The sequence below is a fragment of the Mixophyes fleayi genome, chromosome 3 (assembly GCF_038048845.1).
Source record: "Mixophyes fleayi isolate aMixFle1 chromosome 3, aMixFle1.hap1, whole genome shotgun sequence".
Lineage (NCBI taxonomy): Eukaryota > Metazoa > Chordata > Amphibia > Anura > Limnodynastidae > Mixophyes > Mixophyes fleayi.
Genome location: NC_134404.1, coordinates 332,884,458 through 333,006,353, shown reverse-complemented (window position 1 = coordinate 333,006,353; position 121,896 = coordinate 332,884,458). Strand labels below are relative to the sequence as shown.

Sequence of the window (121,896 nt, the reverse complement as noted above, 5' to 3'; positions counted from 1 at the left end):
ATTATTATTAGCCCAGTTTTGAAAGATTGAGTTTGAAATGGCGAGAGGACACCCAAGTTACATAGTAACATAGTTAATGAGGTTGAAAAAAAGACACCAGTCCATCAAGTTCAACCTATTTTTTATCTCCTGCGATCCTGCACTTATATTTGAAATTGATCCAGAGTAAGCAACCGCCAATCTGTTTCAATTGTGAAAATCCCCCCTGACCCAATATTGCAGTCCTATATTTACCCTATATCCACTACTATCCTTCATTTTAATTAACGGTCGTATCCCTGGATACACTTTTCTGCTAAAAATTCGTTTAACCCTTTCATAAACATATCTATTGAATCTGCCATCACAACCTTCCCTGGCAGTGAATTCCATATCTTGACTGCCCTTACTGTAAAGAACCCCTTGCTTTGCTGGTTGTAAAATTTCCTCCCCTCTAACCTTAGGGGGTGACCACATGTCCTGTGTATAGTCCATGGGGTAAAAAAGTTCCCATTAAAGTTCTCTGTATTGACCCTTAATGTATTTGTACATAGTAATCATATCTCCCCTTAGACACCTCTTTTCTAAAGTAAACATGCCTAAACTGGCTAAACTTACCTCATAACTTAATGACTCCATACCCTTTATCAATTTTGTCACCTTTCTCTGAACCCTTTCTAGTTCCAAATTATCTTTTTTATAGAGTGGTGCCCAGAACTGTACTGCATATGCAAGATGAGGTCTTACCAACGATTTATACAGTGGCAAAATTACACTGTTTTCCCTTGCATCTATGCCCCTTTTTATGCATGCCAATACTTTATTTGCCCTTGCAGCTGCTGCTTGACATTGAGCACTATTGCTAAGTCTACTGTCTACGAGCACTCCCAAATCCTTTTCCATTATAGATTCTACTAAATTAATTCCATTTAATTTATAGATTGCATTCTTGTTTTTGATCCCTAAATGCATAACCTTACATTTATCTATGTTAAACCTCATATTCCATTTGGCCGCCCAATCCTCCAGTTTATTTAAGTCCCTCTGTAGAGAAGCTACATCTTGCCCTGATTTTATTACCTTACAGAGTTTAGTGTCATCTGCAAAAATAGAAACTTTACTCTCTAAACTATCACCAAGGTCATTAATAAATATATTAAAAAGGAGTGGCCCCAGCACAGAACCTTGAGGTACTCCACTTAAAACTTTTGACCAATTAGAAAATATTCCATTTATCACAACTCTCTGTTCCCTATTCTCTAACCAGCTTTCGTTCCAAGTATAAATGTTGTTCCTAGACCCAGTTCCCTTATTTTGTAAACCAACCTCTTGTGTGGCTCTGTATCAAAGGCATTTGCAAAATCTTAGTAGACCACATCTACTGTGCTGCCCTGGTCTAAGTTCCCACTAACTTCCTCGTAGAATCTAATTAGATTAGTTTGACATGACCTATCCCTCACAAATGCATGTTGATTCCCATTAATAATCTTATTGCGCATCAAGTAATCCTGAATACTATCCCTTAATATAACTTCCAGTAGTTTCCCCACTAATGATGTAAGGCTTATAGGTCTATAATTCCCTGGTTGTGATCTTGTCCCCTTTTTAAACAATGGCACCATATCTGCTATTCGCCAAACCCTGGGTACTTAGCCTGATGAGATTGAATCTCTGAAAATTAAGAATAGCGGTCTAGCTATTTTTGAGTTTAGCTCCATAAGGATCCTTGGGTGTATGCCATCTGGACCTGGAGCTTTATTTATCTTAATATTCTTCAGTCGCCTTTGGACTTCTTCCTCTGACAACCAAGTATTAATTAATGGTATGGTTTCATTTCCATTTTTATGTATTACTCCTATCATTTATTCCTCTCTAGTAAATACTGAAGAAAAGAAAGTGTTTAATACCTCTTCTTTTTCCTTAGTATAATTTATCAATTCACCCATCTCACTTCTTAGGGGTCCTATATTATCTTTTTTAATCCTTTTGCCATTTATATACTTAAACAACTTTTTGGGGTTTGCCTTCATTTCTTTTGCAACTTGCCTTTCATTTTCTAATTTAGCCAATCTAATTTCCTTTTTGCATGTTTTATTACATTCCTTGTACCTACGAAAGGACTCCTCTGACCCTTCAGACTTAAAACATTTAATAGTAATGGCAGAAAGGCGTTCAGTAACGCAGGACAACACTGATGCGGAGATGATTAATCATCATTATCATCATTTCGATAGCTCCAGCATATTCCATAGTGCTTTACAATTGAGAACAAGCACAGTAATAAAACAATGCTGGGTATTACTGACAGACAGAGAGGTAAGAGGACCCTGCTCACGACAGTACAATCTATGGAACTATGGGAGTTTGATACATGATTGGTCCAGCCAGATTGCATAGGTAGAGAGTGCTTAGTGGGCTATATGATCAAGTCACACAGCAATGTTGGTCAGGGGGTCAGAGGGATTGTTGTCTTGTGGCAACTGTGTAAAGGGTGGTAATAGGGTACCCTAGGGAGGTTAATAGGGTGGTTGAGGAATATTATAAGCTTGCCTGAAGAGGTGGGTTTTCAGAGAACACCTGAAGGTTTGGAGGCTATAGGAAACTCTTATTTCACAAAGTGGGTGCAGCCGCAAAAAAGTCCTATAATAGGGAATGGGAGGAAGTGATGAGAGTGGACGAGAGACGCAGATCCTGTGCAGAATGGAGTTGTTGAGTTGGGTAATATTTTGAGACAACTGAGGAGATGTATGTTGGTGCAGTTTTGTTGATGGCCTTGTATGTTAGTAGAAGTATTTTATATCGGATTCGGTAAAAAACAGGCAACCAATGTAGAGACTGCCAGAGTAGCTCAGCAGTGGAAGAACAATTTGCAAGTAAAATCAATCTAACCGCTGCGTACAAAATGGATTGTAGTGGTGAGAGTCTGAAGACCAGTAAGGAGGAAATTGTAATAGTCAATACGGGACATGGAGTGCATGAATTAAAAGTTTTTGCAGTGTCTTGTGTGAGATATGTAGTAATAATTTAAAGCAGGCATGAATAATTTGTGTGGTTCAAGCAATAGCAATATTTGTAGCAGTAGTTTTAGATAAAAATTTCAGGCTGAATCATCTCTCACAGTAGGTCTAATGAGTGTCAGCCGAGTTGAGATGTAAGCATGATGGGAGATGTGCCGCATTGAACACTCTACTGCAATATAAGGTGCAAAAGGACGCCTGCAACCAAAGATGCATCTGATAATGCCTTTGTGTATAATAATAATAATAATAATAATAATATTAATATAATAGCAAAATGTCATTGTGTATAATAATATTAATACTATAGCAAAATGTCACCATTTCATTGTGATGGGGCTCTAGCTTGCACAGACACATTATTAATATGTAATATTAAAAATCTATACATTATTAATAATAATAAATGTGACCCACCGGGTTTGGGCATTGAATCATTAGGACCTAATGAGCAGTCTGATAACAGTGCCAGAACCTTCATGTTCAGTGCCCTGGACAAAGATGGCGGCGGCCTGTGCCCACATCTAAGATGGCGCCGCAATGCTGGAAGTGTGCCTCGGCTCTGTGGGCCGGACGGGGGGGGTTGTCGTAAGCCAGTGAGAGCCGGAAGCGCCTGTTCTCGTTCTCATTCAGTCGGGAGCTTCGTGGCAGCCCGCAGGATCAAGATCATGAGTGGGAGAGAAAGCATGGTGCTCAGCCTGACCGTCTCCAGCAGCCCCCCACTGGGTAATGACAGCTGTCAGGGGGGTGTCCTGTGCTGCGTGTGCGCAGTTATCTCCAGCCTGCTTGTTCTATAGCAATTGCTGGTATCTGGAGTTAGACAACCTATATCTCTATACCCAGTTGCTGTAGAACTACAAGTACCAGCATGCCCTGACGGGCATCTCTATGGCAGATGGCGCTGGGATTTGTAGTTTCACAGCAGCAGGTGTGGTATAGGTTGCTTTAGCCATTGCTTAAATACAAGTTATGTGACTGTCACATGTGTTAATGCACCTTTATTCCTCTGAACATGTTACATGTATGTGCTAGGTGACATATGTCAATGCTCTAGAGCAATATTTATGTCCCCCTGCCTGAGCTGCATCTATTATATGTCTCTGTATAGGAGATTACATTAGGTTGCATCATGCTGTCCTGCCCTTGTCTCAGTTACCCCCTAGCATCCTGCTATATTGCATCTTTGCCACTTTAACAAGAAGTTCCACATATTTGTATATTCTGCTGTTGTCCTGATTTTTTTAGCATCCTGCTCTGCGTTTAGTGCAATCTCATGCTTTCATACTCATGTCTCTATTAATAGTGAGTGCTGTCAGTCATAGTGGGAGCCCTGTTTCTGCAACCATTTAGAAGACAAGGAGGTTTTTACTTCTGCAGCTGCCCATGGTTCTGAGCCATAGTCCAGGAATAAGCTACATCCTCTAGCTACATAGTTGATTTCAGGGTCTCATTGATGCTGCTATGATAATACTTTATGCAGAGATAGTGAAGTTACAAGCTTGCTTGTTTTTAGCTTGAAGCAGGGGACTGATGTGCATGAATAACATACTATAATTGTACTGTGCTGAATAACAGAGTGACTGGTTTTTGCTTTTTTTTGTGTGTGGATATGACTGATGGAACTATTTTTTCATATAAATTCCTAATTACATCCAGGGCTAGATATTTTGACTGGTGTTCAGTCTTGTAACCAGTGGTTCAGTATCTATTTAGTCTTATTTTGGCCAAATATACACTAAAAGTATAATAATTTAATTCATTGATAATTAAGAATGGCTTTTCAAAAAAAATTAAATCACAGTTAGGGCTCCACATAAAAGGAATTGGAGTAAACCTTTAGGTTAAAGATATACGTCCTGCATATTTTATACCCTCTCCATATTACAGGAGTGTATGCATTCCTCTGTCTATGCCTGCCCTCCTCAGCCTTCTCACCTGCCCTCCTCAGCCTTCTCACCTGCCCTCCTCCGCCTTCTCACCACGCCATCCTTCGCAGTTTTAATTGAGTATATTTCCACATTATACAATTGAGTCCTAAGAGGTAGACCTTCTTTTAAAATGTATTACTAGTGAAAGAATAGTAAAATCTTAGGACTAGCAATGCAGAAGAGAATTATTTCTGTAATGATGCTTATACCATTAAACCAGCAGTGACAGTCATAATTATTTAAGTGGTTTTTTTAATTTTTGCTTTTCTAAACTATATTCCCTGACCTCTCCTCGTCTTTCATATTATTATAATGGCTTCCTACCCTTTGGTTTAATCTCTTGCATAGTATTCTATACATCCTTTGTTACTTATGAGAAACTGGATTCGTCTGCTTGAACAGGTGCTGTGATCTGGGACATCTTGCTTTGTAAATCTCTTGTCTGAGCCACTTTCGTTCTATATTTATATCTCTTTACTGTTTACTGCACATACTGTACTACATCACCTCTAATGCATAGTTGTTGTTAGCTGTGAGAAAGGACATTGCTTACTGACGTATCTGCTGTGATCTACAGCCCAGCCCCGATGCCTCGGGGGAACTGATGAGCGATGAGTTTTTGCTTCAGCTCCTCTGTGTGTTGGATTGGGCTTTGAGTTTATATTCTGGTCTTTCTGTTCTAGAAAGCTTTGATGTACTGTACTAGTTATTCTACATAACCAGTTCGTATATCTATATACAGTATGGGTGTGAATAATATGGCGACCACTTGGCTTCTGCGGCTGCTCATACGCATGCTAAAACTACTATTTATATTCCATTAACATTGGTTAGGAACGTTCATCAAATATCCTATAATTACCTACAATGGACACTAAAGTGTAAAATAAATAAATGTATTCAATTGTGAAAAGTTGCTGTATCGGTAATGTGGAACAGATTTGGAGCCGGAGCAGAGGGTTCTGGAGATCTAGGCTGGAACTTGCAGACCCGGAGCTAAAGAAAATATATACTAGTTATACAATAGAGACACAGGAGTCCAATTATCAAAACTTCTAAAAAGCAATACAGGAGGTGTTGGCTACAACAACCAATCAAATGGCCGCTATCATTTTCTTTATGTACTAGATAAATGATAGCTAGAATCTGATTGGTTGCTGTGGGCAATACCTCCACGTTTTCTTTCTAGAAGGTCATTTAAATCCATCCTGTCGTATTTCTGCCTATGTTATGCTATAACAGAGGCAGAATTCTTTAATTTGCCTATCTACATCTACAGTGTGCTGCGTAATATGTCAGCGCTTTATAAATAAAATTAATTGCGTAATTCTCCTGTTATGAACCTGTTTCGTCCTCGTTTGTGTATTTAATGATTATAGTCCTTAATTTATAAACCTATTCTACAGTGCTGTGCCTGCAGTACTATTTTAGTGGATTAATATCATATGGCATGATGCAGTGAGCACCTCACGTCTGCCCCTTTTGTGCTTCATTAAAGTGATTTTAAGCAGATAATAGAAGACTGTTTTTTTTGGTATGTCAGAAAGCTACAAATCTGACAGGGAAATTGATAAGAGGACAGCAAGTTACACTGACCTGTCGTCTCCACACAGCGGAGGCAGCCATTTTGTTGGTTGAATTGTGCGGTCAGTCCGCTCACTAGAAACTTGTGACAATTTGCTTTGAGGATATGACTTTTTAAACAATAATGATATGGCTGAAAGTGTTATCATTGTAACAGTGTTCAGATGCTGCTCTCAACATTTGTGAGATGGAAAAAATGTTTCAAACCAGTTGTTTCCTATATATATATATATATATATATATATAATTTATATACGTTTTACCATGTGTCTATCTGTTACGGCCTTGATCTCCACTGATTGTTTTATTTTCTCTTAGCAGTCCATACTTTTATGTCCGTGCCACCATCTGCTCCTCACAAAACTAGAATATTACAAGCTGAAATAAAAATAGTTTGCTGACCAAGGTCTGTTGCTCAGGATGCTGCTGAGTCAGTCGACATTACTTTATATAATTTATATCATCATATTTTTTAAGCACAATTCTGTATTTTTATTAGAAGCAGGTGAATAGATGCAAAATTTTGAAGACACCTTAATGCTCCCTTTCCGTTCACACTTTGGGGGCAGCAACCTTATTGGCTGAACTAATGCGAATGACAATGCAGCTTATTGGTTCACTTCAACTATTGACATCACCAATGCACAAAAATGCACCCTATCGTTTTACCAGGAACTAGTGACATGAGTGAGGGAAGATTCCACTGATTGGTCGGCACAGCGCCCAATCAGCTCCCTGCTTGCATTGAAACCACTTGATGGGAGATCTGGAGTGCTAAATGGATATTTAAGCCTGCAGACCCATCAAGTGCTTCTGTGCAGATCGGAAGCTAGTGACTGTGTCAGGACAATGATTGATCAGCATTTGAATTACTGTATGGGTAATTACAGATGAAAAAAGAAAATGTTTGCTTCTGTGGCCAAAAAGGCTGTTGTCTTCTTACTAGGTCTTAAACTGTATTATTACATTTTGTTCACCTCTGTGAAAATCAAATCACTTGACAAATTTCAAGAGCTACAAAAACAGGGTGCCTTTTAGTTTATACGATTGCTTTGGTCATTCTTGGAGTCTTGCTGGATGTAACAGAGGTAGAAAGCTAAGCTCCAAAATTTGCTTCCTACATTCTGTATAACATTTCCCACATCTCGCTTAATTTTCCTTTTTATACATAATAACTTTCATGAATAGCTAATGTCCTGACAAGCCTTTTAAAAAAGCCACTATTTAAAAATGTTTTTGAAAAAAGGAACATGTTTTTAAAAAAAAAAAAAAAAACAAAACAGGTACTGTATATTATAAAGATATTTTTGTTATAAAAAAAAAATAATAAAAAAAAATCAACCTGCCAGTTCTATGATTTTTCATGATAATGTGGCCAGTTGATGACTCTCTTTATTTGAGTTTATAGTAGAGTAATTTATTTTATCAGAGTCAATAGTAAATTACCTCCCTATTAAAATAAATAAAAAATATGTTGCACTAAAAGGGGCATATTCAAGTAGCCGCAGAGTGCCTCCGGAGCGGAATAATATACATGAAAGTACTGGAGTGTTTATTCTTTAATTGAATATGTACACCATCCTCTTTCACTCCTTTGTAGCAGGTTGCGCTGTTAGGAGGGAGGTGTTTCTCAAAAATAGCGCAGTACAGAGTGACTGACAGCTTGGCAGTCTTGCTTTACAGAAATGCTGTGACGGTTGGTGGATTCATATACAGGTGCAGGGTCGGTGATGTCACAGCAGATCAAATGACTGCAGGTTTATTTATCTTATAACCTGTATCACATCCTGATTCTAACGATATGGGAAGAGCTTCAGTAGTGTAATGGATCGGCAAGACAATACTTTAATTTTTGATACAGTTGAACGTCAGGTTAATGCTAAATTGTGCAATCTTTATTTCCGTTGTAGGGTTTAGTGATCCTTTTAAGTTTTATTTATAAAATTGGGATTTGGAAGTGGTTCTGAAGTGTCACATTTTATATGGTTTGCTATCGAATGATGTAAGATTACAAGGAATCAACATTACTATTCCTCCATAAACATTGATCTGAGTTGATTAATGGACAGGGTTATGCATAATGTATCTTTTCTTCCCCTCCAAAAATAAAGCCAAGCAGCTCTTTGAAAGGATGCTAATGGATTTCTGTAAATGGTCTCTCTCTTTATTGTATGATGGTGATTCAGCTGCTTGTATTACTCAGAGCAGTTCTATAAGTGGCTTCTATAGACTTAAATGGAATTATACAGATGTCCTACTGAATGATACTAGCACAGATATGTAATGGTAGCATAGGAATTAAAGTAGATTAACTATGATCATTCCCTTTATTGTCTTGTAGAAGCTTGCTGATACAATGTTGCAAGAACAATACCAAATTGAATATGAAGCTTCCATTCATCCAAACCTTTCACTCACTAATACAACTTACATGTCTTAAACCAGACTCCGCTCCTCTATATAACTAAGCGGTGATAGAATCCCGCTGTGGGACTATATGGAACTATATGGATGTGTCTAACATTCTTACTGTGGACCCATTCACCTAAACACCAGGACTGCGCTCTGTAAAACCACAATGTGCTCAAAAACACAAAAAGGTGCCCAGGGGGTGGTTCTTCAGGCCCTTCTCAAAAAGAGGGAAGAGCCCCTCCATCCTGGACCTGAGGACCATAAGGCCTCTCAGTTGACAAGAGTCACTTAGAGGTTTTATAGTATCTGCGTTTCCTTTGGAATCCTCACAGGGACTAAATCTTCCCAGGGAGCACCATAGCTAAAATGTGAATTGGTTCAGTATAAATATCTTTTTGTAACCTTGACGGTGGCTTAGTGGTTAGCACTTCTGCCTTTTTCTACCACAATCCAAAAAAACCCCATACTAGTAGGTTAATTGGCTGCTATTAAAGTGACCTTAGTCTCATGCGGTCTGTGTGTGTATGTTAAGAAATTTAGACTGTAAGCTCCTATTGGGGCAGGGACTGATGTGAGCGAATTCTCTGTACAGCGCTGCGGAATTAATGGCGCTTTATAAATAGCTGATGATGATGATGAGAAGCTTTTGTGACAAAGATATGACATTGTTAAGGGCTTAAAAGATGTCTCAATCTTAAATACAAGTTCCTTTGTGAAGACGTGAGAGAGTCTGTGATATAGGAGGGAACATATTTATATAAGCACCACGTTTTCAGAACATTGTATTGGGGGATACTGAGAACCTCTTGGTGACTTATGGTCATTTATAGGAGACCGTTTATTGGGCTACTTACAGATTTTAAATGTCTTAATTGTAGCGTATGAACTTTAATTTTACAAGATGTTTTGTTGCTGGCTTAGTGTTTGGCCCTTTAAGGCAAAAAACTAAAACAATTTATTTTTGTTATAGAACATGGGTGTGTGAGATAGAGGTATTTCATGTAATCCATGACTCTATAGGTGCCCCATCCTGTTTTACATATAATGTAAGCTGTGCCTAGTAATATAGTTTGTAAATAAAGATATAGTTGAAGAATTCTGAAGGTTTCCCATAAGCTGGCCTCTTGTGGCAATCTTAGATTTTCTCCGATCGCTGTGTATGAGAGCCTAAGATAATATCCTGTCCAATCTAATGCTGAGCAGCTTGGCTGGACTGCCCTGTCTGTAAAGTCAGTGTCCGATGGAAAGAATTGTTCCTTTGGTGATCGGGCCATTTAGGACTTACACAGAACTCGCAACTTTCTAAGTTGGGGGCTCGGGACTACGAGCGGCTCTCGCATGAGAGGGGGGAAGAGGCAACACAAATCTGTCAGATTGGGACTGTCCCACCTAAATTTTTACATTTGGGAGTTGTGTAATGACCAACCGCATCTGTGACGCATTTACCCACTGTTTTTGGGCAGACTGGTTTGGTTTGGCGCTTGCAGTGTGTACGACCGGCTTAGGCCGTTGGCCTTGATCAATCTGGTGCAAGTGACAAGTGTTGTCCAAAATATTCTATAATGTCAAATAAATATAACAATTCCATCCATCAATGCCATCGGACATCACTGTGTGGTCCTGCTCTGAACATTTTTGGGTACTACTGTACCCCAACATTTCAGAGTTTTCTGAGCATCTCAATGTGTGCAAGGAAAATTCTACGATGTTGCTTAGCCGCGGAGTGCTTTCTCGACCGTTCTGGAGACATTCTGCACAACATCGCTAGTAATATGATCGATCCCTAGAGCTTTTACTTGAGTAATTCACCCCCTTTTTCTGAGATACACCTAAGTAAACCTGGGCATAATCAGTTTTCCGAGGTCAAACATTGCATCTGCCTGTGAAAGGTCCCACAGTTGGTTAATGCATTTCCAAACAAAAGCTTCATCATGAATATCAAGGAACATTCAAAGCAAATCCAAGGAAAGATTACTTAAAAGCACAGTTCTGATAGAAATATAAGTCTTTGAAATCTTCTTACATTTAAGACTGTCAAGATTTGGCACTATTGAGAATTTGTCTAAAAGAGGCAGTCCTACAAAACCAGCCATCTATGTGAAAAGGGCACTTGTTAGTGATGTCACCATGGAGCCTATGGCAATCCTGACAGTTATGGGAGGAATTGTCCATGGACAACAATAGCCATGCGCTTTACACATCTGCACTCTGTGGGAGGGTGACATAAAAGAAACCATTGTTTAAAAAACAAAAAGACCCAAAACATTCAATAAAAATCTCAGCTAGAGTTTGCCATAAAGCACAATGAATACCCTAATGCAAAGTGAATGATGAATCTGATCTAATGAGACCAAGATTGCGCCAAGCGTAGCACCTAGCATTGGGGTCAATCTTAGCTCTGTGAATCTTTCCAAGAACATTTGTTCTACCATGAAGCTTGGTGGCAGGAGCTTAATTCTAGGAGGAAGTTTCTCTGTTTCAGTGACCAAAAAACTTGTCAAAATAGAGGACAGAATGAATGGCAGAAGATATAGAGAAACCTTGGATGAATACCTGGCAAAGTCTGGAAAATACGTTAGGACCTGGGAGTTGATATATTATCTATATTCCAGCAGGACAATGACACAAAGGATGCAGCAAAAGTCACATTGTTTTAAATAGAAATTTTTTTTATCTGGAGTGACCCCAGGAAAAGCCTAGAGACCCTTAATTCCATCCAAAATCTGTTCAATTAATTAAAATTTGCTGTTCACCAACTGCCGCCAACCAAACTGCTGAAATGATAGCAATAGTGTAGTCTAGATGTGTATATCTGGTAAAGAGTAAGGCTGAGTACACAATACAGAGAATTTCTCCCAATGCAATATTGTTAATGATTTTACTAACGACTGGGAGAAAAAACAAAGCCCCGATTATCAAGCTGATTCCTGTGTACACATTATACACGTTTTACATGATTTACCTTCAGATCTGTGCTCTTCATCTGTCATAACCATCGGCTGAAAAGATTGTGACTCTGCACACTGCATAGAGATCTATGGACGCTGCTGGTTGTGACTGCGTACACACTGCAGAATTGGAATGACATTGTTTCATCGTTGAAGGAGATTTTTAGTTCAGTTTAAAAATTAAACAAAACGATACGATGTGCTTTGAAACAATAATTGTTCATCGTTGCAGTGAAAACACTAATGCGTCATCGGGCCGATCGGTCGTTTGGCCGGATAATCAGCTGAACACCCTGTAGTATGTACCCAGCCTTACCCAATTAGACTCACATCTGTAATTACAGCCAAAATATTTAAACAAAGGGAAGTGAATTCTTATGTAATTGTTATTATACTTTATATATGCCATGAAACAACCCTGCCTGATCCTATAAATACATGCCCGAAAAGCAGCAAATAAGCTGGAAACTAACGCAGTATACTTGGTAAACGCTGCTGGAGAGCATGTGTAAGGAAAAACATTGGGGTGGAAAAACACCTTTAAACTAATTAGAGTGAGTATATGATTGGTTAGCTATAGTTTACAGCTTGTTTGCTCTTAATAAACGAACCTTTACAGGGTGAAGTCTCCAATGATACTCCCAACGCTTTTACATTCACAGTTTATAAAGACAGCTCTGTGTGGCAGGGTCAAATATATACTGTATTTTACCGGACAGCGTTGGTACTTCTGAGCTCTAGAGTGCTAGCACTTTGGACCAGTCAGTAATTTTGCATAACATTTGCATGATTAAAGTGCTTCTTTTCATTTTACTCATAGAATTGAGTGAAAAGTGCTTGCGCGGCATCACCCTTAGCAGAGGTGAGATGTCTTGAATACTTTTACAAGGTATTGAATAGTTGTCTCGTGCAAGTCTGCATTATATTCACCTTCCCTCCCTTTCTGTTTTATAAAGCTCCTTTCACATATTGTAGCTCTGCCAATCCGTCCTGGGGCAATTACTTTACTGGTTGCAATAACTGTACAGATGATATCGCTGAGTGAGGAAGTGTGTATGTATGTATATATATAATGTGTGTAACATTATACATAATAATTTCTCTATCTATCTTTAGGTGTTGCAATGCTCTTCATTGCCCTGCTGTATACCCTTGAGGTTGTGACGTTGTGCAGATGGTTTAATAATGAAGAATGATCTAATTAGATATATCATTGCTATTACAGGGCTTTCTCTAACATCAGTTCATAATAGAATTCACCTTGAGCTCAGTCTCCTGTTCCGTTAGTCAGGTCTTAGGAGAGAAGGTGAAGTCACACTGGGAGCTTATTACTGCTGGCGCCAGACAAATACTCATAGCGGCTGACACCGGGCAGTTGTATGATTTACTCTCACACCTGAAGATGGTCATATTTCTTATGTGCGGTTTCATTTTGTGAATTTTGGGGTCGCACTCCTAACATACCCATTTAGTGATATCACTGGCAGTAATTCTGATAGGAGGCATCCAAGCTGGTTTTGCCTGTAGCCCCAAAATAACAGCAACGCCCAATAACGGTCACAATGATTGGACATTGTTGGGAGATGACCGTCATCACCCCCATGTGTCCAGCCATCACTTAACCACCAGGCCCCATTGATGGCAGACGTGACCAACAATCTGTGTTCTGTGATTATGTCCGTTATGTTACAGCATTGTTGCTATAATCCTGTTTTTTTTATGATTTTACAGCTGTCTTGTGGACTGTGGAACATCTAAAGGGCAAAGTAGGGGTCAAAGTGGAGGATGGAAAAGAGACCGTCCTGCGGGTGTCAGAGTGAGTGTTTAACTTTCAACAAAGCTTTTTTTTCTATTTCTTTTAACTACAATCAGGCTTGGACAATGTGGAGGTGTGACTGTCTTAGTGTGGCCTGTGTAGGATGCCAAGACTTGTAGTACAGTAAGATTGAGTAAATCTTCTATCACTTTGCATGTGGGACATATACACTCGCAATGATCTGGTATCCTAATCAGGTGTCTGTGCATTGCATTGACTGGGAGAATATTGTCCTGTTGGAGTCCTTACATAGAACAAGAGGCAGTAATGTAACCCACCACCTTACTGTACTCTATCTATTACTCCATCATCACCATTTATTTATATAGCGCCACTGATTTTGCAGCGCTGTACAGAGAACTCACTCACATCAGTCCCTGCCCCATTGGAGCTCACAGTCTAAATTCCCTAACATACACACACAGTCAGACAGAGAGAGAGAGAGACTAGGGTCAATTTAATAGCAGCCATTTAACCTACCAGTATGTTTTTGGAGTATGGGAGGAAACCGGAGCACCCGGAGGAAACCCACGCAAACACGGGGAGAACATACAAACTCCACACGGATAAGGCCATGGTCAGGAATTGAACTCATGGCCCCAGTGCTGTGAGGCAGAAGTGCTAACCACTGAGCCACCAAGCTGCCCTTACGAGAATTCCTTATGAGACTTCTTAAAAAAAAAAAAATCCAGATGAACAGTTAAATAGATGGATACACATAAAATAACCTTCACATGTATCCCTTGGGCATAGGGGACACAGACATAACTTATGGCATTATAGGGGTTATATCACTGAACTATTGTCACTGATTGCCACAGTTTATTTTACATCCTGTAGATGTCGCTGTTCTTTTGTTAAAATAATATGTATGACTATGGCAGTGTTGGCTAACCTGTGACACTCCAGGTGTTGTGAAACTTCAGGTCCCAGCATACTCTTCCAGCAATAAGCTGCTATATATTGGCAAAGCATGCTGGCACTTGTAGTTTCTCAACACCTGGAGTGCCACAGGTTAGCCAACACTGGACTATGGTGAAGTGCTTGCTGTTTGCACATGCAGCAGTGACATCTGCAGGCTAAAGGCTCATACTGCAGTCCATTAAAAAAATGTAAGAAATGATAAGGAGAAACATTTCTCCAGTTGCAATAAGGAGAGAGAAATGATGGGTTACCTTCTAATATTTCACTCTTCTGTGTGTACATAGGGGCTAGGCTCAGGGCCTTGTGCCTACTTTTTTTTCTTTTTTTCTTTTCTTTTCCTCCATTTCTTTATTTCTTCATAACTTGAGATGTGCCCCAGGAATACTTCGCACCCCCTCTGACTACCTGCTGCCTAGGCAGAAACTGGGAATGCAGGACTCTACTCCTGCAGCATCTCTCATGCTTCCGTCCCAATCACTGCAGTGTCACGGTTAGGGAGAGCTGAATGGAAGCTGCACTTTCCCACATGTGCCTGTTGACCTGAATACTCAGATTACCCAGAGGGGGGAAGGTGCAATGAATGGTGCACATCGCAGTACAATCCACATCACTAGGACGGTCATAGAGGTCATTGCAGTTTTCATGGATGGTGGTCACTGCAATGCAGCAACTAACGCTGGGGGGGACAGAGTCAATTAGGCCCAATACAATAAAGACAGCAGATAACTGATCCAAGCCCACTGACAACCATGTTTGACTTCAGCAGACTCTCTCCCCACAGTAGTCTGTTTTCTATCCAGCTGCCTCTGTCACCTACTTATTGCCTGTCTGTCAATCTTCAGCCTGCCTACACTTCAACCTGCCTTAGCGACCTGATCCAGCTATTGGCTCACTTTGGTGGTCCACACTAACATCTGCAAGACCAAATTACCTGCTCGACAACCAGGCACCCTCTGTACACTTTGCGCTGTCCTGCAGTCAGTGCCCTATGAGGGAGATGTCTCTGGGGAGATGCTGGAGCCTGAGTGGGCCTGATGCTCTTGCTCAGTCAAAGTACTACATTCCCTGACGTCCAATTCTTGCAGGGGACCTGAGGGGCTCTACATGGTAACGCAGGTGTCAAAGTGGTTGAGGGCTTTGAAGCATTAGTCTCTTTCTCCTCCTGTTAAGTTATTTGGAGAGCTTCAGGCACGTCCGTGGTGGACCCCTCTTTGGATGTGTAGGATGGCTACAAATAGGAAGTACAAGAGTGGGGCAGAAGATAATTTGTCTGCACCATCCACTGCCGATTATACATTCAATTGTTAGATAGATTGCTAGATATGGCATCTTTCAGGACCATTCAGGCAAGAGGCTGAAAGGCTTGCTCAAGTCTTTTTTTTTTTTTTTTTTTTTCCCCTCCCACACCTGGATCTGCTCTTCATCCATCTTTGTCTACCACATGTGTTGCTTAAATAACCTTCAGCAACCCTTCCAGGAATTGCTCTGCCCAGATGAACGGCATACCCAGGGGAAAGCTGATGCAGTCTACTTTCTATACACCATACACATGGTCATACACCAGCTTTGGACTCCAGATTAGTGGCTAGTACCTCGACTAACGCAGTGGTGGTGTGCACTGTCCTATGGCTAAAATCTCGAGCAGCAGACAACACATTTAAGACGTCCTTGCCTGCCCCTTCAGGAAAGCCTTTTTCTGGTCTCAGCTGGCGAAAATCATGAAGGATGCAAAGGAAGAAAAATAGGAGTTTATGTAGCGTAGACCTTTGATGGATTTGGTGTTCACCCGTTCTGAAGCCCAGCTTCTTCTTTGACTTCTTCGATAGAGGTGGTCCCAGAGGAACTTGCCTAGGAGTTTGAAGCATAGACCTATCTGGGGTTCCCAGGAAGCGGAGGACAGGACAGCGTCCCAATCTACCGTACAGGGGTTGCTGGATGCAGCAATCATCTGTCCCATTCTGGGGCATCACAGGTGTCTAGAGTTTTATTCCAATCTTTTCTTGCGGCCCAAGAGACACGGCTATAGATCCAACAAATTCTACAGGAGCAGTTCAAGTTTGGAGTCTCTCCCATACCTTGAAGGGCATCACTATATATCAATGATGAATACTTACATCTCAATTTCTAGGAGGACCATCAGCTTTTCCTCAATTTTGCTTTTTATGGGGTAATTCCAATTTCGACTGCTCCCCTTCAGACTGCCATCAGCTCTGAATCTTCACTAAGGTCATGGGACACCATGGTAGCACTCATGGGTTGGGGGAGTTCATGATCACTTGTACAATATCCTTGCAAGGCCTGTTCCAGGAAACTGCTGATTGAACATCTTGAGCTGACCATCCAGACCCTGGACAGCTGTTATTCCTGGAGCTCCTCTTTGACTCATAGCAACATAGGACATTCCTTCCCCAAGACAATTTTTTTTTTCTTGTCCTCCTTGACCACATCCCACATGACAATAAAGTACTGTATTTGGAAGCCGTTCCACGTGTTCCCCCTTCACAACCTGCTTTTGGGCACGTGGAGCAGGTATATTAAACACCTTGTGTCCAATCCAACATTATCCTCAGGGTGATTGCTCCCTCCCCTCCAAAACGGTGGGTTGACTCATCTCATCTGGTTGGTGTTCACTATGAATGCCAGCATTAAGGGATTAGGGGAGGGGCGTGTATACCTTTACAACCTGGTTCAAAGGATGTAGTCTTTTCACTTGTACTCCTAGAAGTTGCTTCTCAAGGTCTAGGCAACCAGGGTCCAGATGAACTATGCTGCTGTGGTGAGCAACCATCTGGGACCTATTCGTTCAACCCTCCTTGCAATCTACATCCTGGGCGATAGACAACTGGCATAGACTAAGTCGCAGGACCTATATGCAGAAATTGGTCTCTTCATCCTGAAGTCTTCTGGGATCTCATGGAAGTTTGGGGGGGGGGGCACCAGAGATTGATCTGCAACACCAGCTTTTCTCCCTGGTCTTTGATAGTTCTGTGGCCATGCCAGGCTGTCTACCATTCTCCAGACTTCCGATTCCTCATATTCTTTGGAAGATAAGATATGAAGGAATTTTGTGATTAGCCCAGAAGCAATTGGAATGTTGATCTGGTCGCCTTTTATTAACCAGTCGGTGTCTCCTTCTTAAGCCAGAACTTTTGGCTTGTTATGAACCAAAAGGGGTTGACTTTAATGGTGTTGCTTTTGAAGCCATGATTCTTAAGTGCTTTGTGGATTTTGTGATCAATACAATTCATAGGGGGCAGAAATGTTCCTCTTCCACGGGCTTTGGAAGAGTTATATGATCTGGTGCATGGAACACTGGTTTCACCCGGAGGTGTTTTGTCTATCTTGAATGCTCCCATGCTTCCAGGGGGGCCCTTTAGACGATTTGGCCGGTGATTTTACAGTGCCAGTTATCTCAGGCCCTGTTTTACTTTTGCAAATGTTTTAAACCACATTAGGCCTCCTTTTCTCTCCATTTACTCTTTGGGACCTTAACCCTGTTCTGAAGGTTCAGCACTGTTCTTCAACCAGAAGATGTGTCTCTTATCTATGGTTATAAGTGCAGCTCTAGGCTTTTTCCCCACTGGTGTCTGCGGCCATCTGTTTGTTCCTGCAAACTTTTCCTAAATGTTAAAAATTTATTGTTAAGCTGGAGACTGCCTTCGCCAGTAAAGTCGCCCAGGCTACTGTTACCGCCGATCCCTCTGTGTTGTACAGAGAATACATAAACATTCTCCTCATTCCCTGCCCCATAGGAGCTTAGTCTAAATTCTCCCCCATACATGCGCATGCACACACTTTGGGGGGTCCGATTTTGTCACCGGCCATTTAACCTACGAGTATGTGTTTGTTTGTTTTTTTGGTTTTTTTTTTGGACTGTGGGATGAAACGGACAACGTGCAGATAAATTCCACAGAGTCACAGCTCTGGATTGAATCGAACCCATGGCCTCATCGATTTATGTTTTAAACTGTTCTTGAAAAATGTGGTAGCTATGGACAACTAATAACTGTGTAGTAGTAAAGAGGGGTGTTGTCTATATCAACCAATCAGATTCTATGGGGGTATTCAATTGTCAGCGAGGTTGTGTTTTTTGTTGTTTTTTTTTAGCCCGCAGCGTTAAAAAAAATAAAAGAAATAAAAATAATTTAAAAAAAAAAAATCTCCCGCGGGTTTTTGACTGATATACTGACCGCTTTTAGTTCCTGCTGCATGAAAAACTTGTGCAATTCAATTGGAAAAGAGGAAACGCTGCCCCCACGCGTTAATCATTGTGTTTGCAAGTTTTTAGGGCAGTGAAGGGGAATTTTAACGCGGTCATGTATAACACAAAATAAAAGGATTGGCATACATTTTCATACATTAGATTGCATTACACATTGATAATATCTACATTACAGTACTTTCTTTAGCATATTTCTTTATTTAAATATTTTTTTTTAACATAAAATCATTTTATACATGTCAGAACACATTACTACATTCATATCTGTACCCAAAACATACATAAATATAATTAATTAGTGTTTTTTTTTTTTTTCTTAATTAACTTTTACATGTTAGGCATTAGTGATAAACATAATTAAACTTTTTTTTAACATCGTTACATGATTTCAAATAGTTTTCAGAGATTTTTTATTTTTCGCGCACCCCAAAGAGGTGCGAGATAAAACAGCATATTTGAATGTGTAACGCGCCACGTTAAAAAACAATTGAATAGATTTTAACGTGGCTGCCTCTCGCACACCCTATACTTTCAATAGACCTTACACTGGAGCGCGAGAGGACCGTTTCATGAAAAAAAAACGTAGCGTTAAAAATGGAATTGAATTGCAGGTAAAGTTAACCCGCTCGAAAATGATAAAAAAACCAGCGTTAAAATGACTTAACGCCGTCTAAAAAAAAACACAAAAACAACAACTCGCTAACAATTGAATTTCCCACTATAGTTTCCTTAGTACAATTTTCCAATGTTTAGTTGCTACGGGTGACGGCACCTTTCCCCCTAGTTACCTGTAGAACAGTTTTGTACCCATTTGTCTTATCTGTGGGGATCTATATTGATATCATTAAAACACTCCGCTATAGCAATAGGTTTGTTTCCATTGACATGACAAAGCAAAGTATTTGCATGGCGTGTTTTTAATAACGTTAGATGCCGTTTATTCTCTTGCAGAGAGATCTCTTTCTCCGACGTGAACTCTATCATCCGATACTTGGCCAGACTTGCTCCACAGACTGGATTGTACGGCTCAGATTTAATGCAGCAGACAGAGGTATGAGATTCTGACGGAATGTGTGGCTACATTGTAACCGGAATTCTATCCAAATCTAAAAACCCTTCTTTTGGATGGAGCTGATTAAGATAAGCGAGAAAAAAAGTCCCTATAGTTTTATTTACTTTATAAATAAATATTTACACACACACACACACGTGTGTTTTCCTAACACATATTGCTGCTGGTTGCAGGAGAAATTTTATTGTTGGCGTTCCTGAAACTTGTGTTAGTAGAAGCTGATTAGATGGCTGCCAGATCTGCTCTGGTCACAGAACGTCCAGTGTTCCTTATTATAACTGTAATTAGCATTTTATATTTTTTATATCTATAATCAAAATGATAAAAAGTTCAGCCTATTGTTTATTTACTATTCCAGATTGTATATCTGTATTGTAAGTCTTTTGTAATATGAGCTTTAGATGCCCCCTAATTAATCTCCAGTGTATGAATTGCTGCTGCTAATGAAACCTGCTAGAGATTGTCAAAGATTCATTTTTAGGAGGCGCATACAATGGTTCATTGAAATCCTTTTTATTACAGAGATTTACACACTATTTGATTGGGATCATGATTCTTTTTTTTTTCCAAATAAGTATTAATATATTGGTGTTTGTATACTGGCTTATTTAGGCTAGGAATATTTTAACCAATCTTATGAAGCTTTTTGAGTTTTGTTACAATATTTCTATTTTTTAAGAATATCTAATAATTGATTATCATTTTATTAACTTGTTTAGAGAGCGTTCTACCATCACTGCTATTTTTCACGGTAACAAACACTACTACTCATAAGTGTTTCTCATATAACTTGATATACACTGTTTTAATGTTTTTTTTTCTGTCCGATTTGCATAGAGATTCATAATAGACAATCGTATTTTCATTTGGGAATACCGTTCCAGTTTATTTCACAAACCTTATAGTCAATGTACGACCACTACAGCACTGTTTACACTTAAACCAACACGTCCTCACTTTCAGGCACGTTAGTTTGGGGGACTAGACCGCTACTGCCCAGTAATGGCACATGTTGTCCTGGCTTTATAGGGGGTGTGCCGCTTAGACCGATCTTTACATATCAGCGGCCGTACAAAATGTACGTGGTCAGTAGTCCTGTTCAAGTGCAGTCATTATATGTAGTATAATTATGAATGTAGGTTCAAGCAATGCATGTGTATGTGTACCTCTGTAGTGGATGATGTCTGTGACACATGAGGTTACTGAATGGTGCAATTGTTTGTATGGCTACACAGATTTGGTATTACAAGGTGTTTTATAGCCTTAATAATCTGCTTATTTATCTGCTCAAGCTTTGACAGTTTTGCATGCACACATCTCTCCCACCCCATTCATTTTAATATGTAAAAAAGATGATTTGTATCGTTTACTCAGTTTTCTAGATACTCTAAGAGAGCAATTTTATCTACTGTATAACAGAAGTGCACATTGTTAACCTTTATCAACAGGTTGCCATAGTTTTAATTGCTGTCTCTTTATGTATTGTAGGTATTTGTTGGGGTTTTTTGTTAAAATTTCACTTTAGGAGCTTTTTAAAGTATAATCAGTATGCGTTGTATTTTATCACTACATTCACCTGCTGTCTGTAAACTGCTATGTATTTATTATTATTATTATTATTATTATTATTATTATTATTATTATTATTATTTTTATTTATAAGGCGCCACAAGGCGTCCGCAGCGCCGTATGTAGATTCTATAAGGACTCCGCTTTGTAAGCGGAGACAATCATTCATTCTATTTGGTGGACACTCCTAACCTTGACCAAAGGGGGCGCTGTGCCGGAGTAGTAGGCACTATTCAAACTGAAACTTGTCTGTAGTCGAACTCCTCCCCCTCTACACCCCTCCTTCCATATCTCTCCAATTATTATTTTTTTTTCAATTTTTTTTTTTCGTGGGTCAAAAATCAATCCTGTAGGAACTAGTGACCTGGCTGAGGCACAAGCCACTTATCCAGTGAGCTGATTGCATGCATTGTCATGGATGTTCCTCCAGCCCACAAAATTGTTGCCTTTGTGTTGCCCACTGAGGTTTTTAGTTATTTGGGAATGGTTAGGCTGCAATTTAATAAATATCCGTTCGGCCTACACATTGTCTGCTTCCTCGTTGTTTCAGCCATCGGCACTCTGTAATGTTATAAGTACACAAAGAAAACATTTGCCATTGTTAAATTAATAAAATTAGTGCATGTGGGCAGCACAGTGGTTAGCATTGCCTCAGCGCTGCGGCTATGGGTTCATATCAGACCATCTGCGTGGAGTTTGTATGTTCTCCTCGTGTTTGTGTGGGTTTCCTGGGGGAGCTCCAGTTTCCTCCCACGTAGTGGTAGTTTAATATTATGTAAATAAAGTATAATAAGATAATTAGAGCGTGCTTTGTAAGTGATGATGGGCATAGCTGTGACAGTCAGGATGTGCAGAGCTGTCTGTTGCTGATGTAGTCCTAGGGTCTGTGTATCGGATTTCCGCCTTGCTGGCTGCTGTATCCCTCTGCAGGATATTTTTATCCCAGGTCTTACAGCTGTTCCTGCCACGTCTGCACACGGCTGGGTCCTCTGGCCCTGTGTGTAACTGTAATTGATCCATGTTCTTGGTTACACATCTTTGGCAGGTCTCTTACATACACACTCTGTCCTTAGAATCCCTGGGTAAGTTGTACTAGGCACATTCACAGATCATACTGTGTGTGACACTGAACCTACATTATTAGGAATGTAGGTGAAATAATAGTTTATATGATTGTGGGGGATGGTAACTGATATTTGCAATTAAAATGGAGATTTCAAAGAAATATATGAAGATTGCCTCAACGTCATTTCGTATGGATTTGTTAATGTTGTACGACGAATGGTAACACTGTCCAGACATGTTAAGTAAATGGAGGAAAAACGTAAAAGGATATTTTCATTGCAGAGGCGATATTAAAATTATTTGTCAGTCTGAGCCGTATTGTTAGTAGTAAATATTACTTTTTATTCTCTGTATTTTGTTTTGTTTTTTTGAATTGCACAGTTTTCCTAAAGCCTGTGTAAATGTAATTTTCCTTAATGCTGTAATGTGTGTCAGGCAGTGACAGCCAGGGGTCCCTTGGAGGGGCCAGAGACAAGAGTGAGTTCCTTGCGTGTGGCGTTCAGTCACCTTTCCATTGTGCAGCCATGACTTTTCAGCTTCTCCATGTTGTGTGATGTAGATCCCCCATGACGTTGGTGAGATGAGCAAGTGGCGGAGGGTTGGGGTCTGTGTAGGTGTGTGGTTTTAAATAAAACACAAGATGATTTTATCCTATTTGGGGGACACTGCTACCATGGGTTGTATGAGGGACGCGTGGATTTTGCACTTAACTAGATAACTTGTTTAATGTATCAATGCTGACAGACCCCTCCCCTCTGCAACCCCCTGTGGCTCCTCAGTTTAGTTTAAGTGCCCAAGGGAGTTGGGCTTACTTTTTTTTTATTAGCATAACTTTAACTTATTTTATTTCTTTATTTTATAGAAATAGTTTTTTATTTTGTTTTTTTGTTTTTTTTTCTATCCTCTCGGAGGCGTGTGCTCTAAAGAAAGAGAGCACTCCTATTAATGCAGCCACGCTATAACTCTCTTTGTGAGAGCCGGAGGGCTCACTGACAGCACCTGCAGTGTTTTCAGTGATAACAGGCGTTTAGGACTGACAAATTCATTAGGACAATGAACGGAGGATAGATAATGGCTGTGGACTGTTAAAATAGGAAGAAACAGACATCGATTCCACAAATAGGGGCAGGAAAGCTCATGGGGGAGGAGCTAATACATATAGAGCTCCCCCACCTCTGCTTGGATTTTTGGACTCGCCCATATGCGCGCCAAGAGATTGCCCGAGAAGAGCGCAGACTCTCCTCGGCCTGTAATCGGGGACACTGCTGACTGACTTCTCTCCTGCATATCTGTCTTAGCTGGAAGGCTAAATAACAAACATTATTTACTTTTATACTCTGTATTGAAAATGGGGTATATTAGTTAATGTGTTGCAAGTACAATAGGCTTACCCTCCTCTTCCAAGAGATCATCAGAAGGAGGGTGAGCCTATTCTTGACTGCGATTCTGCGCAGGTCACTGACCTGGAAGAATCCCCTAGATATCGGAGCATTGACAATCTGGTTCTGGCAGTCAGACAAGCCCTGGACCTTATGGATTTGGATGAACCCAAATTTTCAGATCAAAGTCTTTTCAAAAGAAGAGAAGGCTCGCTATCTGTTTCTCACCGTCAGTGGAATTAACAGACATTGCAAAAGCAGCCAGACCAGAGGTTTTCTATTCCAAGGAGATTCCTTGCCCTGTACCCATTACAGGAAGAGGATCTGGCCCGCTGGGAACAGACCCCAAAGGTTGATACTCTGGTAGCTCTCTTGGCTCGTCACACTACACTTCCGGTGCCAGAAACAGCCGCCCCACTGACCACAAGGTTGAGGGACATTTACAATCAATCTATGTAGCTGCAGGCACCTCTTTCAGACCCATGTTTTCATCGGCGTGTTTTGCTAGAACGATGGAAGCATGGGCCAAACAACTGGCAGAGGGACTGCAGACTTGCTTCCCCTTGCCCTGCATCTAAAGGAGGCTTCTGGATACTTATATGAGGCAGACCAAAATACAACCTCTATTTCGTCCTCCATATCTGCATCGGTGGTGGCAGCTAGAAGGTCCCTATGGCTGAGGTCCTGGGACGCAGATACAGAATCTAAGAAATCGCTTGAAACATTACCTGATTCAGGTGCAGTGTTATTTGAGCCCGAATTGGACAATATTATCAGCCATTCCACTGGTGGCAAAAGTACTTTTCTGCCAGTAAATGTTGTAACTAAGCAAAACCACCTAGATTTGGTTCTGTTCGGCAGCCCTTTCGGGGGAGCCTCCTTTGCCAGAGGTCAGACGAATAGAGGCAGACCGACTGGTAACATGGGGCACTCCTATAGAGGTAGGTCCTCCCACTCTACGAAGCACCCACCCACCCATCCTCCAAATTTCCGGAAAAACCGGCATCCTGACTGTCATCCATCCTTTTTGCGTCAGCAGGAGTGTGTGTGTGGTTGAGTCTGTTCAGGGAACAATGGATAGCATCCTCTGAAGACCATTGGATTTGTGGGGTCATGACGAGAGGGTACATGATAGACCTGTCAGGTCTAGCCCCTCGTCGGTTCTTTTCAACCTCTTTGCCCCACGATCCAGAAAGCAGTCAGGCAATGCGGCTCTGTGACGCGTCTCTTCTTTCTGCTGGAGTCATATGCATGGTACCGGACAACCAGAATGGACAAGGGTTCTACTCAAACCTGTTTCTGGTCCAGAAGCCGACCCATTTTAAATTTAATGTTAAATCTACACCTACGGGTAGACAGATTTCACATGGAGTCCCTCCGATCAGTAATCAATGGATTGAAGGCAGACACATTTTTAGCGTCAATAGATATCAAAATCGCTTATCTTCATGTCCCCATTTGGGAGGGACATCAGTCACTTCTCAGATTTATGGTGTGATTGGCCCACTACCAATTCCGGGCACTCCCTTCAGCCTTTCCACAGCGCCCAGAGTGTTCACAAAAATCATGTCTGTAATGGGGGCATGTCTTTGTTCCAGAGGGGTCAAAATAACCCCATATTTAGATGACCTCATCAAGGCCACATCAGCGAATCTGTTATAGCAGCACCTGACTCTTATCATCAGGATCCTGGAGCACCATAACTGGTTAATAAACCTGCACAAATCACAATTGATGCCCTGCCACTAGATGATCTTCCTGGGGCTCATCATGGACACTGGAGAACAAAAAGTGTTTCTCCCGGAGGACAAGGCCAGGTCGTTACAGGAAGTAACTACACGGGTCCTGGCCACTCCCAGGCCAACCATTCACTTATGCATGTGTCTCCTAGGGAAGATGGTGTCGACCTTCGAGACAATTCCTTACGGTCGATTCCATTCCCGCTGCTTCCAGTGGAACCTCTTACCGAAGTGGCTCGGTTCCCATCTGCAGATGGAACACCAGAGGGTCCGCTTGTCTTCCAAAGCGAGGGCTTCTCTTCAGTGGTGGTTGATTCAGGATCACCTGGCGGTAGGCAGGTCCTTTGCCCTGTGGTCCTGGATCATAGTGACCACAGACGCCAGCTTAAGGGGGTTGGGGTACTGTGGCCCTTTACTTACGACTTCAAGGCCTTTGGTCAAATCGGAAGTCTTACCTTTCTTTCAACATTCTGGAGTTGAAGGCCATGCTAAAGGCTCTTCAGGGCGCCCAGATCATGCTTCAAGGATTCCCGGTCAGGTTACAACTTGACAGTGTCACGACAGTGGCTTATGTCAGCAAACAGGACGGGACCAGAAGTGCAGGAGCAATGTCAGTGGCAGCACAGATCTTGGCCTGGACAGAACAGAATGTACCCTCAATCTCAGCGGTATTCATCCCAGGCATGCAGAACTGGGAGGAAGATTATCTAAGCCGTCATGTGGTGATGCCAGGGAGTGGTCACTCCATCCGGAGATCTTCCAGTCGCTGGTCCTGAGATGTGGTCTCCCGGACCCGGACCTCATGGCGTCGAGGCACAAGATTCTACGCAAGGGCAAGGGACCCCCTGCCGGTATCCATAGACGTTGTGACACTACCCTGGGACATCTTTCCCCCCCCCCCCCCCCCCCAATACCCATGATTCACCACGTTCTCAGACGAGTAAGGCAAGGGAAACTCCCAGTGATACTGGTGGCTCCCGCCTGGCCGCTGCGAGTATGGTACGCAGACATTATCTTGTTGGCAGTAGGTCAAGGGGTGCATCTACCACTGAGGGACGACCTCCTTCTTCAGGGCCAGTCTTGTATCAGGACTTGCCTCGGCTGACTTTAACAGCATGGCTGTTGAAGTTAGCCTTTGGTGGTCTAGAGGATTCTCACCAAGAGTCGTGAACACGCTTTTGCAAACTCGTAAGACAGTTTTGGCTCGTATCTACCACTACATCTGGCGCGCTTACATCAGATGGTGTGAAAATCGGCCCTGGCATACATCGTCTTTTCGTCTACCTTGTTTCCTGGCATTCCTCCAGGATGGCCTGGGTGCAGGACTCCGTGTGGGCTCTTTAAAAGTGCAAATATCGCCTCTTTCAGTTTTCTTTCACCTTCAATTGGCGGACATGCCAGATATTAGGAAGTTTCTGCTGGGAGTCTTACATATCCAGCCTCCTTATGTCTCGCCTACGGCACCCATGGATCTCAACCTCGTACTTGATATGCTTGAGGGGCCTCCTTTTGAACCATTACATTCGGCAGAGTTAAGGTTCTTAATGTGGAAAGTAGCGTTCCTTCTGGCGATTGCATCGGTTCGCAGAGTGTCAGAGTTAGGAGCCCTTTCTTGCCGGGAGCCATATTTGGTTTTTCACGAGGGCAGAGCAGTTCTACGGACAATGCCTACGTTTGTGGTTTCAGCCTTTCACATGAACCAAGAAATTGTGGTTCCAGTGTTCAAGGCGGGGGCATCGTCCTCCGGACAAAATTCAATGGAATCTTTGCATGTGGTCAGGGCTCTCTGAATTTATGTGAGGAGGACCTTCCACATTCAGCGCACAGATTCTTTATCATTATCGATTCCCATAAATGATGGCCAGTCTCAAAACAGTCCATTGTAAAATTGATTACTGCAATCATTAGGCCAGGTCGACTTACTGCCCATTCCACCCGTTCGATGGGGCGTCTTGGGCAGCGAGAAATGGGGCCTCAGCTGACCAGCTTTGCAGAGCAGCCACCTGGTCCTCGGTCCATACTCTCACACAATGTTATCAATTCCATATCTTTGCATCTACGGACGTCAATTTTGGCCATAGTGCTCTATGTGCTGGGCTGTCAGAGCGGTCCCACCCTTAGGGTGCTGCTTTAGAAAGTCCCCATGGTAGCAGTGCCCCCAGATAGGGTGAAAGAGAAAAGAGAATTTTTATAGTTACGATAAATCTGTTTTTCTGATTCCGTCTGGGGACACTGCGTTCCCTCTTTTCTGCGGTATGTTCTTTGGTTATTTGGCCCATCTTCCTTGGGGCTTTATAATTAAACTGAGAAGCTAAAGGGGGTTGCAGAGGGGAGGGATCTGTCAGCATTGATACATTAAACAAGTTAACTAGTTAACTGCCAACTCCACGCTCCCCTCATACAACCCATGGTAGCAGTGTCCCCCAGATGGAATCAGAGAAACAGATTTATCGTATAAAAGTATAAAAATCCTCTTTGACATTTGAATAACTATTGTTGTTTCTATCTGTGTACACGGTTGAGTGAAAAGTTGCAAATGGCGAAATTCCAGGGGGGTAAATGCATTAAGCTGCGAGTTTCTGGCAGGTTTGAAAAGTGGAGATGTTGCCTTTAGCAACCAGTCATATTCTAGCTGTTATTTTGTTGCATGCAGTAAATTAAAACTAGAATCTGATTGGTTGCTATAAGCAACATTTTCACTTTTCAAACCCGCTGGAAACTCGCAGCTTGATACATTTACCCCTAGGCCGTATGTAAACATACCTCCAGGAGTGCAGTTGTCGTAGCAAATACCAAACCAGGTGGAGGTGTGATAAATGAGAGAGAGCCTTTATTATTAGCTAAGCACAAATTATTATAGCGTAAATCTGACGCATTGTGTTGCAGAGTTTCTAACTAGGTTAATAATTTTTAGGCACTTATGCAGGTTAAATGTTGTTTCTACATGTAAGTATTGTTGTTTTACCTTTGCATGATAGAGAGTAAACTACAGCATAGCACAGACTTGTAATTATTTTTAGTTAGAAGCTTTCTATTATTATTGCTATAATTATCATTTATGGCTGTACAACATTCCACAGCGATGTACATTCTAGGACCGTTTTGTTATGTTTGTGAGTTATTGGAAGTATAATTCCTTGTATTTAGTGTTGCAATAACGCTTAGTAACCTTTATTTTGCCCAAATATGCACAGTAAGTGTATCTGAAGTAGCGTAACCGGGCGTAATGTTCTCTTTCAGATCAGCCACTGGATGGAGTTTAGTCAGACCCGGCTTCTAGACAAGTCCACGTTTTCTGCTGCCGTCCAAGAGCTGAACCACAGCCTCTCCCTTCGAACGTACCTGGTGGGAGATGCACTCACCCTCGCAGACATCAGTGTCTTCTCCACCTTGGCAGGTACAGTGAAGCTGCGTATATTGAGGAAGGTGGAGAGGTTTGTGAGTCTTGCCTCTCTCCTGTCTGCCTGTTCGCCCAGTAAGGCTGTAAAGCGGGTACACGTGGTACGGCACCAGCTGGGTCACTAGGTCACCGTGCTTTGGGAAATGGCCATTACAAGTCATTTTCAGCTGTGAAATCACCAATGCATGGACTGCTGTATATAACACTAATACTTATTTACAATACACAGTGGATAAAGCATTGACTGAAAGGACTGCCATGCAAACAACAGTACATGTAACTCTCCTATGCTCCCACCCTGCCATGTACATCATTATGCCAAGGTTTATCACCTTAGTCCTTCCAGGTTTTTGACCAGCCAGGAAGAACATTTACTTTCACGTATCTTCTTTGTCTAATGGCTGCTTCGTATGATTTCTGGTTGGGGCCTTCATTTCCATTGTAGTTGGAGATCCAGCCAAGGCCCGGCCTTGATGTAAGGTTATCAGGACTGACTGTGTTTTGTTTCCTTGTGCAGTAAGCAGTTCATGGCAGACAGAGGTGAAAACAAACAAAGCTGCTGTCAATGTCAGGCGATGGTTCACGTTTCTGGAGCCCAGGGTCCCTTTCCGGGGAGAGGTCAGCGTCGCGCCGGTGAGTTAATCATCCAGCATTAAATACCATGTTCTGCTAATCTTCTGTGTCTTGGTTAATGGTGTTGGGGAACAGATTACGCAAGATCTACATTGTTGCCATCGTCCTGATGTATAGCAAACTATATATTGCACTTGGCTGGTATTTAGCTACTAGAGTGATAATGACCATAATCTCTAATTACCATTTACCTGTTGTGTATCTGGGGGGCATTCCTGATTCCAATATTCAGCCTATCAATTTGCTCAGAACTGGTAACCTCACTGAGACATGAGGTACGTTGGTCCATGCCTCAACTGTGTCACTGGCTCCTAGTGAATTGAGCTGCATTCTCATGAAGATTGGTTAAGCCCACAAATTCGTTATTTGATTACCTTTAATATAATATACATCAAAGACTTTTCTGCCTTTAACCGCTGTAAAAAACGTTGCCTTCTGAAGCCACTAGGCGCTACTTTTACTATAGGTAGCTGTTGCTTCTGGTCACGTGACTCGCGGTCAGTGAAAGTGCTGGGTTTCTGACACTTTCTCTGAACTCCTCATTGTTCCTCAGTTTGTAAGTGTATTCGCCATCTGGTTTCCTGACTTCCCACTGGCATCTTAATCTTCCTCAGAGTCCCCCTCACCATTATTGCTGACCCAATTGAAGCTCTCTGTTACTAAACGCCAGCTACTTTCTGACATTTGCCCAAAAGCAGTTACACTTCCTCCCTGAATTCTGACAGAGGCTTGCCGTGAGGAGAGGAGTCTGGTTGCTACGAGCCAGTTCTGTTATATTGGCCAGCAGCGATCAGTGTCCTGTCCTGCACCGAGATCACGCCTGGGGTTAATTAGGGCCCAGATAACTAATACAACTGGGCCACCAGAGACCGGGCAAGCTATAGTCACACTGGGTCACAAGTAAATGCTATGTTTTGTTATTTCTATGTGTGGTTGTGGATGTATTATATTATGTACCCCCTGCTGTAATAAAGTAGAAGTCACCTTGGAGTTCCATGACCTGTGTAAAAACACGACCTCTTGCTCTTTATAGCCACAGAACGTCTAGCTGACCTCTAAAGTACATATAATTTACAGCCGGCAGGTACATTACCCCAACTATAATGTTTTTTTATTTTGATACATTCTTTCTTCCAGCCTCCTGATAAAAAACAAGATGTTGGAAAGTTTGTTGAGCTCCCTGGGGCAGAGATGGGTAAAGTGGTCGTAAGATTCCCACCCGAGGCCAGCGGGTAAGTAGTGTCGCCTGGGGATATATAACTGGGGACTAGAAGCTGTCCAACTTACCTCTGTCGTCTGCGTGGCATAGGTGGATGCTGGGTTATATCTTGGTGGTAGGATGCCTTGTATAGTGGATATGTCTGCACAGTAATAGAGATAAGATGACTGGCCTTTATCTGATTGTTTCAGTATTTTGCACACGGTGGTGAATTACACTGTATAGAACGTCTGTAACTGCCCTTCTCCAGGTACCTACATATCGGCCATGCAAAGGCCGCTCTGCTCAACCAGCATTACCAGGTCAACTTCAAAGGAAAACTCATCATGAGGTTCGATGACACCAATCCTGAGAAAGAAAAGGAAGATTTTGAGAAGGTAAGTGGAGGAAACATCAAGTTGTAATGGTGCTAAACAATAAATACAAATGAAACAAACACAACCCTTAGTATGTCCTCAAATGAACTGATTGAGAGTTTGAAGAATAGTTAAAAAGTGCAGGTACCATTTATAATGTAGTGAATTGGCACAAATGTGAAATAACATGTAGGGTGTAAAATTGATGGTGAACAGAGCGAAAAATAGAAAGTTGGGCTTATCTGTCTCTTTGGGTCCTCTGTCCTTCTCCTTAATGGATTGGTAATAATTTCTTAAACTTTGAAGATTCCAAACAGCAACCATATATCGTAGTAATGCAGGTCACCGGTGGAAACAGAAAGATACAGTGTTGCATATACTTTTATAGACAGGAATTGGTTGTCCCATGAGATTGCTTCTCATGGGGGCATATTCAATTGTCCGCGTTACTTGCGGCGTTATTACGGTAATTCTACCCCAGATTTCAGCTCGGGGAGCTGCGAGCAGAAAGGCGGCATTAAAGGTACCGTAATAACGGTAATAGTGCGCAAGTCGCGTTACTTTTGCGAGTAACGCAGACAATTGAATATGCCCCATAGAGTTTCCTATTTAGTCTTGTAGTTCCTGAATATCCAGGCTGAGCTGTATCTAACAGAGATTTCTGCATCCAGACTGCTGAGATAATGTACAGTGATGTTTTGTCGTTGTGTTGTCTCAGGTTATTCTGGAGGATGTCTCCATGCTTCAGATCAAGCCGGATCAGTTCACGTACACCTCTGATCACTTTGAGAAGATCATTCAGTATGCAGAGAATCTCATCCGGGAGGGAAAGGCTTATGTGGATGACACGCCCGCTGAACAGATGAAATCAGAACGTGAACAGAGAATAGAGTCTAAACACAGGAGTAACAGTAAGGAACGGTTATAACCACGTTTCTGACCCCTCCAAAGCACCACGCTAGGGGCTATCTTTTATCTCACACCGTCAGGTTGCTGTTGGATCCAGCATCTGTCATGCATACTGTACCAGTTGGCACCAAGAAAGAGAGGAGACCGATTAAAGAGCAGCTAAGAATAGCACACTAGATACAAATTCATTACTGAAACTAAAAATTTGGCAAGAGTATGTATCATTGACTCAGAATTTAACCCATGGGCGCTTCAATCATTGTTTGTTACACGGATTTCTAAATTCCAATTTTTTTGTTTTATTCATTGACCTCCTGAATTATCATTGCTCTATGTACTGAATATGATAGGGATGCATTGAATTATACTAGGTTGTATTGGTAGCATGCCAATGATTGTTCTATAGCATGCCAGGTTTTAAGATAATCTGTCTTTAAGCTGTCCTGTTATCATTACACCTCCATGAGAAAAGTACTGGACTGCCACTGACCTGAAGCTGAAGTGTAGGACATATTGGCTTTAAATTATTTGCTCTTATGCTTCCTAGCAGAATGTAGTGGTACTGTTTAGAGCTCTCCTGACACACTCTAGTAGAATGTAGTGATACTATCTCGGGGTCTCCTGACACACTCTAGTAGAATGTAGTGATACTGTATCAGGGTCTCCTGACACACTCTAGTAGAATGTAGTGATACTGTATCGGGGTCTCCTGACACACTCTAGTAGAATGTAGTGATACTGTATCGGGGTCTCCTGACACACTCTAGTAGAATGTAGTGATACTGTATCGGGGTCTCCTGACACACTCTAGTAGAATGTAGTGATACTGTATCGGGGTCTCCTGACACACTCTAGTAGAATGTAGTGATACTGTATCGGGGTCTCCTGACACACTCTAGTAGAATGTAGTTATACTGTATCAGGGTCTCCTGACACACTAGTAGAATGTAGTGGTACTGTATCGGGGTCTCCTGACACACTCTAGTAGAATGTAGTGATACTGTATCGGGGTCTCCTGACACACTAGTAGAATGTAGTGATACTGTATCGGGGTCTCCTGACACACTCTAGTAGAATGTAGTGATCCTGTATCGGGGTCTCCTGACACACTAGTAGAATGTAGTGATACTGTATCGGGGTCTCCTGACACACTCTAGTAGAATGTAGTGATACTGTATCGGGGTCTCCTGACACACTCTAGTAGAATGTAGTGATACTGTATCGGGGTCTCCTGACACACTAGTAGAATGTAGTGGTACGACCTCAGGGACTCCTGAACCAGATTACACCCTCTGGTTGTTCTAGTCTCTGTAACCCCCCATTTATGTATTGAAAATATTTGGGTACCCTTTGAAAGAATTATGGTTTGAGTGTACTGTCAGGGATAACCCGCGTCAGACAGATATATGTGCTTGTATTTACAGCGGTAGAGAAGAACCAGCAGATGTGGGAGGAGATGAAAAGGGGCTCACAGTTTGGCCAGACCTGCTGTCTCCGGGCTAAAATTGACATGAACTCCAATAACGGTTGCATGCGAGACCCTACGTTATTCCGCTGCAAGACTCAGCCACATCCACGGACCGGAAGCAAGTACAAGTAAGTGTGAGACGAGCGATGTTACATACATGATGCTCAGTGACTGAACGGGGGTTTAGTTGAAAATCTGCTTTCTGAAGTAGTCAAACTTTTGAGTCCTGATAATTATATTTATCTTGGAATTTTTATAGGCTTGTAAAGGATCATTTACTCCTTTATTCTCGTGTTGCATTTGGGGAGCTTTAATTATCTCTTTTACACAATGGGAGCAGTCTTATTGTTGGCAAAGCATGAGCTGTGTGACTGTTATTGTGGCAGCATCCTCAGTGCCTGAGCCCTGATCTCACTTATTCTCTTTGGGACTGTATATGGTTTATAACCGGAACCATGATCTCTTAAACCGCTTTCTCCACAATCATGAAGATTTTTAAATACTAAAGGTTTCATACATAATATATATCCAGATATCTGCAATCTGGATGTTCAGATATCCACCTTTTTAGAAACTATTTTTTGTCTTTTTACTTGTTTAATTTCTTGCAATGGATTTGGGTGATACAATGTGCCTCCTTGGAGCTCATTGTGCGAGAGTGGGATCACTGACAAGGAGGTTGGAATTGATATAAAAAAAAAAATTATTCCAGATTTGAGAAATAATATACAACAGTTGATCATATGCCAAGTTCCTCTCCAGCAGCTTTGGCTGTACTTTACATAATACAACCTTAGTACACTACTAACGCTACTAAGCAATATTACACGGAAAGAGCAGTTATGACTTAAGACAGTAGGTGGCAGTAGCGCTAAATCGAACAATGTTGAAGGCTGAACAATACACAATATAATACACTGTGTAATAGTCATGGGGTCAATGATTTCCTATAGTAATAAATGGATCTGGCACCTCCTGTCTTGTATCAGTTACTGATCAATAAGGAGTATCATTACTAACGACTTATTAGAAAGAATTACTTAGTCCTGATGGGCCTTCTCATGACATTATATTGAACTAGGTCATTGCTCTTATAGACATTACATACTGTGCATTCGTTTTTCAATTTCTAAATCATTAATCTTGTGTCTTCATGAAATATAATATTATATGGATGCCCAATTCCCCACAACTGCACCTCCATTAACCTCTGTATATTCTGCGTCATGTTCTCCTCTCCAGCATCTATCCCACATATGACTTTGCCTGCCCCATAGTGGACAGTTTAGAGGGTGTCACACATGCCCTACGAACCACAGAATATCATGACCGGGACGAGCAGTTCTACTGGATCATAGACGCGCTGGGAATCAGGAAGCCCTATATCTGGGAGTACAGCCGTCTGAACCTCAACAACACTGTACTGTCCAAGAGGAGACTCACCTGGTTTGTCAACGAGGGCCTTGTGGATGGCTGGTATGTGTGAAACTGGGTTTCATTTGCTGGAACCATAGTCCCAGCAACTGTGTTTGCTTTTTCTTTTCAGTGTACATGCAAAATTATATTAGTTGTTCAGCTTTTTTTTATTTTTTAGCCTTGTTTCTAATACTCCGTTCAGGTTTTGTAAAACCCATATACTCCCTACTCTTATTTGCAGCCATCAGTTTGTTAAAGAGCATCAGTCGCCAATGGAGACAGGATCCAGCCACTTTCTGGACTGAACTCCTGCGGATTAGGACACTGTGACACCACTGAGGCACAAATATCTCTGAGAATGCAATCTATTCATTAGGAACCGGCGGCATTATGGAGTCCACGATTATTCTTGAGAAAGCAGCTTCCTAGTTCATTAGGAAATAATGATATCATGCAGTTATAGGCTGCGTTTTCCTTTGTTTCACCTTAATTGACTGTTTCCGTTGTTTAAGTGATGGGTGCGTTTTAAGACCATTCCGTTACACTAAAGAACATATTTTAATAAAGTAGAAACTATATCTGAAATGGTGTAGATTAATGGTGCAAGTCTTATAGCCACTACATATATACTTCATATCATTTCTCAGGGATGATCCCAGGTTCCCAACTGTGCGCGGCGTCCTCAGAAGAGGCATGACGGTGGAGGGGCTGAAGCAGTTTATAGCCGCCCAGGTCAGTCCTTGGATCAAATATTACAGGGAAAGACAAGTTATGATTTAAGACAGTAGATGGCAGTAGCGCTAAATTGAACAGCGTTGAAGGTTGAACAATACACAATATAATACTCCTTATAACCAGGTCATGAGGTCAGTGATTTCATATAGTAATAAATGACTATGGTGTAGATGTGACTGGGGAATTAAGCATCATGGTGCAACTTCTGATATTTTCTTCCGTTTGAAAAGCCCTGTTGCTAGTATATTCAGACTGACATCAGTGAAGTACACTGCATTGGTGTACATTAACCAGACAGTTCTTCATATGATCAGACAGACTTGTTCATGCTCGTTGCCTCGGGTTATGAAATGAAAGTAAACAGCTGTGTTTGATGATATAAAGACATGACTGAAAATCTCAGAAGTAAACAAAACAACGTATTAAGTAAACATAATTTGAAGGCGTTTATAAACTCATACATTTTAAAGTTGTGTAAAGACGGAAACCACCTTTTATTACGGCCATAAATTGACTTGTATGTGTTTGTCATCAGGGATCTTCTCGATCTGTTGTGAACATGGAATGGGACAAGATCTGGTCTTTTAACAAGAAGGTACATGTCGACTCCCAATTGCGTGGTTTGAGCAGCTTAAATATCCATTACAGTGCCCCTTACTGACCTCTTGACTACTGCTCCAGAAAGTCTGCAGTGCATCTTATGTTCTGCAGGCTCCTGTAAATGACCTATTAATTATCTGATTTGTGAATGTTTTCATGATTTCATTGACTTGCCCCCAACCAAACGTTGACTTGTGGGAACGGATCTTGGCGTGAATTTGATCTGTAAACTCTGCATTTCATTTTTCTGCTTCCAAGCTGCGAGCTATCTGTAAGAAGGTATTACTTAATGCTGTTTTTATTTTATTTTTGTTTTTTCATTTTATTTGGCCTTTGGCATATAGCTTACAGTTATGTAAGCATACGTTGCTTACGCCATCATTTTGCAATTTAAGAGAAAACTAAACACAATCACATGGCTTTAGCGCTTAATTGTCTCGCAGATCTAACTTTAGAAAACATTGTGTGATTACAAAGGTGCATTCACTGGTATAAAGAGAGAGATAATGTCAGAAAAGACTATACCCCAATTACTTTAATATGTTTTATGTTTGTAGCACAATGTTTTTTCTTTTCAACATTTTATGCATTTTATGTAGATAACACCAACATATTCTGCAGTGTAGTACAGAGAAATGATTGATGCTCACATACATATTAATAAACCGTAACACTAGGAATGGAGGGCCGCCGTCCCTGAGGAGCTTACAATCTAAATGGAATGAGATAAATTACAAAAACATTACATGGTTACATGTCGTGTCTGTTACTACTGAGGACTAAGAAGTCACTTTAGTTGGTTTTCTGTCCTTGGCGCTCTACTTGTAGCCTTTGGTTAGACTTTTGTGTAACTGGTCTCTTACATAGGTTTGGGTATGAAATGTTGACAATTAACATATTGATATTCTGAATGTTGACACCATAATGTTGACAGTCAAAATGTCAACACAGTGATAAGGTCGACATTCAGTGCTGTGTGACGACATTGTTGCATTCACAATGTCTACATTTTAACCCTGATGACCTAATGAACATGTCAACATTTTGACTGTTGACCTTATTGTGTCAATATTCTGAACGTCAACATCTTCATTGTCGACGTTCTGACTACATCCCTTTGCATACACTCTGGTGGGAGACACTTGCTGGGGCCCTATAGGGTTTAGGTTGTACTAGAGTCAACTGTCTGAGTAACATTGTCCTGTTTTGGTCTGTTGGACATAGCACTACTGTAACATCTGAGATTAGCTGGTTACATAATGGGTATGTAGTATTTGTTACAAATAATGGTGGACTGATCACATGTTTCTACAATGCGTACAAAAGGTTGCTGTGCACGTTTATGCCATAAAATAAGGAAGAAACTTTCAGATTTAAACTTTCTTTTCCCAAATTCTACAGTATCAGGAGTCATGTTCCCAAGCTCCTAGATTAGTCTACTGCAAACTCTGTCTCCTTTCCCTGGTTTTCATAAAATTCCAGAGGCAAATCATTACAAACATAATGTTTAATGTCTAGGTACCAATGGTTCCAATTATTTCTGTCACCTGCGCACAGCTTAATAGGTATTGTAGTGCAGCCCATCAATTCACTTGTAACTAGAGGCATCACCGAGGCAAGCCAGCCATTTGTCTGACCAATCTTCACCATTATGTAGCTTATCCATTCGTAGGGACTAGTGACGTTACTGAGCCATAAAGCACCAAGGTAGCCATCTTGTGTGGTGGACCAGCAATCCTAACAATGTTTGTCTAGTGACCCGGCTGTGTTCTCATTAATAATTGTTTCACAGCCTCCACAGATCAGAAAAACTTTTAGGTACTTTGAACAGCAGGTTAAGAAATAAAAAAGTTAAGTGTTTTTGTTTTGTTTTTCCCTACACTGTAAAATATTGCTTTTCCATTGTCTGGTCATTAGTTGATACTTGATATATACAGTGAATGCACCTTGTCTGGAGTAAATTCTGCAGTCCTCCTACGCCTCTCCCACAATAATCAAGCTGTAAGAATTTGGTTGGTCCTTTAGCGTGTGCAGAAAGAATTCCTCATTGGCTACGAGTGCCACAGTCTTAAAACTTAAGTACGTCCTAAAATAGGACAAGACAGTCCTCCGAAAAACCTTCGGTATCCTGAAAGCTGCTTAGTCCAGGGGTTTGTGATTGTGTTCTGTCCAGGGGCCGGCTGGCAGATATTTGGGTTTATATTGGGTTAAGTAAATGTCGCACTTTCCATCTTTTTGGTTTAAAAGACCCAAGAGAGAACATGGCTGAATTGAGAGTCAGCGTTTTGTCACGGATTAGGGTTATAGAGTTTATATCTTCAGTTATCCTTCATGAGTCCATTAACCTTCCAGGTTTGTGTAGAGTTGCCTGTTCATCAGCCAGTCTGTCCAGCTGGCCCCTGGACCTACCTTTGTCTTGCAATCTTTTTATTTTCTTTCTGCTTGAACCATGAATTATGTCACCACAACCACTGCTTGTCTAGCATGTGACCCCCCCTATATTTCTTCCTTCTTTTTATTCTGATTTTCACAAATGACACTAACTGGTCTGAATTCTAGACACGTGCACGAACAGTTGGAAAGGAACCAAATGGCCACTGCACTAGACTCCTCACATTAGACTGTAGTGACACTGATCTGAACTTGCGAAACTAAAGGTTTCGTGGTCCTTAGAAAACCATTCATTTAATATTGGCCAGTTACTGGCCATAAATCTCCCACATGTTAGGAATTCGGGTAACTTACTTTGATAGGCAGTACGTCAACAATTCACACATCACCATATTGATGATCACCATATTTGGGTCTGTAGATAAATTCTTATCACAATATGTGCTGAAAACTGGCAAAAGATAATTTTCAAACTTACCCATGATTTAAGCAGTCAGACAAATATTAAATCAGGTCATTGATCTTTCTTTTTCACTGCATCTTTCAGTTGTAGGAGTATTTTTTTTTTATTTTTTTTTGTTTACCTATCTTTTAAACTCTTTAAAGAAGACTTCAGAACGGGGCCAGGTATAATTTTCATTAACTAGACACTGACAGATTTTACACAAGGAGGAATCCGGTAAGTAGAACAACCACCAGGCTAATCTGCCAGTGTAGCTGAATGATCTATTGGGCAGTGCTCTGTCTCTACAACACCTGTCTCCTGCCCTTCAGCCATCAGTTGCAGCCAGTTCATATGACTATATACACACTTCTGTTCTGAGTGCACAAAGACCAGTTAATGTCCAGTTTCTTATTTTACAAGATTTCTATTTACATTGAGAGTGTCTCAGCTGATCCTGTGTTTGCTTCTGGTAGGTGATAGATCCTATTGCCCCAAGGTACAGCGCTTTGCTGAAGAGCCAAGTTGTCCCGGTGAACATCCCTGAGGCCGAAGAAGGAGTAACAGAAGTAGCGAAGCATCCGAAGGTTACTATGTGATCTCATTTCTTGTGTTGTAGGAGACTACAGAAATCCGTATTATCTAGATATGACCGTACCAAGGCGGGGTTGTAATGAATTGCAAATACAATTGACAGAAGGGTGTTCTCCACATTTGAGCAATGTTTTAATTGGTTGGAATCAGAAGTCCCTTTTATAGGGTTGGACAGGTGGCAGTAGATGCTGTCCTAATGTAAGCTGGATGCAATGAAAGGAAAGATGTAGAACTTTACATCGTGCCCTCGCTTGGGCGATAGTAGAATCCTTGTGTGACTGTAATGGAGCCTTAGGTGACTATTGAGCCATATGTTGTAAGTCTGATGGTGGTTCTGTTCCTGTTCTGCAGAACTCTGAGGTTGGTACAAAGCCCGTATGGTACGGCCCCCGAGTTCTCATCGAAGGAGCAGATGCGGAGACTTTGTCTGAGGGGGAGATGGTCACCTTTATAAACTGGGGAAATCTCAACATCACCAAGATACACCGGTAAGGAACAAGTCTCAATGGGTGTCTGCTTATCAGCATAACAGTATGGCTGGAGAGGTTACTGCATGTGCCGCAGTTGTGTTGAATGGTGGTCTGTAGTTTTCACTGAATCGGAACTCTTGATTAGTGCACCATGAGCAATGTTGACATTTGTAAATAAAACTACCTGTTTAGAGAGGGATTCTACTCTGTCCTATGACTGTGACACGAGCGTATTTTGGTTTGTATTTACTGTGTATGTTCACCCACAGGGACCCCAGTGGGAAAATACAATCTCTGGATGCGAAGCTGAACTTGGACAACAAGGACTACAAGAAAACCACCAAGATTACGTGGTTGGCAGAGACCTCTAAAGCTCCCTTCACCCCAACAATCTGTGTCAACTACGACCACCTAATCACTAAACCAGTGCTGGGGAAAGAGGAAGACTTCAAGCAGTATGTGAACAGGAACAGCAAGGTGTGGCCTGGTGACCGCTAACTCTTAAACTGTTCCAACCCTCCGCCTCTCTCTCATCACTATACAACTTTTCCTTGTTCTGTTATCATCGGCCCTTAGTAGCTTCTACTACTATTTTAAGTAATTTTAAGTAGCTGTTGCCTGAATCTGAGAATTCTACTACCTTAAATATTACTTCATTGGCTGTAGTGGTTCTCTAGTTACTCTATATGTCGGTACACAAGTTATGACTGATGTCAAGCAGTATTTCCCATGGCCCATCATCCAGAAAGTGTGAATGGGGTTTGTCCTTTACTGCAGCTTTTGTGATTGGAAGTCGCCTTACTTACGTTTCAATGACTTGGATTAGAGACCCCAGTTGTCCTTGGCAACCAGTGAGAATATGGGAAATTAAATCATTCAAACACAGGCCAAATTTGTAGTTAGTCAAGTGTGAGTGGGCCAAACTGACTGAGGATTCGGCTCACATTACTAGCGTAATATACATTACTTGATGTACTTATCCTTTCATCTTATACACGTGATTTATTATGTATAAATCCTTTCAACAAAGCTTTGTAAACTGAAGGGGGGAAAAACTGTTTGTTATTCTTCCTAAATCTATTGTGCTCTTCTTTTTATTTTTATATTCTTGCTTGGTGTGACGCTTTTGTTATATTTCAGCAAGAAGAGGTGATGATAGGAGACCCCTGTCTAAAGAGTTTGAAAAAGGGAGACCTGATCCAGCTGCAGAGAAGAGGCTTTTATATTTGTGACGAGGTCTATGAGCCCATCAGGTAATAATTAGGAGGGTTCAGAAGTACGAAAGATATTTTTATATTATCACGGCCGGAGTGCACAGATCAGTGTTAACCTCCTAATTTTTGCAAAAATTGTCGGACAACCTTATTGCTTAAAAGAAATCTGATGTGCTGAGAGAGCTTCTTGTAACTGTTAAACATTACACTCTGCAATTAATATGCAAATAATGAGAAGATACATTGTAGAATTATCATTTTGTAGAAATATATTAAGTTTGCTTTTGTTTCTTGTATACTTTTCCCTCCCAGCTCCTTCCTTTTACTATTCAATGTTATAACTGATAAACTTGTGTTCTCCAGTCCGCACAGCTGTAAGGAGGCGCCATGTGTGTTGTTTTACATCCCAGATGGTCACACTAAGGAGATGCCAACGTCTGGCTCTAAAGAGAAGACAAAGTCCTCTGGCACCAAGAAAGAGGTAAGTGTATAAGAGTTAGACGTATGGGCTACAAATCCAGAGTCCGTAGCCCGCGGGGTGCTTCACAAAACACAGCTCACCGTGCAACTTTGGGTGGATAGCTCTGATTTCCTTTCTGTAAAATGATTGTGTATTTCAAACTAATGGAAGACCTGTTATTATTGTTTTATACAAGTAGCCAGTTTCATTCAATGGGGTTTTCCAGATGACTTAATTTATTTGCATACACTCTCCTGCAGCTTTGCATTAAAACTTTGCTGTTTCTTTTAGACATTTAAGTTTCAAAGCAATCGTTTATTTTTGTTTACACTAGGATGTGACACAACTTTATGCAGTGGGTGTCATATCACTGGTCAATGAAAATAAACGACTCGCTCTTATGATATAAATACATGACTAAAGAACACAGAGGAAAGCTAGTGGAGATTTTTTTTTTAAAAAAAAAAGCAATTGATCCAGTGAAAGTTGAAGGAGGACGTCTACAAGACGAAAAATGTACGCAGCCTTAAAATACACTTTGCTTATCCACAGACCAAGGCAAAGGCCGCAGAATCGCCATTGAATGACGCTCCTCTCCCAACCCCCCGTCCAGCAGACGATCCCGTAATACTGTACAACAAGGTTACAGCTCAGGGCGAGCTCGTCCGGGATCTCAAAACAAAGAAAGCAGCAAAGGCCGATATCGATGCAGCCGTCAAACAGCTGTTGTCACTGAAAGCGGAATACAAACAGGCGGCCGGCCAGGACTATAAACCAGGAAACGTTCCTGCTCCAGCGGCGTCTACCAGCCCGGCGACTGCCGTCAGCCACGAATCCAAATCGCTGTATGATAAAGTGTCCGATCAAGGGGAGGTCGTCCGGAAACTAAAGGTGGAGAAAGCATCAAAGGTAAAATTACAGAATCAATCAAAAGTGGCATTTCCTAACCATTGAGGTGAATGTAGAACAGTAAAGATTGTTGAATACAGCAATTTACAGAACTTAGAGTTCCGACCTGTCACGACGACACCCAGCGGTGGAACAGATGTTCCAATCTAGTTATATCTAAGGGCTCGCTCTGAAACTTTCTGTCTTGCTTTTTTCATGGCAAATGCTCTTGAATCGTGCATCAAATTGCTGTTGGTGCATCCATTCCCTTTAGAAACAAAGCTAAACCATTTCTGTGCATGGATTTAGTGCTAAGACACATCTGTATTTTGCTTGCTTAGTCCTTAATACTACCAATACTACCTATGGCCAACATATAGGGGAGTCAGCCTAGGAGTCAGTTTGTGACATAAACCAATATTCATATAGAAGAATGCATCCTAATCACAGGGACCAGTGACGACGTGGGCAGTCATTTGGTCAGCTGATAAGGCACCTTTAATTCACTAGGAAGCAGTGACGTCAGAGAGAGCTGATTGGCTCACACTCACACTATGGCTGCCTCCACTATAAATAAGCAACAGTTATCCTTTACACTTGCTGATGACTTCACTATTTTTACCCTTACCTAAACATCTAAGCTCCTTTCTCTCGCTGTCCTCTTCTGTTCTTTGTTCATTAGCCTCAGATAGATGCAGCTGTGAAACAACTTTTAGAGTTGAAAGCAGAATATAAACAAGTAACGGGACAAGAGTACAAAGCCGGGTCCCGTCCTGTAGACCAGACCAATAACTCACCACCTACTCCCCCCAGTCCTGAGCCCTCAGATGTCATATTAATATACAACAAGGTAACGGAACAAGGAGAGGTGGTCCGACATCTCAAAAGCAAGAAAGCTCCCAAGGTATGATGGTGTTTTTCTATTTGGCAAAGTCCCAGGTGGGGGGTATCTGGCCAACATGGTTAGATTTTGCCCAGCTTCACTCTGATGTCTCTGAGTTTTTCGAGCACATAACACAGCGCAATTACTTCCATGAGCTACAATCTACAAAGATGACCCTATATCATTTATCATTTCAACCCTTCTTAATTAAATGAAGCAAATTAAGGTTGGGTTTTTGATTCACCATTTTTATAAATCTTTTGTAAATGATTAGTTATGTCTAGTTCCCCAAAATATTAAATATTCATCCTAGACTGTGACCAAAATTTAGTCCACAGTAGTTTATTTCGAGACAAGTGATAATTCTTATTATACCAGTGTAGTGTCTTTGTAAGTAATAGAACTGATAGATCTTTTTAAGAAAATAAATAAATTAGTGTTGTATCTGTTTATGCTGCAAATCCGCACATCAGGCATCATAGATTGGCACAGGATCATCAATCTAGACAGGAATGCAGTGGTTCCCAAACTTTATACTGATTCGAGGCATTTGTCGGCTCCATAACTGTAAATATTTTCTTAAATATTGCCTCTATATGTTATAAGAAAAAATTAAATCATAAATAAATAGAAAAATATGAAAAGCAAGACATTCTGCTTTTTAGATCATCCCTATTTTGTAAAATATCCTCAATTTAAGTAAAATATCAGCCAAGTCTCGAGGACTCTGTCAGATGATGTGAGAGTGGATGGGAATCACTGCACACACAGATTGCTTCCATCACTTGTCCTTTGCTTCTGTTTCCTATCCTGTTCTCTTTCCTCCTTCTCTTCTTTGCGTAGGATGAGATAGACTCTGCGGTGAAATCCCTCTTAAACCTAAAAGCAGAATACAAACGGCAAACTGGCCAGGAATACAAGCCAGGATGTCCTCCATCTCAGCCTACCTCTAATACCGCAGTCCCTCAGAAAGCCTGTAGTCCAAAATGTCCCTCTCCCAACAACAGTACAAGTCTGTACGACAAAGTTTGTCAGCAAGGAGAGCTTGTCCGTAAGCTTAAATGTGAAAAGGCTCCCAAGGTAATTGTTGCTGGGGCCCTGTCTGATGACTGTCTTTTGTAATTACCAATTCACACAATAACGCGTAGATACGATTTCTCATTATTTGTAATGTACAGTGTTCTCTTCAGAAAAATCACCTTTCAACTGAAGTGAATAGCAGGGTGTTGATTGCATCTGATTGGCTGACCGCTATTACTCTACAATCCACTGTAATTGACACTTTTTCTGAGTCCTGGGCTCATCCAAAATTCTCCAGGCAGTTGAGCCTGGAGAATACAACCAGTACACAGACATTACATTATAAAAGAAGTAAATACAAAAGGGTAAAGTGGGTGCTGCTTAGGAGAGCTTGCAGTGTAAATTGGCTCCACCTTATGATGTGTGTGCGCCCCTCTAACTTTTAAAATCAAATCATATTTGACTAGGCAGAATTGATTGGTATTTGGGTCTACCAATAATCCCTGGTGCTGGCATTTGTGGGATCAGCGGTTATCAGGATATAGGACGTACTGGTGGCACTTTGCCTATTGGCTAGAGATCCGATTGTTCGACAGTCAGGTTGATGAACTAGATTTGTCCGTGTGTATTCAACCTCACACTCAAAAAGAAAACGTTACAGAAACCTGTTGGAACTACAGCAGAAACCCCTGTACACATATAATTGTGACTTGTATATTTTTGCATGGCTTTTTATCAGTTCATTTAATAGATGTCTCTCCCTTCTCAAAGGACAAGGTAGACGAGGCGGTAAAACTTCTCCTGTCTCTGAAAGCGGAATACAAGGAGAAGACTGGGCAGGAGTACAAGCCGGGGCAGCCGCCTGCCAGCCTAGCCTTGGAGAAACCCCCCAGCGCCCAGCAAAACGGCGCCAATTCTTCAGAGGCTGAAGCGCTGTTTAACAAGGTGTCTAAACAGGGTGAAGAGGTCCGAAAACTGAAGTGTGAAAAAGCTGCTAAGGTGGGTATTGTTATTGTGACCGTTGTGGGGCGGACCAGCGGGTATATTATTGGAGCCAATGACCAGGCTGAATACGGCGGTCCCTCTGATAGACCACGGTCTGTGAGAGCACTGCTTACCATTCCCTTACACGGCTGTTTTCTTCACCTATTTCTGAGAATACCTGTTAAATCATGTTTAAGTCATTCACAATAATCTACCGACTTGCTCTGAGTGTAATGTTTTTAGCAGATATGAATATGTGGTTAGAAAAGACTTATGGCTTCCTAGTGGAATAGAGGCAATACCCGGTATAAATTATTACGGTTTATATAACGCCACCATATTATATAGCACTTTACCTCTCTGACTCACCGAATGATATTAAATTCCTGCACATAATATCTTTATATTTGGTTTATTCATTATTCTTGGGGAAAATATATGTTCTATAAGAAATAACACACATGAGGTTATTAGCATTTACTTCAAAGTTCCGTGTCTCTGTATTAAAACATTGGTACTGCAGTCATTACAAATATTTTGTCACATATACTACTGTTATATATGAATCTGATGGTGCCACACCGGGTATCAAGAAGGTCGGGGCACAGAAGAACACGAACGCCCCCAGGGAGTCCTATATTTGTCACGTTAGAGAGCTCCTGTGCCTTGTAGCGCTGTAGTAATGTTTTCTCGATGTGCAGGATAAGGTGGACGCTGCAGTTAAACAGCTCCTGGAACTGAAGACCCAGTACAAGGCCCTGACCGGTACGGAGTACAAGCCGGTGTCCGCCACGGGCTCCGAGGACAAAAAGCCGAGAGAGGATAAGAAGCAGAAGGACAAAGAGAACAAGTCGGAAAAGCAGAGCAAGCAGCCGAAACAGATCGATGGTCAGAAGAAAGATAATGAGAACGGTTCTTCAGGGGAAGGAGCAGGCGAGGGCCAGGGCCCTAAGAAACAGACCAGGTACATCTGGATTGCTCCTTAATATGTCAATAGCAACATAATCGGGCAGGACTGATACAGTATAAGTAAATGGGCCTCGTCCCAGCAGTAAGGTGTCCTCGGGGATCTCCGGCTTCCTTCTGACAGTCTCACATATTGCAGTTTTCCTAGTTTAGGTCATGGGAGTTAGGAATGAAATTAAGCCTCTGTGTTCCCCCTTTAATCTGTTCATTCCTTGCATTCATAATCAGTCTTTATTTTAGTTTTGAAATAAACCTGTAACCTCCACATGATCCCGTCGATAAGTAATCTGAAATCTGACAGGTTATGTCTGTTTCCACAAGCTGTGACTGCAGGTCTCATTGTTGTGTAACACTTGTGCTGCTCACACAGATGTGAGCGACTTTCTACCTTAATACTTTGTAATTAAAGCGTTACAGAGGCAGCTTGGTGAATTTCAGCATCTATTTGGCACCAAGCAAATCTTTGGAGCTGATGTGGTGAGAGAGACGGCGATGTGCAGTAATTATATAGCAACCAATTTGCGTAACGGTAGGGCCCAGAGTGCCTGTTCTACGCCCGGCATTTAACTTCCTCAGTAACCAGTCTTGTAGGCTGTGTAATCGCTGGGTCTGGCGCTTCACACCAGAGGCGCTCTCTAAATGCTGCAGACAATCGCTCGTCTGACACTACCTTTAAGTTTTGATCTAGCCAGGACCTGATTTCTATTGGTCACTGTACAGTGGAACATTGTAGTAATGTATTTTATTAGTAAATAACATCTACTTTTGCAGGGGGGTGTTCCCTTTTTTCTTTTTCTTTTTCTTTTTCTTTTTCTTGTAGTTGCTTTTTTTTTTTTTTTAAGTAAAGTTTATATCATTGTTCACCATCAGTAGCTGGGACAAAAATTGTTTTTGCAAAACTACATTTAAAACTTTTTTATTTCCCCTCCTCTCTAAGGTTGGGACTGGAAGCCAAGAAGGAAGAAGATCTTGCTGACTGGTACTCACAGGTAAAAAATAAAAATAAAAAAAGGTTTTAGGGGACGGGTCATTGCCCCTTCAAGTCCTTCCATTTCCAGGCAGCAATGAATGATACCTGCGCCGGTTCTCCACAAATTTTGCTTAAAATAAACTAGTCCCTCACTAGTCCTGTATCGTACAGTGCTTCTTATGATTGATGTTGAAACTGATAATGATGCGCTACTCCTGTAATCCTCACCAAGTAGAGCAATGCAGAAGTTATATCAGGAAGGACAACCAACACTGTCAGAAGTTACTCTTGTACCCCACGTCTTGAAAGCAAATTGTAGTCCTCTTCTATGGCAGAGGCGGGCAACGTGTGGGTCATTTTGAGCCCCCCTGATTGTCGGAGTAACTATACATCCGGTTGGGAACTGTCGTCTTTGAGGTCCCAGCAGAACGGTGTACTGACGCTTGGGATCAGTGTTCTAGCATATAACTTTTATAAGTGAGACAATGCATAATTGCAGCCAGTCTCATAATAGTAAGAAGGTAGAGACCAAATGGATATAATGGCAGAAGTATGTTCTCAATCAGCATTTTATCTATCTATATAATCTTTCTTCGAAGTTCCTGGTCTTACCAGTCCCAGCATTACATCTAGACCTAGAATGTTTTCCGCAGTTACTGTATTTATAAGGTGCTCTCTACCACAGGTGATCACGAAGTCCGAGATGATTGAATATTATGATGTCAGCGGATGTTACGTGCTGCGTCCCTGGGCCTTTGCCATCTGGGAAGCCATTCAAGACTTTTTCAATCGCAAGATAAAGCAGCTGGGCGTAGAGAACTGCTATTTCCCCATGTTTGTGTCTCAGGCGGCTCTGGAGAAAGAGAAAACCCACATAGCGGACTTTGCACCAGAGGTATGTAACAAACAAATGAGCGCACCAATGGTTAATGTACTTACACGTGTAGGATTTCTCAGATGGGAAGTGCCTGGTGACCTTTTAATATTATTGCATCACGTAGTCTCTGTAAGGTTATATGCAGGTGTGAGGATTAGCTTCATCCGTTTGTCTTGCCAATTGGACTTGGATATGTCTGAATGCAAAGCCACGAATCTGTAATAACCTAACTGGCAGCTAAAACCCAAAATAAATATCCATATGGAGGTATAATACAGTGCTCAATCTAAGCTTAACTTTCCACCGCATATCTAATAAAAAGCCAATCGCTATTAAATCTTTGTTCTTAGAACCACATTACACTTCCTTGATACTGTTTCTGTGATGTCAGTGCTTCTACTCCTGTGTATTTAATCCACCAATCTGTAGTTTGTTCAAAAAAATAGGATTTTGTGCCATTCTCTAAATGCTCTAATTATATATTATACATCTGTATCAAAACCTCCGTTGAGCTGAATAATATACTATACCTGAAATAAGGAACATGTTTATGCGTGACTTAATCTGTCCAGCATTCTGTCTATTCTACCCTTCAATAAAAATAAAATAAATCATAGATTGGCATTATCAAGGTGGTGCGTCTCTGTCTTTCTGCAGTGCTCATTCAGAGCTTGTGTGATTGCGTTTGGTAATGATTTTATATAATTACGTGTATTACTTAATTGCAGAGTCTCCTGTCCTGTGTCTCGGTAATGAACACATTTCTGTTCTGTTCTTTCCTAGGTAGCCTGGGTCACCAGATCTGGGAAGACGGAACTGGCAGAGCCAATCGCAGTGCGACCCACCAGTGAAACGGGTGAGTGGGCGTCTTGTAGAGATCAGTAACGCTATAGTGCGCCGTTTTCAGAATGTGACCAATTTTGGCGCTTCCTTTGGTCTGAAGACAGAAATTTTTCAGTTCAGCACGATTATTTGACAAGTTTCAACAAATTCTATAGAAAAACAGCTATATAATTTTTGTAAAAAAATTTTTTCACTCTCCAAATGTCATTTTGATTGACTTTCTGTTGGAACCAGAAAGAAGCTTGTGAATCGGTAAAGCCAATAGTTCTGCAAGTCAAACAGTGGGAGATCTTATCAACCCTAATTCTATGTAATACATCGCCTTTAGTTGACCCTTTAGTTGACCCCAAATGACGAGTTATCGGTTGCCGTTACACTTTTAAGATTTGTTTGAAGGATTTATTCACACAGGTAAAGAATAACCCAGAAATGTAAAATATAGTTTTGAGTGAAGTTCTCTATTTAAAAAAAAAAAAAAAAAAAAAATTTTTTTTTTTTTTTTACTGATCATAGATGAGTTGTTTGCGGAATCCGCTTGGATTCTCAGATGGCTGCAACTGTCCCACTCAACACTTCACCCTCCTCCTTCCACTCTGCCTGATTGAAACAAGCTGTCATGTCCTGTATGGCGATCATTAACGCCTGATTTTAGGGGGACACTGTTGGCAGCGTATTACGTGTCATTAGAGATTATGGAACCTTCCTTTGTTTAGCTTGTATAACTATTGCCCATCTTGGCCCAATGGCTTGAATGTCATTCAGCTGATTCTCAAACTTTTTTCTGGTTCAAACAGAAAGTCTGTCAAAAAGACGCTAAGGTCCTGATTCATCGGGGAAGGCAATTTGCTCTTTTAATTTGAACGGATATTGCGTGCAGGTACGCCTGTATTCATGTTCAAGAGGATCTCGAGAAACGTTTCTAGTTAAACACGGGTATATGTTTACAAACAAGACTTTGTCTATAAGATTTTGCAGGGTTACTTTTAAACACAGTATATTCCTATAGTTCCAGTCTGTTCCCCATGTATAGATAGATATAAGATACACTTGGGAACATTTTTGGAAAATAAGTGTTGAAACCCATGGCAACCAATCAGATTCTTCCTTTCATTTTCTAAACTGTTTTAGTATTTATATGATGAGGACCACATTTACCGCCTTAACTCTGCTCCGTGGAGCAAATACATTGGTCCGCATTGTTACTTGTAAGCCCCACAGCAGAATTTAAGGGTAGACCTGGTCGTCCACTCTGTATTTCTGAGCAGGCACGCCGGCCAGAGCATGTCCTATGACGACCAATTTGGGCTTTCGTTTGATATAAAAATGAAGATGTCTGTCTGGCTGTCTCTCTCGTTCCTTAATATACTGCTATATTAATCGTCGTTTATCCGTTTGCGAGTTGGATGAGCACCCAAAATCTCAGAGTAATATGTCCTGTTAAAAGGGGACATCCATATGAGTTTCCAAGGGACTTGAATCGGTCCTGCCATGGGTTTATTTGAAGGTAGAAATGGATGGGAAATGATAAGTGTTTCGGATTTTTCTTTCAGTGATGTATCCGGCTTATGCCAAATGGGTGCAGTCCCACCGTGACCTCCCCATCAAACTGAACCAGTGGTGCAACGTCGTGGTGAGTACAGCGGAAATGGTTCACTTCTTCAGCTGATCTCAGCAGTGGATGATTTTACAGATCATGTGAGTCTGTGCCGCAGCTGAAATGTTCACACAGTGAGAGCGTATTCTAGTGAGATCTTCGTATTATGGCTGTGTGTGGCAGGCGCAAAGTTCCTGAGCAACATATCTTCATCACAATGATGGTTTAGAAACATGTTTGTCCATTGTTTGAACATGTTTAAAAGTACTCGCGAATAACGAATTGTATCGCTATGTGGGTGGGCAGATTGAAGGATCGTAATTAAGTTCTCCTCCTTTCTACCCATGCTCAGTATATTGCATTTCTCCGTCATTGTCTGCGCAGGTACTGTTTAGTCTTGAATGTTGCAGTGTGATCTCAATGTTGTAGATTGAATTATGTTGTCTCGTATTTTGATCAGAGGTGGGAGTTCAAGCACCCCCAGCCGTTCCTCCGCACCCGGGAATTCCTTTGGCAGGAGGGACACACGGCCTTTGCTACGTTCGAGGAAGCTGCAGAGGAGGTACTCCATGTTTTTTTTTTATTATGTGATCATTGTCCTTTAAACTGTTCACAAAACCATGAAAATGGTTTGAGTTTACATGTGTTAATCTCCAGCCGTCCACTAGATGGCACCATATCCCCATTCTATTACTGCTTACCTGTTTCTCTTGAGTTTTGCTCCCGATGCCAAGTGTCCTCATTTAACCCCAGCACAGCTCATTTCTCATTCCTATGGGGTAATATAAGCAATTCTACTTTATCCCTTAAAGAACATCCCCTGTCTTACTTTTTTTCTGTCACTTTACGGAAGTCTGGATATAAATGAACACAGATCCTCCTGTGTAGGACTTTTAATGGAAGTCATTCTGTTACTAATAAGAACTCTATAAGACGAGCTATTATGTTTCTTTACTTCTTGCACTATAAGAGTATATTAAACGTGGTAAAAGCTGTTTTCCCCCTCAGACATTTCCTAAATAGCCAAAGCTCAGTTTGCTACGTGAAATACAGTATTTTATAATTCACTAATATATCCATTATGCTCTGTTCTCTATCTGAGCAGGCAGGGTAAGGGTGACTGCTTGCCAGACTTGCTCTGCACAGCTGCATTGTACCGATTGGTAGATTTATACACAGGGAAGGGCCAGTAATGTCACGGCTGTTAATCTCGCTGCATTCTCCGCTTTTTTGACCACCATCATTTCCCATCAGGACCCCTTTACATATTTTGCTATTTACACATCTGGACAGGAAAGCACAGGTTAGATCTGGCTGGTATCATGCAAACAATAAGGACATAAAATCTATAGAAGAAACAAGACATGGCCGTGGAAAATGTTCACCCTCTTCTGCTGTCCGACTTTTGGGAAGCAGCCTAATTATTGAAGCTCCTAAAGAGGAGTTGAAGGTATCATCATCATCACCATTTATTTATATAGCGCCACTGATTCTGCAGCGCTGTACAGAGAACTCACTCACATCAGTCCCTGCCCCCATTGGAGTTTACAGTTTAAATTCCCTAATATACACACACACACACAGACAGACAGAGAGAGACTAGGGTCAATTTTAATACCAGCCAATTAACCTACCAGTATGTTTTTGGAGTGGGAGGAAACCGGAGCACCCGGAGGAAACCCACACAAACACGGGGAGAACATACAAACTCCACACAGATAAGGCCATGGATGGGAATTGAACTCATGACCCCAGTGCTGTGAGGCAGAAGTGCTAACCACTTAGCCACTGTATAATGAAAGAAAACCCCCCCAAAAGGATACTTCTCATAGATGCACCATTCACCGACTCCAAATGGAGACTTGCCACAGTAAATGGTTTTTGTTTTAATATTAACTCCCAACTCCACCCAAAACTGATTTCCACTCTTGTAGTAGTATTATATGGTACTTTCCATGGCTAGATTTAATGTGCAAAATGGCAACACTTTTTTTATCGTAATATAAGATGCAGTTAATTAAGGATATTTTGCAGAATGATTTATACTTTACAGACTTAAAAAATAATTATGAACAGGGGTAATGTTTCCCCTTTAAATGTCCTCCTTTCCTGGGAGTCCTGAACGTATTGTACTGATTTCCACTTCAGGTCCTGCAGATACTGGATTACTATACCAGCATCTATGAGGAGCTCTTGGCTATTCCTGTAGTGAAAGGAAGGAAGACGGAGAAAGAGAAGTTTGCCGGCGGCGATTACACCACCACCGTAGAGGCGTTTATATCTGCCAGCGGCAGAGCCATACAGGTCGGTACAGTCTCAATCCTATAGAAAGGAAATCGCAGTGTAGCATGTTCAGTAGAATGATTGTCTTGTGGGAGTGGGAATTATTCACATAAAACTTGTATAAAAATTATACAGAAATGTCAGCAAATTACTGAGCAAGGCTCTTAAAGGCACGCACCCCACTATTTTCGTGGTGGGTTTTTCCCAAAGTTCTCTAGCAATTATGTTTTACTTTCCATGTTGCCTTCACCCAGAGCCCTGTTGGGCTGGGTAAGAGCAATTTAATCAGATTGTATGCTGTGACGTGTAGAGGAACCCGGCTCGTTAGTGAGCGTAGTACAGTTTGATGTGTAAACCAGGCGTGATGGCGTGATATAGAGTGCCCTCTGCCGAGCGATAAGGGTTCCCATTGATGCTTAGTACATGTTGCATAAGGCGCTATTTAGTAATAGTATTGGCTGCTACTTTAATATGTACGGAGAGCTGTTCTTCCACACAAACGTATAGATATAGAGCAAATACAGACAAGATCTTGACAAGTTATGACCTTTTAAAAAAACAACACTGACAAAAAAATGACTAATAGGATAAGCGTACTTTCTGTATTCAGTGATTTGAGATTTACTTGTTCTAAGTAAGCATTGTATGTGCTCTTAGAGATTTATAACATCTATTAGGTTATTTTAAATTGTTTTTACACAATCTCCTGCTTTCCCCAGGTGCTGGCACGGGGGACTTGTGCTGTTTGCATGATTCCTCTGCCCCCTTATCTGTAGTTTGTACTGAGCCTCTGGAAAAGAGGGTTCAGATGCACTGGGTGTAATAAATACCAGACGCTGATTGGACTAGGGCTGCGACCTGGCAGCGTCAAGTTGGCCGTCTATACATCCAGTATGTCTGGTCCCCTTTCTCCCATGGCTATTCCCTAGCTCTCCAGCAGAGGTCCTCAGTGCTAGTACAGCCACATTGTGATAACACTAGGATTCACTGAGTAGGTGGAAAACCTAGTGTATACTTCAGACAGAATTAACTAGCAGTGGTCTTCTAGTATGGGGTAACGTTTATCTTTAATTCTTGTATCAGGTATGCCCATAAGAAATCGACTTCTAATTTCTTGTTTTTAGGGTGCAACATCACATCACCTTGGCCAAAATTTTTCAAAAATGTTTGAGATCGTATTTGAGGATCCTAAAAAGCCAGGTGAAAAACAATATGCCTACCAGAACTCCTGGGGTCTCACCACCCGGACGATCGGTGTGATGACCATGGTACATGGAGACAATATGGGTCTAGTACTACCTCCTCGAGTGGCCTGTGTCCAGGTATGTCCTCTGTCTTCTAGGGAAGAGTCTGATTGGATGAAAGCATATGAATAATACATGTCCTGTATAAGAAGGTGATGTCTTCTGTCCTGTTACCTGTTTGAGGAGACCTCCTGGTCTTCTCATCCTTTCCCAGCAAACTAGCTCTGTGTACCAGTGCTCTAACCCTTGTCTGTGTGTTGGTTTTCCAGCACTCCAGACCCAGGTCTAAGATGTGAAGCTTAGCTGTGTACTGTACATAGAGATCTTGTTTGTTAAATTAAATATGATAATCCTAATAAAGTGAAATATTCTTTAAAAAAAACAAAAACCTTTTACCAAAATGTAGCTTTAAAGGGGTCACTCACCCTAAATTGCTAGTTGAGCCGACATTCAGTTTTTATTATAATATTCACTGAAGTCTTATGTGAAAAGAGGGGGGTTGCTCATTCTTATGGAACAAAGACTTCCTGTTTAATTTTAATTATAAATGTATATATTTTTTTTGTTTGACTTTTTTTTGCAGCTTGACGTTCTGAATCTGTTGTTTTTAAGACTTGATGAGGAAAAAAAGGCAATTTCACCTGATAAATAAAATAAAAACAAAATCTTGAGTTAAAATGTTTCCCATAAATCATGACCTGTATAATAAGTTGTGAGCAAGGTGGTAAAATATTTGAGTTTCATGTTGAACAAATTATTATAATTTTTTTTTGCCAATACAGAATTGTTACCTATTTTCACAGGTGCCTGGAATCTGTGCTGTGACTGTAAAGAGCACCCACACACTTGTGTATTTTACTTTAACTGTTTCATACAAAACAAAGAACCAAATTCATGAATAAGTGACGTTTTGTCCAGAAACGGTTGTATGTCATTTAAAAACAAACAAAATAATTCTAACTCCATATTCAACCAATGTTTAAAATAACAAAAAGTTCAGTTAAGATGAAATGTACAAACAAATTTTACACCGTTTTTCATGCAATGTCCTGTAGTGTTTTAAGTTTTGGTTTTAAACATTAGGTAGCGAGCAGTCTATGACTGTGAAATCAGGTATTTGGATGATGCTATTTTGTATCTGTACAGACAGAAACGTGTGATTCTTTTGCAGGTTATAGTGATTCCGTGCGGCATCACAAACACTCTATCGGAAAAAGACAAAGACGCTCTCCTCCAGAAATGCAACCAGTATCTAAAGCGCCTCCAGGACGTGAACATCCGAGCGCGAACTGATCTACGTGACAACTACTCCCCTGGATGGAAATTCAACCATTGGGAGCTGAAGGTTTGTTATCCGCAGTTGACCTCCAGGATATGTGTCATTCCCATATCATCTGTTTGCGTGATTTAAAATATTTTTTTTTCTTTTTGAACGTCTATAAGGGGTCATTAGACAGCATTTTATTATTGTCCTTTATTGCCGTTTCCTCATCCGGTTACAATCGGCTGTAAAAAATGGTAAATTATAAAACATTTGATAGAAAATAGCAACTGCTAGCACTTTATGTGTGACTGATTAAAATGCTTAACTCACACTGGTTAGACATTGGCACTCGTACAGATAACAACATATCATGACCTTAAGTTTTCTTAAACAAGTTGTCTGCACAGTATATATTCTGCTTCAATGAAAACGTATATCTGCGTTTCACACACATCAAATCGTGCAAATTTCATGGTAGGAAACAACACAGGTTCGATTTTTTTATTTTTTTATTTTACTTGATTAAATAAATATGGAGTTCCTTTCTGTCTTGAGTTTTCTATCAATGTATCTATATCATCAGGAAAAGTTGATTTGTATTTTGGATGCCCTTGGATATGACGCTATACAGCTGTGTACTGTACATTGGATACATTTCAGAGTAACTTTAAGTCATGTCCCAGAACAAGACAAATCTCCTAGATAATATAGGTACATGTCTGATGGGAATTAGAGGAAAAGGCTGTGTATTTTGTAACATTAACAGAAGAGCATAATAGACAAATCATTTCATTACAGCATCTGATGGTGGGCCATTTTTAAAAAGGCTCCAACTTTGAAGCAGACAACATTCATATTGCCTCGAGTGTTTGCAGGGGTACAATTGAAGGTTGCAGTTTGGTTTCAGATAATTGACCCGTTTAGTAATCGACAAATGAAAATATCCAGGGTTCAAACAGATGTCTGGAGACTACTGATGGATTACAATAGGAATGGCTGTAATTCAGTGCAATATGGTATCATATTAACTTCACTTGGGTGAAATAGGTTTTGCACCTTCAGTATTTATATGTACTGTCTTGTATGTGCCCTAATTCAACTTTAACTGCATAATGTGTTTCTAGCGTCTTCCTGTCTTCTTAAACCATGAACCATGTTATTAAGAAATAAGCCATTTAGCTGGGAAGTCAGGAAAAATCTCACCTTTTAAATACTCTGTAAAAAATACTTACACTGCATAAAAGTTGGAAATTACAGTATGGTCATTATAGTACATTATTAATTCATAGAGCCCAAGTCTGGCCTCCGATTTACTCGGGTTACTGCGGGGTCGATGTTTTAAGCTTTCTAAAAAGGGAAGTGTTGCCCAAAGCAACCAGATGCTATCCATCATTTTGTAGAATTCTCTAGATGAGTGTTTCCCAAACCCAGTCCTCGGGGACCCCTAACAATACATGTTTTCTAGGTCACAAGTGAAATAATTATACCACCTGTGGATCTGTCATAATGTGTCAGTCAGTAATGACTACACCTGTGCTCCAGCAAGGAGATATGGAAAACATGCCCTGTTAGGGGTCCCTGAGGACTGGGTTTGGGAAACCCTGCTCTAGATAAATGATAGCTAGAATGTGATTGGTTGCTGTGGGAAACGCTTACACTTATCCTTTTTGGAAGGTTTGATGCATCAACCCCAGCAAGTTTTCTTTGCTTGCAACATCTATCTTTCTCATCCAATCTGAGGGTTACTGTTACCATGGGGTTGTATGAGGGGACTCATTAGTTGGCACTTAAATAGTTGTGTGTGCTGCTTTGCTGTGGGGGTGTGCTCCCACTAACAGACCACAGTTGCCTGACAGGTGATAGCTGGACGGCTCTCGCGGACATTGCACAGGAGCAGAAAAACCTCCTATCTATGAGTGATTCGTCGATGTCACACTCTTCTGTGGTAGGATGACCGGCGCTGCCATCAGGCATAGAGCGCAGCGACTTCAAAATAGAGCCCACCATCTCCGCGGCTCCTAGTAAGTCCCCTGCTCATTAGAGCGGGGTCGGAGGGGACTTGGTTGGCAAGCTAGCGCCGTAATGGAGAGGTTCACAGAAGGACAGAGGAGAGGCAGTTTGTGGGTTTAGTCAGAGAAGACATCGGAAATGACCAGTATATTATGCATAAAGCGACAAGGATGCCTGAAAATGCAGTAGAGGTGAAGCAGGAAAAGCCCCCCCTCAGCCAGTTGGTATGTTCCTTGGCGCCATCAGAGGTCTGATGCCACGAGCTGCTGAGACACTTCTGAGAGGATCTAGGAGAGGACACTGCTGCATCAGAGACTGCTGAAAGGCTGCTCTCCTCTTTACTGTACTAGTCGTCGGCTGTCTCCTGGAGTCTAAGTACCCTATGGGCTTCATTATTGACAGGGTAAACTCTGTAATATAGCATACACTATAGTTGTATTTGGAAGTACTGATTTTGACTAATAGCCACGGATGAGCTCAGTACCTTCTTTAACACGTACATTATGTATCCTGCTTTCTATTGGTATTTTGAGTTTGTGCCGTCACTACCCTGTTGTGGGGCAATGTCTGACGCATCTTGGGTTGAATACTTTACCTGTGCAAAATGTAAAGCCAAACTTCCCAGTGGACAGCAGGGCCCAGGTGCGGACTGTGATGCTGACCTCAAGTAGCGCTTCAAATGGAGGAATTTGCCTGGCTTCATCTGTAGAGGCACTAGTTCAGCTACTAGCCCGACCTGAAGAGATACCTGTGCAGGCTGCGGCTATCACTCCTGCTGTCATACCAGTGGCCTCTTCTAGGTCGTTACTTGTTCTACAAGTTCCAGAGGATGTTGGGATGGGTCCTCCAGTTTCCCAGAGCAATCCCAGGCAAAGCCTTCATGGTCCACCTCCTTGGTCAGGAGCATGGAAAAATTAAATGATGCCCCATTCATACTGCACCAAAATCCCGGGTTTTTGCCGGGGCGAGCTCAAACGACCTCGGGATTTATCGAGGGGTAATTCCCGGGTCGGACCCGGGTTGCCTGCACTATGAATGGTGCAACCCGGGTTTTTCAACCCGGGTTGCATAGAAAACAAGCTGATTGGCTGTCTGCCTGTCTCTGGAGTATGAACAATCACCACCCACTTTTGCATCATCTTTATGCGTCAAAAAAACAGTCACCTTTCAATGACATCACCATTTTTTCAGCCAATGAAAACTGCTCTGGTGATGACTCCCACAAATTGCCAGGGCACAGACTTGTGCAGTATGAATGGCGTCAACCCGGGAAATTCCCTGTCCGAGGTGCAGTATGAATGGTGTTTCTGAGCTGGGACGCTCTGAGCCCCGGCAAAAACCCGGCTTGAAAAACCTGGGATATTGCCGGGGCGGCAGTATGAAAGCGGTATGAGTTTCTTGGGACTCCTAGGCCTCAAGCTTCATGCAAGCTGCATAAGTTTGATTATCCTCTCCCAGCAGTCTGTAACTCAGAAGGGTCTTCTGAGTAAGAAAAAGAATTGTTTAAAGACTTTGACTCCCTCAAGTTGTGAACTTGGAGGAATTTTCCAGGGTTCATGGAGTGAAGGGATATGGTCCTAGCGGTCCGTCAATCCTTGGACTTTTAATAGATTTGGACTGTTCGAGCGGCAGAAGAAGCTGGTAGTCTACTTCCCTTCTTCCGCTGAGCTAACTAACCTTGTGGCGTCAGCGTGGAAACAGCTGGGTAGGAAATTTGTGTTACCCCGCCGGTTTCCTAGAGTCTATCCTTTACAGGCGGCTGAGAAGGCCTGATGGAAACAGGTGCCTAAGATGTCACAGTTGGCATGCCATTCCACTCTCCCTGTATCTGGTTATAGAGCATTTAAAGATGGCAGTGACCATAAGTTAGAGATATTCTTGAACTTCCATCTTCGTGGTGGCGGGCACTTTGCTTGGGCCCATGCTGTCTTCCTCTTGGCTGGGTAGAGTGATGGAGACCTGGTCAGACCAGTTTGCAGGTGGTCTGCAGAATTCTGATTTGATTCCTCTGCCACTACATTTGAAAAAACCTAAGGGTATGTCAATGAGGCGGCACAGAATGCAGCCTCCATTTCTTCCTCTGTTTCAGCATCAGCCGTTGCTGCCAGGAGGACTCTGTGATTGCGTTCCTGGGACCCAGATGCGGAGTCAACAAAGTCCTTGTAATCTCTTCCTTATACGGGCTCTGTTGTGTTTTTTGTCTGGAGCTGAACGACGTGATCTGTCAGGCTATGGAAGGTAAGAGCACCTTCCTCCCTGTTAATGCCCTTTTGTGGTGGTTCTATCACCTGGAACCGGTCCTCCAGAGGTCACACTCAGAGGGGCAGATCTTCGTATTCCATGAGGCGTCCAGGGCCTAAAATGCCTGACAAGCCTGCAGCCTGATGGGGTTCCTCCCCAGCTATGATTGGTGAATCATAGGGATCATGCAACAAGATTACGTGATTGACTGTCAAGCTTGGCTCCCTCACTGTTTCTTCACCACCACCACCATGCTTCAGTGCGGAGAAGGGAAAAGGACCGCAATGCTTCAGTTGATCACTTTACTTCTTTTCACGGGTGTTAACTGCCAGGTCCTGGCAGAGCTGAGGTTTCTACTCTAACTTTACAGATTGGTAGTTTGCAGGGTAACTCCCATTAAAAAAAAACAAATTGGCTCCCTCATAGTCTTTACAGTTTGTTATAAAACAATTCACTGTGACCCGATCATTACATTGTCATTTATAATAGGAGCATAAAATATCTCTGTTAAGAAAAGTTTGCTGCTACGAAGTACGCGCTGCACTGCATGACCAAATCATTTTGTAATAAACAGCTCTGTAAACTAGCACGAGGATTGTGCGAAATATCACAGTGGACAGAAATGTAAGATCCTATTAATGAGGGGGTTAAGTCGCACATCCAGCAACTAGATGTGATATTTTTTCAATTAAAACTTGATTGACTGGAAGTCTTTAGGTTGTAATGAGTGAACTTTTCATGTGCTGTAAACTTTTTCCATTGCAAAGCAGAATCCAGTTGTAAAGACATAAAACAATTGAGCTACGGAAGCATTACATTAATATTCACACTACTATGAAAAACACCTTAGTAAATTACTAAATCCACCTTTTTTAAGCGAAGTCTTCTTGATCTGGCCCAAATCATAGGGAGTTGGTGCAATAAAAAAATTGGACTATAGCTAGATAGAATTTCATAGATACAAATGGTCTGTGTGATCATTTTAACTTTTTTATATTTCATCCAAATTTGGGGCACACGGAGACCCTGAGCTATAGAAGCTCCAATTAAGACGCTGGCAAAAACAAAAATATCTTCATTGCTTTTGTTCCTCCTTCTTCTATATCCTCACATTGTAGACAACTCGTTGGTTTTGTTTGTTTTTTGGTTTTTTTAAAGTGTCCACAGGACACTGCAACATGTTGTCATAGTTTCTTATTACATTTAGTTTAATTTCCTGCTGCCCTTGTGGCTACTAGGAATTGCCCAATGCTGCTGTAGATTTAGAATTGACTGCAGCTGTCACCTGGAGAAGACAGCCTTGCCTGGTGGCGTGCATGCAGCCCAACATGGGACCTCCTCCAGGAGGGGTTTTTGCCGCTACCACTGCAGCAGTGTCATGGACCCTGTGTTGACCCCACGCCATAAGGAGCAGCAAAAGATCGACAACAAGGTAAGTGACTCCCAACTAGATTAGTTCTGTCAGAATTACTCTAGCTAAATCCCTAGCTCAGACTGCTGAGTTCATGCAGCTCGCTATGTGCCCCCATCGTGTAGCTGGAGGGAACAGTCTCAATCTGTTCCGCTGAAGCTTTAGTGGATGACTCCAGTTAGACGATATGATTTGTGCACAGCATGCCACGGTCAGTGTAGGTATTGGTTAAAATTTATTCACCTTCGAGATGATCCAGGAAGTGTAGGTTCTCTTGGTCGCATCATAAGGATGATCTGAGTGTTTCTCCCAGAAGAGGAGAGGTCCTGGAGGAGTCGGTCATTGAGGATTCATCTTTAAGTTTATTTCCAGAGCAGCTGCTGCTTCCCTGTGACCTATCTCTCCTTCCTCTTGGATCTATAAGAGGTAGAAATGTACTCTGAGCAAGTGCTGGAAGGATTGCAAGCAGGGAGGCCTAGGTCAAAATTAAGGATGTTCAACAAGCATTGTGTCTGAAAATTTGGGGACGCGGTTTGGATGTCTGTTCTATGGGTTCACGTTTTTTGGCGTCTGGTCTTTCTCTAGACGAAATGACCTTGAAGTCCTTGGGGCGAATTTGAGGGTCTAAGTAGACTCTGGAGTTTTGTCTTTTGGTGATGTCTTATTAGGCCAGAGCTTGAGAAGACCATTATCGAGGAGATGGGCAGGAAGAGTTTCCGTCCTACCAGTAAATTTTCCTAGGGTTGCCAGTAGGAGAAGGTGTTAAGTAAGCAGTCATCAACCCGTAGGTTTTTCATATCATGGAGGTTCAGCCCACCCTGCAGTGGCTGTCGTGGAAGCTCGTCTGTTTACCTACTGTTATCAGTGGTTCATTTCTTCTTAAGATTCCTGGGTTTGGGGCGTCAAGGGCCTTCTGATGGTTTGGGTAGGGTGCCAAGCACTGGAAGTGGCATTTCAGACCTTGCACCCAGGGTAATCATCCGAGTGTCGGCGTCAAGAGGACAGGGTTCTTTTCCACTCTATTTTTGGTTTCAAAAACAATGTTCCTTTTGTACAGTTTTTAACCCCACAATTCTTAACTCTTCGTTCGGAGTCCTGAAATAGGACCATTTCATGGTGTTCATGAATGTCAGGGATGCTTAGTGGCATGTCCATATCTGAGAGGGCCCCTATTGTCTTCAGATTTGTGGTCTGATCCCACCATTTCCAGTTTCAGACCTCTCTATTTGGTCTTGACCCCTCAGATGTTCACAAACTCTATGGTGGTTATGGCTGTGGTCCAGTAGGATAATGTCCATCCCTTACGTGGACAATCTTTTGATAAAGGTGGAGTCCCCAACTCAGCTCATGACACATTTCTGGGAAACAGCGCAGGTATAGGAGTCCCAGAATCATATTATCATTTGTTAGTGACGCTATATTCATACCAAATGGCTGTTTTTTCTAGGTCTGCTGTGGGTCTCTTAATAGGAGTCCCGCAACAGAGCGTTTTCTTCTAAGAGACAAGTAGATTTGTTACAGACTAATAAGGTGTCTATTGACTCGCAGAGAGGTAACTACCATGTTCTGTGTAAAGCTTCTGTGGATAATGATCTTGACCTTTTGAGGATGTGCTGTTGCACGGTTTCATTCAGGGGCATATTTGATATGGAAGAAGTCTCATTTTCACCTGAACGCAACAGGTTCTCTGTCTCTGAGGATGCATTGCTCATTCCTCTGGTGGTGGAAGGTCCACCTCTTTATCAGGGACCTTCCTTTTGCCATAGGGACTTGAGCTTTTTTGACAGCAGTTGCCAGTCTTGGAGACAGAACGCCAGTTAATATCCTAGAACGTAAGGTCCATAAGAGTTCATTCATACAATGGTGTACATCAGCTATCAAGGGAGCACATGGATCAATCTTGCATTTTAGGAAATCGCAAAGATAATGCATACGATGGAACAAATTGTTCTGGGTGATATCTGCAGTATTCATTCAAGGGTATGGAAAATTGTGGCCGATAATCTCAGCAGACACATTCTGCGCCCAGGGGAGTGGTGTCTATTTGATTATCTTTCTGCAAATTGTGGAAAGATAGGTCAGCTGATCATTGACATGTTGGTGACTTGGCTGAACCACTTGGTGTAGTGTTCTGCTCGAAGATTAGGGATCAGCAGGTGTTCTTGTAGATACTGTGATAGTTCTGTAGGATTTTCAGTTAATTTATCTGTTCCCACCAGTGACAATGCTAGTGTAGGTCCTCAAAAGAGAAAAGGTCCCGGGTGCTGTCCGTAGCAATGGACTGCACAAGACGGTCATGGTACAGGGACATTCTCGAGTTGTCTGTGTGCCTGCTGTAGTGTCTCCCTCTAGGGGAAGTATCTGCTAATCTGGGAACTTTTTATCTTCAGGGTTTAGCTCAACTGACTTTACCAACGTGACATTTGAAGCCATGATTCTTTAAAAGTTGGGATTTTCTGACTGTGTTCAAAACTACACTCAGGGCCTGAAAACCTTTTTCAGCTACAACTTATTGTAGGGCCTGGAAGACCTATGTTTCTAAGTGTGTGCATGAGAAGTTTCCTACAACTTCTTTCCATTCATTCCATTTCCTGACTAAATTGTTCTTGCAGGTTAATGGTTTAAAACTGAGTTTCTCTTTCATCCAGTCTGGGGGACACTGTTTACCATGGGTTGTGGAGGGGAGCACGGGAGTTGGCATCTAGCTAGTTAATCTTTAGCACTGCTGACAGACCCCTCCCCTCTACAATCCCCCCGCCTCTTCCTCCTCAGTTTTTTCTAGGTGCCCAAAGGAGTTGGGCTTATTAGAAATAGCTAGTCATTTATTTTTATATAACTTACATTTTTTCTTTAAATTTTACAGTATAGTCAGTTTAGGGCAGAGCTGGAGTGTGTTCTATATATATAGAGAACACACTCACAGAAGCTGAGCAGCGGTGACCGGACTCTGTCAGAGAGAGCAGACTGCTCTCAATGGCAGAGCATTAGCGGCCACAGTAAAGAGTGACAAGCGGTCTCCCGGACCGCTGTCACTTTTGGCGGCTCCAACGATAACTGGCGCTGCCATTCAGCATAGAGCCCCGCTTATTGTATTACCTCGCTGATGGCCATGATTTCATCAGCGGACCGCGGAGTTACACAGAAAGAAAGGAGGAGAGTCGGGGGCCATACCAAGATCCCCCCTCAGGTGAATAGGAGGGGGCATCGGGGTATTAATGCTGCAGGAGACCTCTTCAAGAGGCCTCCATAACTCTGCCAGATACATCGATAAGTTCTTTAAAAAAAAAAAAAAAAGGAGCGGCAGAAAGCTGCAGAGGGGGAACGATCACAAGAGCTCCCCTGCTCTCATCACAGATGGTACAGTCCGGTCCTCTGGCGCCAAATAGAAGCCCGGGAAGGAACTTATCTCCAAGGGAGCAGACACCAGGACACTGCTGTTGGACTTCTCCCCTGAGTGGCCCTTTTGGCTAAGTACCAAAACCTTTCTTTAACCATTTACAGACTGTTTATGTGGTTACAGGAGGGAGGCTAGTAGGATTGTTAAAATCTTCTTACTTGCACATATACCTTTTAATCTGTTACACACATACAAGTACAGCTTTTATTACACATTAGTCTTACTTGTTGTCTACTCTGTCTTTCTCAAGATATCTCTTAAAATATCTCTATATCTAATTGTGTTTGGTGTGCTTTTCCTTTTTAAAATGTCAGAAAAGGGAAAAGCCCTATGGCAATATATTTTACATGTTCCAGATGTAAAGTTAAATTACCAAATGGGCAGAAAGACCCGTTGGTGCTCTGATCAGTCTGTGAAGGAGAGGTCCCCTCTGCGCAAACCCAGCTCCTTCCAGCCCCACTGACGGAGGAACCGGCCTGGGTGGCTTCCCTGACACAGTCGGTTTCCTGTTTAGCACAGATGGTCTCCCAATGTACTCAATTGTTGTCTAGTGTGGCAGCCTCTGTGATAAATAATGCTATTACACCTGTAGGACTCCCTGCTGCCACGGTTTCTACTGAAACGGCTATAGCAGGACCTTCCTCTTTGCTTACAGACCACCCGCCTGTACCCACAGAACCGGCATGGTCCTCAGCATTTATAAAGAGTTTGGACACACTTAACCAGTTACTTGAATCCCCAAACCTGCCCCCAGCTAAAAGAAAGCGTCTTAGATCCGCTAATCCTCTCATGGTCCTTTCTGATTCAGAGGGATTTTCAGAAGAGGAAAGAGAATCAAATTTGGATTCTGACCTGGTTCCATCCTTGGAACAGGAAGAAATCACTAAATATCAGTTTATTGATGATTTGGTTTTAGCGGTGAGGCAAGCGTTGGACCTCCCAGAAATGGAGGATCCTAGTCCTAGAGACAGAAGTCTCTTTAAGAAGGCCAAAAGGAAGATTATTCGTTTTCCCCCTTCTGTAGAACTCGGAGATATTGCTGAGGGAGCCTGGAAACAGCCTGATAAAAAGTTCTCTGTTCCAAAGAGGTTCTCTTCCCTGTATCCGTTACAGGAGGAGGACGTGGCTTGCTGGGATGAAATTCCGAAGGTAGATACTCCTGTAGCCCCGGGCTCAGCAACTCTGCAAGATACCACTGACCGCAGAGTGGAATCCCAGTTAAAATCTATATTTGTAGCAGCGGGTTCTTCCATTAGACCAAGGTTTGCTTCAGCTTGGGTTGCCAAAGCCATGGAAGCATGGGCAGAGCAACTGGCACAGACCTTACCGGACCCAGAATTGATTACCCTAGCGTTACATTTAAAGGAGGCGTCGGGGTATATTTATGAGGCGGCTCAGAGCACAGCTTCTGTGTCCTCCTCTATTCAGGCTGCGTCTGTTTCAGCAAGAAGAACGTTATGGTTGAAATCCTGGGAAGGGGATTCTGAGTCAAAGAAATCTATGGAATCCATTCCTTTTTCTGCAGCAGGTCTGTTTGGCCCGGAATTAGATGACATGATTTCCCAGGCAACGGGGGGGCAAGAGCACCTCTTTGCCGGTTTTCTCCGGTAGAAGCCGGACCCCACGGTTTAGCTCCTTTCGTCAGTCCTTTCGGGGTACATCCATGCCCAGGGGGCAGTCGTTTAAGGATAGACAACCGAATTCTCGAGGCTCGTCTGTCACAGGCAGGTCCTCGTTTGCAGCTAGGCGCCAGGCCTCCAAGACTCAGGAGAAGCCTGCGTCCTGACTGCCACTCTATTCTCCAGGAGGTGGCGCCAGTGACGTCTGTCTCTTTTTCTCTTTCTCCTTTCGCAAAGTGTTATTTGCAGGGTCCCAGACAACCAGAAAGGAAAGGGTTTTTATTAAAATCTTTTTCTGGTCAGGAAACCGGACGGGTCCTTTCGTCCCATCTTAAACCTAAAGAACCTCAATGTGCACTGACGAGTGGACAAATTTCGAATGGAGTCCCTGAGGTCGGTAATAAACGGCTTAGAGAAAGATCAGTTTATGGCTTCCATAGACATAAAGGACGCATACCTCCATGTTCCAATTTGGAGCGGTCATCAGCCTCTCCTGAGATTCACGGTGGGGGCCTCCCACTATCAGTTTCGGGCTCTTCCCAACGGCCTCTCCACGGCTCCAAGGGTCTTCACGAAAATCATGTCGGTGATGGCGGCTTGTCTTCACTTAAAGGGAGTTCAGGTCGTGCCCTATTTAGACGATCTGCTCATCAAATCCTCCTCAGAGATTTGCTTACATCAGCATTTATCCCTTACCATAGCTGTCCTCGAGAGCCATGGGTGGCTGATAAATTTAAAGAAATCCCGGGTGGTTCCATGCCAACGCATGCTCTTCCTAGGACTCATCATGGACACCAGTCAGCAGAAGGTGTTCCTGCCTGCGGAGAAGATCAGTTCAATTCCGGAGTATAACATCTCAGGTCTTGTCCTCTCCCAGTCCCTCAATTCATTTGTGCATGCGGCTGCTTGGAAAGATGGTGGCCTCCTTCGAGAAGATCCCAACAGACAGGGAGGAACCAGGAGTGCAGCTGCAATGCCATTTGCAGCTCAGATATTTCTTTGGGCAGAACAGTATGTTCCAGCAATCTCGGCAGTGTTCATTCCAGGAATAAAGAATTGGGAGGCCGATTACCTCAGTCGCAATGCGATGATGCCAGGGGAGTGGTCCCTCCATCCGGAAGTATTTCAGTCGCTAGTTCAGAGGGTGAGGTCTTCCGGATATAGATCTCATGGCCCTCAGACACAACAAAAAGGTTCTCAGGTTTTGCGCAAGGGCAAGAGACCCCTTAGCGGTAGCGGTGAACGTGATGACCATGTCATGGGATTTCAGGTTGGGATATCTGTTTCCCCCGATTCCCATGCTTCCTCGAGTACTCAGATGAGTGAGGCAGGCAGTCTGCCGGTAATTTTAATAGCTCCCTCATGGCCGTGTCGAGTGTGGAACGCGGACATAATCTCCATGGCGGTAGGACAAGAACATCGTCTTCCGTCGCGAGACGACCTTCTTCTGCAAGGTCCCTTTCAGTAGAAATTACCTCAGCTCCGTTTAACGGCATGGCTGTTGAAGCCAGGCTCTGGAAGGCTAGGGGGTTTCTCCCCCAGTGTAGTGAACACTCTGCTGCCAGCTCGAAAGCCGGTTTCGGCTCGCATCTATCACCGTATTTGGCTAGCCTATATCAGATGGTGCGAAAATAAGTCCTGTCACACGTCTTCTTTTCGTCTCCCTCGCTTATTGGCTTTTCTTCAGGATGAGCTGGAAGTTAGCGGATTTGCCAGACGTCAAGACTTTTCTTCAGGGAGTCTTACATATTCAGCCTCCCTACGTTCCGCCTACAGCACCATGGGATCTTAACCTGGTGCTTGATATGCTTAAAGGGCCTCCTTTTGAACCATTACTTGCGTCAGATTTTAGGTGTCTGACCTGGAAGGTCGTTTTTCTTTTAGCGATTGCATCTGCATGTAGGGTTTCAGAATTGGGAGCTCTGTCTTGCCGGGACCCATATCTGTTTTTTCACGAGGACAGAGCGGTATTAAGAACTCTCCCTCCTTTTGTTCCAAAAGTAGTTTTGGCTTTCCATTTGAACCAGGAAATTGTGGTTCTGGTCTTTTCATCGACTTCTCATTCTGATCAGCAGTCTATGGAAAAGTTAGATGTGGTTAGGGCTCTCTGTATTTATATCAAAAGAACTTCTCAGGTTAGGCGTACAGATTCTCTGTTTGTTCTTTATGATTCTAATAAAAGGGGCTGGCCAGCCTCAAAACAGTCCATTGCAAGATGGATTACGGCAACCATTAAGCAGGCTTACATAAGGGCTAACCGTCCTGTGCCAGAGAGACTTACGGCCCATTCCACCAGATCGGTAGGGGCGTCGTGGGCAGCGAGAAATGGGGCTTCTGCGGACCAGCTTTGCAGGGCAGCCACCTGGTCTTCTGTCCACACCTTTACCAAATTCTATCAGTTTAATGTATTCGCATCCGCGGATGCAAATTTCGCTCGTAGTGCACTACGAGCGGGGCTTTCAGAGTAGTCCCACCTTTAAGGGGCTGCTTTAGAACATCCCTATGGTAAGCAGTGTCCCCCAGACTGGATGAAAGAGAAAAGAGGATTTTTGTACTTGCGTTAAATCCGTTTCTCTGATTCCGTCTGAGACACTGCGAACACTCCCTTCTGCCTTTCCTCTGTGTGCTCCTGATTGATTGGCCTTTTTTCTTTGGGGCTTTTTAATTAACTGAAGAGGAAGAAGCGGGGGGATTGTAGAGGGGAGGGGTCTGTCAGCAGTGCTAAAGTTAACTAGCTAGGTGCCAACTCCCGTGCTCCCCTCCACAACCCATGGTAAGCGGTGTCCCCCAGACGGAATCAGAGAAACGGATTTAACGTAAGTACAAAAATCCTTTTTTTAATTGGTCACTTATTGGTACATGTGTAGTCAGTAAAAGACCAATTTTGATCCAGAACAAATTATCTGTCACATTCTGTGTGTGTGCCCAAAAATGGGAAAATCAAGCAGTGATCCCTGGAACTGTGCGTTCATGAAACTGTTTCAGTTTAATTATCTCCTGATAGTGGTGGTTGTGTGTGTATGTACAGACACATGATAATTTAGTCAATAACAGTATATTATTAGGAGAGATATGTCTATAGAGATGGATATGTCTATAGAGATGGATATGTCTATAATTAGTAATAAATGGTGTTTTTCTAACAGTATGCATATCGGTAGCTTTGTAGAACCCCTCTCCCTTCTATTATTCCATGTAGCAAAGAGACGATTGATAAGGTCTTAAATTAAATACCACTGTTTAATAAATATTAAATATTCTAAGAACTGTCACCTTCCAATTAGCTGTGAGAAGGTAAGATAATACCAAACCTAATTACCATGCACAGAGTGGAGAATTCAGTTTACTTATTATAGTACTCTTAATTGCAATCAAGTATACGATTGTTATGGTCATGGATTTATTCAGGTCTGCTCAAGCATTTATATAATCCAGCTAGAGTTGTTTATCTTTATTGCCCTTGGTTATGACACAGAATTAATCTCTGGATACATTTGTATCAAGTGTGCCAAGCACTTGCTGCGTCATACGCAAGGACAGCTAAAATAAATGATTCTCTAGATGATGTACAGGCCATGCTCAGAAACACATTGACAAACATAAAGCGATGTATTTAATGAAAGCTCAAGGGAGCATGTGTAGATCAGTAAAATCAATAAATGTAAGTTTTCTGAAGGTACAAAAGCCAATTAGGTTTCACACCAAATCTGCAAAACCGGTTTGTTTCTAATATATGTTGGCGATTCATGCGTAAAGTTTTCTCTGCCCTGCAGAAATATTGCACTACCTTTTAACAATGGGCAGTGGCAAGTGGGAGCGTTGAAATATACATATTTCCATTCGTGAAATAATGGAGTTGAACTGCTGACCAGCTTTTCCTTTTGGAAAAACTGGACTTGACAAAATCTAACAGAAGCAGTAACTTGAGATGGGCTGCCCAAAATAGTACCCCAGGTTTTATCATTAATTTCCCAATTTCCCCCAAATCAACTTCCCATAGGCACCGCAGATCTAGCAAGCCGCCCACACCAGCCCCTCCAATAAAATAGAATATATGGAACAAACTTGGTGCCTCGAGCCCAACCTTAGAGGATCTGCACGAAGACTCGGGACGACCCCCCGAAACTGCGAGGCCAGAGCATGCCTTAATTGCAAGTATCTGAACAAATGACTCCTAGGCAATTTGTATAGTCCCCGCAACTGTTCAAAAGAGCACAATATCCCATCCACATACAGCTGCCTAATATTCATAACATTACCGGCACGCCAGGCCCCAGCCGCACCCATCTTCACAAGTTCACTGAAGTCCAGATTATCCCAGAGCAGAGTGCACGGATCATAAATTGACCTATCCACAATCTGAAGCGAGTTCCTCCACACACTCATCCTCTGAGTGTTTTACTGTAATTGGGATCTTTGACTGACTTTCACATAGAAATATTTGCAGTGTGATCAACTGAACTGTACACCGGTTTTATTTTAATATATCTTGTGTTGCTTTACAGGGTGTTCCCATCAGACTTGAAGTGGGACCAAGAGACATGAAAAATCGCCAGTTTGTAGCCGTCAGGCGGGACACCGGAGAGAAACTGACAATCACAGAGGAACAGGCAGAAAGTAAATTACAGGATATTCTGGAGGAGATCCACACCACTCTCTACAACAGGTAACTCTTTAACCGGTGGCATATTCACCAATCTGTCGCCATGTATGCACCAAAACTGGATCCACGATCCTTATTCTAAGACTGGATTCCTATTTACTTGTGGTGGTTCTATGCAAAATATCTCATTGATTGGTCAGTTTAGACACAGACCATAACTCTTCTTACGACCTGTAAGTTCAAGGTGGAGGTTACTGTCCTGGCTTCTCACACGGTTTATCTGTTATACGGGAATGACTGTAGTGTGTAGTCTTCATGCTAAATGATTAAGGGTAATACATTTAATTAGGGGACTAGAAGTCTACAGATCAGTCATTGTCCTTTCACTCATTGCAGGCTGTTTCTGCATGTGAGTATTCCGCTAACTTAATGTGATATAAGCCCTCAGAATCGTGTATTAAAGATTTTACATTAGAATGTGTCTGTGACGTTTTCTCACCTCCTTGTGACCAGGGCTCTCAGTGACCTGACGAGTCATATGGTGGTTGCCAACACTATGGAGGAGTTTCAGAAGCAGCTGGAGACAGGAAAAGTAAGTCTTTATTTTACTGGGTTATTTGTTTGTGTTTGTACGATTTTATTGGGTGCATCACACTAGAGGGCTGAACGGTGTGCATAGTGTAACTCCTTTCTCATCAGGGAGGTTTGTGTGTTCCCACTTTTTAGATGCATGTCGTGGTGTTTCTCGTGTTAAACAAGGTTGTAATCTACTGTCACAAAGTTTTTGATGTATTAAACTGAATCGAGTCTTTTAAATGTGCTTTAAAAGTGCCTTTTTTAAGGAATTCTTAATGGAGCCCTGCTAATCCATATATTATGTTGCTGAAAAAAGTTGCACAATAGATGAATGTATATCATACTATGTATGTATGAACCTATGTATATCATACTATGTATGTATGAACCTATGTATATCATACTATGTATGTATGAACCTATGTATATCATACTATGTATGTATGAAGCTATGTATATCATACTATGTATGTATGAACCTATGTATATCATACTATGTATGTATGAACCTATGTATATCATACTATGTATGTATGAACCTATGTATATCATACTATGTATGTATGAACCTATGTATATCATACTATGTATGTATGAACCTATGTATATCATACTATGTATGTATGAACCTATGTATATCATACTATGTATGTATGAAGCTATGTATATCATACTATGTATGTATGAAGCTATGTATATCATACTATGTATGTATGAACCTATGTATATCATACTATGTATGTATGAACCTATGTATATCATACTATGTATGTATGAAGCTATGTATATCATACTATGTATGTATGAACCTATGTATATCATACTATGTATGTATGAACCTATGTATATCATACTATGTATGTATGAAGCTATGTATATCATACTATGTATGTATGGACCTATGTATATCATACTATGTATGTATGGACCTATGTATATCATACTATGTATGTATGAACCTATGTATATCATACTATGTATGTATGGACCTATGTATATCATACTATGTATGTATGGACCTATGTATATCATACTATGTATGTATGAACCTATGTATATCATACTATGTATGTATGAACCTATGTATATCATACTATGTATGTAAGAACCTATGTATATGATACTATGTATGTATGAACCTATGTATATCATACTATGTATGTATGAACCTATGTATATCATACTATGTATGTATGAACCTATGTATATCATACTATGTATGTATGGACCTATGTATATGATACAGGCCGTTTGGAGCACCCCACAGACACTAGGAGCCGCTCTCATTTCTCCTCCAGAAGCTCCTGCCTCTTCCTTCCTTCTCTTGGACTATGTCCGAGGAGGTAACATTACAGTAACCTAACCATACCCAGGGTAACGGACCCATTGTTTGGCCGCAGTGATAGAGGATGTTTAATACACTAAGCCTGGGACATCATTGTCCAATGTATCCGTGGCAATCGTTTTTACGTTTACCACCATAACGACACCGAGAACTCCTACAATTAAAAGACGAATCTGTAAGAAAACGATGTCAAGAAAAGCAGACTTACCTGTATACCCAAGTTGCAGCTGTCCGATTGGCGCAGAATGCTGACCACAAGCAGCAATGTTTTAACTTGGAATAGAAGTCGCACTGGCGTTGAAGGCTCCTGGAGGACACTTCAGTAGTCGGACTCACTTGTGGTCAGCATCCTGCGACAATCGGACAGCTGCAACTTCGGTATACAGGTAAGTCTGCTTTTATTGTCATTGTTTTTTTTTACAGATTCGTCTATTAATTGTAGGGGTTCTCGGTGTCGGAATATTCCGCACCGAAAACGAGTACCCCACCCAAATGTAGTGCTCAGTCCCAGCAGCTGGACCACTTCCAGTATTGGTGTAGTCAGGAGGTAACGGCTAACTGCTGTCTTCTGCCCTTCAGTTAGCAACATGACCAATAATAATCTGAATGATTTACATCTGATTTAATATCCGTGTATGTGGCCAGCACTGGTCGGCTGACTGCACCCAGCCATTCACAACTTTCTAATCCGATGAATCCTTCAGCTTTAATGGATGAAGTTTCCTGCACAATTCAGAATGCACCATGAGCCCCAACATGTACTGTAATCTAATTGTATGTTCCTCTTTTCTTTAGCAGCAAATAGACTAACAAATGTAATCTCTGTGGAGCACATTTTATTTAAAAATAAGTTATTGCTCGTTGCCACCATCAAATTGGGCATTTAAAGGTGCCCATACGTGGACCGTTATAGCTGCTAGATCTGAAAGGTCCTGGATGGCAGGGAAGATGGTAGAGAATAGCAATGTCCAACCAGATCTTTCAGCTTTCCTGATCGATATCTGAAACATCCCGATCGGATCTTTCGCAGGATGGGGCAGTGTGTTTGGACCTCTACGTTCTGCAGTGGGGCAGTGTGTTTGGACCTCTACGTTCTGCAGTGGGGCAGTGTGTTTGGACCTCTACGTTCTGCAGTGGGGCAGTGTGTTTGGACCTCTACGTTCTGCAGTTTGCTTCCAGTTAGGTCCAACGTGCCCACAGAATTGCTGTCTTTATGAATTGCGCTCATTACATAAGACCTGTGATCTTTATACAGCTTAAGGTGAAGGGCTCTTCATCTATATGTCAAATGAACTTCTCCTAAAATGGCTTCAAGTCGTAAGATTTTTACAGAGATAAACCTGCAATAAAATGTCACAGATAGATAGATTATCACTGATAATGTAGAATACCAGTGTCAAGGTTGATTGGAGAGATGATAAAAATTTAAACAGAAACATCAACAGGAAGCCATTGTGTTTACTGCGCTGTGTGAGAGCGTTTAATCTTTACAGCATATAATTACCACAGGTGGATCCTGCTGCATCCGTAAGAAGTACTTTGTTTTTTTAAGTCTCCTGTTCTTATTGGAAATTTCCATGTGATGTTTTTCTTGGACTAAAGAGATTTAATATGTATTTGTTTCCGCCCACTCGAAGTTACCAAATAAGTTGTATTCCTGCTTCAAATACAGAAATATATTTCCTGGACGCTTATCAAGTCACTATAAGGATAGCGGTAAAATGAAAACGTGTGGATCTGAACAATTACATCATCTTTTGGGGTTTTTAATTACATTATTACAATGACCGATTAATTAAGAAGAGAGAGATGTATTTTAAGTATATGACATTCTTTTATTTAATTCTATTTATATCCGTTATTTAAAAGAGTCTTCAATTTACATGTATGACCTATTAATAGATGTTTTTATTTCTGTATCGTATTTAAAGCTTTATGTGAATTACATGTGATGGAGATACACAGTTGTATCTAATGTATCACCCTAGTTCTTTAAAGTTTATCAGTCTCCTGGAGAAGGAGATTTGAGGGACTGTGGTGACTCTGGCAGGAGGGAAGATGAGCCTTGTTTTGGACATGTTACACTTTTTAGGAAGCATTCAGACATCCTTGTGGAGATAGCCGAGACAGTTCGCTACGCTAGATAATAGAGAATGGGTGAGGTCAGGGGAAGAGAGGTAGATTTGAGTGTTGTCAAAGTAGAGGTGGTACTGGAGATCTATTGAGCAAATTCCCCAATGAGGAGGTGTACAGTAACAAAATCAGAGGGCTGAGTACGAAGCCTTGAAGGACCCCAACAGATGATTGGTGGGGAGGATGTGTCAAAGGTAGAGACACTGAAGGAATGGTTGCCCAGGTAGGAAGGGAACTAGTGAAGAACTGTCATGAAGCTCAGTGGAGTGAAGGGTGTGCAGGAGAGGAGGGTGAGGAACTCTGTTGAAAGTGGTCCAGGAAGGAGGAGTATGGTTAAGTAACCCTTAGACTTTTAAGAGGTCAATGTTGGTGAAATAGTGGGGGCTGAAGCCATGATTGCAGAGAGATGCAAAGGGAGAAGAGATAAAAGTGAGATAGGCATTTGTAGACAAGTCGGCCAAGTAGTTTGGAGGCAAAGGGGAGGAGAGAAATAGGACAATAGTGGGAGAGAGAGCCTGGATCGAGATATTGTTTCTTTAGGATTGGTGAGATGAGCGCATCATTAAAGGAGAATGGTAAATGTTCCAATGAAGAGAGAGAGGTTGTAGAGGTGATCTAGAGGTGGGCATGCAGTGGTAGAGAGCGGGTGTAGAGTTGTTAGAGAATAGGTTTGAGGAAGCAATTTGTAGGGTGAGATGAGTATAAAGAATTAATCTTGGGTTACTGGGGAGAAGGAACGGAGGGTGGATTGGCCAGTGTGGAAATAGGTGGATGGGGTGTGCGGAACCTGGCATGAGAAAATATCTTGTCGAATGGTGTTGATTTTGTCTTCAAAGTATTACCAAAATCATTGTCTGTGACTGAGGAAAGGGGAGCTGGTCCCGGTGGGTTGAGAAGAGTTTCTTTTAAACAGAAGTTATAAACATCCATTTTTACAGCAGCAATTGACACATTCAGGTTCACTGACCCAATAAACTTATTCCATAAGTAAAGTGAATTAGACATGCACTCCGCGTTCTGCGGTATGGATACATGATGTACTTACCTCATCTTGTAATAAACCCTACAAAACACTGTGGGTTTCTATAACAATGATGGGAAACCCGATACACTTCAACGGCTGCATGTCCAACCTTAAGAAGGACCAGACATTACTCTTAATTTAAGTAATAAAAAAAAACAGCTTCAAAAGGCACCAACGCTGTTCAGACTCCCCACTTGCTCCAAAATTCCCCATCATGCCTTCAAACCCCTACTTGCCACAAAATGTCCCCATATAAGCCACAAAGACCTGTCACTTGCCATAACATGCCACAGAGCCCTCCTTCGATAAGATTGGCTGCCTGACCTCTTTGCATTGGTCACATGGTGCAGAAGACAACTCCTCCCATCGCGACATGTCAACACTAATGGGGTTATGGGGCTTTTGTTTTTGTTGTTGCCAACAAAGAGACTAATCTTGATGAGTGCCAGGGTATGGCGAGGTGTGAGCGCATGCATTATTGCAATCTCTGTGTTGGATATTGAATGTCTAGCATGTAATGAATAGTTTTCATAATGTATTTCCTTGTTCTACAGATTGTGCAGATTCCATTCTGTGGAGAAATTGACTGTGAAGACTGGATTAAGAAGACCACAGCCAGGTAGAGCTGCTCACCTGTCATTGTTTTCATATTATTGCTAATATTTATTGGCTTTTATACATTAATTTTCCTATCTTGTGCTGCCCAACAGAGATCAGGATCTAGAGCCTGGCGCTCCGTCAATGGGCGCCAAGAGCCTGTGCATCCCGTTCAAGCCACTCCAAGACCTTCAGCCTGGAGCCAAGTGCGTGTGCGTCAAGAACCCCGCCAAGTACTACACGCTGTTCGGTCGTAGTTACTAGAGACAGACACCTGGACCCCGTTACTAAGCTCTTTATTTTTATTAAGTATTCTAAAGCTCAAAAAAAGAAAAACGATTTTAGGACCCATTCTGTGTGTGGCGGAATGCTCCGCATCGCTACACATGTATTTTCTGAGTACATCCCTGATAATAAAAACTATGATGAAACTATAACACCTTTGTCTGTTCCTACTTTCTTTGCTGGTTTTTGCACCAAATAAGGCTGTCAATCATAGAAGTATTTCTTCTTTTATTTTTATCACCATCATCATCTTCATCAATGAATTGACTCCATACTGATTACGAGAGTATGGAAGTGGTAGAGAAGCTGTGTAGTGCTGCCCTCTAGTGGCAAATGCCTGTAGCACCACATCTGCATACTTAGATAGTTCATGCCTCGCATAAAAAGATTTAAAGTACTTTTGTTGTGTACGTATAGATGGCGATTCAAGCAGGTGCCCCGCGCATCATATTACCTAGTGTAATGAACGCCCAAATTTAAGCCTTATTTTCAGTGGTGACCCGTAACTGAAACTTTTCTTAAGAAATACCATTCTTCATTAATTGTTCTAAAGAATATTTCTGTGGGCAATACAATATATGGACATTAATTTTGTGCACTAGAACATAGTTTGAAATGTACACACTCTGTATACTACTTTTGATTAGTACTCGTAGAAATGTGTGTGTTTCTAGCAGCAAAAATATGTTCTGTTATTAGAGAGGCTGCATTTAGTATAAAGGCGAACTAGACACATGCAGATATGGCTGTTGTATGGGCAGCGTTAACTCTAATCTATCCAGAAATAGGACTGTATTTAGAGAACGTAGAACAAAAGTGAAGGGTCAACTTTGGGCTGGTAAAGGCTGTTTGGGAGATATTGCTAAGCATCTATAGAACAGTTTTAATGGGCATTAAAGCTAAAATACAAGGTAAATGAGCTGTAAAGCTGGACACATTCAATGATATAGTTAGTCTGTGTTTTTACCAATTTGTCCAAACGTCACATCCTCAAAGAAACACCAGGATCCAGTTAAAATGACACGATCAATACCAAAACGGACACAGATCTGTCAATGGTTGGTCAGCTTACACTTTCCCATACTTTGGACAAACGTGAGATGTTTGGCCTTGTATTTCAATGGACTTGCCATTGCAATCTACAGTATAGTTACCAGATGTTTATTTCCCAGGGACAGTCCCCGTTTTGGGGGGTTCTAGCCTTGGCCAAGTAGCTGCACCTTGGCCATTAGTTGTCTTACAGAATTTGGTGGTTGTGTTTTTAGTATATCCTAGAAGTTCCAGCATGTGTTGTTTTAAAAACATTTGCTTCTTGTTAAACATAATATGCTGGTCATTGTTGAGTATGACGATCACTGGTCGCCACGGACTTTGTAAACTGGGACGGGGTTGCCCGTTTATTGAAGTGGGTGTTATTTATCTCCCAAATTTCAAATCGCCCATTACTACCTCTTTTACAACTTCTATTTTAGAATGGGCAACATTTCTGAAAATTCTTTTAACATATTTGCTGTCAGACAATGTTTATGAAAATGTGTTGCTGCTTTTTCAAGTTTGTCACAGCTGTTCCTAAATGCAAACATCTGCGGAGTTATACACGTGGTAAATTTACTATCCCGCAGGGCAAGTGAATAGAAAGGATGGCTTATAAATCAATCATAGAACAATAGTGCCTCTTATAAGGGAGGGGGTAAATCATTTTAGGGGCCTCGGTCCTTGTTGAGTATTGTGAATGAAGCTTATTCAGTAACATGGTGCAAGTAGAACACACTTAGTAATATTTCATTAGTCGGACTATAACGTTAATAGTTGGTTGCTATGGGTTACAGCAGATCATTGCTGTGAATTAAGATCCACTGTTTTGTTTGTTTTTATACTTTTCCTTTGATGCACCCTGGACCCAGAAAGGTAATTTTGTGGTAAAGATATACAACAGTAATTATTCGTATTTACACTGACAGTCCTTTATCACAAGCAATCACTAAATGGCTCAATCTGATCTTTATCACCTCTAGAACGAATGTTTATTACGAAACGTGTCATCTTTGTCTGACACAAATCGCCAAGAAAAAAAAATCTAATGTCTGCACTACCCTATTTGATCTTAATTTAATTGAATGCTGAGCAGGTTCATTGAAGTACAGTATAGCAGAAGAATTACTGTCTAGATCAGTGGTAGGCAACCTGAAACGCCTCAGCGGCACATGGTGCGGCCCCCTTATCTTCAAAGGGCCGCACATTACCCTTAATCTCCGTAATAGGGTAAAACAATACATTTAATGAAAGCGACACCTGCCTGTAATAACACATCAGCATTTTATACAAGTGTTACAAGCTTTAACAAACAAATCTGATAATTTAGCAGGAAGGAGCTGGGGGCCGACTGTTGCCCATCACTGGTCTAGATGGACCTCTGGAAAAACGATCCCCTATAATAATATTTACTGAAATTGGTCATAATGTATTTTTATTGATTTTTGTATTTATAATGCTCCACTTAATGGATAGCTCCATCTAGAACTGTTTTAGCTGGACATTTAGTATGTTAAAAAAGGGATTATCTTATTTAACCGCGTTTAATTATGTTCATGTCAGCACTGTTAGTTTGCTTATATAATGTTTTGTAGTAACAACTTCTGTGTACAGTAAAGGGTCTAAAAAGGTCTTCAGTTCTGCCGATCATTGTCTTACCACAAGGTAACCAAATAGCCTCAAAACTGGGTTCAAGTTAACCCGTTGTTTGACAACTGTTCAAATCGGGAGCTAGGACCCAGGAATTGTAAACTTTTTTTTTTTTTTTTATAAAAAATAGATCTTTACTATTATGGGGTAAACTAATCGCAGATCTGTCACAAGGTAGCTACAGAAAATCCCTGGTTATGGTGCGCCACTCAGGGCAATACATTCTGCTCCAACTGTACATTGTGTACAATGAATTACATATAAAAAAAAGGTTAAAATCAAATCAATTTCTTAGGAAATGGCATTGTGATTGTAACACCTTCTAATTAATGGCCAGGCAATTAAACAAAACACCCATAAAATGAATTTAGTAAAATATTAAAACTGTGATCTACCGACCTTCATTTATGAGCAAAACGGCTGATTTCCTGAGATAAAAGTTGTGCCAAGTATTTATAAAGCTGTAACTATGTTTTCTTATACGATTCTACTTTTACCACTAACAAAATTGTGTGCTCTCCTAATGCTGGTTGCAAGGTTATAAAACGGGTTCATTTTCTGCTATAGAGTATAGCATTCCTTGCTTGTCTTGCACTGTACTCTGAGTAATATACCTTCACTTAAATGGCCCTTTTGAAAAAGTTATTATTTTACAGGGCCATAAAGGAGTTCTAAACGTGATGTGCTATGATTGGCAAGACATATATAGTAGCTCTTAAGACCAGGCAGTAAGTACTCACAGAGAGGAAGACTTGTTTCCAGCTATGGGTCGCTACACAGGAAAAACTGCACGGCTGGTGCTCATGTGCGTTGTGAGTGTCTTCCTGTTTGTCGTTGAGTTGGCCGTGGGGTACATAGGGAATTCACTTGCCCTCTCCTCTGATGGGTTTGCTGTTCTCTCCCACCTCATCTCCATGATAATCGGTTTGCTGGGTGTCCGGTACAGCCGTGTCCAGTGGCACCAGAGGAACACCTACGGCTTCCTTAGAGCCGACGCAGTCGGAGCGTTTGGCAATGCCATTTTTGCTGCAGCGCTGATGTTTAGCATCCTGGTGGAGGCCATCAAGAGGTATATAGAACCACAAAAGACTGAGGAAGCCCTGCTGGTCCTCATCGTTGGGGTCGTGGGTCTGGCCATTAATATAATAAACTATCTCATCTTTCTGGAGTGCTGTTTACCAAAGACATCGAGTGATAATCCAGAACCAGAAAAAGGTAAGTAACAATCCTGCTATAAATGCATACATTAGATACAGCAAGACTAATCACAGCTAGCAAAAATAGATAATGGAAATATATTAAATTTAGCCAAGAACACTTTTTTTCTAAATAAGGATTTGACGGTTCTACAGATAATGTCCATGCACTTCATAGATTCGCACGTGATCAGACAGGTTTGTGGCCAGGAAACTGAATAACAGATCTGTAGGTCAACGACTTTGGTTCATCACTAATTGCTGACTTAGCCAACTTTATTGGCTATATGCTGCCTGTATTATATTTTGGTTTTTTTTAAACAGATAAGCAAACACCTGCTTGGGAGAATACTATACCAATCTTCTATGTGACACGAACACTATGGGGAGATTAGAGTATGTACTTACAGGCCATTAGGGGAAACCTATAACCGAATGTACCAAAACACACATACAGACTATTAAACTGGTACAGTTCTACACAAATGCATATGTTTATTTTAGGGATGCACCCAATGTAGGGTTTGGTTCGGGATTCAGTCGAATGCTGTACGTTTTATTTATCAAAACGTCGGTTTAGTCTTTTTTTTTTTTTTTTTTTTTTTTACGATTTTAGTGGGAGCCAGATTATCAACATCATTTATTTATTTAGCGCCACTGATTCCACAGCGCTGTACAGAGAACTCGCTCACATCAGTCCCTGCCCCATTGGAGCTTACAGTCTAGATTCCCTAATATACACAGACATACACAGAGAGAGAGGGAGAGAGAGACTAGGGTCAATTTTGATAGCAGCCAATTAACCTACCAGTATGTTTTTGGAGTGTGGGAAGAAACCGGAGCACCCGGAGGAAACCCACGCAAACACAGGGAGAACATACAAACTCCACACAGATAAGGCCATGGTCGGGAATAAAGATATTTTGTATAAGGATTGGTCATTCTGTCAACTCATAAAATACTGATTCTGGGCATCACCTGTATGGATGTGTTTTTATACAGATATGGAATCCTATATGGGAATTTGTTAACTGAAAAGTTCCCAAAATGTTACAAAAAAACGGAAATTGCTGAGACATGATCTCCAAGTGTTCCCACTTACAGTTACCGTGAAGACTACTGTTAGCTATTTAATGAGCTGGGGAATGCCAGGGCCATTTGAAAAAAAATTGGGTAATTTTGTAAAGGTATATAAAGTATTTTTTAGCTATAGAGCTACAAGTTTTTACTAAAAACTTTCATCCAGTTAAAAAATAATTCCTAAGCATTCTGTATAATGGATCTCATACTTGTATAAGTTCTATATTCATCCTGCTGTGTTCTAGTCAATGTTTTGGTATTTGGACGTGTTGCAGAATGTTGAATGGTAATTTACTTAAGGCTGCCATCATAAAAACACAACAAACAGGTCATCATTAGATGATCCATCCATCACATATCCAGGTGCATGTCTACTTTCCTCTCTCGGGAGCCAATTCCAAAAACTGAAAGCGCACCCAGGCTTGCAAGGTGGGGAAAAAAAATCTAATTAGGCGCAATGTACAACCGTAGTAATTCTCCCTTTAATCCATTTGCTCTTCTAAAATGTTGCTCAGTTTAGCCTCCTAGCAAAACATTGCAACAGTTTGTTTTAATCATGAGAATCCCAGGAATTGGGTCTTTATTACCTACGGCACGTTTGTGTGTTGTAAGATAATATATATACAATAATAATTTTATACTTCCGCAATTATGTACAGCAAGGGAAATCCCTAAATTCTCTCCAGGAGTAAACAAAATCACAAAACTAAACACACAAAATATGTTTATTTTTTCTGTAATATAGAATTCACAATCGGCAAATGTATTTCTGGCATAAGCTAGTTTAGAAATGTACCCCATAAACTTGGTGTGCCAAATTGCTATCCTATTGATTTTTGTGACTATCTTGTTAAAATATTATTTACTTACAAACAAAATTAACTTCGTTTATTTCCTTTGTTAATAGAATTCTTCAGCATAGTTGATTTAACACAAGCCCACATAACAATCGTTGGTTTTTTTTTTTTTTTTTTTTTTAAATCAACTGGTTAGTTCACATCAGTATTTCATTGTAAATGATGAATAATTAAAACCAACGTAAATAACTTGGTGAATATCATGCTGCGGTTTTAAGAATCCTTTTTTGAATTTAGCAATTTTTAGATTTGTGATTTCCACATCTCACTTTATGGAGTTTGATCTCATAAATGATCATAAATTTCTATTTTTTTAATATGTAGAATATGATCCCTAGCCAGTTTAATATTTTCATTTCTCATAACTTCCTAAGCTCTTACCTGTAATAGTATTTTTTTTTTTTTACAAATTATCTAATTGCTCAAATGTTATTGCGCAAAACAACACTATGGTATGTCCTGTCAGAGATCCCCCCTTATCTCTACGTTGAGCCATTCACATGTCTGTAAAGTAACTTCTAAACTATAAAATGGCTCTAAAGTTCATGATTTTAATCACTGAAAACCTTAGACACCCTGCAAAGACAGCTGTTGGAATCTCAGACTGTTAGAATGCTGTACATTCCGAGGGGATAAAGAAACCCAGGAGTGCGATTTGTAACTGTAATGTAGAGTGCATTGATAAATAGCTGACACATTAATGCTCACCATCAGTCTCTGTACAGCGCTGCGGAATTAGTGGCGCCATATAAATAAATGATGATGAACTCTGCAATACTGGACAGACCGTTGCGAATCACACAAAATACAATAGCACATAAAAAGAACATATACAGACGAGGTTGACAAAGTAGGTGCTAGTGTGAGACAGAGGACCCTGCTTGTTACAGCTTACAGCCTAGAGGGAGAGGAGAATGCTGAGACAATATGAGCTGGTGGGACAGGAGTGGTCATGGCACTGGAGATAGAAGAACATGCAGAGGGAGTAGTATCAGGTGGGGTAAGGATAGACTATAGTGAAGACGTGGGCTTTGAAAGAGTTTTTGAAAGATTGAAGGTTGGGGAGAGTTTGGTCAGGCAGGGTAAGGTGTTCCATAAGTGGGGAGCAACACAGGAGAAGTCTATGAGGCAGAAGAGTTTCTCATTTGTGTAATTGGGTCTTCACATGCAACTCTGGTCAAATATATGTATTCATTACCTTCTCATGTACCTGGTTTTGAAATGGGCTGGGATAGAACAACGAGTAGCCAATCAGATCATTGAGGGCATTTGAGAAGTGGGAGACAGTGGCTTGTCCACTTGTGTGATCAGGTGAGTGATTACAGGGCTGCAGATGACAGGTATGATTAGATACAAGGCTACGTTATATGTTCCCTCTGCTACAGGTATAAAACAGGGTTCTTAACAAAAAATAGAAAATAACAACCCATTATTTAGTTGTGCCTCAGTAAGCATATTTTTGCAAAACTTTGACTATGTAATAAACCATAGTTGAAAATTGTCCTTGGTTTCCATAGCTATTTCCCGGTTTTAATGATGTGTCCCTACTTTTCAACATTTTCCAACTGTACAGTGTCATTTCTTCTTATGCATATTGCATATTACACGCCTCAGCCGTCCAGCTGTGATTTGACAAAGAAGTTTCGCCAACACTGAAATGAAAATCGTTTTTCTCAAGGCTGCTAAATAGACCTTTTCTGAGGCCTCAACAGGGGACAAACCAAGATTTGCCTCAGTGGAGGATTACTTTAAATGTAGTAAGCCGAAATCCCCTTCAATCAGTTATAAATACCATTGAGAGTGCAACTATCCTAGGCTGTACCTATCATGAAGCAAACTAAATTAGCATATTTGGGGGAGGTTGAAGAAAATGTCAACGATGGAGAAAAAAATGAAAACTAATTTTGTAACAGTCAAAATAAGTGACCTCTGCCTTGTTAGTAATGATTAAAGTGACAGTTTGACTCTGATCATGTACACTACTTGCATACAACTATTCATGCCAGTTTATGTACTGTATGAGGTTGGTCCCTTTCATGTACTGCTTCATATAGCAGAATGACTATAAACACTCCTATGCATACCACGGGTTCAGAGGCTTTGGTCTAATTATACTAGGAGTCTGAATTTTAGGGGCTATTCACTTTGAACCAACCATCCTTCTTGGAATTGCCCATTGTGCACTAATGTGAGTAAGTTCAATGTACAGCGCTGTGGAATTAGTGGCGCCAGTGTTCTCCCCAGCACTTATTTCCTGGGTGCTCCATTCGGCTATTGGAGCCCAACAGAGTCCTATTATAATGAAATAAACCATTGTTTCACCTATTAGAACAAGCACTGTGTGGGCACTACTGCCAGTCCTGGCAAGTGTGGGCAATAACCTCCAAAATGTTTCAAAATTATTGCAAAGTACTACAGTTGCCCCCACCCGGCTGATTCTTAATGCCACCCCGGCTGGCAAAATTTTCTGGGGAGAACACTGGGCACTATATAAATAGTTAATGACGATTATACAGCAGTTTGATAGTTGAATGTCCTGATTGCTATCCTGTGTTTGCATTATGTTTTTCTATAGGTCAGTGAGTTCTATATTTGTGTTTGAAGTATCATAACATTTTCAGTAATTACATAATTAAGCACTCGTCTAAACACGACAAATAATGGCTTTTGTTTTGCCAATTTAGAAGTTAGCTGCGATGAGTATTACTCCCTGTTTATATGTTAAGGCTCCACATCTCTAGAACATTATTATGATTTATTTATAAAGTTCGCAGCTCTATATAATGGGGAATAGAACAAAACAACAAAGAATTACATAATGAACAAGAAAAATTCAATTCTGCTCAGCAAGGACACGAACAAGTTGGGAGCAGACAAGTCTGTGCGCAGAAATATAGGCACGAGACTCTGTAGAAGGAGACAGGAACTTGGTAGATGGTACCTGACAGGGTTGCTCTGGTGGATAGGACACAGGTAAGTAGGAAACAAGAAGACAGAGGGCCCACAATCTAAAGGTGGAGGCACTAACACAAAAGAGGGAGAGTAGGTGTAGGGGATGAGTTCCTAGGAAGACTGGTTGGTAGGCTTTGATGAAAAGAGGAGTTTTTAGACAGCGTTTGAAGACTTCTGCATAGTCTGATTGTGCATCTGAGTGACTTCCACGGGTGGGGGCAGCACTGGAGAAGTCTTGGAGGTGGAAGTGTGAAGAGGTTATCAATGGGGAGGTGAGGCGGCTGTCAGCACAGTGGAAAGGGTGGGAGGAGATGTGGTTGGAGATGTAAGGAGAGAAGTGGCTGAGGGCTTTATAGGTGAGGAGTTTGAACAGGGAGCCCGTGGGGTAAATGTATCAAGTTGAGAGTTTTCTGAAGGATTCAAGCTATCATTTATTTAGTACATTCTACAAAATGGTAGGTAGAATCTGATTGGTTGCTATATGCAACATCTCCACTTTTCAAACCTGCTGGAAAACTCTCAGCTTGATACATTTACCCCCGTGTATTGATTGGCTGTGGTTGGAGGCAGGAGCAGAGCGATGAGAGTAAACTAACTCAAGCAGCGGCTTTGAGGAAAGGCCGATGTTGGGAGAGGTGGGTGAGAGGGAGGCTGGAGAGCAGGAGGTTGCAGTAGTTGAGGTGAGAGGTAACGAGAGTGGATTAGACTTTTGGCCTTCGTCTAAGGTGAGGTTGGCTGCCTCATTCTTTGCTTAATAAGCAGAGAATTAGATCAGGAACAGCCGGCTGGGGGCCACAGGTGAAGGCTCAGCGGGCCGCTGGCCACCTGTTGCCAACCACCACATAGAGTTAACTTATGTGCAGCATAAATTGGGTCACTTTAATTACCCGGACATCAAAACTTCTCCTGTGCTGCACATTGATTGCTGTTCTTTGTTCTATCACACGGACCCTAATCCTTAGATTTAAGCAGTCCCGGAAAACTGGACTTTTCCTAAAAGCTTGTTACTTAGCCCAGCTCCTTTACTACACACACAATATCAACACTACTCTTACCAGTGCCATTACCTTGTGTGCCATGGATCTGTGCCCAGGCACAAAGGAACTCGATCATACATTTCTATATATTAATAGGTGGCTGGCTCATAGCTTAACACACACGCTTGTGCCTCTTCTACCAGCTACCTTCTTCCCTAGTAGATTGTAAGCTCTTGTGAGCCAGGCTCCATTTTTCTATGTCATGTTTCTGTACTGTAACCAATGATAGTTTGTTTTATCTCGCTACTGTACAATGTGCAGAATATTGATCCGACAGAGAATGCACATCTGCCCTCACGTGATGGTTCTACTGTGAGCTCGATTATTGTCCCTGCCCCAAGCACCGAAAGTTACTTGTTTTCCACTAGGATTATTTCATCCATTTCACACCGCTGATAGCAGTCACTTACAATCTGCTAGAGATGTGCGCTGACTCACGCGTTTTGGTTTTGGATGTGGTTTTGATTCTTAAACATCTTTTGTGTTTAGGATTTTTTTACAGGTTTTACCCAAAATTCCTGAAAGGTTTTGGATCTAGATTTAATAAAAAATTGTGAAAAATATGTAAATTTTTTTTAACTGTTTTTGATCCCTATATCACTATTTATAGCATTATCATTAATTTACAGTCATTTACAGTCTATTTTCTAATGATCTCTCCACAGTTGTAGAAATTTTCACTAATTATGGCTAAAGTCTGCAGCGAGCTGGCTAAAATTAGTGACAGAGTAGTGGCAAAAATACATGGCAGCTTACTAAGAGATACAATCACCATTTCTACTTTAATTTTCTTTTAATTCAATTCCATACGGCACATTATAAGTTGACGTTTCGGTTCTACATTTGGACCTTTGTCAAGACAGCCACATAGAAAAACAGAAAAGACCTGACTTCTTATGTAATCCCAGATTGTCTTCAGACGCAGCTCATGATTCATCAAAAGGTGATAGTCTGCATATCATTGTATGTATTCTCTCTGCGGCAACGGCTCCCTTGTATTCTCTATGAGGCACTCCAAAAAATATGCATTCCATCCTAGAACGCATAAACCGGACGTTCACAAACAGGTTTTCACTGTAACAACCAAACAGAGTGATTCCTAGGTGAGCCACTGCCTACCAGGTGTGTATTCCCCACAAATACACAAGAAATGTACCAAGAACACATTAACCGGAAGTGCAATGACACACTTTCTGTAAAACAAGCGTTTTGGTTACATATTTTCCTGCAAATTGTTTTGCCTCGTTTTCATCTCCGCGAAGAATCGAGTCGTGTTTTATATCTACTGGGAACCCCAAATCTTGGATCTGTCAGATTTCTCTAAACCGCTCATCTCTACAATTTCTACAATCTGACACCTACAAATTTTTGGAATTAAATTAGCATAAAACCTATACACAGTTTTAAATACTGCAAAATAATAAGACATTGTGGATGTTTTAATATTTACAACCCACACTTAGCTGGTTATAATTATGACAAATATACGGGTGCACTTTATTCAAGGACTGAGGTAGTTATAAATTCAGGGGAAATAAGTATAGAATCGTTTGTTTGATTATTCACTTTTTAATACTTAATTTTTAACCAGCTCTGACCTTGGAGAGTTCCTGGAGACTATACATATCTGTTCTGTTACCAGCATTGATAGGTTATATTTACATACAGGGTCGGACTGGCCCGCCGGGGCACTGGACTATCTCCCAGTAGGCCCCGATCCTGATTGCTCCCCTCTTCATTGGTGGGGGGAGAGGAAAACTTAAAAAAAAAAAAAAAAATACTCACGTGACCGCGGCACTGAATGTCGGGCGTGACGTCATCACACCTGACGTTCAGTGAGGAGCGGCGCAGAGAGGAGTCGGCAAGAAGACAAAAGAAAGAAGCTGATAGAAAAGGTAAGTGAAGGAACTGAAGCAAGGGGGGAGCATGGCAGAGTGAAGGGGAAGTAAAGGCATCATGGCAGAGAGTGAAGGGGGAGGACAGACAGCATGGCAGAGAGTGAAGGGGGAGCACAGACAGCATGGCAGAGTGTGAAGGGGGAGGACAGACAGCATGGCAGAGAGTGAAGGGGGAGCACAGACAGCATGGCAGAGTGTGATGACGGGGGGGCAGGAGAAGGGAGAAAAGCAGCATGGAGGGTGCAGTGTGATCATAAGGAGGCCCAGCATGATAATGAAGGGGCACAGTAATGTGTGTGTTATGGCACAGTGGGCTTGTGGCAATGTAATGTGTGTATGGTAAGTGGTGGCTAAATAATGGGTGCTATTCTGTGTGTAGGGTGAAGGTGGGGCAATTTAATTTTATAGTGGGGACTATTAATTTAAGATGGGGTGGTTTGGGGGCTATTAATTGAATGTGGGGCTGAGTTTGACGAGCATGAGGTCTATTTATTAAATGTCAATATGAATTCTCTAATGGCAGTGACGATTGCGGGAAATAGGTATATTTATTATTTGTAAATGTGATTAATTTATTGCAGGGGCTGTCTGGAGGGAGGGAAATAGGTTTATTAAATGAGAATACTATTACTTTAATGTTGGGGCTGGAGGAAGGCCTAAGTACTACTTGTGGGTCCTATTGATTTAACACCGGGACCGGTTGGAATTTTCTAAATGTGCCCATTATTTTTTCCAAATAGGGCCCCCAACATTCCAGGATCCAGATAAGCCACAACTAAAGAAACCAGCAGCCACAGGTGGTGAAAGTGACAAGAACAGGTAGGACAGTCTGACAAATGTTCTGAGTTTAGTGCAGGCTTGGCTAACCTGTGGCACTCCAGGTGTTGTGAAACTACAAGTTCCAGCATACCCTTCCAGCAATAAACTGATATATATTGGCAAAGCATGCTGGGGCTTGTAGTTTCACAACACTTGGGGTGCCACAGGTTAGCCAAGGCTGGTCTAGTGGGACAATCCCGATTTTTGTGACTGTTCTGCCCAATCTAAGGGGCAGGTCAAGACTGTGTACTCTTTATATACACTGCATTCTTTATATACTACACTATGATGCTAGCTGTCCTTCGTGGGCTGACCACTCCCCCTCAGGTGGGCACCTAGCTTTCCAGTCCCCCGGTGGGCCCTTCATGCCCCAGTCCGACACTGTTTACACAACCTGCGTATTCTAGTAACTGACAGACCAGATATTATTCGTACAATTGTTGATGGCACTCGATCACCACTTGTTTCGCAGGACAAAGAAAAAAGTGTTGCTTTAGGAAGGAAAAATTGGATCATATCTAATATCTATTTCACAATAAACACACAACTTTTTCCAATAATTTATCTGATGTGTTTATTTGTTGCTTCTTTGTGAGTACTCATTGCTGGTTTTTTTTAGTTGTTTTTATTTCCTGTGGCTCTTGTCTGCTCCCACCTCATGCACTTGTTAATCATTGTATTACTTCTCTTGCATGTTCTGTACTATGTGTTATTTGTTCTGTACCTTGCTTATTACATCTTACACAATTATGCTTATGTTTTTGGTATTAAGTTTATGCTTCTTGTTTGTTCTGCAATTAACCTTTGCACGTTTTGTGTGTTGGCTGTTGGCTTCTACATTTTATGTACTATCCCCCCACCCTTTCCTTCCTCTGCTGTATATCACTGCAGAAGTTTGTGATGCCTTATAAACAAGAATAATTTTTATGAAACTCTGTATGCTATTATACAGTGTTTCCAACAAAAGAGATAAAACATTTGTGTCCGTCCATCAGTCTATTTAAGCTTATTGGAACTTGCTGGAGTTCTCCCATGCTTTTCTCGGAGCCTCACTTCTTTTAGGGCCAGTGGTGAAACTACCGTGTTGCAGGGCGGTGGTAATCGTTTTTACGATTGCCACCATAACGACACCGAGGACTCCTCCAATTAAAATCCGAACCTGTAAAAAAAAAAATTCAAAGAGAAACAGACCTGCGTCTCGACGTTGGAGATGTCCGATGGGCGCAGGATGCTGACCGCAAGTGACTCCGACTACTGAGGTGTCCGTCAGGAGACTTTAGCGTCAGTGCGACTTCTTCTATCCCTTTTAATTTAAAGCGGCAATGTTTGGTTAAGTGTTTAAACACTTAACCGGTGGGGTTTGACATTGCTGCCAGTGGTGCAGGATAATATTTACATGTAGAGCAGGTAGGGACATGGTTGAGGATTGGATCACAGGTGACCCTCTCTGATAGCTGGAGCTGCATTGTCTATGGCTAAATTGAGTGTGTTGCTGCTGAAAGAAGCAGCCAGATGAGGGCAGCACAGGGTTGTAATGGCAGAGGTGAGCCGTTTTAGTCAAGATGAGAAGTGGACTGGACTGAGAGAATTTAGGTGTCACTGTGTGAATTTGGTTGTAGGACGGGGTTGATGATTAAAGTAAGGCTGAAGGAAAGGAGGTTGTGGTCAGAGAATTAAAGGCCAAGTTGGAGAAACTAGAAATGTGGCAGAGGCAGGAGAAGACAAGGTCAAAGGACTGTCCGTCATAGAGCGCGGGAGTGAGGTCCACTGGGAGAGACCAAAGAAGGAAGTAAGCGAAATAAGTTTTGTGGCAACAGATACATTGGAGGTTGTCTTTGGGAATGTTGAAATCACTTAGGGATATATTTACTAAACTGCGGGTTTGAAAAAGTGAAGATGTTGCCTACCATGGTCTAATCTGTGTGGAGTTTGTATGTTCTCCCCGTGTTTGTGTGGGTTTCATCCAGGTGCTCCAGTTTCCTCTCCCACTGCAAAAACATACTGGTAGGTTAATTGGCTCCTATTAAATTGACCCTAGTGTCTGTGTTTGTGTGTCTGTGTTTGTGTGTCTGTGTTTGTGTGTGTGTTAGGGAATTTAGACTATAAGCTCCAATGGGGCAGGGACAGATGTGAGTTCTCTGTATATTGCTGCGGAATTAGTAGCGCTATATAAATAAATGATGATGACTACAGTAGTAGTAGTAGTAGCAATTCTAAAGGACCCAACTTCAGCTGCTGGATTGTATTTGTAGCGTCTGATCCAGCATATTGTCTTCTCTGATTTTACAAAATATGAATTTAATGAACCCCCTCTGCACTGCTATCTGGAGCAAAGGTTTTTATAGGAGGTAAACTCCTCTTAGATTGGAGATCACCTGTATTAACTCGGATCTGACACTGTTCAAAGCTGGATCGGAAAACCTCTCTAACATATCTATTCTGTGGTTGTCAAAACAAAACGTAGCTCCTTGTAATGCAGACACCATGCAATGATTAGCTGTGTTGACATCATACTGATTACAAACGCCGAGGTTACTGTTTCACATGTATTATACATGGTATTCTCTCATACCTATTGTGGACACCTCCGGTTACATATAAACATTGACGAGGGTATGAAACAATATATTATTCAATGTACGAATCGCCTAACCACACCTCACAATCACAGGTCTAAAAATAAACTGTCAAGCTGAGTTATACATGACACTGCAGAAAATAATGTATTTTGTAAATGTAACATGACATGTTCATGCTGTGTCATCTCACCAGTATTATGGATATATATTCAGGGGCGCACGCAGGATTGTCAGGGATGGGGGGGGAAGATATACAATACAGCACCGCCGTGGACGCTTCTTTGACAGCGCCGCGGCTGCTGTATAGGACAATGCCGCTATGGTGGGCACTAAGTTAGCGCAGGGGGGGGGGTTTCTGGAGACTCAGAAACTCCCCCTGCGTGCGCCACTGATATTGCTGATTTCATTATTCAAGTTCTCCAGTTTGCTGATCCTTGGAAAACTGACTGTTAGAAGTAGAGATCGGGGGATAAACATATATAAATAAGGAGGTTTTAGATTTTACATGTATTACTTTTCAGAGTGCACGTGTGTGTAATGACTAAAGGCTACCTTGGAACCAGGTATAAAAGTGCAGCCTGTTTGAACAAACTCTGTGCAACTACCAGATTGGCCAAATTGCAGTCAAGTACAGCGTTTATTAATTTAAATACCCACATCCACCTCCCACCGACATCGGATTTGTGCTGTTTTGCACTTCTTTTCATGTTTCAGTGATTAGTATTTTTTCGCACGCTAAGGAGTTTTTTATATTATTGTGTGTCCTTAGAGGTGTATAATGATCATTTAGGAAGCGTCAAGATATTGTACGGAGTGGAATTTAACGTGCACTGTTCCACACAGCAAGGAACTCCCCTTGAAAGGCGCTCTCTCCACTCCGTCTCATTTCAGTGAGGTTTTGCACTACTCCACAAAATTAGGGGCATCGGTTCCCATAGGAAAGCATTCACTTCCGACACTTGCATGTGCAAGTACATTTTACTCTGTGACCTATGCACCTTGGTGAAAATTTAGACGCGGTTACACCAATCTAGGCACACTGTGGTACATATATAAATGTGGGTACAAAGCTGCATTTTACGCTTTGTAAACAGCTTCTACTGTGGGTGTGGTATACTTTATTTTTAATGCAATCCAATATTGTATGTGGAGAAAATGAAGGACCATCGATAAGATGGATGGCAATCAAATCATTCAGTGGGAACCATAAATATCAGTTTGTGTTAGAGGGTATCCAACCAATGATAAACAGCAATTCGATAAAGGACCCCAGGATCTACACTATATATATGGTAAAGTAGATGTTGAAATATTTCCCTAACCCTATATGTTATCCTCCTGAAAGTAAATTGAGCCAATAGAATACCTTAATGTGTACAGCACCATGTGGATGGAGTGTCTATTCACAGTCCCTGTCTCAGGATACTTAAATGCACTCCATGATAAATATATATATTTATTTATTTATATTATGTTGACTCAAACACCCCAGGGATACACAGTGACAGATGTGTTCTATTTTCATTATAGTAATTGTGTCCTACTAAGTGTAAGGCAATTATTTAATGCAAAGGTTCCTGGAAGAGTCACTGAGGAATTCGCATTACACCAGCCTGCACGCACATAGACATTGTCACTAGTCAGTGGATTCAGAAAGTCGCTTGTATATCATATTGCTTATGAACAATATGCTGCAGACCTGAATCTAGTAGTACACCGATTGGTGGATGCCGCTGGAACCGTCCACCAATCGGAATGCATGAAACTGTCACAAGGCCCAGTACAGCGGTTAAGAGAGGCAGCAGGGAAACCCCAGATCTGATTTCCACTATTCTTTCTGAGATTATGGGGGGGGGGGAGGGTTCTGCTAAACTAACCGCCTCTCTCCAAAAGTATAGATTCACAGCTGTCTTGGACCTGGTCAGTACTGTAGCACTCTTCGTGCATTAATCTGCACTCCATACATGGCTCACAAAGGAGAGGCTTTAGATAGTCTAGAAGTTTATTCTGCTCAATCACTTTTCGAGGGCAACAATCATGCTCCGGCAACTATAATGATTGAGAGTTGCCCATAAGTGGATTTGTGAGACTAACGATGCGTCTTGGCGCAATATTGCAGCAGTATTTAGAGTTGCACGTATCCTGCACTTGGAGAGATGGATTTGAGGGTATTAATGTACACGTGCAGTACAGTACAGTACAGGAGTACAGTACAGTACAGGAGTACAGTACAGGAGTACAGACACAACTTCAGCATGACCTTTTGTGATGCAACTTATTTTGAGTCACATGGATTTTGAATTACCCACGAGATGTACATTTAGCACCTACATAAAGTGGGTGTAAGTTTAGGAGATGGCGATAATGATTGTTGCATCTATACGCTACCTTTATGGTTACATGTATGTTAAGACGTGTTCAACTCAAACTACAGCAATGGAAACATACGTGTGCTGGTGTATCTTTGCTCATACACAAACAGGGCATGTCTGCGTTTAATTCTAAATCAGGCCCTATATCCGAAAGACTTCCCGAGTGAGCCAGATGGATGCAATTTTCTATTAGTGGGATTTATTTTTACTTCATTTATCTGTAAATGTTCACTTATATATATTGTAATTGTCTGTTCTACTCCATATCAGCCATAGACCCCAATTAAACAGTGCCCCTAATGGCCAAGAATAGTATTTTCAGTAATTGGATATATCCACAGTACCTGCATTTTCACTGTCTGTAGTACCAACTAACACCTCTAGGGGACAGTAAAGGATCTAGAGATTTACAGACTGTCTTTAGTACAAATGTGCTGCAAAACTATTTACACATAAAAGTGGTAATTCTGGTGCATATATAATTGTCTATCGAAGGAGACAATTCAATCCAGCACGTAACAGGTCCATACCTTTTCACACTTAAATTTCCACTTATCGCGCCTGATGTTTAACTAAATTCACTGATACTGGCTGCCCACTGGAACTTACATAAACAGTGCGTGGTTTGGGGAGCAAGAGACTTGGATGTGAAACCACTACTGTCTTTGTAATCCCATGTGAGAAACCCCCACCAAAAAGCCGGTGCGACTGCTCGCTACGAACGCCCACCACTGATTGGCTTGTACCAAAGTGGCCGCTTGTGATTGGCGGGCAGCGACTAAGGGAAGTCCCAGTCAATTCAGATCATAGACATTCAGCGGCGGGTGCATATACTTGAAAAATTTGCTATTGGCTTATAACACACCCAGAACAAAGAAAGATTTTCTTTTATAATAATGTGGAGAACGAGTGTTTGGTGAGTATTTTATTCTATAAACTTTATTTGAAAATGTATTTTACTTTTTACTATTTTGATATAATGGACATGGGGCTAAGAGACCTTTATCTAGTTTTTAATTGTCCACCCGCCTCTTGAGGATTGACCACAAGTTCTCAATGGGATTAAGGTCTGGGTAATTTTCTGGCCATGGAACAAAATTTTGATGTTTTAATCCCAGAGCCACTTAGTTATCACTTTTTCCTTATGGCAAGGTGCTCCACCATGCTGGAAAAGGCATTGTTCATCACCACATTGTTCTTGGATGGTTGGGAGAAGTTGCTCTTGGAGGTTGTTTTGATGCCATTCTTTATTCATGGCTGTGTGCTTAGGCAAAATTGTGAGTGAGCCCACTCCCTTGGCTGAGAAGCAACCCCACACAAATGGTCTCAGGATGCTTTACTGTTGGCATGACACAGGACTGATGGTAGTGCTCACCTTTCCTTCTCCGGACAAGCGTTTTACCAACTGCCCCAAACAATCCGAAAGGGGATTTATCAGAGAAAATGACTTTACCCCAGTCCTCAGCAGTCCAATTCCTGTACCTTTTTCAGAATATCAGTCTGTCCCTGATGTTTTTCCTGGAGAGAAGTGGCTTCTTTGCTGGTCTTCTTGACACCAAGGCCATCCTCCAAAAGTCTTCGCCTCACTGTTTGTGCAGATGCACTCAAACCTATCTGCTGCCATTCCTGAGCAAGCTCTGCACTGGTGGTGCCCCAATCCCGCAGCTGAATCAACTTTAGGAGACTGTCCTGGCACTTCCTGGACGTTCTTGGGTGCCCTGAAGCCTTCTTCACAACTATTGAACCTCTATTCTTGAAGTTTTTGATAATCCGCTAAATGGTTGGTTTAGGTACAATCTTACTAGCAGCAATGTCCTTGCCTCTGAAGCCCTTTTTGTGCAAAGCAATGATGACTGCATGTGTTTCTTTGCAGGTAACTATTTTTAACAGAAGAAGGACAATGATTTCACGCACCACCCTCCTTTTAAAGCTTCCAGTCTGTTATTCTAACTCAATCAGCATGACAGAGTGATCTCCAGCCTTGTCCTCGTCAACGCTCTCACCTGTGTTAACGAGAGAATCACTGACCTGATGTCAGCTTGTCTTTTTGTGGCAGGGCTGAAATGCAGCGGAAATGTTGTTTTTAGGATCAAGTTCATTGTCATGGCAAAGAGAGACTTTGAAATTAATTGCAATTCACCTGATCACTCTTCATGACATTGTGAAGTATATGCAAATTGCCATCATAAAAACTGAGGCAGCAGACTTTGTGAAAGATAATATTTGTGTCCTTCTCAAAACTATTGGCCAGGACTGTTCAGACGAAACACCTCACCTGCTGCACTACGCTGAGCAGCTACTTTGAATTATGGTCTCCAGCCAAGAAGCCTTTTGGGGCTGGGTTGTACTTGGGATTTTCCTTTTCAGTTTTGGGTGGAATGATCCTTTAAAGGGGTAAACCTCACAATGGGCCTGATGCAGAGTTTGTCGCAAAATTGGATGTCATGTATGCTCAAAAAAAGTTGCGCAAAAAAATAGCTTATCTACTCCCGTGTGCTGATCCGTGCAGGTCTGCACCAGTAGCACACGCTTACATCCCACTTGCGCCCATGTTTTCCACAGTAGGCATCAATAAAACGTAACACCTCTAATACAGCAGAAACAACTTCCTGACTGTTGTACGGAAAAAAAAAGTTTTGCTTAAACACGCACACAAAAGCGTAAAATATGCCCAAGTGGTGAAGAAAGCTCCAATCAGCATCAAAAGTGCACAAGCGACTTGCCGGAGACTGTCATCATCATCGTCCGCTCTCTGCACCAGCCCCTGCCCACCTGTAAATTATACAGGTTTCTCAGGCGTGCATGCATCTTTTGCTCAGTCTGCAATCATTCGCAATTGCGCAAACACGTCCTTAATGTACTGTCCCCATCCCACCTCTTCTGGCGCAGGCTGGTGTACGTAGAATCAAGCAAATCTGTTTCTGCGCACAAAAACAGCAATTTATGGTCATGAAAACATCAGCCAGTTTTTCTTGTAACTCTGAGATGCTACAAACAAATGAGCGCACATCATTACCTACACATCACAGGGAAACGTAACAAGGACAATTTTTTTTTACCATAAGCCTATTATACTTACAGTATTTAACATAATTGTAGAGTCAATTGCATTTCAAGTTTCAAACCAGGACATATACATTTGTAAGTACATATTGGCTTTTTTTTAAAAGTGATTACAGACTTGACTCTTTCACTTCTGTAGCATCTTTGTCCATAAATGTGTAACGTCTTGTCTTAAAATCAACCACAGCTACTTTTTGGTGCCGCCGATAACGCACAAAAAGTCCCAATTGTTGAAAAGATGTTCCATAAATGAACAAGACAATTAAGTTGCTTTACAGATGGCAGTTGTTGATTTCTAAGACTGTGCACAAATGGTGACATCAAAAGTAGAACTTCGTCACCCATTACCAAGATCGTTCCAAGTGACCGCGTGGAACCTTCATCGTCAGTGGAAAACGTGGCCGAGCGCTGGCAGTGTGCAATCATCGTCTAACCACACTTACTGCTAACCATCCATCTGAGAGGCTCTGAATCATTCTTGGGTATTATTGGTCATCGATGGAGGCTTCTACATGCTGTGAATTTGGAGCAATTCGGTCCAAATCAGCCAAATTGTCTACCTCAACCACCATGTGCCCAATGTTACCCACTGACTAATGAAGTTCCTACAATTTCTGCAAGTGCTCATCTAATAGCGCTGTAATTGTCGCAACCACAGTATTCGCTTTTTACGTTGGCGGATGTCTTTACTCAACAGTGACCAGTTTATCGCCAATATTGTTATCCAATACTCCATAAATACAGGTTAATGAGTGTAAATTTACCTCTCTAATAAGCGGGTATGCATGTCGGCTTAATAACTAGTTTGTTATGCAGTTTAATAACTACAGTACTGTACAAAGTAGTCATTATGTACTTATAGGAATGAACAACAAAAGAACTGGCTGATCCTATTGTTTCCCTCTGCACAGACATTAGATTTAGGGGCCTATTTGTAGATAATTCACTTTTGCAACGTTAATTATCACCCGTCATGGCACCAATGACAGATGTATTAATGGGGCAATTTACTACAGAAGTCATGTACCATACGTCATTTATGTAAATTAATGTAAGGGGAGAGCAGGAAGGCTGTTGAGAAGGATCGGAAGATCCCTCTACCGCAGTGCTCTACTCATAGGATTGAATGGCTAACGCCAAGTTCCGAAAAGCTCCAGACCTCAGTCCCTATTGAGTATTATGAGGACTGCTGTTAATGCGGTACTTTGCCTAATGCAGGAGATATCTCCGATATTCATACACAATAATGTAACATTTCTATGCATCAGAATCAGTCCTTTAGTGATCTACCTTGTTCCAATATCGTCGTTTCCGCATCGTTTAGGGCTTCATAAATAGGCCGCTTAGCAATCACAATATGTTGCTTTTTTTTTTTTTTTTTTTTAACATAAGTTATTTTATTTTTAATACTGCGATTGTAGTACATATTAACACACCACACATATGCTTTAAGGTTACAAGTAATGCAAAAAAGAAAGGGAAAATGTCTGATTATTATAGCATTCTATGAATCTCACTTAGATGAGCAGCACAAATCGCTTTCCCATTTTCCCCCTAAATATTGCTCCTGTTCACCTAATTTATGGCTTATATTAATCACGAGAATGAGAGGACATTGAAATGGTCTTTATTACACGCGGCACTTCCTCAGCCTGTGCCGACCTCTGCTCCTCTGTACATGCTGCCATCTTGCCCCCGTAGCCTATATTCTTTGGCAGAAACCTAGGGTGTGTACGCAAATAGAAAAAGTCCTCAGCAAAGAGGATTTCTCTGTGTCTCCGCCATTTTGTATTTTGCAAGTGAGGTCCTGTGTGAATGTGTGTTAAATGCCATTGATATGAATAAGAAAACATAATGACAATGACCTGTGGCACTGCACGCCTCAGTAATAACACTTTTATAATTGATTCAGTTGCTTTTATTGGAAGCACTTGAGTCTCTTTATACTTTCTGCTGTAGATTATAAGGATATCTGAGGTGATCTGGAAGTTCAGTGATGTGTTTAAAAGCACCTGACCTGCAGGGGCAAACACAGAATTTCTAGAGGGGGAATTTCCAAATGCTTGGTGTCACATAAACCCCCAAGCCCCACACTTGCTGCCATAATAATAATAATAATAATTAATAATAAAAATAGAAGAGTACAAGGTGTATAATGTAATAACGTATGTTAAATAAAAAACATGAGGCATACAGTAAGCTGTACATTAAAAGAAACAAACAGATTAATCTCCTTTAAATAAATCATTCTTGACTATCTTAACAAAATAATATAATACCTTGTAAAGTAATTCAACAAATGTAATACTAACCTCCCCCTGACATCCAATGCAATAAAATAAAAATACAATTAGTGTTACTCACCTAGTGCTTCACATCACTCTTAGCAGCCAAGAAACAGCAGAATGTCACAAGTAACTTAATTTTGCTGCATTTACCTTTACTCTAAACTCACAGAAACACTAGAGCCAACAGTGTAATAAATCTTGGCGGCCATTTTGTTGAAGCCAAAGTTCAGTAAAACATAGGCAGAGACCCACAAAAATGGCTCTTAGACTGCAGACTGTAATAGTGTTTTTTTTTTTTAAAGCTGGCAGAAGGTTCCTAGAAGCAGTTGTCTCCATCTAAACCACATAACTGTGGTGATTCACTTGTAGGAGGGTTTCTGGGTAATTGGACCCCCCCCCCACACACACACACACACACACACACCCATGATCTTTACATCATTAAGGGACGCTGTATAATTTTCCTGATAATTTTACTCTATCAGGTGCATTACGTCAAATAGTTTGAAAATAGTTTCCAAATTATTTTAAAATCGCTTGCAATATTCCTGGGAATGAACGGCATTGTGTTTTTATGTTTGGGAATCTGCAGTCATTAGAAATTCTGAATTTATCTTATTACATAATATATCAGGGTGATTTGATGAGCCATTGTCTTCATTGTGTGTGAGACGGTGGCTGCAACGTACTTCCTGTGGCAGGGAGCAGCTTCCTGGTGTTCTGGTGCTTGGCGCAGCTCACGGTTTAGATTCGCTTGTTGGGTGGGAAACATTTCTGTCTATGAAACAGTGACCTATGAGACCTACAGCTGATAGTGGATAGGATAAGTGTACGGAGCTTGACAAGCAGTAACTACCCAAACTATTTAACAAAATATAATGTACACTGAGCTGTATAGATGACTAAATTGCTGAAATCCCCCCAACACATTTTATCCCCCTCAGGAAATGTTGTAAGGTGTAAGGGATGCAAATTATGACTATGCCACTGAATAAGACATGTAAGCAATAATACAAGTACTACTAAGGGGTATTTTCAGCCAAATCACACTTTGCCATTAGGTACTTGTTCACACTAAATATTGTCCTCTGTTGTGCTATGCCAGTGGTGTGGGTCAGAACTCCAAGTGTGGGTCTCAGAATCAGTTTTAGGGCTCCTCCTACTGTCAGATATGCAATATATTGAACTGACAAAAGTCCATGTTGAGGCCTCAGAATGTGGCACATTTGATGCCTCAGAATGTGGCACGCTGACATTTGATGCCTCAGAATGTGGCACGCTGACATTTGATGCCTCGGAACATGGCACGCTAACATTTGATGCCTCAGAACGTGGCACGCTAACATTTGATGCCTCAGAACGTGGCACGCTGACATCTGAGGCATCAGAACAAGCTTTGGAATTTCCTCTACCCAGTTTACTATTCTGTGTTGGCATAAAAGTTAATGTGGCGAAGGCAATAGCAAGTCTTGCAATGTGGCTTTAAAACTAGCAGTTATGTCAGTGCCCCAATGGCCATCGCTGACCAGCGTCTGTTACCTCAACTTCTTCAGAATTGAGATTTATTGGTGATAACTTCTTTGCCGATGATCATGTTTGAATCAGGGGAAAAAAATGTTTATTTTTTAAAATGAATCTGGAATAAACTGCGCAACTCACAGAAACACCACAAATGACAACAGAAATGGGACGAACGATACCATATAGGAGCAATCAGCCACAGCTTCTTTTAGCCAGTGAATTAAGCATGACATGGACTTGCCCGTTATTATACATTGAGATGTACAAGGGATGCTCACTCATTAAGGTCCATTTATTAACCACAATAGCTGCAGACCCTAGCTGCCTCTTCATGGGCACCTACATATCCTCCAAGGTGTACGCCCACTAGAAATTCTGAATAGCGTGACATTTATCTTATTGCATAAAATATCAGGGTTATTTGATGAGCAATTGTCTTCATTGTGTGTGAAACTGCGGCTGCGACGTACTTTCTGTGGCAGGGAGCAGCTTCCTGATGTTCTGGTGCTTGGCGCAGCTCAGGGTTTAGATGCGCTTGTTGGGTGGGAAACATTTCTGTTTATAGAACAGTGACCTATGAGACCTACAGCTGATAGTGGATAGGATAAGTGTGCAGAGCTTGACAAACATTAACAGCCCAAACTATTTAACAAAATATAATATGTACTGAGCTGTATAGATCAGCGGTTCCCAAAGTGTGCACCATGGCTCCCAGGGGTGTCGTGGCCAGTAAGAGAAAAAAATAAAACTTACCAATCCGGCGGAGCCCAGGCCCCAGCATCCTCCCTCCTCGCTTCTCACTGAATGTCAGGCGTGACGTCATCATGCCTGACATTCAGTGACAAGCGGCGGGAGAGAGGAGGATGCTGGGGCCTGGGCGCCGTCGGATTGGTAAATTATTTTTTTTTGCCTTTTTTTTTGCTCTTCCTGGCCTCCGGGATGCAGAGGGGGGCAGAGTGAGGGGAGATGAAGGAGGGCACAGAGTGTGGATGAAGGGGCACAGTCTGAGTTAGCTGTAAATTATTCTTTAACAGAAATATAATTGAAAAAATATATAAATATATTCTTTTCCCTTGGATTTATGTGTATTATTTTTGCATACAACTAAATAAGTATTTCTGTCCTGACCTAAATACTTATTAAGTTTTTTGACCCAGCTACTTATAAAACAGGACTGCTCTGTAATTATTTTGGAGGGGTGCCTTGAAAAAATTATGGAGACTCTAAGGGTGCCGCGAACTGCAAAAGTTTGGGAACCACTGGTATTGATGACTAAATTGCTGAAATCCCCCCAACACATTTTATCCCCCTCAGGAAATGTTGTAAGGTGTAAGGGACGCAAATTATAACTGTCACTGAATAAGACATGTAAGCAATAATACAAGTACTACTAAGGGGAATTTGCAGCCAAATCACACTTTGCCATTAGGTACTTGTTCACACTATTGTCCTCTTTTATGCTATGCCAGTGGTGTGGGTCAGAACTCCAAGTGCGGGTCTCAGAATCAGTTTTAGGGCTCCTTCTACTGTCAGATATGCAATATATTGAACTGAGAAATGCTGACATTGGATGCCTCAGAATGTGGCACGCTGACATTTGATGCCTCAGCATGTTTCACGCTGACATTTGATGCCTCAGAATGTGGCACGCTGACATTGGATGCCTTAGAATGTTTCATGCTGACATTGGATGCTTCAGAATGTGGCGCGCTGACATTTGACGCCTCAGAATGTTTCACGCTGACAATTGATGCCTCAGAATGTGGCACGCTGACATTTGATGTCTCAGAATGTGGCATGCTGACATTTCACGCCTCAGAACATGGCATGCTGATATCTCAGGCATCAGAATGCTTTGGAATGTCCTCTACCCAGTTTGCTGTTCTGTGTTGGCAAGTCTTGCAATGTGGCTTTAAAACTAGCTCTCCAGAATTGAGGTTTATTGGTGATAAATTCTTTGCCGATGATCATGTTTGAATCTTGTTTCATTTTTTTAAATGAATCTGGAATGAACTGCGCAACTCACAGAAACACCACAAATGACAACAGAATGGGACGAATGATACCATATAGGAGCAATCAGCCACAGCTTCTTTTGCCAGTGAATTAAGCATGACATGGACCTGACTGTTATTATACATTGAGAAGATGTACAAGGACTCATTAAGGTCCATTTATTAACCACAATAGCTGCAGACCCTCGCTGCCTCTTCATGGGCATCTACTTGTCCTCCAAGGTGTACGCCCACTTCACCCTCTTTAGAATTAGCTCAGGAATATAATTCTGCCCCTAGGTTTGTTGGTTAACGGATGGTCTGGAAAATGCTTATTTGTGAAGCCATTAACCATGCAGAAAATGCATTTTTCGCATGGTTTAGGCATTTTTAAGTAAAATGTTCATTTAAAACAAGCCTTTTTCAGGAGATATCGTATATATCTCCTTCATTAGGCCAATTACTGCATTACACCACAGTCCCCACCATACTCAATGGGTACTGCGCTCTGGGCATATTTATCAAGCGCTGAAGACCTTAGCTTTTCAGAGCTTTACCCTCATGGCTAACGCCATCTGAAGAATCCTATGGGGACAGCATCGCACCCCTCTCCGGCAATGCTGCTGCTCTCCTCTGCGCTGTTTATTGGAAATGCCAACAGCCCATGCGCAACCCTAACTTAGAACCTGGAGTGTTCATTAAAAATGAATGTTATGACTTGTATATTAAAATGAGCAGGAATGTCGTCTGTCATTGCTGCGATGAGAGATGATAGTTAACGGGATAAAGACCCATTATTAAATAAGCCCCTAAATGTAAAGAATGAAATAAGAAGGTCTATTTATCATTGGGAGATAAACCCTTTCTCAGGTGAAAATTAGGTGTTTTCATCTGAGTTATAGCTTCCCTTCTCTCTGGAGGACAATTAGCCAGGAGCTTATTTAAGAAGGATCCTGGCAGTTAATGTTGCGCCGATATCCTATTATCGCTATCACATCTCAGGATGGCAACAGCGGCGGGAGCCAAGAAGAAATAGGAATATATCTTGGATATCTTCCTGCCTGGAGTTTATGAAGTATTGGTATTTTTTGTTTATTGTTCTGTACTGTTTCACCCTGTTTAGTCTACTGTTTGTACTGTGTACGGCGCCGCGGAAATCTTGTGGCACCTAACAAATAAACAATAATAATAATAATCTGCCTGTGTATTCTCCAGCCCCCACGTCTCACGGTTGCTGCGGTTTTTCAGAGACAGAAAAAAATGCTTTATTATTTCAATAAAGCATTTCTTCTCTTTTGCATTTATATTTAATTTCCCTTTTTTACATTTTATATTAAATTTTTAACTGTTTTTTTTTGGGTGAAAGTGGAACTTCAGTTCAGGTCTACTCTACCCCTCCAATAAGTTGGTGCAAAGTTTTGAGACTCACAGATGTCATCTTGGACCACAAATCCATGCTCTACCCTGTGAAACTAGGAGCACTAATAGGCTCATGACTCAACAGGATCATCTTGCAGTTCTTAAATTACATTTTATTTTATGTAAATGCAGTCCCCATAGAGGTAAGAGGAGGAGGTCCCGGCCATCACATGGCGATATCCCTGTCATGGTTTGTGTACGTGCTGTTGTGTCGGAAAATAGGAGCGTATGGGCAGGGCGGTGAGATAATCCTGACACAGCAACTACCCTTATCTCTCTGCTGCCATATATAAACTGAATGCAGGCTGTGCGGGCACAGAGATCACAGGTCTAGTCAGCATTGCAAGATCTGATCGATACACCACGATTCATCGGCCAACACTGCACGATCCACCCCCGATTCATCGGCCAGCCCTGCACGATCTCCCCCGATTCATCAGCCAGCACTACACCCCTCTGCTGCTTCATCATCCCCGGCAAGCCTGCAACATCTCTCTGCTTTACCATCTTGCACTACTTCAATCAAGACCTGGAATTGGAATTAAAGCCCCACTGTATTCACAGCTGCTAGATATTATTTATCCCAAAGACGATTTAATCTGCACAATAACATCCACCCCCTACAACTAATATTGCATAGACTGTCCAAGGGTCCCGACTTTTGTTGTCCTTTTGGAAAGCTCAGCAGTGATATCCAGGACACTGCACACTTCACCCCTCACACTGGCTAAGACACTGCATATTGCTGCCAGCCACCATATGCCCTCTGCCCTCGGACACTACCCCAAGATCCCAGCCTGTAGCCAGACGCAGAGCTGACAGTGGCCCAATATCTGCCCCCCTCCCTCTGACACACCCAGACCACCGGCAGTAAGGACCCCTCCTGCGCAGCCATGGGACGCTACACCGGGAAGACCTGCCGGCTGATCTTCATGCTGGTCATCACCGTCATCTTCTTCGTGGCGGAGCTGGTGTCGGGCTACATAGGGAATTCCATCGCCCTGATATCGGACTCGTTCAACATGCTGTCCGATCTGATCTCCCTGTGCGTGGGGATCACCGCCTCCCGTGTGTCCCGGCGCACAAGCCGGGGTCCCCGAGCCTCCTATGGGTACACCCGCGCCGAGGTGGTGGGCGCACTGTGCAATGCCGTCTTCCTCACCGCCCTGTGCTTCACCATCCTGGTGGACTCCGTGCTCAGGCTGGCTAAGCCCGAGAGGATCGATGGCGTGGAGCTGGTGCTGATTGTGGGTGCCCTGGGGCTGGGGGTCAACATCGTGGGCTTGCTGGTCTTCCAGGACTATGGATCGTGTATGCGCTTCCTCCGTGGGTCTTTGCGCAAAGACGCACAGGATCCCAAGAGAGTATCTAATGATCAGCTCAACGTCACCCCTTACAGGGCGGACTGCCAGGGGTCTGGGAGCCAGAACAGCGTCGAAGCAGGTGCCTTTCGGTTATTTCACCGGGGTATTTGGGGTGGTGGGTGTTTTATAAGGGGGTTAACCCTCAAAGGGCACCAAGTAAGTAGCATTGCGTGAACTGTGGCTTTCCAACTGCGCAGGACTAAACATACTCACAGCTTCTTGCTGCCAAGCCATGCTGGGACTTGTTGGTCCTCAGCAGCTGGAGAGCCACCGATCTCCTCCTACCTATAGATAAATGTCTAACTTTTTCGGCAGTATGTAACAGTTACATCAGTGGATTCCAAACTTTTTCAGTTCAAGGCACCCTTAGGGTCTCCAAAAAAATTTCAAGGCGCCCCTAAGCCAAAATAATTATCAAGTAGTCCCCCGCCTTGCTTACCACTGGCCCTGGCCGAGGCACCACTGTGTGTTCTCTCCAAGGCACCCCAGGGAGCCTAGGCACACAGTTTGGGAACCACTGAGTTACATGATGACACATCTTGGGTCTGCAAGGGTTAATGATTTAAGAAAGTGCTAGTTATTGTTATCTCATACAACCTTACAAAGTTCACTCATATGCTGTCTGATAAGTATGGGGCTGGCAGTCATTGACAAGCATTACCTCTGTTGTGTGGCCTTGAATTGTTAAAAGTTGGAAACAAAAAGTTGCTATATCTGTAGTTTCGTAAGTCATAGGTTCCCATTACAATCATCATCATAACTTTGTTGTTACTGCCATGGCATTCAATGATATTTTGATTACTTTAATTAGATTATTTGGAAATGGGAGCTGTAGAGAATTCTGCTTGGCCTGGAGATCACATTAGCTTCTTACTTTGTACAGTAGTTGGACAATATATTGATTTACAAATGCACTGGAGCTTAAGATGTCACAGCCCAACAGATGTTCCAGAACTGTATACCTGAAAGACCCCCAAACTATCTCCACCCCTCTTGTTATAGTATTATTGGTAGATTATTGTACTGTGTATTTTGTAACCGTTTGAACCAGAGTCTCTGAAAATGTATTTTTGTTGCAATTTGTTAAGCTGGTGTGTCTTCTGTTTGTAGAATTTATACACAACACAGCGTTTCTTCTTTGGCTACAGGTGAATCTTTAGATGACCAAGATCCTGACCTGGAGGATGAGGTGGACAAGAATGCAAAGAACGCAGCTGCCCTTAACATTAGAGGTAATCCAGGTCATCGCAGTTAAACTCAAATACACTGTGATCAACCAGCAGTGGCTCAGTGGGCAAATAAAGTGACCCTGAAGGCCCAAGACCCTATGAGCTACACTATGTATGACACTGGTCCTCACATTACACAGAGGAGAACAGGACTCATTTAGTAGAAATGGTGATGTGCACAAATATGCTGTAACCAATGGGAATGCTTGCCTGTAAGTGGTTGCTACGGGTTACAACGCATTTATGCACACCGCACCATTTTATTGAATAAGCCCCAATGTGATTAATATGGTGCTGTGCATGGTCAACTACTATTTCCATATGCTCCCCTTATTTGCTGATTTAGGAGCCCAGTTCTGAATGTCACTATTATTATTACTACCTCTGCTAATATTGCTGTTTTTATTTGCATCGGTTTATCCCCACTTTATTACTAGCATTGAACTGTTATTAATACACGTTCTATTTAATTGACTACTTAATCTTTTTTACAACCTGATTTATGTATATTGATGTCTATTTATATATCATCGCTATTTATCAGTTTTATTCTTCTTTCAAATAGAATCTAGAATCTGATTGGTTGATATGGGCAACACCTCCACTTATCCTTTTTAGAAGCCTCAGTAAATATAGCCCTTGGTGTTTCTTTGTAGACTTAATATTATTGTGTGTCTTTGAGTTGAACATCATGTGGTCAAACAGGTTTACAGGAGAAATGACATCTGATGTGTCTCTTGGCAGAAGCAGGTGTACAACAAGTGGAAAGAATTTGCCGACTTCGTGTGTGCAAATATATTTGCAAAATTGTTAAAGCAGAATGAAGAAATTAAGCACTTAAAAATAATAGAAACAACATGTGATCCATTTATAATAGACACACACTCTTCACGTGTAAATAACGTAACGTAAAGCTTCTAAATCAGGTGATGCTGCCCTGCGGTCACTTTACTATCAGCAAACTCTGATGTAGTGGACGAGTACTGGTAGTGGCGAGAGTAGGGCATTGCCCACCCAAACTCAGATGTTCTATATTGAGTGATATAAATATTAAGCCATAATGCTAAATACACTGGGCTGTCTGCAGTCTGTGTTTGAAATAGATTAGTTCACCTTTTTTGGCTCTGCCAGGGTTTACGTCTGCATTAAGGAAAGTAAAGTAAAACGAAAAAAAGGAGTAACTTTGCACCTTGGCAAAACCATGTTGCATTGGAGGGGGAGGTAAATTTAAATTGTGGGCAGGGCCGGTGCTAGGGTCCATGGCGCCCTAGGCATTTTGAAAAAATTGGCGCCCCCCCCCCCCGCAAAAATCGGCGCCCCCCTCACCCCGTCTTTCCTTACCTTGTCACACCACCGCCGCTTCTCTGCTCCGTCTCCTCTCCTCCACTCACTGTGAGTGGAGGGGAGGAGACGGAGCAGAGAGTCGGCGGTGGTGAGCAATAGCCTCTCCCCCCTCCCCCGTGCATCTGAATGCTGTGCGGCGGCCGTGACAGGTATGGTCAGCGGTCGCCGCACAGTTTTAAAGTAATTTACATTCTTGTGGCGCCCTCCAGGCGCCCTCCAGAGCCCGGCGCCCTAGGCAAGTGCCTAACTTTGCCTAATGGTAGCTCCGGGCCTGATTGTGGGGACAGATTTATAGTTGGGGTAGATCAACTTTAAATTTTAATGTAAAAATAAAGCTGTCAAGTATTTGTGTGCTAAATGAAAAAACAGCCAGTAATTAACTTATGTGCAAAATAATAAACTAATTTACACCCCTTGCATTGTAACATGGTTTGTCCAGGAGAGAATGTACTCCCTTTTTTATTTACTTTCCTTAATGAATCAGGCCCACATGGTCTAATTTGTAACTATAACCACTATCCTACATAGTAATAGTTTGCTAGATGTGTTCTTTAGGATACTGTGTCTGGCAATTACTGTGTCTGTAGCTTATCTTTCTTTGGGAGTGTATCTAACAATTGATTACACATAGGATAGGGGTCATCTTTGTAAAATATTTAACCCCTTTAAAAATAGTCCTACATACTTGTGGGCTAAACCAAGGTTCATGAGGATGCAGCCTATAAACTCGGTGGAAACTGGTGAAATCACTTAGCATTGAGGCGGCTGGTTCTCTAACTATCCAGCCTTCATGATTGGCAGGTTAAAGTAGAGCTTAATTACAAGAAATATATACACAATAAAGGTCTAATGCTGGGTTAGGAGCACAGCAAAAAAAAAAAAGGAGCAAATTTGCACCTGGGCAAACCTTACCTCCCCCTCTAATGGAACATGGTTTTGCCAAGGTGCAAATTTGCTCTTTTTTTCTTTGCTTTGCTCCTAAGTCAGCATCAGGGCCTAAGTGTACATGTGGAGATACTATTGTTTAGTTCTGATGTTGCTGACACTGACCTTCTGCTCCGACAGGTGTTCTGCTCCACGTGATGGGGGACGCACTGGGGTCCGTTGTTGTCGTGGTGGCTGCTGTCATATTTTATGTCAAACCTTTGGACAAGGAGGCAGCCTGCAACTGGCAGTGTTACATTGATCCCAGTCTGACCATAGTGATGGTGGCCATCATTTTATTCTCCGCCTTCCCCCTCATCAAAGAAACGGCCACCATCCTACTCCAGATGGTCCCCGACGGTGTCAATGTTGGAGACATTGGTAAGAGCTTTTTCATATATATTTAATAAAAAACCTCTTTCATAGTAACTTTGCATTAATTTATGGTTTTACGTATGCATATTAGCTATAGCTCTGTGTCATACAGACATAGGCTACAGGATTATATTTTGTATTCCATAATCTTTTTGGTTTTGTTGATGTAGAAAGACCTTTAAGTATGACATAAAGGTCTGACAGGTTTCCCCTGTACACTAACACTTAAAGATTTAGTGCTACCTGGATCTAATAACAGCTGGCATGGAAGAGCCACCTTACACTGGATCTAATCATGTTAGTGTGCAGTACATGGTAATTTGGAAACCCCCTGTACTTTTCTTAAGGCCATCCACATCACAGGTATTTTCCATGAAGTCGTAATGTTTGGTTCTCCTACTCTTACAATGAATGATGGAAGCACTCAGATATTTATGGTTTAGCCTTTTGTGACCAAGGGACTTCACAAGATGACAGTTTTCTGAAATAAACAATTGGCACAGAAGCGATAAGCACAGTCCTAGGATCTACACTTTTCTCGTTTCCAATAAACAGTTTTTTTTCATGGATTTAGATTAATACTGACCTCACCCAGCTTAACTTTCCACATATGCATTAAATAATTGAACACAAATCGTAGCAGTGAGGTGGAAATAGCACCTAGGCACACAGAAAAACTCCGTTCACAATGCAACCAATAACTTGTCAGTTACTCCCGACACTGCGTCCTTCTCACACTGACCCTCATAGAACCTCTGTCCTTAGGCTGAGAGCACGACCAGCTGGTACGCTGGTAATATGTAATCTGTACAGCTGTAACTAATTCTTATCCAGGTAGACTAAAAAACCTTGAGCGGCCTAATGAGCAGTTCTCCGTTCCATCTCACCAACTATTCACTCCAACGCACCTTGCCAGATTTTACTAAGACACCCTTTCAATGTCAACACGGTTGCTTTACAACTTTTGGTCACTCACAGGCCTCTACAATCACTTGTGTCTCCATGTTAGACTCTAGTCTGCTGATGCAATATATCTTTACTGTAAAAACAGAGACCTGGCACTGTATTATCACCAAGAGCAAAAGTTTTTTCCACAATTCATGCCGCTTCTTGTAACAAAACTATTAATTCCAGTAGAGGGAACCAGATGAGTTAAAAGATGACTTTGTGAGCATGTGAGTAACTTCCAAACTCTCTTATGAGTTTTAACCATAGTTATAACACCAGTGGAGGAGGGTTTATTGCACCAACGGCTTTATACGGCACACAATATAAAATACAGGCTTTAAACGGCATTGCTCTCTTGTGATTGGAAGCTGTCCTGTGTTTGCTGAGAAAGTTTTATCTAATCCTTTCCTACTGCTTGGCGAGCAGTACAATAAAGTCTGATCTTCCTGTGTAAGCTGGAGCATAGGACAAGAGACAATCACTGATCATTGGCATTACCAGTTAGACAAGCAGTACAGCCGATCAGGTTAATGCACTAATAAGTGGAGACCAGGGGCCTGATTCATTAAGGATCTTAACTTAATTAACTTAACTTAACCATGTTACAATGCAAGGGGTGCAAATTAGTGTTCTGTTTTGCACATAAGTTAAATACTGACTGTTTTTTCATGTAGCACACAAATACTTGATAGCTTATTTGTACACTGAAATTTAAAGTTGATATTTGTGTGCTACATGAAAAAACAGTCAGTATTTAACTTATGTGCAAAACAGAATACTAATTTGCACCCCTTGCATTGTAACATGGTTTTGTCCAGTAGACTGAAATAAGAAGTTTCTCAAGTTAAGATCCTTAATGAATCAGGCCCTAGATTCTGATTACAGATTATCAGTATAAATCCATATACTGGAATGATTCATTTATAAAAAGCCAAGTGTAATCCCTTTGTTTGTTTCTACTGCCTGACACGTGTGTTTACATATGGCTGTTATTTCGCTGTGTACTTTTGTTTTTGGGACAAGGAAATAGCAGTTGAAAAACAAGCAGACAATTCATGTATAGATCTACAGTACGTTTCACAATTGCATAACTTACCGCATATTAGCCCTGTTCAAACTACTTACAATGCTTGTTACATAATGTAAAGACATGATTCGTTCCAGTAATTAACAATACAAGGTCAGCAGGTGCCTCTTTTATGTTTTTAAATACTGCAAATGACCTGCGTGTAATTCTTGCCTCAGAGAACCCTAATCTCCAATGTATTTCTCATATATTACACACACATTAATCACATTCCCTGGTTGTTAGATGTGTACCATGAAGATTGACATTAAATAGGGGTCTTTATAAAGGCGCTAATGTTTGTGAAAAGCCTCACAAAAAAAGAGAGTTATCCTGGAGTCATTTAAATCACTTATGTCCCTTTTTGGAAAACTGTGTATCCAAAACTGATATTTGGAAGTGTTTGTACCGGGATCATCATCATCATCAGCTATTTATATAGCGCCACTGATTCCGCAGCGCTGTACAGAGAACTCACATCAGCCCCTGCCCCATTGGAGCTCAAAGTCTAAATTCCCTAACGTACACACACAGACAGACAGAGAGAGAGAGACTAGGGTCACTTTGATAGCAGCCAGTGAACCTACCAGTATGTTTTTGGAGTGTGGGAGGAAACCGGAGCACCCGGAGGAAACCCACGCAAACACGGGGAGAACATACAAACTCCACACAGATAAGACCATGGTTGGGAATCGAACTAGTGACCCCAGTGCTGTGAGGCAGAAGTGCTAACCACTACGCCACCGTGATGTTTGAACCAATGTGACAAATCAGATCTAAAGTTCCAAAGATCACAGGAATATCCCAAATTGTAGCTCAATTTAAAAAAATTCTGGCTAAATTCGAGACAGTTAAACAGGTTCCACCATGTTTCAGCCAGTTCACGCCCAAACCAGTCTGTTCTCACGGGAGAAACCGCTTGAACACATTACAACTAAATTTTATGTGGGTTTTTTTTTTATTGCAAAATGTGAGCAGTGAACTTTGAACACAGTAGAGTTCAAGCTTTGATTAAAAAAAAATGCTGAAAAACTTTTTTTTATAAATTAAAATATTTTTTAAATAGTGTTTTAAAAAAATAAAGATACAAATTTTTAACAAGAATAGCTAATAAACCATAGATTTGGATCCGGGATCCACTGGTGACTGTACCGCCAACATGTGTTTGGCCATCGAACCAGTGAAATTCAATCAACGTTTTGAACATCTCTACTATTGATTAATAGTATAGACACAGCCAGATATGTAGATCTATATATCCAACTTGCATACAGCTTTTTCCATCTTACTAGATCTCATCAGTGAAAGATGGTTCGTCTACAGTGTTGGACATATACAATGAGTAAGGTTAGGGTGAGTTGGACTAAAATGAGTGAAAAGTCGCCAATTATAATTAAGATACAGTAAAAAGTCTACTATTTCCCTAAAAGTTTGATTATCGGATCAGTTGCAGTCAATACATTGCACTAAATGTAGGTTATATTTAAACTTTTCTCCTGTAGCTTCGGCTGTTATATCTTGTAGTATGTCCTAGACAAGGTAACCCTGCAGATCTGCTAGTTGAAGGAAGAGGAGATATCAATCTTTGGGGTCTATTTATGACCCTTCATTTTTTTGACTTGATACTTGAAAACTAACGGCTATGTATTAAATAATTTCTCATGGGACAGCAGTGCCGATAACCTGCTGTCCCTGAGAAGTGACTCACCTGATTATCGCAGTCTTTTCTCATTTTTCAAGGCTGCGGTGATCTTCTCTTTTTTTTTTTTTTTCTTTTTTTGTTAGTGCACATGCACCGACCGAATAGTTGGTGCATGTGCAGTAACATCCTGGCCGGCAAACTGCAGGATGATTGACAGGGAGGGATCACATGATCCCTCCACACATGCGCTGTCTCTTCAGAGCAGAGCTGGACAGCGCGAAAGTTTTCAGATCTGTTAAATGTACGCCAGCTTCAGATGACGTACATTAACATGTAAAAAAAGAGAAAAGTTTCTCTAGTTGAACTTTCATACATAGCGGTTCTGAGCACTTCCCATACACTGTTATGGGGAGTGCTCAGAAAACCGATAGGAAATGCAAAGCAGCAGATATTTGAGATATCTGCTGCGATGCTTGAATGGTACATAGTGATTTCACGGTAAACCCCCGAAAACTGTTGTTTTCGGGGGTTTACCACAGGAAAAATGCTTGGTAAATAGACCCCTTTGTGAGAGCCTTTTTTTTTGACAATTTCTTTCTATTTTATATTCTTTAGGTCAAAAATTAACCTTGGTGCCTGGGGTAAAGAGTATCCATGAGATTCATGTCTGGGAGTTAGCCAGCGGGAAGAACATCGCGACACTCCACGTTAAGTTCCAGAGTCTGACTGACTACGACGCGGCCAATCGCAGCATCCGAAAAATCTTCCACGCGGAGGGAGTCCACGCTGTCACTCTTCAGGCCGAGTTTACAGATGAGAAGGACATGTCCTTAGCCTGCAACATGCCCTGCATCTCCAAGAAATGTGACCCAAACCTCTGCTGCAGCCAGGAGCTGGTCCCCTACGCCGAGACCAACGGTCACGCTCTGAAGAAGGGCAAATCCTCTCAAGTATGGTACAGAAGTAATGAACTGAACACTGACGTTGAGATAGTGGTTGACCCTATGTATGCCGGACCTCCAGAAAGAAAGGAAATTGCAAATGGTTTAAGTCCAGAAATTCAGGCACTAAGTTCTAAGGCCACTCGTTTTTAACCTAGTAACATGGATCAGTGTGCCTTGTCCAGCCTTATGTATCTCATTCACCCGAGGACCAAGTGACTTATGTAGTGCGTGTTTTGGTTTGGTCAACTTTGTGCTCGTAATTTAATTGTTCTGTTTAATGTAAGAGGTTAACTCTTAATATCATGAATGTGTAGATCATAGAGCACCCTTGTACAACAAGTGAAAAAACGTATTGACACTGTGCGCACAAATATATGATTATAATGTCTGTGAATTTTATCCAGGTGTATTAGAAAGGAGTAACGAGGCATTTAGTAATGTTCATAGCTGTAGACTGGGCACATTCCAAGAGCCATGTTGTCATTCTACCTAAAGATATGCTGCTCTCTAACCTTTTAGGGCACTGTATAAAATTCAATGGGTAACTCGTTAAATTGACAAGGCGGGTCTTGGATTTCTCTGACTGGGTCTTAGCTTTGAACCATCCGTGAACAATTATCTTGGTGAAAGACAAGACTTGACATTTTTTTTTGCTTTTATTTTAAATTGTGTAACATTTATGTCATTGTTATTTTAGAGAGGACGTTTTATTCTAAGAATCCCAGGTATCACGTATGTTTCTATGTGTATCAGAGGAGAACTCGGTATGCTATTTTATTTCCCACAGTGCAAATTTTCCACTTACAGATAAAAATCTTTACAGCACTTTTCAGAGTGGTTTAAATTCACTGACCGCACTGTGGGCAGATGGTTTAATTATTGTTTGTGTGCGTGTTATTTGATCCACTTAATTATCCTGCTTTTTTTTAGTTTCCCGTGGAAATTAAAATATTCCTGCTATCTGCCCCTACATGCAACGTGCAAATATACAATCTACTTAATGACCTGTAGTGTTTTGACCTGTGGAGTTCTTTAGAAATATGTACATATGATATGTTTTTCTGTTTAAATGTTATGTTTTTATGTCTTTCATCTCCAAAACTCAGGGTTTTATTTCTTTTACCTGTATAAATCAGTTTTATGATAAATGCAGCAGATCAACTATGCGTATTGCTAGAATATGCACATACAAATGTGTTAAAATGTCCTGTAGTACATACATGGTGTAGAAAATAAAATGTCATTCATTGAAGGTATTACTTTTTTATTTGAAGGCACTTCCACTGCTGGTAGCATACTTGCGAATACACCTGTCTCCTATACACGGTAGAGACAGCCATTTTAGTGTAGCCTAGCAAGTGAAAATACTAATGTTTTAGTACAGCCCATAACGCGGCTGCCTCAGTTTTGTTTAGGACACATGTGTCCTTTAAACAACCGTTTGAAAATTCTTGGCAAGACATTCCCATCCACTGCACAGAAGTGTCTGGCGACAGAAGGAATACATTACATATATATTCTGCAATGAGACATTTATGTTCCTGTTGATGTTCAGTACTTCCCCTATTTAATGACTTTGTGGCTAGAAATTCACAAGTGGTAGTTTTACTTCAGCTTAGCTCACATGGATAATGATGACATCACCGCGTGCTGCTGGCTGAGCAATCACACATGACATGACCAGCAAAAGCCACTACTTATTTTCTGTTTATCTTTCATGTAAATTGAGTTTATATTGACTCCTTGAAGATAAAAGGCATTGAACTACTTTCTGGAATTACTGGACTAAGCTCAATGGTCCCATAGAGTCAGGGAGGCAGGATATGATGTCATCGCGAAGGGGTGGAGCTTTGTGTACAACTTATTACTAGGTGATGTGTTGATTTCAACTATTAGACAGTAGACACGTCTGCAGATCTACAGTTTACTTAGATACCTGCTCACCTGGTTTAGTTTAAGTGTCATTATGCTTTTGAAGGAAGGTGTCTCCATTTTTCATCACTAGCAACAATAGATCAATCTAAAGCAGGCTTGTCAGAGATGGGGAGCAATTTCCTCCTGGGCTGGTCTCTCCTTGTCACTCAGGATTGTCCCAGCTCTGTCCACCAGCCAGCGTGCTGCGAGCTGTTTACTGGATATGAGGTTCCCAGAACAGCCAAGATTCCTCCAGCGCAGCGTCCTTGGCCGGGTCATTATAAAGCCACCAGAGATTTGGTGGTCTGCGTTGTATAGTGCACTCCAGAACAGGTTTGGCACTGTATAATGGTCATCATCAGTGTTCAGTGGGACAGATTCAATTAATAAAAAGACACCTCAGATTTGTTTGTTTTTATAGAAAAAGGTGCGAGCAATAATCTACGTTACTTTTTACCGTAATATCACGGACAATTGAATCTGCCCTAGTGTGTCTTATAGAGTGGTCACTAATATACTGTATATCAGTCCCTATAATTATTTCTGTATGGTATAGAGGTCTCTGCATTGTATAGTGGTCAATAGTGTGTTCTCTTTGTTGTGCAGAGATCACCAGTGTACTCTCTGTACTGTATAGTGGTCACTAGTGTGTTCTCTTTGTTGTATAGAGGTCACCAGTGTACTCTCTGTACTGTATAGTGGTCACTAGTGTGTACTCCTTGTTGTATAGAGATCACCAGTGTACTCTCTGTACTGTATAGTGGTCACTAGTGTGTTCTCTTTGTTGTATAGAGGTCACCAGTATGTTCTCTGTACTGTATAGTGGTCACTAGTGTGTTCTCTTTGTTGTATAGAGGTCACCAGTATGTTCTCTGTACTGTATAGTGGTCACTAGTGTGTTCTCCTTGTTGTATAGAGGTCACCAGTATGCTCTCTGTACTGTATAGTGGTCACTAGTGTGTACTCCTTGTTGTATAGAGGTCACCAGTATGCTCTCTGTACTGTATAGTGGTCACTAGTGTGTTCTCCTTGTTGTATAGAGGTCACCAGTATGCTCTCTGTACTGTATAGTGGTCACTAGTGTGTTCTCCTTGTTGTATAGAGGTCACCAGTATGCTCTCTGTATTGTATAGAGGTCACCAGTATGCTCTCTACTGTATAGTGGTCACTAGTGTGTTCTCCTTGTTGTATAGAGGTCACCAGTATGCTCTCTGTATTGTATAGAGGTCATCGGTATGCTCTCTACTGTATAGTGGTCACTAGTGTGTTCTCCTTGTTGTATAGAGGTCACCAGTGCACTTTCTGTACTGTATAGTGGACACTGGTGTGTTCTCCTTCTTGTATAGAGGTCACTATGATAGGCTGTACATTAAATATGGTAAGAGAGGGCTGTGTTGTGTCTAAATAAAGCTCTTTGAAATAAAAAGAAAAATCGATACATTTCATTGGCTAGGATAAAAATAACATTGGACAAATCAGAGTTGTGGCAACGCCCATTATCCCGGTGATAGACGTTCAGGGGCCACTAACTCAACTTATGTTTGCTCCCTAAGCCGAAAGTTTCCTGCTCTCTTCTGAGGCTTGAGATGAAATGCCTGCAAAAGTTCAATACAAGCAATGGTGACATAATAATTCCTCATTTAATTAATAATTTTTCTGACGTCAGAGCCCCTGAGTATGACAAATGTGACATTAAATTCTCTGTAATATATATCCTATCCAAAACACATATAATGTAATTAAAATGTAAAGCGACTTAAATTTTGTATATTTTTTTATCTATTATCTATAAGACATTCAACAAAAAAGAAACATTTTAAAAACAGAATATTATAGTTTATATTATTTAAAGTTCTCACGCTGGATCCTGCAGAAAGGACCGGTTAGTTCAGTGGTAGATTTGTTTGTGTTTTGTAGATGTTTAATACATGTTTCAGAATTGGATTGTTAAAGTCTGTTGGTCTTGAGTTCCCTGCATCTAATTATTCAGCATTCAGACAGTTATAATATATACATAAGCTATAACTCTGTATTGTTTAATATGATAAACTGTTTATAACACTGTATTGTGATGTCTTTATTGTATACATTCCATGTTCATGTGAGCTGATATCAAACATCTTTCCTGTGAACTTCTTCCTTAAGAATTCTGATAAATGTATTAAAGGTTTTATTTTTGTAATAATCATTGAGCTGCAGTCTGTATTATTGAATATTATTTTTGTCTTTTATTGACCACGCCTTTCTTAAATATTATAATGGAACTATAGTTACTAAGTTAACTACAGTATTCAGAGCTTCAGTGTAAAATTATTCTAATGGCCTCTTCCCGTTAATCTGTACAAGCAAAAATACCCATTCATTGAATGAAGGTAAAACAAGGAAAATGAGGTGTAGTTATAAGGCAAACCTAGTGTAAGCCTGTCACCTGATCAAGGTGTACCCAATCACACGGGACATTACCTTATGTATGGGATGGGATAGTGTGTAATGAGGCTATGTATGGTATATAGTAGAGGGTGTGGAAAGTGTATCCTTGTGCGTAACTTGCCATAATGCCAGGGACCTAGTGTATAATATGTGTATTTCATCATCATCACCATTTATTTATATAGCGCCACTAATTCCGCAGCGCTGTACAGAGAACTCACTCACATCAGTCCCTGCCCCATTGGGGCTTACAGTCTAAATTCCCTAACATACACACACACAGACAGACAGACACAAGGGTCAAATTGTTAGCAGCCAATTAACCTACTGGTATATTTTTGGAGTGTCGGAGGAAATCGGAGCACCCGGAGGAAACCCACGCAAACACGGGGAGAACATACAAACTCCTCACAGATAAGTACATGGTGGGGAATTGAACCCATGACCCCAGTGCTGTGAGGCAGAGGTGCTAACCTTTAATCAAAGAAAGAGACAACTATCTGTAATAACATCTACAGCATTTTATACAAGTGTTACAAGCTGTAACAAACACATCTGACGATAAAGCAGGAAGGAGCTGGGGGCCGCAGGTAAAGGCTCAGAGGGCCGCTTGTTGCCCATCACTGGTCTATAGTATCATAAAACAGTACGTAATGGGTAAGTGTGAGTGCAGTACATTTTTAGCCACTATGGGTGTTGGGCCTGTACTCAGTTTGGAAGAGTCTCGGCAGAGTAAAGGAATTTGTAATACCATAGTGGATTCATATTCTTACCATATGGAATTCCTGCACTGGTGGAACAACGTAGCGGGAATGACAGACTTTATTTATTATCACAAACACAAGATACAAAAATGGCGCTTATAGCGAATCCCCAGTAAATAATAAAAGTCCAACAAAAAGTCTATATTCTTCTCAATAGACACACTTCCCATATGCGGGCGGCTGCCAATCCTCCTTATGCCAGGCGGTGTACCGTGGAAATAACCTATAAAAAAGAATGGAGGAGGAGGCGCACAATAGTGTAGTACAGTAATATAAAAATGAATTCACACAAGAGTCCAAGATGGAATCATGTCATCAGTGCAGAGACAACCACAAATTGCATCACCCAAATATAATTGTGAGAATGCACGCGTACCAGATATATAAACTTAATAGCTTATCTCAATTCAGTCACAATAACTGAATGACAGGTCCCTCATATAATGTGAAGAGGAACACCCAAAACACACTTGTGCAGATGTATGCGTACCAGATGTCAAAACTTTGCAGCTTGTATATAGCGAGGTCCCACAGATAATAATGGACAGGTCACAGTCAAACGACTGAATGTGTTTCCTACATAGGAGTAAATTTATCAATCTGTGGGTTTGAAAAAGTGGAGATGTTGCCAATAGCAACCAATCAGATTCTAGCTGTTATTTATTTAGTGAATTCTACAAAATGACGGATAGAATCTGATTGGTTGCTATAGGCAACATCTCCTCTTTTTCAAACCCGCATGTTAATAAATTTACCCCTTGGTATCTATAATATATTAGAGGTCATTATGGGAGTAATCGATCCAGGGAATTTTCAGACTTTTGGAGTCTGGAACCCGCCTTCCCCTCTTGGGGCTAAATCACCAACTCTCACATTGTTAAGTTTGTTCCTCACCTTGATCAGTGTAATTATAATTTATAAAAGATTGAACTTGATGGACCTGTGTTTTATTTCATCCTTAGTAAATATGTCACAGTTTGTTATCGGTACACAATCTCTATTCATAGCAAGACATAAAGGGCTCTGTGATGGATGAAAGACATCCCAGATTTCTTTCCTTTGTATCCATCATTATTATTTTTTTAACAGTGTCTTCTTTGTTCATAATCTTTTCATTGCTAAATTAATCATTGCTAGTTTAATATTAAACCATTTTGGTGACTTTGCATCATCAGGTAAAGTTTCTCTTATTAAGTATTTTGTAAAGGAAGATAAATGTCTGTTTCCATGTTTTGGCTTTGAATAAAGACATTACTGTAGGGGCCAATGATTGGTCTGTGAGTGGTCCTTGGTGGTCCCTTCTGCTCTCTCTCACCCTCCTGTCCTCTTAACGAATATCTGATAAGAAATTCAAGTCCTTCACTCTGCAGTATGTTATGCATGTCTAGTTGCTATCCAATAACAATTGCCGAAATGTGTTTCCAAAGCACAATCATCATCATCATTTATTTATATAGCGCCACTAATTCCGCAGCGATGTACAGAGAACTCATTCATATCAGTCCCTGCCCCATTTGGAGCTTACAGTCTAAATTCCCTAATATAGACACACACTCACAGACAGACACAGACAGATAGAGAGGGAGACAGACAGACTAGGGTCAATTTTTTTTTTTTTTTTAGCAAATTGGATGATTTAATGTGATTTAATAGCCAAAAGTAGCAGAATGTACAGTGTACAGTCATTCAGGTCTGAAGGCTGTGGTCAAGTAGACTGTCCACTAGGTCCAGAGCCCCTGCTTATATAGTCAGTAAATACAGTAAAACAATGCAGATGATGAGGCTTGCTTCTATAGGTCCAGGCTTCAGGAGGGTCCAGTGTACTGCAGGTCATAGGCCAGTTCAAACGAAAATATCCAATTGTGGGGGTCACCTCTCTAGGGGATGCACTCCGATTTTCCCGCCAAGAATCCAGTTTAAACAAGTCTATTTACATTACACAGACAGTATAATTTTAAACATTTATTCCCTATCATCGCTAACTAGAGTATGCAATGTGCGATCTCTTCGGCGAATGAACCGGACAACTGAGGATAAATAGGGGATTAAAAATGATACTAAACATGACATGTTTCCTGTAACCTGAACCTTTGATTTCACTAACATTTATATAACGTATAATATTAACCGTAAATATTGCTACATTTCGACATAAATAACTATGTGTTGCAACTACA

General features: G+C 41.5%; 2 protein-coding genes and 1 long non-coding RNA gene across 8 annotated transcripts; 2 read left to right on the top strand and 1 right to left on the bottom strand.

Annotated features, from left to right (window-relative positions):
- The first annotated feature begins 3,439 nt into the window (after positions 1 to 3,439).
- EPRS1 (glutamyl-prolyl-tRNA synthetase 1) lies at positions 3,440 to 77,170 on the top strand. 6 transcript variants are annotated; one of them, XM_075204265.1, is made up of 35 exons: positions 3,440 to 3,722; positions 13,600 to 13,684; positions 19,782 to 19,881; positions 28,895 to 29,051; positions 29,572 to 29,687; positions 30,825 to 30,919; positions 31,157 to 31,283; positions 31,981 to 32,173; positions 33,596 to 33,767; positions 34,882 to 35,115; positions 35,703 to 35,787; positions 36,326 to 36,385; positions 36,649 to 36,669; positions 39,700 to 39,810; positions 40,169 to 40,305; positions 40,557 to 40,764; positions 41,428 to 41,540; positions 41,865 to 41,982; positions 42,514 to 42,870; positions 43,532 to 43,753; positions 44,576 to 44,812; positions 45,524 to 45,751; positions 46,438 to 46,700; positions 47,640 to 47,691; positions 48,358 to 48,567; positions 49,333 to 49,405; positions 50,943 to 51,022; positions 51,447 to 51,548; positions 53,135 to 53,290; positions 54,394 to 54,591; positions 55,685 to 55,858; positions 70,961 to 71,121; positions 71,572 to 71,650; positions 76,691 to 76,755; positions 76,847 to 77,170. In XM_075204265.1, exons 1-35 carry the CDS (start codon positions 3,476 to 3,478, stop codon positions 76,995 to 76,997), a joined length of 5,187 nt encoding a protein of 1,728 aa, XP_075060366.1. In that variant the 5' UTR covers positions 3,440 to 3,475; the 3' UTR covers positions 76,998 to 77,170. The 6 variants fall into 6 exon arrangements, with proteins under 6 accessions (XP_075060366.1, XP_075060367.1, XP_075060369.1 ...); XM_075204266.1 differs by lacking the exon at positions 36,649 to 36,669; XM_075204268.1 differs by lacking the exon at positions 43,532 to 43,753.
- On the bottom strand, positions 73,936 to 99,997 carry LOC142144930 (uncharacterized). Its single transcript, XR_012689800.1, has 4 exons — positions 99,918 to 99,997; positions 87,709 to 87,896; positions 74,133 to 74,319; positions 73,936 to 74,030 (listed from the first exon to the last, which is right to left on the bottom strand). It is a non-coding gene; the product is annotated as an uncharacterized LOC142144930 (long non-coding RNA).
- A 4,970-nt stretch (positions 99,998 to 104,967) lies between these two features.
- On the top strand, positions 104,968 to 115,863 carry SLC30A10 (solute carrier family 30 member 10). The gene is made up of 4 exons (XM_075204273.1): positions 104,968 to 106,218; positions 107,288 to 107,371; positions 109,778 to 110,017; positions 114,283 to 115,863. Exons 1-4 carry the CDS (start codon positions 105,669 to 105,671, stop codon positions 114,759 to 114,761), a joined length of 1,353 nt encoding a protein of 450 aa, XP_075060374.1. The 5' UTR covers positions 104,968 to 105,668; the 3' UTR covers positions 114,762 to 115,863.
- Positions 115,864 to 121,896: the final 6,033 nt, after the last annotated feature.

What these genes read in the sequence shown, in the direction of transcription:
- EPRS1 (XM_075204265.1), top strand. Translation starts at nt 3,476, where the DNA reads ATGTTCAGTGCCCTGGACAAAGATGGCGGCGGCCTGTGCCCACATCTA. An exon ending in AAAGCAAGAAAGCTCCCAAG is followed by an intron (nt 43,754 to 44,575) that starts GTATGATGGTGT and finishes TTCTTTGCGTAG; the next exon opens with GATGAGATAGACTCTGCGGT. An exon ending in ACCAGTGGTGCAACGTCGTG is followed by an intron (nt 51,023 to 51,446) that starts GTGAGTACAGCG and finishes TATTTTGATCAG; the next exon opens with AGGTGGGAGTTCAAGCACCC.
- SLC30A10 (XM_075204273.1), top strand. Translation starts at nt 105,669, where the DNA reads ATGGGACGCTACACCGGGAAGACCTGCCGGCTGATCTTCATGCTGGTC. An exon ending in AGCTGCCCTTAACATTAGAG is followed by an intron (nt 107,372 to 109,777) that starts GTAATCCAGGTC and finishes CTGCTCCGACAG; the next exon opens with GTGTTCTGCTCCACGTGATG. An exon ending in TGTCAATGTTGGAGACATTG is followed by an intron (nt 110,018 to 114,282) that starts GTAAGAGCTTTT and finishes TATATTCTTTAG; the next exon opens with GTCAAAAATTAACCTTGGTG.